General features: G+C 48.2%; 1 protein-coding gene and 1 long non-coding RNA gene across 7 annotated transcripts; both read right to left on the bottom strand.

Annotated features, from left to right (window-relative positions):
• Positions 1-50,520: 50,520 nt before the first annotated feature.
• LOC138118083 (uncharacterized) lies at positions 50,521-55,105 on the bottom strand. Its single transcript, XR_011154990.1, has 2 exons — positions 54,854-55,105; positions 50,521-51,052 (listed from the first exon to the last, which is right to left on the bottom strand). It is a non-coding gene; the product is annotated as an uncharacterized lncRNA (long non-coding RNA).
• A 13,042-nt stretch (positions 55,106-68,147) lies between these two features.
• FBXW11 (F-box and WD repeat domain containing 11) lies at positions 68,148-135,064 on the bottom strand. 6 transcript variants are annotated; one of them, XM_069028548.1, is made up of 16 exons: positions 134,984-135,064; positions 126,731-126,810; positions 124,302-124,409; positions 118,825-118,926; positions 97,864-97,926; positions 96,571-96,796; positions 90,886-91,072; positions 90,023-90,113; positions 79,314-79,451; positions 78,642-78,760; positions 77,867-78,116; positions 76,665-76,783; positions 76,027-76,137; positions 75,417-75,495; positions 73,813-74,001; positions 68,148-70,442 (listed from the first exon to the last, which is right to left on the bottom strand). In XM_069028548.1, exons 4-15 carry the CDS (start codon positions 118,873-118,875, stop codon positions 73,840-73,842), a joined length of 1,596 nt encoding a protein of 531 aa, XP_068884649.1. In that variant the 5' UTR covers positions 118,876-118,926; positions 124,302-124,409; positions 126,731-126,810; positions 134,984-135,064; the 3' UTR covers positions 68,148-70,442; positions 73,813-73,839. The 6 variants fall into 6 exon arrangements, with proteins under 6 accessions (XP_068884649.1, XP_068884654.1, XP_068884650.1 ...); XM_069028553.1 differs by lacking the exon at positions 118,825-118,926; XM_069028549.1 differs by lacking the exon at positions 124,302-124,409.
• Positions 135,065-143,574: the final 8,510 nt, after the last annotated feature.

Genomic DNA, 143,574 nt, shown 5'->3' with positions numbered 1-143,574 from the left:
AGTGTCGTCCTTTGGGAATGTCCTGGGGAAATCCCTGTTTTGTAGGGTAGCAGCAAATCCAACCTTCCTGTGCCAACAGACAGAGCTTGAACAGGGACACCGAGAGGTCAACAAGAGGTGGGGAAACCCGTGGAGGTGTTTCCTCATTTTGTGATGAAAGCCAACTGAAGCTGAGCATCCACAGCAGACACGTGGTGGATGGGAAAGCTCCTGCACCAGCCAGCGTGAAAACTGTCCCCACTGTCCCAGCAGGCATGGCAGAGACCCTTGAGGAGCAGGTAACGGCTGAAACAAATACAGGTAAAATCAAGATTAATTGTTACATATTGCCCTGGTTTTACAAAGCTGTTGTGCTAACAGGGCTTTAATAGAATAAAATATATTCTGAAAAACCCAAAATAATTTATTTTAAGGCAAAGTCTGTTGTGTGCTCACTTTGACAGAAAAGGACTGGACATGAGGGATTTGGGAAGTCATTTAATCTTATCTTACACATTAGTGGAAACATAGCAGAGGAAATTGCACAAAGAGGGAAGGTTTTCTAGTTGGAAAAAATACCACAGCACCCCACTCTCCTCAAAAAACCCTCACACCTAAACAAAAGAAAAACAACCCCCAAAACCCCAAACCTTATCCCATGCCCTCAAAGCCACCCCTTCCCTGGCACATCTGTGCTCAGACCACAGACAGTCCCCTCTGTTCAAGCTGTACAATCAATAAATAAATCAGCAGGAATTCTGTGCTACTGATTTGTGTGAACAGCAAAAGGAGAGCAGAGAAAAGGGGACTTGCCTGGCAGCAGGTAAACAACAGTCCTGGGAAAAAGCCTGGTCTGTAACATCCCCACCCATGTCTGGCTCTGAATGAGTCCCAAATACCACCACACCCCAACACAAACCTCAGCACACCTGCCCTGTACAGAGCCTCTAAGGTGTCTTTGCTCCTGCAACCCAAATTTATTTTGTCTTTCCCCTTCACAGGCAAACCCCACCATAAAGATGAAGACAATGCGCAATACTGTGGGTGGGGAGCCAAATTAGCACAAATCCTTTCAATATGAGACAAAAAACATATGTGAGACCATACTGCCTGGATCGGAGGCACAGGGGATTCATTTATGTGCCAGAACGTTCGAAAGTGGCTTTTTACCGTGTTTCAGAATTTCCTGTTACGTAGCAGGGAATGGGAGCTGTGTGGGAAGCTCTGGGGTGCCACCCCACCTGCAGGCACCTCACTCCTCATCCCTTGGCTTTGCACAGAGGAGGAGGAAGACAATGCAGAATAATGGGTTATCCCTTCTTATTTGGCTTAAAAGCAGAAAGAACCTGAATTACTGAAAATCACTGGGCCTGATCTCACAAATCAGGGTCTGGTGTAGCCCCCTCACCTCCAGCAACCAGAATGAATGAACAGCAAGGGAGTGGTTGATTCAAAGACCTGGAAGGAAAATACTGGTGGACTAAGAACATCAGGAAACTGGAAAGCCTTTACCAGTCAAAGTCCCATCAGCCACCAGAATACAACCAAATCTATGTTCAATGTGTTAATTTTGAATGTTAATCAGTGGGCCTAGCATTGGGGGGGAAAGAAATCACTTGCTGCACTTGTTTGAAGTAAAAAGAAAAAAGAAAAACAGGAGAAAAAATACTTGGAAAGGGAATTACATTACATTACATACAGAAATTGGAGATCATTTAGAGATGGGAAAATAGCAAGTGTTAAATAGAAGGAGTAAAAAAAAAAATTCCCTTCTGCAATCCTCAAACCAGGCCCCTGCACTTTGCCACGTTAGAGCATCACCAGTGCTCTGTGCAGGCATCTCAGCAAATGCCACGGAGGAGAAAAGGAGGAGGAAATACATGTCATAAATACACTTATTTTGTTAATTCATTTGATTTTTATTAAAACGTTATACATGTGTGTATATATACTATCCTCAAAGAATAAATTACAGTGGGAGTTGTTTGTGCAGTAAAGCAGTTTGTAGGAAAGAGCAGCAAATCCTGTCACAGAGGTTCAGCTCTCCAGAGCAACACGTGCAAGCAGAGGTGGAAAGAACAATGCAACCCTGGGGTCCTTGTTCTGAGGCCACATCTCCAGCCAGTCTCTATACTGGAGGCATTTGCTTATCTTAATGTGTTGTTTTCTTATAAAGTACAGCATTTTTCCAAGGTTCCTTCTCCCCACCCCAGCTCACAGAGTTTCTCCACCTTTCATAAAAAGCCTGGAAAATCTGCACCAACAAATTGCACAGAGCTGAAAATGAACAAGCCTGTGTATTCTCAATATTAAATTCATTCATTTGCTGACTCTTGAGGAGACACTGGAGTTCTCTTTCTTATCCCAGTCAAATTCCTGGAATAATTTGAAGATACAGGGACCGAGAACTAAAAGCTGGGATAAGGCTTTGCCATAAAACCTGCTAGGCATCCCTAGGGAGAGCAGGGAAGACTTTGTGTGTTCCAAGCTCTTGGATGTCCCAGCCAGCCACAAGCAAACGCAGCTCCATGCCCAAAAACGTGTTCCTCAGCCACAGCAAGCCCAGCCAGGACACATCAGGCCTTATTTAAATCATCTCACTCCAAATTATTTCTAACCAAAGGATTGGGGGGAGAAGGTCAATGGATCCACGCACAAAAATAATGTTTAAATCAACCCAGGTCCAACCAAAGGAACTGACTGACACACAGAGGGAGACCTGGCCAAACCCACGGTTTAAAAGCTGAACTTTACTGAGGGTTCACACACAGCTGGGTCATCCCTCCCCCCACTGCTGTCCTGAGCCCCCAGCCCTCTGCCCACCAGTCTGCACAAGGAACATGCACGGCCCAGCGCTGACTCCCCCGGGAGAAGGGGCAGGGTGTGCTGCAGCGGGCTCTGCTCGCAAACTCCACCTGCCCGGGGCTCCTTGGCAGGCAATTATCGGAGCCCACAGCGCAGTTATTGCACAGGAAAATGCACAGGATTCCCCTGTATCTTCCTGGGACTGGAGCATTGACATCAACAGGCTGTGGCTTCATTCCTTCAGAAACCAGGGTGGGCTGCTCCTGCCCTTTACACCCAGGGATCCACGGAACACATCAGATTCTGCTCTGCTGAACTGGTGTAAGTCAGGGTCACTGATGGAGAATTTATTCCAGATTTGTCACTATGTTCCTAAAGGTGCTAAAGCAGCCAGGATCTGTTTTCATCCTTTCTGAGCTGGCTGTAGTGAGATGTGCCTGGGCATTGCTGCTGCTGGGATTTAAAGCAGGTTTGAGCTATCAGAACCATTCTCCCGCTCCCTTCTAGACCAGAAGCCATCGTGACAGTATTTAATGGTGCTTTTAGAGGCCTGCAAGCCCAAGAATACGATTCTGAGTGAAATGAAGGTTGTCAGCTCTCACTACTGTCTAACTGCAAGGAACAGGACCAAGCCCCAAATGCACCTTAACCCCCCACAGCCTTCAGCCTCTGAGCAGGCGGCTGATGGCCACCACTCCCTGCTTTAAACCTGATTCTAAAGGGTATTTTCTCTGTCATTTATCAACATCTTTTTTTTTCCATCCCAGGATACCAACCAGGCACTTCTCTGAGCAGTTACTGTGCAGAGCACGAGCTCCAGCTAAAGGATGAAGTTTGTGGATGAAGCTGAATAAATACTGGCACCTCCGTTCTATCCTTTGTGTCTCACAAATGGAGGGATTTTTAAAGAACTCCCCTGTTTTCAGAGTACAAAAATTCTATCCCTGAAACTCTGCACTGCTGAGCGTCTCCATTGTTTACTCGTACAATATTTACTGTAACTGAGTCACATCAAAAAGGATTCCTGATTCTAGAATAATTATGAAATACACAGCAGGAGCAGCAAAGGCTGACAAAGTACCATGTAATGGTAGGAAAAATACAATGACTGAATATTAGCATATTCTAGCTATTTTCTATCTACATTTCTTGAAGAAGCTGCTATTAAAGACATATTTTCTTTCAGTTGTTTTAGCATCTTCCTCCTTCTGGAACCTCACTCAAGATGTCTGTTTGATTTTCCTCATTTTGGTAATGCTGTAAAAACTTGGCCAAAGCACCTTTTAATGTCAGCCAGGTCTGTGTTTGGCAGCTCTGTGAAGCTGCAGCATTTAGAAGATGTCTGGTATCCCATGGCAACTGCTCAGAGTTATTAACTGCTCTGCAAAGTTGGTGATTCCGTGTCTAATTAAGAAGAAAGAAACTGTGAGCTGGGAGGTGAAGATGGTTCATTTTATGACCTCTGTCCTTCAAGTGTTCCATAAAATTATCCTGCCACTTCTGGAGGTTATAAACTCACTTTGCTTGGATGTGCCTCCAGTTCCACCTGACCCCAGCACTGCCCTCGACGGAGGCTCCGCTCCGGCACCTCCCACCCAGCCAACCCAAACCCACTCACACTGCCCAAAGCTCGGAGCTCAGAAAATGACAATCAATTTCTGGATTTTATGAAGAAAATCAGAGCAAATGATTGTGAAGGTGAAAGCAGACAGTGATCCTCTCTGGAATTACACAGCTGGGTGGGGAGATTGCCACACCTGAAGGTTGGGGCCATCCAGAGGAACCTGGGAAAGCTCAGAATGGGAATTTCATGAGGTTAAACAAGTGCAAGGTGCTGCAAGGTCGGGGCAACCCTCCAAGGAATAGATTTCTCCAGGGCACAGGAGGTGATAGCAGGAAAGGCTTATCAAAGAAATGAGATCAAGGGAATCAATGTCCCTGGATGTTTCAATGCAATGCTGGTATGGGGAAGAGCTCTGTGGCTCACTGTGAGCTCTGGGCACTGGCTGTACCCTCTCCTAACATCAAAAACCCTATTGCTCTAAGTATAATACAGGAGTCCAGCAAATTGAGTCTTAAATTCAAGGAAAACCACTATTGATTGGTGACCTGGGATCCTTTTATCAATCATATATTTCTAGTATAAGATGGGAAAAAATTGAGAAAAGAAAAAACTCATTGTAAAATAAAGGATAGAATTGTATAACCACAGAATGGTTTGGGTTGGAAGGGACCTTAAAAATCATCTTGTTCTACTCCTTGCCATGGGCAGGGACACCTCCCACTGTCCCAGGCTGCTCCAAGCCCCAATGTCCAACCTGTCCTTGGACACTGCCAGGGATCCAGGGGCAGCCCCAGCTGCTCTGGGCACCCTGTGCCAGGGCCTGCCCACCCTCCCAGGGAGGAACTTCTTCCCAATATCCCATCCATCCCTTCCCTCTGGCACTGGGAAGCCATTCCCTGTGTCCTGTCCCTCCATTCCCTTTTCCACAGTCTCTCTCCATGTTTCCTGTAGCTCCTTCAGGCCCTGCAAGGCCCCACTGAGGTCACCCCAAAGCTTCTCCTCTCTGGGCTCACCAATGCCAGCTCTCCCAGCCTTTCCTCCCAGCAGAGCTGCTCCATCCCTCGGATCATCCTGGAGCCTCCTCTGGCCTGGCTGCAGCAGCTCCAGGCCCTTCCTGTGCTGGGCCCCAGGGCTGGGGCAGCTCTGCAGGTGGGGTCTCACCTGAGGGGGCACAGGGGCAGAATCCCCCCTGCCCTGCTGCCCATGCTGGGGCTCAGCCCAGGGCAGGGGGGGTCTGGGCTGGGGCAGGTCCAGCTCTCACCCCCAGCACCCCCAGCTCCTTCTCCCAGGGCTGCTCCAGCTGCTCATCCCCAGCCTGGACTGACCCCAGGGCTTGTCCCGACCCAGGGGCAGCACCAGCACTTGGCCTCGTTAAACCTCATGAGATTCCCTTGGGCCACTCCTGGAGCTTGTCCAGCTCCCTCTGGGTTTGGATCTGTGTGCATTCTATAGGTGTTGTATCTGTGTGTTCTCTACAGGTGCTCCCTCCCAGTGCGTTATGGGATGTACCAACCACATCTGTGACCATCTCCTACAGGACACATTTTATACAGAGCCCTTTTCATAACTCATACCCACATCCTATAGATGCAGAACCACACACACAGTGTGGCCCCATCTCTCAACATACATCACTGTACACTCACAGCACACAATGTATAACCACACAGTGACCCCTGAACAGCTATAGAAATATTATCATGCAATAATTACTATTAATTACTAGCAATTTGTACATACACTGAATAACTGAATTTATTCCCTTTACAATTCCTTGGAAGAGTTGCACCCTGTAGTGCACAGCATTAAATGGAACTGGATCCCTAGGGAGCTGTTGGGGTTCTCTCCCTAGAACACAAAGTGTCCCCAGAGCAGTCCCCCTGCCTCACTTCACATCTTTATTCACCAGAATATTCTTGAGTTTAATGGCCTGAACTGTTCCCTCTCCACTTAGCCCCTCAGGTCCTTCATTTGTGTAGCAGCTTTGTCCCTACAAACCCCCCCAGCCCCAGACTCCCCTGCTCCCTGCACACTTTGGAGCTCTATTTTCACTCACAATTAACTTTAACAACTTATCACTCATCCACATTGGGCTTAAAGTTTTATGTTTAGTTTTATGTAAAGTTATATTCACTCCCCCCCGAGCCAACTCCAGCACCTCTTTAAAGTTTAGCCAATTTTCCTTCATAGGCCATTTTCTAATAAACAGTGCCAGTCTACTGCACTTAATCTGTTCCGCAGTTTATCTGATTGGAGGCTTTTGAAGCTTAATTCACCTGTTTTTACATCAAACCTCCTACCAAGGCTGAAACAGCAGCCCCTCCCTACCTTGAGTGGCTCACACAATGTCTTTCCAATGTAGAAAATCCGAGCATTCTCTTAGATGTCTTTACCCATTGTTTGCAATATCACAGTCCTGATGCACTAAATAAAAGGAATTTAGTTATATTTATAACATACTAAGAAGTTTTGTGTAAATGCAGTGCAAACCACGTAAAGATGGCAACCTCATCGAGTCACCATTCCTGATTCCTGCAATCTACCAGCTCTAGGCAAGTAATTTTCCATAAAAAAACATCATTGCCCCAGAAATCTCTGATTAAACAATGAATTACCCACACAGGAATGCACAACCCAACAGTTAATTCTTATTTTTCATTTCCATCACTCTATTTTCTACAAGGTCTTGGCAAAGTTTGCTGAGCACCAGTCCTGCCCTGGACCACAGTGTGATGCCCTTTGTTCCCTCCTGTGCTGTGGGGAGAAGTCAGAGAATCCCAGAGTCACTGAGGCTGGAAAAGACCTCCAGGAGCATCGAGTCCAAGCAGTCCAACCCAAAATCAGGCCCAAGAGTGCAGTCAGGAGGGGGTTCACTCATGTTGTTTCTTCACCTGAAGCCAGAATGCAGGAGGGTCTGAGGCACTGTTCAAGCCATAATGGTGTTTATTTTGAGGAAAGGTTACTGCTGGCGCTTCTGGGGGCATTTTTTGTAAAAGTAAAGTGTATTTTCCAGAACAAATGGAAAAATGCTACTTTACCCAGCGGAGAAACTCCTCATGCAGGTACAAATGCTGCATTATTTGAGCAGTGACACTCTGTATGCACCTGCTGACAGAGCTAATTTGACTGTGCTCCCTGTACCTGGAGGTCCATCAGCCTCAGGAGGCTGCAGAAGGAGCAGAGATGTGCTCCCAGATGAGCTCCTTGGCTCTCCATCCTGCATCTGCATTGTCACCTGCACCAGCCATGAGCAGCATTCACAACTTCCTTGCCTGGAGATCCCACGGCCCCAGCCAGCCCTGGCATTGCTGAAGACTCAGAGGCTACTCCTCACCTCACACCTCGTTGTACTGACCCTCAGGAACGGGGTGAGAGCAGCAGGCTGAGAGGGAATTTATGACATTTTGTTGAGAAACCATAATTCCAGTGTTGCAGAGAGAAATTCAGTGATGCAATACAGGCTGGGTGGGTCATCCCAGCCCTATCCCATTACAGTATCAGCAGGCACAGACCCAGAATGCCCACTTTTCCCCAGCTTTTTTCCCCCAAGCCAGTCAGCATCACCTGTGGTGAGCACAGGAACCCACAGCAGGGCTCAACTGAGGGTTCTTCCCCCTGAACATCCCTTCCCTGGGTGCAACCCAGAGTTTGAATGTGGCCCAGGTGCGACCCTGCAGATGGCACGGGCCAAGCCTGCACTCCAAGGTGGCACAGGACCTCTGGAGAGGGAATGCCAACAGCCAAGCAAGTTCCTGTGCCACAGCAAGCACTGCCTGGCACAAGGAGCAAAGCTGCCACACAGAAAAGCAAAAGCCCAGTAAGATTTTGGGAAGGAGGAGCAGCTCTGGCCCCAGTTGTGTCCCTGCTCCCCCTGGCTGGGTCCTCCCTTTGTTCCCAGGCTGTGGGACCTGACCACGGGCTCTGGTACCTCCTGCAGGGCGTAGTTACCCGGCAGTTATTGAAATCAATTAGCAAGCTTCGTTTCCATTTCAACATCTAGCAATGTCAGGAGCTTTCCAAGAGTCTGGTTCTTCTCAAGGCCTTTTTCCCCCAGCATGTTTTTAATTACAGCCAATGCTAATTTTAACGAGTTGTTTGCCTTCAGTTCTGCGTGACTGTAATGTTCTCCAGCTGATTTTCAAAAATCAGAAGGTTTTAACTTTTCAAGCTGCCTTTTCAACAAAAACAGCCGCCTGCTAAATGGCCTGGCAGCCAGCCCCACTCTGCAAACTGCAGCACGCTGCATTCCAGGCAGGAGAATTCCTGAGCCCTCTGCACTCCGGGATGGATCCCTGAGCCCTCTGCATCCCGGGATGCATCCAGGCACCGCTGCAGGAATGCTGCAGGGCATTAACCCCTCCTCTGCTGGGCTGCACTGACACAAACACCCCTGAGCTTCACAGCGCGGCATTTTTAACCTGCTTTTTCTGATTCATTAGGGGTTGCAATATTTCCCAGCTATAGGAAGCATTAATAGATTATAAAGCCAAAAAGGAAAACTTATGATCATCCATGGCAGAGAGTTGGAATTAAATGATCGTTAAGGTCACTTCCAACTCAGACCATCCTGTGATTCTATGATCTAACTGTCTGCACAGCACAGCCTTCAGGATTTCATGCATGATTCACATTTCAGGCCAAATCTTCTTGGTTCAGATAAGATGTGTTTTCAGAAAAAGGTTAAGTCTTCATTATATTCACCCAAGTTATGAAGAAATGGCTTGGCAATTTTTCGTCAAGGTATCAGTATCTCTAATAAAACACAGATAAATTAAATGGGAAATCCTCATCTCTTCCAAGAGCAGAGGGTAGAGTTTACCTTGGGAATCAAACTATGCAACCTTGACTCTCAGTGATCACCTGGCCAGATTTTCCCACTTCTAAAATGAGTACAGCACGTGCAATCTCCTGCAATCTCCTGCAGTCTCCATCCTGGGGCAGCTCCCCACTGATGCAAATTGTCACTGCTTGCTTTGTTTTTTGGGCCCCTCTCAGCTGGGGCTCCTCTCGAGGCTGAGCAGCCCCGGCTCCCTCAGCCTGTGCTGGGCACGGAGCTGCTCCAGGCCCTTCCTCAGCTGCGCAGCCTCCGCCGGCCCCGCTCCAGGAGCTCCAGGAGCTCCAGGTCCTTCTCTGCCCAAACATCCTCATTCCATCCAACACTGACACTCCAAGAAGGTCTGTTTGTCGTAAGGATCACTAGAGAAGAACACCAACATTTTCAAACCCTTCACAGCTATTTGTGAGTGGACCCGAATGACGGAGCCTTTCTGAAACCCTTGTGGGCTAAGGAGCACAAGAGACATTGATCCCCAGAGATGACAATTCCCAAAATTATTTGAAAGAAAATTTCCCAGATTTTTCCATTGAGCAAGTAAACAGCTCAGGTTTATAAAAGAGAAATACTGAATTAGAAACCTAACTATTCATAGAATCATAGAATTAATCAGAGGGTGGCTTGGGTTGGAAAGGACCTTAAAGATCCTCTAGTTCCACCCCTGCCATGGCAGGGACACCTCCCACTGTCCCAGGCTGCTCCAAGCCTGGCCTGGGACACTGCCAGGGATCCAGGGGCAGCCACAGCTGCTCTGGGCACCCTGTGCCAGGGCCTGCCCACCCCACAGGGGAGAATTTTTTTTCTTATCCGTGATCTAAACCCACTCTCTTTCAGTCTGAAGCCGTTCCCCTTGTCCTGTCACTGCAAGCTCTTGTAAATAGTGTCTCCATCCTTACATAGGAGAGAAAGGAGCTCAAAAGTGAATCCCATTGGATTTAACCAGAGTTGAAACAGATTCTCTGTCTGCAGCCAATTCTTGTCCCTCCCTATAAACATAGAGCAGCCACCAAACTCATCCTCCCCGTGCCATCATGGTTCAGACATCGCAAGGGGAAGCTCCAGCATTACAAATTAATGAATGATTTATTGGCTTGTCATTATTCATGGCTATAAAACATTATCATGCTCTAAATAAGTGAAAACATTTTTGCAGCTGCTGCAGACGTTTCATTCCTAGCTGTAAGCTTGGCCCAGAGCACGGGGCCCCGTGCCTCCCTCACAGTGAAGTAATTAGCACGTTAAAAAAATACACCTAATGCAGTGCTCTGCAGCCAAGGCTTTTACACGGGCAGTGCTGATAACTCCCCACAAACACAAACGTTTCCCAGGCTGCTCCCTTGCAGACAGGTAACCCTATCCCTCATCCCAAAGGTGTGGAAGAGCAAGGATGAAGTGTTACAGAATGGGAGCGACGTTGCACATTACAGATGTGTAAAACAGCTGGGCAAATGATGTCATTAGAAATACTTTGCCACCTCTGCTACTTGCTCTGGTTATTAAAGGCAGACATTAAGTTTCTTTACCCAATCACTCTGTGTGAACCTGTTGTGTCAAGTGCTCAAGTCAGTTCTGCTCCCAATTACCAGAGCAGCTGCTCCCCATAAACTCCTCCCCCAGCTTTGAACTCGCCGTGCTGCAGCACAGATGGGTTTTGCTCCCGAAACGCACATTTTTATCTGGAGTCTTTTGAAGAACCCATAGGTGCTCCACTCCAAACCCAAGGCCCATGGAGCATGCACGGCCCACAACAGAATATTAAATAGAAATAAAACATAAACACTTTATTTCCATCTCTGAGTCACAAACACAGAGAAAACTTGCAGGTCAAGTCTTCAGGCTGCTCCATTTCTCGTGCTAAAATCAACCAAACCTCTACAGAGCTTCTTGGAACTCCAAAGCCAGTTCCTAAAAACCAACAACAATATCCCAGTGGCTTTCAAAATACACCTTCTATTAATAAAGAGGAGACCAAGTACACCCTTAGGAGCCTTAAGTACTGGCCTTGTCTTAGGTTCTAAGAGTGTCACCTCTCCAAGGCAGGAAGTCTAAACTCCCCTGGGAGCCCACCAAGATCAGCTGCCCTGTCTACTCTCCTGCTTGCCTTTAAATGGCCTTTGGAAAGGATGAGAGACAGAAACATTTCTAGAAAAATGCCAAGAATGGCTTTTTGGTTGTTCTCCTCTATTTTCAGGCAGAAGCTTTTTTAACTTGCAGTTTGTGGTCAGCTGGACAGCAGGACAGCAGCTCCTCTGGTCACAGGAAATAAGTCAGTGCTCTTGGAAGGCTGGAGCTGCTGATGAGCATCTAAACCCAGGAACATCCTCGCTGACAGCCCAGCTCAGAGGGCTGAACTCCTACGTGAGCAGGGAGTGAGAGTCTCCTGCCCTGGTTTGGATAACCTCTGAAACATTCAGATGCTGCTCCAAATCCCCTTGGCTTGGAAACCAGGCTGCAAACTCTCCCGAGCAGTCTGATTTTTTTCCCTCCTTGGCAAGTTTTTCCAAAGCTTCCTGGTTTTGGCTGGGATGGCAATCCCACAAGAATGGTCTTCCTCGTGTATTCCAGAAGTTTCGCTTCCAGTCCCACCTCAGGCTGGGGTGTGGCGGAGCAGGCGGAAAAGAAAAAATACGAGGCACTGCTTGATCCCACAGGAGTCTGGATGTTGTCCCTGCTGTCCCTGGATGGACGCTCAGCCCCTATAGAGAGCAGCCTCTCACAACAATCCTTGCTGGAACCATCCATTCAAGTGTTAATACACAGCCATACATGTATAATATTTCCATCATTAAGGTGTCTGAGATCATTACAGCCAAACTGGGTTGTCTTAAAATGACCCTCCTGTTTGATTGGGGGTTTTAGACTTAGAGGTTCTGATTTTCCCTCTCTCCTCCCTTCAGTGAAAGTCCCACTACATCCTAAGGATACCTCCTGCAGTGGTATTTACAGGGGTGCACTGCACCTGTGGATAGAACCTGCAGAATGTCCCTCAGTCATTAAAAACCCTGTCCCTCACAGGCACCCCCAGCCCCTCTGCTCTGCCCAGGGCCAGCAGGAAGAGCTGGGAAGTGCAGCTGAGCTCCTGCTGGTGCTGTGAGAACGGCTCTGCCAGGGCTGGATGGTGTCAGGAACCACGGCCTCAGTAAGGCCCTGAGTGCTGCAGTCACTGGATGAATGGCAATAATCCCTCTGCAGCTACCAGATGTGTCACATTTATCTGGAGAAGGTGCATGTTATACTTTTCCATCGTTTTATTTATGGCACAGGAATTACAGTGTCAGTTATTGCAGTGCCCACCCTCCTCGAGGGCTTCTCTACAGGGTACAGACTAAAGCTCAGCTATTTCAATAATCACTGTTATTAACAGAGCCCATGGGACCAGAGCACCAAGGAGACCCGTGGCAGCACTTCTGCATTCCCAGGGCATGGAGAGGGGGGATTCTGCCCCTCTCAGGTGAGACCTGCTGGAGCCGCTCGCTGAGTGGAGCACTCACTTCACTGCAAGGAGGGTCTACAAAAATTCCCCAAATATTTCTCCACTCAAATCTGCCTGTGTTCCCCATAGCAGTTTTTTGCTTTTTCAAAGTTTTGATTCAAAAGCTTCTCACCATGGCACACGAATATGTCAGAAGACTTCTGTTCATACAATAAAGTACAGGGTTTGTCCTTTTTTTATGTGTTTTATTTTTATTATTTCAGGCAGTGGAGATCATTATCAGCTCCTCACCAATGCTGGCAATCTGTAATACATTCTCATCATATTTGCATTTATTTTTGAGTGCCAGAAAAGGCATTCTTCCCACCAACTAAAAAACACACCATGTGTTTCCCTCTCTCAGTAGCGTATGAGAACTTGTTAAAAAAAACCTGCCAGCATTAGGGACTCTGATTGCAGAAGTGATAAGAAGTTCTTCAAATTCCTTCTCCATATTTCTCAAATGTGGGAAATTTGGCAAGCCCCAGAAACTGTTCTCAAAAATTCACAGATTTCCTCACTGACCCCAACAGTTGTTTTATATCTTTGTGAATTGGCCTTTAAGTTTCTGCAAAGGAACATAATTCATGGAGTGATAAGAAAAATTATATAAATTGAGGAATCACTAAAGCAGCCCAAGCAAATGAGCAGAGCTGATGATCTTGTTTATCTCAGAGTAGAGACTGAATATTTGACATCACATTTACAAACATTTTATTTCTTCTTTCTGGCTGGCTTAGAACACAAAGCTCAGAGGTTAAGAGGGAATAAACGCACACTGTTAGGGATGCACAGCAATTTAACAAGCACTTCAACATGTGCTTTAACTTTGAACATGTGTTCAAAGCCTCTGGTCTCTGTGGGACTGAAGGACACGCTTAAGAGCTTTGCAGAGCAGGGAATAGTTATGGGATTACACATCCATTTAGAGCTGATGTGTGTGCTCCAGTGCCTTCCAGCACAGACAGCAGATAAAGAGCCCGATAGCTCAAACAATCAAAGTGCTTAAGTTCTGTGTTCAGAAATATTTTCCATAATACCTGGCATTACAGAGAGGATGTAGGTCTTAATCTGTTCTCATTTTTCCCCAGCCATCTGTTGCTTCTTGGGTTTACAACGTTTAAAACAGACTGACAAATTAAGGAAATTCCTGTCTAATTAACATTAAGGCTTTCAGCCTTATCTGTGGCTTTTCACTGTTGTTAGCACAGGAAAGACATTCCCACTATCTAAATAAGCTCACTTTTCCCAGCCATTGCCATGTCCTTTGAACATTCATTTTAGACTTCTGAGAGTTGGGGGGAAAAATTTAACAAGGCACTTTAAAAGTCAGGCTGAGCTTCTGCGAGAACGCTGGGCATGCCATGGCAGAGGGATACAGTCTGTCGGTTTGGGGTTGTTTGTGGGGTTTTTTCACTAGAAAGCAATGCAGGATAACACAAAAGATGCAGGAGTAGACCTGTTCTTCTCAGGCACTCAGGGAGTAAAAGATGACCTGTAACCAAAGCTGGGTGCAGAGGGCAGAACCCCACAACTCCTTCGCCTCCTGGTGTCACCCTCAGGACAGCCAGCTCTCCTTGTAGGAGAAGTTCAGGGAATTTCCCGTCCCAGTTCCCTCCCTGCTGCATGAAGCAAACAGGCCAGCCCCTTCCCCAGCTCTGTTCCCTGCCCTGGACACGCTCCAGCCCCTCAAGGTCTTTCCTGAGGTGAGGGACAAGTTTAGAGTAAAACATTTATACAAAGCCTCATCTGACTCTATCAAACAGCAATTAATAAATCTGCCTCCAGTTTCTTTGCAGTATTCTATTGGCAGAACTACTTAAGGAAATTAAAAAACAAGGACACTGCTGGGTGTCCGTAGAAAGGGGATTTTACGTTTCCAACAGTGTTTGTGTCACAAATTTGATTGAAAATTATGTTCTTGTGAGTAAACAAAAGCAAGTTCAATCAGTTATGCATTTTGAATAACCCAAAGAAAGCACTCTAAAGAACTGAGAGACCAAATATTATTATACAAATCAGTGAGAGAATTTAAATTTGTACTTATCTGAAGCAATTAAACCTAAGTTAATTCTAATGTATACAGCAGAGAGTAAAATGTGGTTTTCACTGCAGGAACAAATAGTGCACTGAAAAGAATAACAACAAAATTTTCTGAAGTGCTCTCGTGACCTTAGAATCAAAACTGATTTTTCAAGTAAAATTATACTTCCCTCATCTTTGTCAACTGAAAACTAACACTTTGATTCTTAAGTAATTTCAAAGTTATTATTTAATCTGCCCTAAAGCCTCTTCGAAAAGTCAGAAGAAAACACCAACTAAACTGTATCAAGTGTTTTTTCCCTGTACAAAACTGGTGACTAAAGGCAAAGCAACACAACCTGGGCTCATTTTTGTCTCCCCCCGACGTGAGCAGCCCCACAGGTGTCAGCCACAGCCTGGGCTGCTCCTTCCCAGGTTACAGCAGGACAGGATCCAGCTGGGGCTGGATATCCCAGCTGGACTGGGATAACCTGGCACTGCTCAACACCTATTTCATTCCTAGTCCAAGATCCCAGATAAGTGATTGCCCATGGTTTTCATGGAACAATGAAATAGGGCAAAAAAATTCACGTCTCACGTCCTCAAAAAAGAGGAGAGATTTCGGGGTGTTTGTCTATATATAAAGAATAAAAATGACAGATCTCCTCTGGCCACATCTCTGCTCAGATTTCTGCCTGTTTCTGCCCGTTTTGGTCACCCCACGTCAAAACAGAAAGATAGAAAGAAAAACAAAGTGTCAGAGGGTCTGGTGTATATTAAAGGCACTTCAGTCAATGAATGGAGCAGCAGGATATGACAGATTTGCATAAGTAACAAAGGGAAAATGCCATTTAAAGGAGGGGAGCCAAAGCTGGGCTATTTAAAAGTGCCACAAGGCTGGGAAGGCGCATTTAGTGCGGCAGGGATTGGGAGAGGATTCCTGGCAGAGACACAAATTACGAGTGTTGACAAGAAGGTCAGCAAGGGGTAAATGCTGTGCAGGAAACTGCCCGAGGCTGAAAAACAAACTCCCCACTGTGGTTTGCTCCTATTAGTGCTGGGACAATGACAATTTTTCATGAGTATCGAGAAAGCAAGTTCACAAACGAGCCCTGAGAGTGTGACACATAGTCAGGAAGGGTTATTTTGGTGACTCTGTGCTCTGGGAGGGTTTGGTTGTCTCTGTAAGGAAACACAGCAGTGTTCACTGGAGCTGTCACTCAGTCCAGGAACAACCAGCAGATACCACTGTGCACACACACTTGGAGTCATTCCCATGCTGAATTCCCTGGCAAAACCAAAATCAGTACAGGCTCTGTAGGCAGAGGTAATTTTTAGATCATTTTGGTGATATTGGTTACAAAGGGAAGTGTGAGTTTTCCCACAAACACTATTTTTTTGCCAAGTGATCACCTGACCAGCAATGTGATCAAGCAGTTATTATTTAAACCGTGGTAAAGCTGAATATCCCAAGCTGAGACCTCACCATACATTAATGTCTACTGAGTTTGTCTTACAGATACACAGAGATCACAGAGGGCAGGCTGGGGGAAGTTCTGAAGTGGAGAGATGAGCTCGATAACCTGGTTATGTCCATTCAGCCCCACACTGGCAATAAAACCAGTCAAGACCTGCACACCAAGGGACAAAACACAGCCCTGGGAACCCACTGAGCTTTCCACTCTCACCTCTCCTGTTAGAACAGGGACCCACACCTGGCTGCTGAGTTTTCTCCTTTTGTGCTTTTCCTTGGCATATGAAGAACCACGAGCTGTTTTCCCCTTGGCTGCTCCCTTTTTACAAAAAACACAGGGGCAGAACCAGATAAACTCGTGGGTGCACCGGGTGGCACGTGGTCCCTCACCTCACAAAGCTTTTTGTTGCTGTGAAGGGCTGGAGCTGCTGCTGGCCCACTGCTCACTGGACTTCATTAGAGAATCTCATTAACCGGTTACTTTGGCTCTCCCCTGCCCCGTTCACCATCTGCTCTCCCACTCACAGAGTGAAAATAGGAAAACTGAGGAAAGTACTTTGCTTTTTGTACAATTTTACTTAATTGGCAACTTTTCCCAAATTATTTATCCAGACTAATTCACAGCAGCCAAACTAACAATTGTATTTAGGGACTTTAAAAGAAACCAACCTAACCTCTTGAGGCAGCAGCCCTGCAGGGTCAAGTTCTCCTGTGGCTGCTCACACGTTGAGGTGAGTGGAGGGTGGCCTATCCCCATTCCCACAAGCAGGAATGATGGTGAGCCCTGGAACACAGCCCCAGGGGTGCATTTCAGCCGAACAGGCTCCTGAGGAGGAAAGCAGCTCAGTTTGTTTCTGAGCTCTTGCACCAATGGTTTCCAGTGCAGGGTATTTTCTGACTCTGCTGAACTGCAGAGTCATGAGCAGCCACCTCTCAATTGATTTACTGTGGGAAAAGAGCCACTGAGCAGAAAACCAATCAGCTTCTAACTGCAAATTAGGCATCTGGAGAGTCACTGGGAGGAAAATTAGGTAGTTACTACTCCATTTCATTATTATGTGTTCAAGGACTCTGGCAAGTGCTGCTTCTGCACTGAAACACAATGTGTTTCTGCTTTTTACCCTCTGCCTTTTTTTTTAAGCTCCCAATGTCATTCTAATTAGACAAACTTTCACTGAGCAGAGAGCAATTGCATGACACATTAATTCCAGAAGACGTATTAGTAGTGGCTGCAACTTCTTCCTATTAAGCAGATGTTGTTTTTAAAGTTTCCCTCCCTTTTGTCTTCTGCAGCTCCCACCACAGACTCAACTGGCTTTGACTGATCACCAGACGAGTTCGTTTTGCCATTTGCAAAACACACAGCGAGTGTATTCCAGATCCTGAGCAACTGGGAGCAGACACACAGCTCCAAGCTGTTACCTCTGCATCATGTTTGTGCTTCGTGTTTTCGTCAGCAGCTACTGCATTTGTCAGGGTTTCTCAGCAGCCACACGTTACTGCATAAAGCCCTGGCAGGCTCCTGGAGGGAGCTGGGTCCTTTACAGGAGATAATGTAAGCTTTCGGCCTGCTTGGAGCAGGTCGCTTTGGGAAGCCTCCAAACTCACTTCAAAATATATCCCTTGCTGTGCCAGAAGCTGCTTTTGAAGTGCTGTGCCCAAGCCACAGGCGCTCGGGTGCCAGGATGCTGCGAGCAGCCCAGAGCAGGAAGCGTGTCAGCACTATCTGCCCAAAAACAGGGTGGGGAGGAGCAGGGAGTGGTGCAGACACCGGGAGTGGAAAATCAGCTGACATGGCCCAGCTCTAGGAGCAGATCGGGGAGGGGTCAAATGATATCCATTCAACTCTTGAGATCAAACAAGGCTTTATTCTTTCATATTTTTGGCCCTGCAAGTGAAAGCATGCTGCAATATTGTGCTTTTTAAAGTGGAATATGCAGGAAATCATATTTGAAGGGCCTGGCATTTACAGTATTTTTACGAAGTTCTTTTTCCCCTTTTGCTTTTCATCTGTTTTCTACAATTTTTTTCAGCATGCTTTTCCTTCTGATTTATTGTTTTATTTTTCTATTTTTAAAACAAGAAATCTTTCCACTTCAGAGTTTCTAATGTAATGCACATGAAAATTAGCAATGGACAAACCTCAAGCTCTTTAGAGGTCTGATCTGGCTGGGAGAAGCATCCAGAAGTTCAGAGGCTTATCCAAAGCTAATCTGAAAATTTCCAAACCTCTTCGGTCTAGACAGAGCTATAGGAACCCGCTGGCTCAGGACCCACCATGGGCTGGGCTTGCCTCTCACTGGCTGCTCCCTCCCTAAGCATCCAGGAGCAACTTTGAACAATTCCTTGCTGAAGAGCACACAAGGTGTGCAAACACACCCTTTTCTCCAGGCAAAACCCAGGCTCTTGGGACACTGTTCCACAAAACAACAAACACATGTTTGGTTCCACTGGAAATGGCTTAAAACATCCGCCTGAGGCATTTGCTTACCAGAAATGCTTTGGCAGATTTAAGCTCCACAGTGTGATTAAAATTTATCATCACCCTTCATCTGAATCACAGAATCACAGAATGATTTGGCTTGGAAGGGACCATAAAGCTCATCTTGTTCCCTGCCATGGGCAAGGACACCTCCCACTGTCCCAGGCTGCTCCAAGCCACAATGTCCAGCCTGGCTTTGGGCCCTGCCAGGGATCCAGGGGCAGCCCCAGCTGCTCTGGGCATCCTGTGCCAGGGCCTGCCCACCCTCCCAGGGAGGAACTTCTTCCCAATATCCCATCCAACCCTACCCTCTGGCACTGGGAAGCCATTCCCTGTCTCCTGTCCCCCCATCCCTTGTAAATTGTCTCTCTCCATGTTTCCTGTAGCTCCTTCAGGCCCTGCAAGGCCCCACTGAGGTCACCCCAAAGCTTCTCCTCTCTGGGCTCACCAATCCCAGCTCTCCCAGCCTTTCCTCCCAGCAGAGCTGCTCCATCCCTCGGATCATCCTGGAGCCTCCTCTGGCCTGGCTGCAGCAGCTCCAGGCCCTTCCTGTGCTGGGCCCCAGGGCTGGGGCAGCTCTGCAGGTGGGGTCTCACCTGAGGGGGCACAGGGGCAGAATCCCCCCTGCCCTGCTGCCCATGCTGGGGCTCAGCCCAGGGCAGGGGGGTTCTGGGCTGGGGCAGGTCCAGCTCTCACCCCCAGCACCCCCAGCTCCTTCTCCCAGGGCTGCTCCAGCTGCTCATCCCCAGCCTGGACTGACCCCAGGGGTTCAGCAGCAGCCCTGGCTCTGACCTTCACTGTGCTTTGAGGGAGACATTTCCAGCCTGAACACGCCTTTACATGCACAGGATCCAATCCAGCAAACCCAGAGGAAGGAACAGCCCAAGGCTGTTTCCTCTCATCCCATCACAGCTGGGAGGCACCAGAGAAACCAGGAGGGAACAGAATCTCTGCTCAGGCTGGAAGTGCTGTTTGTAGGAGAAATTTTGCAGTGAGGTCTTCACCTGGTGGGGAAGCCAGGCAGGAGGGTGAGGATGAGGAAGGACTCACCTGCAACAGGCACAGACAAGGTGACACAGCTCATAGCTCAAATTCCACAATGATTATGAGGTTTTACTTAAATATCCTGTCCTGGGCAACATTTACTTCAAAACTCCCTGAGCTCATAGTGCTGAATATATTAAAACACCTCAGTGAGCTCCACAGCTGATGAGCCTTTAAAAATAGGGCCCATTATACCCCAAATAACCTACAATTAATCACCAGAATTGCATGCAGGAGACATCCCGTGGCTGGATTCTGAAATGGAGCTGGAGTTCTATGAGCTTTGGCAACATTTCTGGTTATGCATTAAAGCACAAGGACCTTTTACCACCTGGATTCAAAGGTTGTCCCAAAGGCTTTGGTTAGAAGTTTCAGTTAGACTGGGGAAGAAGAGGGGCTGAAATGAGAATGTGCTTTTCTTGAGGCTTTCACCTCCTCCTCAGTGTTCATTTGTTAACAATGCCCACCAGCCAGCTGCCAGACCTGTGAGAGCAGTAAGACAAAAATCTCTGAGTCTTGCTCCAATAATCCAGAAAAATGCCATCTCTTGGATTATCCAATAGCCAAACATCTCAATTGCTAAAACAGAAGATAAATAAGACTACTCCTGAAATCATTTCCATCCACTCAAATTCAGAGCAAAGGGACTGGTAGGACAGACACATGAAATTCTTTTTTAATTCAGAAAAAACTCTATGACTTATAAGAGCAGAGGGCTGGAATCCCAACCCTTCTGCTCACGCTGTCACCCGGAAAGCACATTTCCTCCTCGCTCCTGGCCAAATTCCCTTTATCAAAGGGATTTGCTCAAGCTTTCCTTGGAAAAGAACTCGACCTCTAAAAGGTTTTTGGTTGTATTTAGGCAGTTTTACCCAAATAATTTGATATTCAGTGTTAAAAAAGGGGATCCTCAGACAGATTCAGATGTTTGTCCACAGGGAGATAATGAGATGCTGGAAATGGCAAAATTGACTTCAGTTGTGTTCTGATTATTAAAAAAGCAAACAAACAAACCCACAGAGCTCACTACTGTTCATCTTAGCTTTTTTTCTCCCCTGTCTCTTACAAGCCCTTATTTCTGGCCATGACCTCTTCCAAAACCCAGTCCATACAACAGTTTTCCAGGACAGCTCCAGTGGTGCCAGGTGTGAATTCACTGCTGGTTCACTCCCTCTCCTGGGAACCATGAACTGTCTGTCCAGCTCTAAGTGTGCTCTATGCTGTAATGAGGTGAGCTTTAGGAACTGCAAAGTTTTCCAGTCGTTCCATGTGCAGGTGGTGCCATGCACAGAACCCCAAGCGTGGCTGCAGAGTTCCCAGGATTGTGTGGGGATTCATTCATACTCAGACATTCTGGAAGAGAAGCCTCCAAGACTGGCCAGAAGCCCAGTGGAATTCACTGAGGGTTTGGTTGTTTGTTTTTTTTTTTTCCTCCCCAAAAAAAGTATTTTAAACATTTTTCATTTTTCCAAATACCAGCTTAGCTTCCCCCCTCCTTTTTCTAAGGCTTTTCCTCTGAAGTGGATAATGGCATTATGTCTGATCCTGAAATTCCAAGCTGAATTACACACCCAGGGCACGGCTTCCCAGAACAGCAACTGGAAGAGCACTTGGCCTTGTCAGGAAGAGGCAATTTGGATGTCTGGGTATGTCTTGGAGCACATCAGGCAGCAGCCCCTGCAGAACTGCCTGTCCTGCCTGTCCAGCCACACTGAGCCACACTCCAGGGATCCCTTTCCCAGCTCACTGTGTGCAAATACCAGTGAGAGGGTTCCTGCCATGAATGGAGACACTGCTCCCGATGGAGGAAGGCAGGAATCACCAGTTCCCAAATCTTCAGGCTGAAAACACACACAGCCCCTGCCTAGGGAGGAAACAGCTTCCCCTGCCCTGGGACGAGCCCTCTCCTGCTTGAGCAGTGAAAGCACGAGTCCAAATGCTATAAAAACAGGGAAAAAACATCCTTTTTTGGATGGTTGGGTTTTTTTTTTTTTGTGGGATGTGATTCCTCTCCGGCTCCACCTTGCAGGATTCTTCCAGGTGCCTGCTGCTCCCAGCCCAGGGGTGGCTCTGCCAGGGGCACTGGGGTCATTTGTGCACCAGGAGTGGCTGAGGGAGCTGGGAAAGGGGCTCAGGCTGGAGCAAAGGAGGCTCAGGGGGGACCTTGTGGCTCTGCACAAGTCCCTGACAGGAGGGGGCAGCCGGGGGGGTCGGGCTCTGCTCCCAGGGAACAGGGACAGGAGGAGAGGGAACGGCCTCAGGCTGGGCCAGGGGAGGCTCAGGGTGGACAGCAGCAGGAATTTCCCCATGGAAAGGGTGCTCAGGCCTTGGCAGGGGCTGCCCAGGGAGGTGGTAACACCGGTCCTGAGCGAGAGGGAGCGGTTGAGGTGACGTGGCTGCCGTGGGCAGTGTCTGTTGTCAGAGGGCTCTGTGGTGGGTAATAACATTTCTTTTCCTTGCACCCTCTGTCATTAGCATTGCTGCTGTGACTTTTCATTTTCTTATCTCATTGCTGTCTCCAGTAAATTGTTCTTAGCTCATGATCATTGCCCTTTGTGCCTCCATTCTCCTCTCCATCCTGGCACTGTTGTTTGCACTTTCAGTGGGAACTCTGAACTGGGGGGGACCATTCCTAAACCGTGACAAGCAGCTACACCAGCAGTGTGGAAATAATGCCCACACAAACGGCCTTGAAATTTAAAAATCCCAGAACAGGGTTCAGCATCAGGCTGTGGGGTATTGTGAAGAATTAAGAGCCCAAATTGAGTACCATGGGCTCAGAGGTAGGGGACAGGTCATGAAATAATTTCAGGTCTCTGGATACTGAGGCCTTTTCAGAACACACTGGCAAATACATGGAGTAAGACTGGTAGGCTCCAAGAACTGCTGAATACAGAGCAAAGGCTTTCAGCTTGTTTTTTGCAGATCTCCAGGGCTGTACTTTCAGATCAGAACTGTGATTTCCACGCACAATTTTAGGGTTTGTGCCTTTCCCTTGCCCTGTGGAGTGTTAAACAATTGTTCTTCCACATCCACTTAAAAATATTCAAACTGACAGAAAAGCAGTTTGCAGGGAGAAAACCAGTGAGATGAGATGCATTAATAGCACCAGAGGTATTCACAACCTCCAGAGGTACAAAATACCCTCACACAATCTGTCCATTGTCTTTAAAACTAAACTGGTATCTTATTGATTGATCCCAGATGGAAAAAAGCCCACACTAATCTACATCTGGTACAAGTCTGTTCAACCAAATATCGATGAGGAAGAGCTTTTCCTCTGACTCGAGAGCACAATGAAAGTGTGATTATAAGCAAGGAAATGTGGTACATCCCATGAACACATGTTGGGTTTGTGATGGATTGTGTGTGACACTAATCCCCAAACACAGCACTTAGACCATGGACCAGGCATTGGAGGAGAGCAGAAAAGCAAACGAGGAGAACCTCTCTGGTGCACTGAAATCATAGGCTTTTCACATAATCTTGCAATTTGCTACCTTCTCAAATTCCCCCCTTTCCCTTGCCAAGACAAATCAGTGAACATCCCCGGGACCTGAGCCGTGCAGCAGAGATCTGGGGTGTTCTTCCTAAATGGGAAATTCACTGAATCTCCAGGGGGTTTCTGCATACTGGATCTTGAGAACTATGGAGTGGATTCTCTCCAAACTGGAATTCATGCCGCATGTCTGAAGTCTAATCCAGCTTCCCAGAAAGGTGCAGGGAGTGATTGTTCTCTATGAAGCCAAGGCAGAAATGCAGCACAATGTCATGTGTAAAAAAAGCTTCATCAGACACAAAATACAAGTTTTGGGGAATGATTTCCAAAGCAGATTTTAATCCACCCTTTGCTGCTGGATTTTGGTGCTTTAAATTCTTATCCTCTCTGATTTATTATGGCTCTCAAACACTTCAGAGCAGACCCTCAGCCTTCTGCCATTTCTGTCCAGGCTGTTGGAACACAGGATATTGTTCTGACCTGCATCACTTGCTCTGTCATCTTCAGCCCCAACCTTACATCACAATTCTCCCCTTTGGTATTTTCCACAATGCCCTCAAATTATTCCAGAAAACCTAAAAAAAAGCAAATGACAACACATTTGGAGGAGTCCTTCAGTCCTTCCCCCAGTGGGTGAAATATCCATAATCATCATAAAAAGTCATTTGGATATTCAGAGTAATACAGGGGAAAGCAAGACTCCTGCCTGCAAAACCTTCACCCCCAGTTTGATGCATCTTCCTCTCTTCCAGTTTTTCAAACTGCCAGAGGGCAGGGATGGATGGGAGATTGGGCAGGAATTGTTCCCTGGGAGGGTGCCAGGCCCTGGCACAGGGTGCCCAGAGCAGCTGGGGCTGCCCCTGGATCCCTGGCAGTGCCCAAGGCCAGGCTGGACACTGGGGCTTGGAGCAGCCTGGGACAGTGGGAGGTGTCCCTGCCCATGGCAGGGGATGGGACCAGAGGAGCTTTAGGTCCTTTCCCACTGAGGCCATCCTAAAATTCTGTGATTCACCACGACCCCACTGCAGTCCCTAGGTTTCCTGCAGGAAAAACCTGCTGGAGCCACTCACTGAGTATCAAAAGTTTATATTTCATAGCCTGGATATTTTAATTTTTTTTTAATTAAACACAAAATATTTTCTGAGAAGTTTCCAGCTTGAACAATAAGATATCTAAAAAGATATGTAATGAAAACGGGCACAGGCCAGAAGCTGAAACCCACATCCAGCCCTTTTGGGGAGCAATTTTACAAAGAGAAAAGGAAATAAGCAGCCAGCTCATAACACCAGGAGCTGCCATGGCCAGGAAAGATCCAGGAAGCACCTTCCTGACTCCTGTGGATGAGCTTTGATGGCCCCAGCAGTGGGAGCTGCTCTGGTCCCCACCACCCATCCTACACCTCTTGACACAGCTCAGAGTGCCAGAGCAAACTGGTTCTGCTTACAGGGAAAGGGGCAGGCCCCGGAGTCTCTCTCGGCTGGGGAAACGTGGATTTCCCCAAAGCGCCCCCGCTGCAGAGGACAAAGGGGAGACCTCTGCAGGGGAATATTTAGGAGTGAAGCTCAGCCCAGAGCAAATCCCTCTGTGTCCCATGGCCTGGAATTCAGCTGCTCACCTGCCAGGGCTGAATCCCTCCCTGGGCTTCAGGGCAAATACAGCAAACTTTGTGTGGCTGTGTTATTCAGCCTGGCATAGAAACCTTCCCAAGTGCCACCCTGACCATTCGCAGAAAGAACTGGATCAAAAGCCCCTGGAAATCCACGGGAACGCCGCTGTCTCTGCCCTGCTTTGGAGCAGACTGTTCTTTCTAAGAATGGTGCAGGAGCTAAACCTGGCTCAGACAGGGCTGGGAGCCCACGTGGAAGAACCTCGGCTCAGCAGAGGGAGAGGAGCCCAGCACTCCCCTCCAGCAGGGCAGTCACAGCCCTGAGGTTGCAGCAAAGCTGACATTTTACATTGAATTCTGATTTTATTTTGAAAACTACAAAGCATTCCAGGGCACTGGTGAAGCACATCTATTTCTATCTGAACTGAAGAACACTGGCTCTCTCCCGTGTTTTTTTGGGTGGAAAGGGAAACTCTGTGGGTCATAGCAGGATAATCTCTTTTTAATATAGTCCTCTGTGCAAAACCCACACTGAGCCAGCCAAAGGCAGACAGATATTAATGATATTATCTTGCCCACATATAAAAAGAAAACATCTACAAAATTATTAATCTGCTCTGATGACTTCCTCAATGCTGAAGCCTTGTGAGTTACCAGGTCTGTTAAAAGAGACAGAAAAGATATTTCTGGAAATAAAATGCAATTTCAAATCCTACTATAAGTTGAGTTAACCCAAGATATTTATGTGGTCACCACTACCTTGGTCTCTGGACTTTGTACATTTTTTACCTGATTTTTCTATGTGGTAGGAAAATATTTATCCCCTTTATGCAGATGGGGAGATAAAAAAAAGAGCAACTCACCCAGCAATGGCAACCTGAAGTATTTAATCAACATCAGGTTTCAAAACAGCAAAAAACTGCCTTTTTAGTAATGAGTTTCAGAAAAACAATAACTGTACTTTCTGTACTTGTCCTTTTTTTCCTGAACCCAAAGATGCTTCTTGGCTTTTCTTCTCAAATATTTTGGAGGGACAGCAATTTATTTTAAGCGCAACAGGGGCACACAGAGATGTGATTTCTCCATGCAGGGCCTTCAAAGAGTGGGAGAAAATTGGGAAATTCATGAAAGTCAACAAATTTGCTCTGCCTTGCCCTGGACCTGTCTTCTTTATACCAGACCTTGGAAAACCAGGCTGATTCCTGCCCAAGGGTAAAACTGGAGTTGCTTTGGGCTTAGCAACAGCTCCCGCTTGGAGAACAGTGAGACCAGACCTCACCTCTGGCAATGCTGAGTGGTGGCACAGCATGCCTGGCTCTTCCCATTCTGCCGGGAAAATTCCAGTAAAACACCAGGGTTTATCCCAGCCCCTCATTCCCAGGACAGAAAAACTCCATTTCATCCACAGCCGAGCCTTGGGCAACCCATCCCAGTGGGAGAAGCTGCTCAGTCTTTACATTCATTTCAGTTTCATAAAACAACTACACAAACCCCTGCCCCACAGTGTCCCTTCCAGAGCAAACAGGCTGGGAGAAGGAAAAACGCTTGGAAAACAGGATTCTGGATGCAGCTGCAGTGCCAGCACCTGGGCTGTGGGCAGGAGCCCGCAGCTGGGAACGGGCAGGACCCAGCCCCGGCTGCACTTGGGGCATCGAGAGCCAAAAACCCAGAGCTGGGCAGTGCACATGAGGTCCTGCAGTGCGGAGCCGTTTGCTGCAGGAGAAACACGTGGAAAAGCCTGAACTGGGCAGACAATCCAGATGTGGAATGCCGTGGCGGGGGGGGGGGGGGGATGCCAACCTGAGCAGCTGCAGCTGGAGAAATCCAGGAAGCCAGAGATGCCCAGGAAGGTTTGCTCTTGGAGCAGAAAGATGCCTCTGATGGAATCTTACAAAATTATCTGAAATACTTGAACAAACCTTCAGCCTTATACCAACAGCAACAGATCCCCTGGAGTCACCAGAAATCACCTCCCTGCACAGAAAACGGTATTTTCATAATCAGAATGAGGAATTATTCAACATGGCAAATGTGCTGTCAAGGCACAAACCAGGGAGAAGTGAATAAAAATAAAATCAAATTCACAGAGCAATTTGGTAAGAATGGTTTTGAGTCCAAGTTGCTCTGAAAAGCCCAGAAATGCCTGGAAGACACAAACCCATTGGGCTTTTGATGATCACCCAGAAAAATAATTAATAATGTTCAAAGTTCGGATTTTTTATTTTTAAGGATAAACTCTATTTTCCCTCCTTGCCTGTAAGGGAATTGTCAGTGCACATGGCAACACCCAGAAAACTCCCCAGCACTCTGCACTCCAGTGCAGGCATGGACTGGGACTATCTCAGGAATTCATCCCTCCTGAACCTGAGGCTCATCCTGCTGAGCGTTCCCACCCTGCTGCCTTCTCCTCCCCAGCCCGAGGGACTTAGCTGAGCCAGGAGCCTCGAGCAGGGGTGGGGACCTGTCACAAAAGGTTCCAAAAGATGCCATCTGCTGGGCCACCTCCTCTCAAAAGCCTGGTTTGGAGCCACCTGCACAAAAGTGTTCAAGGGGTGGGATGTGGGCACAGAGGACGGAGGGAGGAGTTAGGCTGGAGCGCTGCGCAGATCTTTCCACCCCCAAACCCAGCCCACCAGCATTAACTCCCATGGAAACGCTTCCTTCTCTGAGCTTTAGGGCAGGTGTCCCCCTGTCCCACCCCACACCTCTTCCTGCTCAGTTTTACACCTTTACTCAGCCATGGAGAAAAAAAACCACTCAAATCTTACTCTGCAGTCCTAAGGATGCCAATTTAACATCCACAGTCTGGTTCTTTCATGCCATAAATTTTGTTATATCATTTTTATGCCTTTTAAAGCTATTGGCTATTTCTTGAGGGGGCTGTCAGGAGCTGTGAAATAATCTATTATAGACTTTGCAGAGATTATTGTCCAGAAGTTCCTGCTGCCCAAGGGACCCAGCAGCCATACTTCGACTTTCCTTTGAGATCCCACAGTCCTAATAAAGCTGAATCTGAACTGAAGACCTGCTGGAGCTCTGTTCTACAAATGAAATTCTTCCATTCAGTTAATAAAGGACACACTAAGGCTGCCATGCAGTCACCAAGCCCATATGAGCCCAAATCCACATCACCTGACCACGCAGGAGTATTTTTGCTGACTTTAGTGTGGGTTTGATGGAACACATGGAAAGACAATACCTGAGCCATGAACCTCAGTTTCCAGACCTATTGAACAGCTTCATTTCAGACCAGCTCACAGATAGCAGCTCAAGCTTTTAATCTATTGCTCATCATGCCTTGAAAGTGTGTTCTAGGGATTAATCTGTCCCTAGGAAGGTGCACAGAGGAAGAACTTCACTTTTACTGAGCCATGGCCAGCATTTTCCAGGCATATGGTATCCAAATGCCCGTTTGGAAACAGCATTCCCTCTCCTGGGGCAGGCACACACATACACCTCATAAAAACAGATTTACAGGTCAAAATAAGCCCTGGCTTGGAATGCAGATCCTCCTCTGTGGACGCTGCAGAACATGAGGTGCTCCCCAGATGTGCCTGGTGTAATGAAATACCCCCTTGCAGGAACAAGCACCAGCTGATTCCTTGGAGCTTCCCAGCTCTGTGTTCACATTGTGGGGCACAGTGTGGCTCATCCCAAGGATGATGGGGGAACTGCCTGCTGTGAACTCCTCATTCCACTTCCCAAGGCAATGCTGGGCTCTGCACACTCAGCTCCCAGGGATGAAAAGTTCTCACACACCCCACAATGTCACTGAATACAAAGAAAGTGTGAGCTTTTGTTGGGACCCATGTGTAAACTCCCCGTTAAATTAACTGATAGGACAGAATTGTCCTTCATTTGGGCACACTCAGAGCTGGCAAATCCATTCTTGGGGAAATAGGAGTTATTCTTCATTCCCTATGCATCATGTCATGTTTGAAAATTATTGTATTTATTGTTCACAAAATGAAGGGAACCCTTTTTACAAATGCTTTTCTCCAGCTGCCATGGTGCAATTCCTATTTTGGTGAGTATTTTTTCAGTCTGTGGCTCACTCCTCAAGGCTTAACCTCAGCTAGAAAATGTTCACAAGTCGTGACTGCTGCAGTCACTGCTTTGACCTCTGACTAACACCCTGCTCCTTGCTCTGGAAAATAATGAATTGCAGGGAACCTTTTTCTAAACACAGATCCTCAGAGGGAGAGCAGCCACCCCTGAAACACGAGCACTAACTAAACACACCGACGTAAATTACCTCAGTGGGCAAACGAGGAAGAGACAAGAGTTGTCAAAACAGAGAGTGAGTTGTAGTAGATTTACTAAGTTTTTCTGCTGTTTAACTAACTCTGCCCTTAGCGTAGAGGGGGATATTTTTGGAAAGTCTTATAAAATCCATTCAGCTGTTTAAGGTAGATGAATGTGGAAAAAAAACTCTCACAGCTGTCAACTTTATTTTTCAGATTTTTTTTTTTTAATTTTTTGGTGCTTGGATAATTCAAAAATGGCTTTGATTTAAAACTCCAGACTTGGCAAGGACAAATGGTAGCCTTGACTGAAAAACAAGAGCAGTGCTTGTAGTTCTGAAATAACCAACTTAGGGATGTTTAGAGCTGACTCCTGAGCCTGACAGGACACCAAGGAGAATGCTCTGAACCTGGGCAGGTGCAAAGGCAGCGTTGGAAGGGCTGTATTAGAATTTGGATGTGTGAACTTGGAGTGTTTGAAGCAATCCCAGCTATGAAATACAGCAAGGGACCATTTAAAAAATAATGTACTGAAATTGGTGCCATGGTAAGGCCCACAACAAAATATCAGGGAAAACAGCATCTCCCTGAAACACCACACTTTTTTTTGTTCATCTTTTTACTTCCACTGAAAAACAGCCTTAGGTGTAAATGAAAACAAAGTTAGTAAACTGACCATGCTGGGAATACATTTCCAGTGGCAGGATGAAGCAATTCCTGGACACCAGTGGCTGTACTGGCTGCTCATTATCAGTTTTCATTTGATTTTTTTCCAGCTTAAATGGAGGGAGCTGGGAAAGGGGCTCAGGCTGGAGCAAAGGAGGCTCAGGGGGGACCTTGTGGCTCTGCACAAGTCCCTGACAGGAGGGGGCAGCCGGGGGGGTCGGGCTCTGCTCCCAGGGAACAGGGACAGGAGGAGAGGGAACGGCCTCAGGCTGGGCCAGGGGAGGCTCAGGGTGGGCAGCAGCAGGAATTTCCCCATGGAAAGGGTGCTCAGGCCTTGGCAGGGGCTGCCCAGGGAGGTTTGGAGTGCCCATCCCTGGAGGTGTCCAAGGAAGGGCTGGAGGTGGCACTCGGTGCTCTGGGCTGGGGACAAGGTGGGGACCAGGCACAGCTTGGACTCGGGGGTCTGGGAGGGATTTTCCAGCCTCAGGGATCCTGGGATACTGTGAACTCCATCGTTCAGATGATGAACTCTGACATCTCAGAATCTTTTCCCTGAGACAACCCAGTTAATTCATAAACTCACATGAGTGGGTGGAGGGTGGGCATGCGGAGAGGAGTAAACCAAAGCAAAAAATAAATTAAATTAAGCCCAGGGCTTTCAGTAGCCTCCATTCAGTAGCCAAGAATTAGCAAGGAAAACACCATTTCCCATTTTTTAATTGATGCTTGTGCCAAAAGGCCTCAGGTATGTACTACCCCAAACAAAAGTCTTGGGGGAATTTCAGCCTCAGGAAACAAACTCTCCTGGGCAAAATGTGATTTCCTGGAGTCAGTAGTTCTATTGCAGAATACTGGATGTTAACTTTGTTAATAAGAAAACATTTTTCAAATGAAAAATGACTTGTTAACCACTTTTATGTCACTTTTTCAGTAACACATTAAAGTAAACAAACCTAAGATGTTAAATAAAATAAAAAACCCACTACACCTGCAGAGTTTTACCAGCTCACATTACAAAGTGTTCTCTGAAGTGGTTGGGGAGCTATTTCCATTACAAACAGCAAGTGTGCTTGAAAGTAATTCAAAGAGTCAAATTAGGCAGATTACATCAGAGTGTATTTCCCTGCAGCAGAAGGACTTTTGAAACACCTGCCTGACATATTTCAACCTCTGCAGAGAAATATGACACGGACGGGTTTCAGGAATGGCTACAGCCTGGAGAGGGAGGCTATTTGATGTTCAATTCCACAAAACAATCCTTAATTAACAAGCCCATTCTGTTTGCAATTTGTACTTTTGTTTTTAAACACAAACCAACAATAATAAGCAGTGACAAGAGGCCAAATCTGCACCAGCTGAAATTACAGCAAGGTTTGTACACTTCATGTTAAACACTGAATTGCTCCTATCAGTCCCAGTGTTTTGTTGCCTGGAACACATTTCAGTTAATTAAATATCTTACCACACACTCAAGTGACAAGATTGAGTAAGGAGAAAGACCAAGAGGTCCAGTTTAGCAATGGAGAGAAGAGCTGAGGGTACATAAATGGATCCACTGTTGGAGCTGACCCGCCCCAGATGCATCGTGTCACAGGGTACTTGGCATCTGAAAATTCCAGAGACTGCTGCAATTGCCTTTTCACTTTGCTTCAGTTCTTGGAAAAAAGCTGGAACAAATCATTACACAAACATTTGAAGGCAGAGCAGAGATGACTGATGGCCAACAGGCATTTCTCAAGAGCAAATCATGTCAAGGAGTGCAGTTCCCTCAGCAGCAGACAGGCAGGGCACGGACACTGGGGAAGAGCAGCACATGGAGTCCGTGCCCTGAATTATCACAGGCAGTGGACACAGCACAAGGGCAGGCATGGGAGGTACTCACTGATTAGAGAATCATGGAATATCCTGAATTGGAAAGGACCCACAAGGATTATCAAACCCAGCTCCTGGCCCTGCATAGCCACCCCAGCAATCCTACCCTGTGCATCCCTGAGAGCATTGTCCAAGTACCCCTTGAACTCCAGCAGCCTTGGAGCTTTATCCTCCTACCACGTTTTGATGCTGCCTTTCAGGGTATTTCTTCATCTTGATGTACATGCAAAGGCTGATCTGCACAGGAGGGCTGACACTGCCCTCCTTTTGTTAATTTTTGTGTGGTGTTCGTAAAAGAGATCCCAGCAACACCTGAGCACAGTATAAAACTCAAAATGTAACACTACTTTAAATTTTAGTTTAGTTTTTCTTTAGTGTTAAATCATTGCCTTAATAGGATATTGTGAACTCCTCTGTTAATAAACTCTTAGCAGTTTCCCAAAAGGATGTTGTGTGATCCAGGGATACTCCTAGGAAGGAGCAGGAGGAACTGGAAGCCCACCAAGATTATAAATCCCATTTTCATCATGTCATTTTTCCAGACTTAGAAGGATGTAGGAATTACAGTGAAGGATAATTCCTGTGCAGAACTGATAAAGTGGAGAGAAAAAGCCCTCTGAGAGCTGGGAGAGTGTAAAACACAGAGTTCCCAGAGCCCTGGCACACAGCCTTCACAGGGACCTGATCTTGCTGTCATTACAGAGACATTATTGAAGAAAACCTCCGTTCTTGAGGCTCTTACTCGGTGCAACAGGTTTTCAGTTCAGTGTTTGGGGTTCAGTAAGTAAAGGCATAGAATTGGTTCAATATTTTGCTGAATAGAGAACAGGAGCTGCAGGAGGGATCCCTCACCTGTGACAGACACAGGCTGAACACAGTACCTAACAGGGACCCAACAGGGACCCAATAGGGACCCAATAGGGATCCACCAAAGAACCCTTCCAGGTCTCCTGGCCCCAAACAATCCCAGAGCTCCACGGTGGCTTAGGAGGAAGGGACCCACAGCTCTGGAGCAGAACAAAGCCCAGGAGCACAGGGAGCTCAGGGAAATACCACATCCACCGAGTGCGAGGAGAAGGAATGCACTGTGGTTTAGGAACAGGGTGAGATGGAGACATTCCCAGAGGAATTCCATGTGAACAACTTCCCCTGGGAATATCCCACCACTCCCAGCTCTGAGTTCAGAGACATCAGGGCCAGGCTTGCTGGAAAGAGCCCTTCCCCAGGAGAGCAGTCAGGACAGGACTCCAATCCCAGTCAGCTCCAAAGCCTTTGAACTGGGAAATGCCGTTTATTGTCCTGGTCATTCCTGCCTCGATAGGCTGAAGCAAAGTGTTTTTTCCTCTTTTTTTAATGCACAGCGGCCCCCATTAGCAGAGGGAGGAGTGTACCAGCTGTGGCTGAGGGCAGTCACTATCAGCCTCAGGGGGAATATAAGGTTGTTTATAGAGACGAATGTTCTTTTGCTCGAACTACGGCGATTTACAGTTAATTTTACTTAAAGGCAATTACACAAGAAGCCATGAAAGGAAGAGAGTCTTGCCTTGGGCCTGCAGCACAGAGACAGAAAATTATTCCATCGTTGTCACAGCTCTTGCCAATAGTACAGAAAAATGGATCAAACTGGCACCATTATTTTTTTCAAAAGAATTTCCTGGGCAGTTCGACTAAAAATCCCTGGCAATAACAACATTAACACAACAAGTGATATAATTTCCACACCTGTCTGATTCCTCTTCAAAAAACACAATCTATCTTAATTACTTCTTGAACACTTCAACATGAAAGTTCCTTTTTTCCATAAAAAAATCCTATCCAGTAAGTGAAGTCAAAGATGCAAGAAAAATAAAGGTGACCTTGAGGGCAGCACTAAAATAAATGTCTTCAGCTAAATCACCTGGCTGTCAGTGGCCCAGAGGTGCAGGCCACTCTGAGAGCTTCTGAGCACTTCCCCAACACCATGAGGAGCCCAGAACGTCTCTGCTTAGCAGGATGGACCCACACACACCTGCACAAGCCCTTCCTCCACCCCTGTGTGACCTCCGGGTCTCCTCAGCCCGAGCACAGGCGGGGCACTGGGAGGGCCCCATCCCTGGGATGCTGCTAGGCCAGCACTGAGCCAAGCTTTGCCCTTCTAAGGCTCACCCTCCTCACCCTTCGGTCCTTCCCTAAACTGCAAAACTCCTCTTTCATAGTCCAAGCTACTGGGGGGGTCTTCTTCCTCCTAGGGAGTAGCAAGGCAAATTTTGGCTGACAGAAATTGTCAGAGACCCAGCTAAACTCAGGCTTCTGGTTGGTTTCTGTATCTGCAAAAAACTCAGGGCAATGCAGGAGACAATGTTCATTCAAACAGCTAAAGACTGAGCCTGCTGCTGAACTAGAATTGGGTGACAGGAGGGTGCATCCCAAAAAATCAAATCAAAAATGTCCTGTAAACTTTAAATCAGCCTGACAGCCATGGAGGAAGAGAGTATTCACCACACTTTGTACCTAAGAACTGAACTAAAAGTTAAACTAGGAGACCAATCTTAAAACTGATCCATCCCGTCCCTAAGGAAAGAGGGGCCTGTTGAAGTCAGGCCTCAAGCAATTAGTGCAAGGATAAACAATAAATCAATGTAATTAGATTGTTTACAAGCTAATTGAATTATTTACAGTTTTCACGTCGAGTTCAAAGTTGCCTGGCTCTCCAAATATACCCAGGTAGGCATTATTTTATAAACTTTCCCTTTCTGAAGGAAACATAAACATACATATATAAAAACATCAAGGTTACAGCCCCAGAACTCAAAGCTTAGGAAATGCCAGAATTAAGTTTGCATGGGCAAAAGAAAATATTTTTCTCTTAATTTCATTCCCAGAAATGGTGAAACCATTTTTTGTTGAAGCTTTCCAAACAATTCATCTGAGGCAGACATTCAGCATGGAAAGTTTCAGCCCAAACAGTTAAAATCTGGCAAAGATTTATGCCACTGAAAACTGGGGCTTATAATGGGAAATGTGAGGCAAGCCTAATTACAGGCAGCACTACCAGCAACATTTATAAAGTATTTAAGACTAAAATTTCATACTGGCTTTGCTAGGTCTGTTTTTCTAGGAATATTGTGCATGAGTATTTGAACCTTCTTATATACCTTTAAATTTCAGACTGTTTGTAAGTCTGGGGTCTGCGACAAACTTGGCCAAAACCCCAAGGCAGTTCTTTGCATCAGCCCTCAGAAACAGGAGGCATTGCTCAGAAAAAAGAGGTCTCACGTGTCTGATGTGAAGTAGGAGAAGCCACAGGTTTTCAAAGGATCCCAGTACCCACACAAGCTTCAAATTTCTGTGGGCATTTTTTAGTTTGCATATTTCAATCAACTCCAGAGCTGGTCCAAAGGTGATGCTTTTTTTTTTTGAGGAGTTGGTTTCCAGATGAAAGCAAATTATTAGTAAAAAATTCTCCATTGATCTGCTCAATAATTAATATTCAGAATTTCAAAAGGAAAGGAACTAATTTCAAAACAGACAGATGGACATCCTCATGTCTCAAGATTTGGCATCACATTCAGAGAGACTTTTTACAAGGGCCTGGAGTGACAGGACAAGGGGGAATGGCTTCAAACCGAGAGAGAGTGGGGTAAATGGGATATTGGGAAGGAATTTCTCCCTGTGAGGGGGTGAGGCCCTGGCACAGGGCGCCCAAAGAAGCTGCGGCTGCCCCTGGATCCCTGGAAGTGTCCAAGGCCAGGGTTGGACAGGGAAGTCTGGTTTATTAACTTCCTAAAAAGCATGAAAATATATCTTATATAAATGACTGCCAGTGATGTTTTGTTCTCCCAGTGATGGTAAATGCCTTTACCAAGTGGCAGAACGAGCCTTTGGCCAAAGCTCATTGAAGCATCCTAAGATGCAGGAGCTCTGCTCCCAGTTCTTCACTGATTACAAATTTTGGCTTATTCATTTACCTCCTCCAGGCCTCTGCTCCCCATGTTTCAGGTGTGAATACCATCTCCTGCCCAGGAGGCTCTTCCAGGCAGACACTGTCCCATTCTGGACATTGTCTTCTGCCACCTGTACAATGGCAGTGAATCCCAGGGGGATTTCAAGGCACTTCTGCTGCAGAAATAAATCCCAGCTCTCTATGCTCTCAGTTGACTAAATGCTTTCTTTTCAGCAAAATTTAAACCCCATTCTTTTTAATTAAGCATTTAGACTTTATTTGGTGATTCTTCAGCTTGCCTCTTTTAAAGCAACCCCCCCAAATTTCTGTGAAATGTCCTACCCAGCTGAAGGCACAGTGAGTTCTTTATTCCCCTCAGCAAAGCACAGTGACATAAAGGAATCCTGTGAGGAAAGGCATCCGCAGTAGGAAAAATAGAGGCTCTTGTAAAGCACTTCTCCAACTTTCCTAAAGACTTCATATTTGTGACTTATAGCCCAGGGAGGTTTGTTCCACAGGGGCCTTGCCAACGAGGCTGCATTGCAGTGAGGAACCCACGGTGACACATCGTCTTCGTGATATTTGCACAGAAGTTCCTGCATCCATCTTGCAGCACCGCTGGGGGGATGTCATAAAGCTGCTAACAACCTCTGATTGTGGGACAGCTGGGGGTGCCCTCAGCAGAGAAACACCTCGGGGGTTTTGTTCAAAACAGGCTGAGGTTGAGCTTTGTGCTTTGCAGCAGCGTCCTTGTTTTCATCCATGTGGAAGAGCTTTATTTGTAGCAGCAAATTCCACCTGGTGTCTGCCCAAGCCAGAGTGAGCCACTGTGATCAGGACTATGTCCTGCAGTTCACTGCAGACATAAAAATTGCTCCAGAGTTGTGGTTGGCAGTGGGGAGCTCAGCTTCAGCAGGTGTGCTGCTTCAGAGGAGAGAAAATCCTTCAGTTGTATGAAAAATTACAGAAAACATCCACATTTCTTTGGGTTATTTGCACCACCATGGGCTGATATTACAGAAATGCAATTCCTCCCAGGAAAGCTGGGCTGGCAGAGCCACTCTGATACCCTGGCAAGAGCTCCAGCCAAGGTGTCTCTAAATCAGAGTATTTCATTTCATTTCATTTCATTTCATTTCATTTCATTTCATTTCATTTCATTTCATTTTTCATTTCAGTTCATTATTTCATTTCATGTCTAACACCAAGATATTAGGCATGTTCTTACTACTCTTCCAGCTTGTGTTTTTATATATAAGATAGACACATATGGATCTTTCCTTGGTTGATGGATATATCCATTATCCTCCCTCCTAAAAATCTGTGCTAATCCTATTTTTACTGCAGAACCCCAGTATATTTTTTGCTCAAAGCATTGCTCTGCAAATTCAAACAGTGGCCATTTCTCCCTACTTGTATTCCCAGGAAGGTTTCCACAGGAATGAGACTCGACCCAGCTTTGACATGACTACATCTAAGGGAGACAGAGAGCTTCCCCAGCCTGGGCACAGACTCCATTTCACTTGTGAAATCTTCCTGTTTCAGAGCACTTTCACCACTGGCTCACAAATGAAGTAGCAGTAGTTAAACATCGACTTCCCATGAACCCAGCCCGGTGAAAATGCCTTCACCCTCACACCCAGACTTGTGCTGCAGTTTTGCTCCCTGCAAGCTCAGGTGCAATCTGAGGTCTTGAGTATTAAAGAATTGGAGATGTTTTTCTCCAGGGATACTCTGCAGCACTGTGGACAGTTCAGAGGATGGTTAAGCTGCCTTACTCCCACAGATGGAGTCCTTCTTTCAGTGTCAGTACTCTGGAACCCCCAGTCCTGCTCACATCAAAAGCTGGGAGGCTCAGAAGGAACGAAGGATGAAGAAAAGATGTTTGAACAGTTTTAGACAAGCAAGAACTGTAGCACTCAATTTTGTCAAAATGTTCAGAGGGATCTTACAACATTTAACTGAAATGAAGCATTTTTACAGAATTATCCTTGGTATCTGGTGTATAAACACGCACAGATTTCTTCAGAATTTTCTTGTACATGGTGGGTAACAATATCTTAAATCAGATCTCCTCCTGTGTAGTGCTTCTGTGAAATCGACAGGATTTTCTTACAGTCACAGATTCAACATCTCAGCGCAGGAAAGGCTTTGCAGAATAACAGAATGACAGGCTGTAAACTTTACTGAGATCCTGAACTACCAAAAATACACCAGCACGGCATTGAGAGTAAGCCAGACAAATAATTGGATGATCAAGTCATAGAAGAAAGTGTCAAAGCTGCATTTTTTTCCTAAGGAACACCAAAGCTGCCTGTCAGCATCGGGAGACATCGGGGATAGTGCAGCGTGGGCTGCAACAGAACAGTGATAATGTAATGAACAGGGAGGGACCTGGGGGTCCTGGTCCATGGCCAGGTGAACCCTGGTCAGCAGTGCCCTGGAGCCAGGAGGGCATCCCTGTCCTGGGGACATCAGGCTGGGCCAGGGAGGGATTGTCCCACTCTGCTCTGGGCTGGGGCAGCCTCACCTCCAGTGCTGGGGCACTTTGGGTGCCACAACATCAGAGAGATCCAAAGCTGCTCCAGAGCGTCCAAAGGAGGGAGCCGGGGCTGGGGAAGGGTCTGGAGGGGCCACCCGAGGAGCGGCTGAGGGCACTGGGCTGGTCCAGCTGCAGCAGAGGAGCTGAGGGCAGAGCTCCCCGGGGCTGCAGCTCCTGCCCAGGGCAGCGCAGGGACAGCTCCGAGCTCTGCTCCTGGGCCAGGGACAGCACCCAGGGAGCGGCTGGAGCTGGGCCAGGGCAGGCTCAGGCTGGAGAGCAGGGAAAGGTTCTTCCCCAGAGGGTGCCGGGCACTGCCCAGGCTCCCCAGGGAATGGGCACGGCCCCGAGGCTGCCAGAGATCCCAGGGGTGCACAGGGTGGGGGTGCTGGGATGTCTGTGCAGGGCCGGGAGCTGGATTGATGATCCTTGTTGGTCCCTTCCAGCTCAGGATATTCCATGATTCTCAGCAGTTTTGCCTCCCCTGCCCGTTTGCATGGCAGTGGTGCAGCCCTCACTCTCCCATTGCTGAACCAGCGTCTGGAGCTGCAGCCTGGTTTGGGGGGAATTCTGTAAACGTGGAGCAATTTGGGAGTGTTAACCTGAAACTCACATCTGCCAGCAATTACATTTGCTCACTGAAGCACAAAAGAATTCTGCTTATTTGTATTAAGCTGTAAATGCAACATGGCATTGGCTTTCCAGTCCAGAGATAAGCCTGTCACTGCCTGAGCTGAGCACTGCACATGAGCAAAAAAGACAAGCATGACAATATTCCTATTTCCAAACTTTAATCGGGATGAGCATTGTTTGCTATCTCTTAAGATTTATTACTGCAATTAAAAGATCCACTCTAGAACCTCATGTTCCTTCTAATAACCACAATCTTACACTCCTGACACCTGAGAATTCTCCCAAGCTTAACAGGCAGAGTTCTCAGGTTGAAAGCAATCAACTGGTGAAGGACAAAGAGAGAGAGCTCATTATGTAGGAAAATAAATACATCCAACTCTGCCATCAGCTTTAATTGGACAGCATTTCATGGAAGACTCTCAACATCTAGTAACACTGAGGAAAGCTGAGGTGGCTGCCACATCCATGTATATTGTAAGCTACAGAAATGTGTGCTATTAATGTACAATATGTATTATTAATGTGCTATTGCTCACAAACGACGCACTGACCAGCACTCCAGTGCTTACCCAGGATGTTTTGTGGCTTTTGTGGGCAGGTCCTGTACTTCCTGAATTATCCCTCTCAGATTTTAGTTCATGGAGAATGAAGTAACCCAAAGAAATGTTGTTGAAGACATTACAGGTGACACTTGCTGAACTGTGATTCGTGTTTGGGCTCTGCTCTCTGGAGATTCTGCCTAAAGGTGGGGTGCACCCACCCCCTGTGCCCAGCCCTGGGGGCACCTCTGGGGTGCCGTGCCCAGCTCTGGCTCCTCAGCCCAGCAGGGCCAGGGAGCTCCTGGAGCGGGGCCGGCGGAGGCTGCGCAGCTGAGGAAGGGCCTGGAGCAGCTCCGTGCCCAGCACAGGCTGAGGGAGCCGGGGCTGCTCAGCCTCGAGAGGAGCCCCAGCTGAGAGGGGCCCTCAGCCCTGGGTGTCCCTGGCTGCAGGGAGGGCTCAGGGCAGGGCCCGGGCTCTGCTCCGGGGCCCGGCAGCGGCCCCAGAGCAGCGGGCAGGGCCTGAGCGCAGCAATTCCCCCGCACAGGAGGCAGAAGTGCTGCCCTGGGCAGGGCCCGGCCCTGAGCAGAGCCCAGAGAGGCTGTGCAGTGTCCCTCGCTGGGATATTGCAGAGCTGTGTGGGCACACTGCTGTGCCCTGTGCTCTGGGATGGCCCTGCTGGGGCAGGGAGGTGCCACCTGATGACCCAACCTGAGATTCTGTAAAGCTCAGACGCCAAGAGAGGCTTCCAGAGTCAGGATCATTCTGGAGGCTCTCAGGATGGGTAATTCTGCTGTGGGAATGAAACCTGACCTCCTCATCAGGCAGAGCAGCAGTGCTGGCCAAAAATCCCAGCCAGTGTGCCACAGCCACAGAGGTGGTGGTTAGGAAGGAGCTTTTAAATGGTTTTGAGAGACATGGAAAATGCCACAATTAGGAAACTGTATATTCCTTATGCAAGTATTTTTCATATGTCCTCCCATACTGGGAGGCATTTGATTTTCGGTTTGTTTTCTTAGGGAAACAAGGTTTCAGCAACCACAAAGTCTGCTTGCTCCACCCAACAACCTGTGTCATTCATTGCTACATCTCTATCACATATGTTTTGAACTGGTTGTCCTGCAAAAGTCAGGAAAGCACAAGGCCAGATAGAAAAGAGAGATTATTTTTGTGACAGAGGGATGAACCCACGGTGCAGCCTTTATTACATCCCACTCAGTTCATTCTGACAAAGCAGAGATTCTGGCTCTTGGAAGCAAATCCTTAAGGGCCTGGATTGGCTATCTCTGCTACATGTGGAGCAGCGTGCACGGGAGGACAGGCAGGCTCATGTTTGCCCTCTCCTCCCCCTTTTGGGAAAGCAGCTCCCAGCACAGCCAGGGTTTCTGGCAGCCAAAAGGTGCAAGCAGCAGAACAGAACCCCCCAAACACTAGCAGAAGTCAGTGTTTAAAGAATACAGCCTGCAACTGAGGGATGCACTTCTGCACCCAGACAAGGCAGCACCTATGGCTCCGTTCATACATCCCTGAAGGATGGGGTGACACCCAGAGGGAGCTGGACAAGCTCCAGGAGTGGCCCAAGGGAATCTCATGAGGTTTAACGAGGCCAAGTGCTGGTGCTGCCCCTGGGTCGGGACAAGCCCTGGGGTCAGTCCAGGCTGGGGATGAGCAGCTGGAGCAGCCCTGGGAGAAGGAGCTGGGGGTGCTGGGGGTGAGAGCTGGACCTGCCCCAGCCCAGAACCCCCCTGCCCTGGGCTGAGCCCCAGCATGGGCAGCAGGGCAGGGGGGATTCTGCCCCTGTGCCCCCTCAGGTGAGACCCCACCTGCAGAGCTGCCCCAGCCCTGGGGCCCAGCACAGGAAGGGCCTGGAGCTGCTGCAGCCAGGCCAGAGGAGGCTCCAGGATGATCCGAGGGATGGAGCAGCTCTGCTGGGAGGAAAGGCTGGGAGAGCTGGCATTGGTGAGCCCAGAGAGGAGAAGCTTTGGGGTGACCTCAGTGGGGCCTTGCAGGGCCTGAAGGAGCTACAGGAAACATGGAGAGAGACAATTTACAAGGGATGGAGGGACAGGACAAGGGGGAACAGACTCAAACTGCCAGAGGGCAGGGTTGGATGGGATATTGGGAAGAAGTTCCTCCCTGGGAGGGTGGACAGGCCCTGGCACAGGGTGCCCAGAGCAGCTGTGGCTGCCCCTGGATCCCTGGCATTGCCCAAGGCCAGGTTGGACATTGGGGCTTGGAGCAGCCTGGGACAGTGGAAGGTGTCCCTGCCCATGGCAGGGGTGGGATGGAGTGAGCTTTAAGGTCCCTTCCAACCCCAACCATTCTATCATTCTATGCTCCTATGACTCTGTGAGTCCATGATTATTGCACACTCCTGGCTGGAAGACTGGTTTCCCCGCAGAAGCTCATTATCAAAGGATTCTTTATCACAGAACCCTCTCAGTCCAGTGGGAATCACCCTGCACTGGTACCAGAGGGAGAGTGAAGGAATTACACGTCACTGCTCTCCCCTCCTTGCAGCAGACAGGGCAGGACTGAACCCTAAACATGATCCTGAAGCTGGTGTGTGACAATACAGGGAATTAGAAGCACATGTGCTGAGGGAGCAATGTAACGTCATTGGCATGCTCCAGACGTGAGCAAAGCAAGACATTGACTGTGAGATTAAATTACAAATGTGTCAAATTCATGGAAGGGGATGAAGGCAACACAGCAGAAACTGTTGGCAAGATGGAGAAAAGAAACATTACATAAGAAAATATTTTTTTAAAGAGTGGGTAGGACAGATTTTTAAAAACAGCAGGTTTTGAGGTGGAAGCTGAGAGTGGCTGAAACACCTGAAGTGCAGACAGGGCACTGCATTAGATGTAAAACATGACAGCAAAGAAAAAACTGAGGCAGGCCTTGGATCTGCTCGTTCCATGAGTAGAAGCCCAGAGAGTGTTCTGGGCTTCCTTCTTGGACCAAACAGCAATGAAGACTTTGGTGAACATCCCACAGGGTAAGCACAGGGAATGGCTGTGATGCCACCCTGGCACCAGGACAAGGTAATAAAAAAACCAAGACAGGGAAGCGCTGTCTGAGAGGGGAATGGAGGAGAAAAGGAAGGTGTGTGCATTTCTGTAAAACAGAATCTGTATGGGGTCTACCCAGGCAGATGCTCTTACACACAAATTGGGTAATTGTGTTAAATCTGCATAAAATACTAATTTGCTATTGCTAAATGCAAGATAACAGCCTTACAGGCCCCACTGCACACAGAGAAAGGAAAGTTCTGGGGTTACACAACTCTAACAGATGCACCCAGAATCCTGGCTGCACCAGCCCCGTGCAGCCTCCTGTCCTCTGCAGGCACCAAGTGAAGGGAAGGGTCCCTCGGGACAGACGGGGCAGGGGCTGCCCACCATCAGGCTCTGCACTGGACTGGAAATAACAAAAATTCTGCAATGCCCCTGCACACAAAGCACCAGGGCCTGAAGATGCTGGCACTCTCCTGGGGGCTACCCTGGCAGCGTGAGGTGACAGTGGAAGACCTGGGCTGCACCTGCTCCACTCACAGGACAGGCTGGGGCTGGGACAGGGCTGGGGCAGGTCCCCACACACCTCCTGGGGATGTCCTCATGCTGCTCCCACCTGGTACTGCTCTGCTTGGAAAAAAAACAGGCATTTTCAAAATAACTGGTGCCCTACACCTCAACATTCAGACTCTTCTCTTTGTTCCCTCTCCAGTTTGAGGCAGGTCTCCCAGACTCACAGAAAGCCCCACTGAACAGAGGAAGGATTGTGGTTTGGCATGAGGTGCTGTCTGATGAGACAAGACTTCTATTGTCCCCAAAACTCACAGTTGCTTAATTATCTTCTATCATTTGCCAGTATTTTGTCTTTGAGCTTCTGTTTTCCTGAAGCCGCTGTCCCCCCAAGAGACCGTTGGTTTTCCTTCAAAGCACACAGCAGAATGGCCTGATGTCCATAGAGAGGCAAAGGTATTTTATCAGATACAAGACCAGGTTCTTCTCCTCCTGCCCCCTCTCCTATCTCACATTTCCTTTTAGTTCCCCAGGGGAAGGTAAGAGCACTCCCTGCTCTCCCCAGCACCCAGCTGGGAGAAGGAGGCAGGAAAGCGATCCAACCCAGGCAGGGTTTTCCGCCAGGCAAGAGCAGGGTGTGATGACTGATGTGTTTCATCAGAATGCAAATCCAGCTCCAAGAGACTCATGATGAAACTGTGAGAACTGGCAATAGCGGGAGGAATGAGTATCACAGGAGATCCGGTAGTCGGAGGGGTTTTGGACTGGTTACTCAGAGAGATAAGGGCGTGGAGCTTCACTAAAAGACAAATTCATCCCATTTGTGCAATACTTTTGCTGCTGTGAACCAGGAGCAATTTGCAGTGGGCAGTACCTGAAACATGAATGCAGCTGGGTCACCCTGGTGTAACGTGAGATGGAGCTTTGAATTTTATGAACACAGAGAAACAGCTGCAGAAGTTACAACTCACAGTAATCCCCCTCAGAGAAGTCTTTGGCCCAAAAAGGAGTTTATAAACTCACAGGCTTTGTGCATCATTTCTTATACGTGCTATCCAGGTCTGCTGCTTCTCAACACACACAGCAGCACATCCAGCCACAGAAGGAACAGCAGATTTAACAAAAGGATACAACTTGCAAGTGCTTCAGACATTTCCATCAACCCTGCCTGACACAGCAGGTGGCCCTTCAAAGCACCTGCAGGTTGTTTGTCACAGAGATAACCTGGGAGGTCCAACTTGACAAATTAGGGGAGTGTCAAACATGGAATCACATCAGAAAGGAAACCAGACGCCATCCATGAAAAAGCAGTTCAGTGCTTCACGTTCCAGGCTGCCAGAGGGGCTCCCTGACACCCGGCACTGAAGCTGTGAGGAGGCTCAGAGGATGATGCTCACTGGCTAAGTGCCCTTGTGGTGCTCTGATGTCAACTGCTGCCAGCAAGGCAGTTGCTCCTTGGCTCAGTGAAAAAGTGCATTTTCTAAATGAAAAAGAACATTTTCTAAACGGGAGACTGGGCCTCAAAGAGCAGAAAATGTGTCTGATTCCTTTGGAAAAGGAAAGGCAGGGAGCCTGACTGGGAGCCTGCATCGTGCTGTCAGAGCCTCCTTGAAGAAGGCTGTTATTGTGCTCTCAGGGTCCAACGCTGGCAATTCTGAATTACTCTGAGCAACACTTTGTGATTCAAATGAAATCTGTGGGCTCAGGGGTCTGTGCTGGTGAGGGACCACTCAGCCTGAGAGATGCAGCTTGGCTCCAGCACTAATTGTTCCTCCTGCTCCTCCCCATAACGCGAGAGCTCCTAAATGCTCTTCAAAGAAGCCAGAGAGAACATTGTGTGTCTGATCCTTTTACATCCAAGAGAAATGTATCACTGCCATTTACAGTCGCTATCAAAATCTGGATTTAAGCCTCAAGAGTGGCACAGTCATTATTACTGTTTAGCATATTTGGGGCTACTCTCAGCTTTCCCTAAGTTGATACCTTGCAGCGGTTGCTCTGTTCTGGCCTCTCCCCCCACACTGTGCTGGTCACTGAGTCTTTTACCAAGCACTTGCTTCAAGCAATTGGATTTTAGGTGTTGGGAAAAAAATCAAAAGAGCAGCTCCAGAGGGCACATTTGCTAGGTCAGAGCTCTGAGAAGTGTTACAGAGACCTCCTGACACTGAAACAGTTTTAGGCAGTTGGGAACAGGCTTAATTTGGGTAATTGAGTCTGACATGGCTGTGAGTGAACAGGGCTGAAATCCACTTTAGAGCCCCTAGAACAAGAAGATAAGTCAAATCTACCACTTGAAAATTATTTCTTTCATATCTTTCATTGGCAATACCATGAACTTGTAGTTAATGGTGTGGCAGCTGCAAAATGTCCAGGTCACAGCTGCAGTTTGGGGAAACAGGCAGGAGTTCAATTTGTCACCAAACAAGCCAAGACTCTGAGCTGTTGTTCCCTTTGTCAGCATATTCCTGCATCAGACATTCTCTCAGAGCATCCAGCAAGGACAGTGGCTCCTGGAGCTGGCTCTGGAGGCAAGGGGAGTTCTGCTGCTTGGGAATTCAGGACGTGGAAGGAGACAAATTGTTTTAAATCAACAAATTGCTTTTAATTAAGCCCCAGCAGGACATGAAGGGGCATTTTCCAAGGCACCCAAACGGAGCTCGGTGTCACACTCCTACAGAAAAACTATTTAGTAGTGAACTCCTCCCTGGCACTGTGGAGGAGCAGAATAGACCTAAAACAACCCAAAGTCTGACATCCTGAGCTTCTGACCATGAAGTTTTTTGGATGCCTGACACAGATGGCTTTGACAAGAGCACCACCTGCTCATGGTGCTCCTCTGTTACACAAGGTGGCCTCTGAGAGTCACTCTGAGATACAGACTTACCCACCAAGGATTCAGGACTTACTGATGCACCAGACACCCCAAGCAGACCTTTGTTCATTATTCATCCCATTGCCAGAGACACCATTCATCCATATAAAAGATAAAAATTCTGAAAAGGATATAAAATGAGTTACCACTGTGGAGGCTCAGCAGAATACATCCCTTTCTGCTGCAGCCCTCATGACAAAGGTAACAGGAGCACAAGTTACCAATATTTCTTCATTTGCTTCTAACCCAAAGATCCCAAACCCACACAGATCACCAGTTTAATTAGTAAGAAGGTGGTGTCATTGCAGCCTCATTTGGGATTATAACACACTTTGACTTTAAAACTCCATAAAATTCCAGTTTATCCAATCCCAAAAGACTCTGTGGGAGATGCCAAGTCTTTTTCTTCTGTTTTTCTTTGGCAGGGAAATTAAGAATTTAATTATAATTAATTTATCCTTACACTCTGAAGCTGCATGGTTTCATTACCTCACAGATCTCCAAAATTCCTGTAACCCACAAACAGCTCTATCATCCCTCTGTTTAATTACAAATTACCTTCACTTACACCAAAAATCTCTCATGAATTGGATGCATACTGTCTGGCAGAACTGTTTGGTTATTTTCTGTGCCCTCTTTTCGAGGCTCTCCATCTCTTCCAGAGCCCTGAGTGAAACAAGATGCTCGAACTCCTTTCTCTTCCACGCTTTTGCTCACAGACCAGCTCCTGATTTGGTGTAGAAAGAAGAGTCCATCACTGACTCCAGTGCAGGCAGCCCTGGGCCTGGGGTGCACCTCTCTGAGGAAGACAATGCAGAGTGTGAAGGGGCAGGATTTATTAAAAACCTGATCAATGGACAGCTCATCTGACCAAGCAGGGTCTCACTCTCCTGTAGGCCACCACATCTGAGATCAGAGAAGCAGTCTTCAAAATCCCTCACTGTTCTACCTGAGCTGCTGGACACATGAGAGATACAAAGGAAGTACAAAGAGCTGGGTTGCTTTAGCAAAGTGATGCTCAAAGGTGTTTTCCTTGTCTGTCGCTCTGTGCGTAATTAACTGGCTTAATTCACTTTTCATTCTAGGTAAGGAAGTTGAGACAAGAGAGCTCTGTAAAGCTCCTGCTGGCACTGAACCTTGGCAGAGGAATCAGGGAATGGCACACAGGAAGAAAGCTGATCCTGCTCTGGAATACTCTGCCCGTGGTGCTGTTTGATTCCTCACCCTTCAGGAAGCAGATGTCCCAAACATCCCCTCTGTCCTGGAGAATGGCACAGGGCATGGGGACAGCAGCATCACAGGAAGCACGGCAGCCTTATCACCTCAGTGGCTGTGACTGTGTTAAGATTAACCTCTCCCAGCCCTTCTCTGTGCCCAGGTCAGGAACTAGCAAGGTAAAGTCCCATGTTCCTTAAATACTAAATATAAACACATTATAAATATATAAATTATATTATAAATATATAGAGAAATACAAAATATAAATACTTAAATACTGAACAGTTTTAATGTTCTGTGTTAGTCATACCTGCCCAAATATATGAGTCAGCAGTGCCCTGGAGCCAGGAGGGCATCCCTGTCCTGGGGACATCAGGCTGGGCCAGGGAGGGATTGTCCCGCTCTGCTCTGGGCTGGGGCAGCCTCACCTCCAGTGCTGGGGCACTTTGGGTGCCACAACATCAGAGAGATCCAAAGCTGCTCCAGAGCATCCAAAGGAGGGAGCCGGGGCTGGGGAAGGGTCTGGAGGGGCCACCCGAGGAGCGGCTGAGGGCACTGGGCTGGTCCAGCTGCAGCAGAGGAGCTGAGGGCAGAGCTCCCCGGGGCTGCAGCTCCTGCCCAGGGCAGCGCAGGGACAGCTCCGAGCTCTGCTCCTGGGCCAGGGACAGCACCCAGGGAGCGGCTGGAGCTGGGCCAGGGCAGGCTCAGGCTGGAGAGCAGGGAAAGGTTCTTCCCCAGAGGGTGCCGGGCACTGCCCAGGCTCCCCAGGGAATGGGCACGGCCCCGAGGCTGCCAGAGCTCCCAGGGGTGCACAGGGTGGGGGTGCTGGGGTGTCTGTGCAGGGCCGGGAGCTGGATTGATGATCCTTTTTGGTCCCTTCCAACTAAGGGTATTCCACGATCCTATGATGTACTTTGAGATTTTTAAAAATGAGGGAGTTGTTGTGGAAAACTGACAGTGAGACAGGACCAGAGGCAAATCCAGAACAACCAAAAAGCCAAGGTAGATGTTAAATTGGACACGATTATGGGCTGTGTTTATATGACCCGTTTCCCTTTCCAGCTGACCACTTCTCCCTAAGGCTGATTTGCACCTGGAAGGGGCATCTTGAAGATAACACAAACCGGAGCAGAAAGAACACGGGAAATTGGCTGACGTCATAATTTGGGTGAAATTTTCAAACAGTGAACTGAGACAGAAAGGAGAAAAAAGGATTAGGTCTGTTGTAAAGAACATTAAGGGAAAGGTGGGAGCCGGGGCATGAGGGAGGTGTCGGAGGAAGCAGGAAGGATTGGCTGGGCTTGAGGGGACTTGAAAGCAGCAGGACGGGCTGGATCCGCGGGCTGTTTGCGTTGGCACTGCCGCTCGCCTCCTCCGAGCAGCACAATTTACACCAGCTGACGATCTGGCCGAAGGCTGCGGGGCTGAGGAGAGACCGTATCCATCACAGGGCTGCAAAGCTGCCCTGCCCTAGCAAAACAAGAGGCGTCATCTGGTTCCTGGGCTTGCTGCAGCCAAGGGGAAGAGGTGCCAAACACCTGAATATTCCATGTGTGGGGCTTGCTATTTGAGGGAGAAAAAAACCCCAGACAATAAAAGCAGTTTTACTGCCAAATAAAAGCGTCCCCGACGTTTTCCTATAGAGAAACAATGACATCCAGTGGTGAGTTCATTCATCACAGGGATTTACATGAGCCCGAGCTTGAGAAATCCCAGCCCATACCTGTCCCAGGGAGGGGTTCCATTGCTGTATCCATTTACCCACGTGCTATTCCAGCTCTGGCAGACTTCAAAATTGTCCTTGCTGGCTGATAATCTTAAAAATGAACCTATCTGCCACCACAAGGTTCCCCGTTACCTGTTGGATTAGCAGGAGGCACGTTAGAAGACAACGGGGATTTTTGGTGTGTAAGCTCTCGGGATAAAAACACCCACCTGGTAGACTTTTCAAAAGAAGCTGGATGATGGGTTCCTGACCAGATTTTGTCATGTAGGTACTTTCAAAAGTCTCATCAGATACACAAAGTCATTGTGAAATGTCTGAACAGTCCCAAGACTGCCCCAGCTGTTTCTGTCAAAGCCACACAAAAATCTGTGCTAGGTCAGGTCCTGAGGAAAAGCCTGATGTTTGGATTGAAGCCTGTTGAGTGAACTGCTGTAAAAGCCCTCAAATCGGGCTGGTTCTCCTCTGTAATTCCCAGAACCCCAGAGTGGGTGAGGCTGAAGGGCCCACAGGGGCTCCCCCGGCGGCACCTCCCTGCCCCAGCAGGGCCATCCCAGAGCACAGGGCACAGCAGTGTGCCCACACAGCTCTGCAATATCCCAGCGAGGGACACTGCACAGCCTCTCTGGGCTCTGCTCAGGGCCGGGCCCTGCCCAGGGCAGCACTTCTGCCTCCTGTGCGGGGGAATTGCTGCGCTCAGGCCCTGCCCGCTGCTCTGGGGCCGCTGCCGGGCCCCGGAGCAGAGCCCGGGCCCTGCCCTGAGCCCTCCCTGCAGCCAGGGACACCCAGGGCTGAGGGCCCCTCTCAGCTGGGGCTCCTCTCGAGGCTGAGCAGCCCCGGCTCCCTCAGCCTGTGCTGGGCACGGAGCTGCTCCAGGCCCTTCCTCAGCTGCGCAGCCTCCGCCGGCCCCGCTCCAGGAGCTCCCTGGGCCTGCTGGGCTGAGGAGCCCAATTCATTTATAACCTTCTCAGGCAAGTCACGCAGAGGAAAAACTTAGGGGCACACAGCAGAGTCTCAAAATCAGTGGCATTTCTGTTAAATCAAGCTGTTTGTACCAGTTCTTGTCTCTGTCTCAGGGGATCAGGACTTCTAAGCAGCCCAGTTAAATGGTCCACGATAAAATAATTTCCATTTCATTTTTTGCTAACTGACCCCTTGCTCTCATATTAGGGCAGAAAGTTAACTTGAGGAGTGGATTAGTTTTCACAGTACCTTTCTTAAACACCTCACTCACATACCCTCCAACCCTTTTTTCTTCCAAGCTAAACAATTCTCACTTTTGCACTCTATCCTCAGATGTAAACCCCACCCAGTCTTCCAACCATCTCATGACATGCTTTTGGTGGACTTCCAAACCAGAGAGGTTTCCAAACTGAACCTCCAAAATGTTTGAGGTTTCCCCATCTCTGCGTGGCCCTTTCCAAGAGCACACTCCCATTGATCCTGGAGGCAGCCTTGGATCCAAACAAACCATAACGCAGTCAGGAACAAGTCTGGCTGCTTTTTAATGAGCAAATATGCTCTTGGGAAGTATCCTGCAGTGATGGGCAAACCTCAAACACATTGAAGGCTCTGCTTATGAACCTCTTTGATGTAGAAGTCTCGCCCAATGGCACAACCCTGCCGCTTCTGCATGCACAGGAGCATCCCAGCTGTGACAGGAGAGAGCTCTCACCACGCTGGGCAGGGCAGCACAGTCCCCCTGCACACCCGTGTGGCTGGGCTGGAGCAGTCCTAAGGTTTAGCGAGGAAAGAACATTTCATTACCAAGAATCAAAGAGAAAATAGCCCAGGAGTCTGCAATACAAGTTAACAACCACCCCTCCCCACCCCACCAAGTCCCACTGCAGTCGTATCCGAGAGCCAGGCCTGACGCTGCTCTCAGAGCTGCAGCTGCAGAGCTCCCTGGCCAAGCCAGGCTCAGATGATGATGGAGCTTTAACTGCTCGCTGTTCCACGGTGACAGAGAAATCAGGCTCTGCTGGGATGCAAAAATCTGCTGCATTTTTATTAATCGAAGCTAAAATACTTGAACTGTGAAAGAACAAATTTTGCTTTTGGTGTATGTCACAGTTCCTCTGCCCCGGGGACAAGTCCATTAACAGCCAAAGTCATTAAAGGCTCAGCTTCAGGGCTGGCTTTTCATTTCCAGCTGCAGACTCCCATTGTCTACACCGAAGCCCTGTTCTTTTAGATAGGTGGTGATCAGTGCTGCAGAGAACTCTGGAACCAAGCTGGGATAAAGCACAGACCAAGGGCCTCTGCCAGGGTGTGCCTGCCACCCTCTGCCTCTTCCCAAAGAGTGAGGACACAGGGGATTTCCATCCAGGCAGAGAGCTTTTTCATTTTGCTGATGGGAGTTATCGAGCAAAGACCCTTTTTGTGCTACAAACAGTATTCAAACTTCAGGACTTACTCTTCTCTAAGTCAGTTACTTGTTTGTTGTGCTGAACAACTCCACCGGGCACCAGGCTCTGCTTCTTGGCTTCCCCCAGGCTCCTCGTACCTTCTTTACATTCCTGTCCCCAAAGAGATATAAGTAACACATACATTAGAGGTTCATCAAAGCACTGTCATAAAAGATTTTAAGTAAAAATGAAACTCCCTCTTGCTTCTTTCAAGCCCAAGCAGAGCCAGCATTGCTGTTCCCCAGTGACAGACCCCGTGCTGCGCAGTCCTGAATCAGCAGAGCTGTGACAAGCAGAACAGGGCCAGGTTCCTGCAGCCCTAGGAAGGAGGGGAGAGAGCCCTAAACCTGTCAGAACCATCCCACACAAGTGTGAGCCACTGCTCTCATTGTGATGTCCAACTGAGCAAGATCTGATTTCTAATTTTAATATTCAAGAGGAACTTTTTGTTTGGCCTGGCTGGGCCAGAGCTCCACTGGCAGCTGCCTGTGGCTCAAAGGCTGCTATGTCAGGAATTCAGGCTGGCACCCCTGACCTGGCAGGGAGGTGTTGATTCTCAGGGAGCTCTGCCTTCCCAGGGGTGTGTGGGGATGTGTTGATTCTCAGGGAGCTCTGCCTTCCCAGGGATATGTGGGGATGTGTTGATTCTCAGGGAGCTCTGCCTTCCCTCTGCTCCGCTGTCAGGTCCAGGAGCCACCAAGAGAGACTCATGTGGGTCATGTCCTGATTCTTTTCCAATTCGTCTCCCTCACCTGCTTATGTCAAGGCTACTCAATCCCCACAGCTCCTTTGTACCTCCCATCCATTTGGGATGCACACAACTGAACACAATATCCCAAATCCCATGCTGACAGTGCCATTTCAGCAAAAAGCTTAGTTATCTGTTTAATATCTCATTTGCTCTCTCTCCCTTGTAGCTCCCAGGTCATGTCCAACAACACTGCTTCCCAAATCTCTCTGTTTGATTAAGCACTTGCAGTTTCCTTTAGACATATTAGCTGCATTTTTCTAAACTGAATCATGTTTGTTTTCTTCTTATTATAGCACTGATCTCTTGAGGCTTCTTTTGTACAAGTGGATGGAAAGATTTTTTTTCCCCTTATTCTTGCACAAGAGAGTTTCATGTCTTTGGATGTGTCATAATAGAATGGTTTTGGTAGCAGCAAACCTAATTCCTGTTGTTATTAAACCATAACACAATTCAGGAGAACTTAGTCATTGTGGAATAACAGTGAGCACCACATCTATCTGCAGGAAGTGCTGAACTCAGAGGAAGTGGGCTGTTGGAGATGAGGAGGAAGGCTTTACAGGCTGAGTAAGACATTAAATTCAGCTTCTCTTAATGAATTACTTGAGAAAATAAATAAACCACTAATCACTAACAGCTAAATTTTTTTCTGTTACTCAAAACATTTTGCAGTGATTCCCTTTCCTACAGTTGAAGGACAGCAAAAAGCATGGGAGGATAAACTTGATTCTTAATTGTATATGTAAGTTTTTGCTGAAAAATAGAATCCAACCTTTGGCTCAGGATGGGGGCAGTACTGGTCCTACAGACCTGCTGGGGCACTTGCCCTATAAAGAGGTTGCTCTTCCCTTGACTTATTTGTGGTCAATGTATTTGGTGTGTAAAGATGGGCTTTACAGCCAGTTATGGAACATTTTGCATTTCTTCCACATCCAAAGCTGGCCTTCCCTCCCAGGGAAGTCCTGCCACTTCAATTAGCTGCTTGTCTAATTAGAGCCCGTTGTGGTGGGAATGCTGCCCTTGGCTGGTGCAGGGGGCAGCTCTCACACTCGTGGGCTGTCCCAGGTCCCACACTTCTCTGGAATTAAAATTCTCTATCTGAAGACAATCCCAGACCAAATCAACCAATCTGGTCCCCTCAGACCACGCTGGCAGCCTGGCAGAGCAGAAGGGACAGCACCCACATTCCAGAGAATGGAAGGTTGGGTGGCCCGAGCTCATTGCAAATCCAGCCCCTCTGACAGAGCTGAAAGGGGAAGAGAGGGCAGAACGCAAATTCCCAGATCCATTACACCTCCCTCATTCAAGAGCCTGGGTCAGATCACAACTCCACTGAGGAAGCGGGCAGTGTTTGCACCTCTCAGTTCCTATGGATGTACAGCAGCTCGTGGCAGCTGGAGGTGTTTATGCAGAGAGCCAAGTGGGCACCCTCAGCTTCTCTGAGCACCCTGTGCCGGTGCCTCACCACCCCCGCAGTAAAGGATTCCTTCCCAGTCCATGGTCCCACAGCCTGAGCAGGGAGAGCATGGAAGTGCCAGTAAAGAAGGAGCTGTAAAGAGGAGAGAAGGAAGTGGGAGGAAGGGTGGGAGGAATTAACTGGGCCCAGGGAAGTGAAGTGGATCAGGAGCAAACAAAATCAACAAACTGAGGAGGGAAACCAAGGAGAGAGAGACAAAAATCCTCCCTTCACAGTTAATAGCAACAAGTCCTGGGAGAACTCTCGGAGTCTGCACCCCTTGGAAACGAGGCCATCAATAGTGCAGACCTGGAAAAGCATCCCCACTCCTGGGCTTGAACAGTATGGATCCAGGAAATATTAAATCCATCTGCTGTGGAGAGAATGTTTTATCAACAACAAAAAACCCATTTGATTTATTCTCTAGACACTGGGCCCAGCCCCAGTCACTGAGCTGTGCTATCTAATGTGGTCAGACAACTTCTAGGGAACCAACCTCGTGTTGCCATTACTCACAGTGTTTGCTTTTCCCCTATTGCCTTACTCATCTGATTCCTCCCTTCTTATTATGGCTCTGGTTGGGTTGATAGCTCATAATTTATCCTCCAGGCTGAGGCTTTCATGCCTTTGTCAGTAACTTGAGCCAGGGAAGTGAGTTATTCTTGCCTTTCTGTGTTTCTCTGTCTCAGTCCTGCTCCGGCTGGGAGTTTACCTGGACGTGGAACACACAAACTCTGTAGCACTGCCTCAGGAGAGAGGCTGGTTGGATTTCCCTCCAGTTCCAGTTACCCTGGGTGTCTGTGCATGGCTCTGGACGAGGTTTTTGCTGGATACCAGGTGGTTAATCAGAGCCTGCAGTGATACTGCACCATTAGTCCCCAAGTACTTCCCAAAACAGAAATTCATGCACTCCAGTTGTCCTCATTGACACTGAAACAAAGGCATCACTGGGGAAGAGCAGGCACACAGGAGGCACTTCCCCTGCACAGTGGGCTTTGTCTCAGGCACCGAGTCCAGCCCAGTTCCAGCCACGTCAGAGAGCATCTCACCCATGTTTGGTGCTGGTCCAGGACAGCCAAAAAGCTGCTCCTGTATGGACAAAACCCAGAGCATGGGTCACCCATTTGACACCCACACACCACAGAGGGCACAGGCTAAACCTCCCTCTGCCACGGACCCCAGTTGTTCTCCCTCACACAGGTACCCACAGCATGGTTCTTCTCCACCCTCGTGGGCAGGCACTCCCAAAGCAGCCACATTTCCTGCTCCCAGACAAAGGGATGGGGCTCTGCTCAGCTGCAGCTGCACTCAGGCTCCTCCTCACAGTGGGAAACAGTTCTCAGTAAATTGCCAATAACTTCAGCTCCTTCTACTGTGGTAAAAAAATCGAGAAGGGGTGGGACAGGCCCAGAAATGGCTGCCCTCCTAATCTGCATTCTCACACCCACCAAAATGCTGGTTCCCAAATGGCATGAACGTGTCCAGGTCACTTACTGGGAGAGAGAAGGTGAAGAAATCCCATGGGGTGAAAGTACCCATCCCATCCCATCCCATCCCATCCCATCCCATCTGAGCTTTGAATTCCTCATCTTCAAAAAGAGCTTCCCATGACAGATGAGGGAGGCTCTACCTCCTCTGAGCATTTTCTTATTAGAATTTAGGATATTCTCTTCAGCTTCCACTATCAGGAGTTCAGGATGTTCCTTACCTGCAGCAGCCAGTTCTTGCCTAGGTGACATCAGGAGAAAAACCCAAGGATTCATTTAGGGAAGGATCATCAGGTGGCCACTTGAGATACATCAAATTTCTTCCCAGAAATGGTTCAAAATTTGAGCTCACCTGCCAGTTTTTTCAATTGCCAAAGCCTTAAAAGACAAAACCCAAACCCAAAGCACCCTCCCCTTGCAGAAGAGAGAAGCAGATGAAAGAATTTGAGTGAGCCCCAGCACTGCAGGCAAGCCCAGAGCTGGCCCATTAAAATCCCCTTCACCTGCTTCCCAAAGCCCTGGTGGTGGCTGGGATTGGAGCAGCCATTCCCAATTCCCAGCAGCTGCCAAGGGCGTCTCCTGCTGCTGCTGAGTGCAGGGATTATTGTCCTGCCCTGCAGCAGGGAAGCCTGGGACGTGAAAGGCACATTAATACAATATTATTGCTGCTGTTACTATTATTTCACTGGCCTTTTGCCTCCCTCTCTGGTGGAGCACAGGAACAGGAGTATTCCTGACCATCTCCAGCCCTGCCTTCAGTCAAGCCTCGTCTTTAGCACTGCAGACCTTCAGATACAATTTTTTCCCATCCTCTCAGTTCACAGAGCCACAGACCACGTTTCTTTACTTGGTATTAACTTCAAAGTATTTCTCCTTTTAAAATACAAATCAATGTTATTTGTTAAATGAGTGTTTTGAACTTGGATCCAATATTTTTAGTGAAATAAAAAAGAAAAGAAAAAGAAGTTTTGTTTTGTTTTGTTTTGTTTTTTTGACTGGAAGGAATCCAAACTATCCACAGCTTTTATAAACCAACTTCCTTATGAGTCAGGACATTTATTGCCAGAAAAATATTATTTTAACTTTATTAGTGCAATATAGCAGTGACATCTAGTGGCTTCCATCAGTGTCATGATGAGTGAGGGGAAGGTGGGCCTGGCAGGATGTGGGAATGGATCCAGGTCTGGGGTTGTTATTCCATTGTTGAGAGTCATTGGAAGCTGGACAAGCTCTTCTGTAGAGTTTACCAGAATTAGAAAATTCTGATAATATAATGAAAATACGCTCTAAGATTGGGAAATCTAATCAGGTAACACCCATGGGTGATTTTTTCGGCTCACATTATAAGGTGAAATTCCTGACTTTCTTTATCCTGGTGGAAGTATTGTTCACATTAGGGAGCTCCTTCACCAGGAACCACAGAAACAGTTATTCTCAACTTTCTGCATCAAAATTCAGCCTGAGGCCATTTACAGCCCACGTCACCCAAATGCCATGGGGACTTCTTCCTTTGGAAAAAGCAGGACCTGTCACCCAGTTTTGCATAAAGCAAGATCAGGTCTTCAGAGTTGTTTTTTCCAGAGCTGAGGCCCCTCCTCAGGCCTTCCACCAGGACCCTTTTCCACACAGGCTTCATTTTTCAGCCAGGAATGCCAGGGAGTTCAGGGCTGGTGACAGGACTGGAGCAGTGCAGTCACTGGCAGAGGCAGGGGCTGCTCACAGGGCTCCTGAGGGAAAGCTGACCCCAGGGTTTGGTAAAGCAACACTCCTGGTGCTGGCACCAGTTTATTGTCAGTCTTGTAGCTGAAAATATCAGCTTTTTGTTATTTGTGCACTGATGTTACAACAACGTGTGTGTTCCCTGGCTTCCTCTCTGAGCCTGCCTGCAAAATTCAGCTGGGCACAGAAGCTGCCACCTTTTGCCAGTTGTTGTCTGAAGACAAAGCTGATTCTGCTTGTCTGGCAAGGCCTTGGAAGGCTCATAAACCTTCCTGGGATTCCAAACTCTGCCACAGACTTACACCTCATTCTGTCCCTTTGGCTTAAGAAGTTCTTCATTGCTTGGTCAAATTATGGAGCCAGGCTGGGAGAGCTGGGAATGTTCAGCCTGGAGGAAGGAAGGTTGTGTGGAGACCTCAGAGCCCCTTCCAGTGTCCGAAGAGGCTGCAGGGAACCTGGAGAAGGACTTTGTATCAGGAATTGGACCCCCACTGCCAGAGGGCAGGGATAGATGGGATATTGGGAAGGAATTCTTCCCTTGAGGGTGGGCAGGCCCTGGCACAGGGTGCCCAGAGCAGCTGTGGCTGCCCCTGGATCCCTGGCAGTGTCCCAGGCCAGGTTGGACGGGGCTGGGAGCAGCCTGGGATGGTGGAAGTGTCCCTGCCCATGGCAGGGGTGGCACTGGATGATCTTTAAGGTCCTTTCCAACCCAAACCATTGATTTATTTAGCTTTGGACACTCCAGCTACACAGAAAGGGAGATGAAATACAGGGAAACTCATTTTGTAGAAGCACATCAGCCTGTGCTGGCTGGCTGCAGCTTAGATAAACCCCCAGATCGCTCCATGGTGGACAGAGACCTTCCAGGAGCTTTGTGGGAAAGGCTGTGCTGGGTTCTGGCCGTGCAGGTGTGTGCCTGGGCTGCGGGTGTGCGTGTGTTTTATTGTGAAGGGATTTACTCTTCCACGTGCAGCAGTGACAGCACCCAGAGGGAGGCAGGGCTGGGAAGCGTCTGACAGAATATTGGTGCTGCATCTGCACTTTGTGTCACCGTGCCAGCACTGCTGCTCTGCCCTCCCTGCTCGGGATTACTGGGGGCTGTAACATCAAATGGAACGAGTGGCTTTGAAGTCCAGGCCTCAGGACTGAGCCGGATTTTCCACATTGGCAGGGAAGCTGCAGCCTCCTTCTACGGATGCCAGGCCAAGGAAACAAATGCTCAGCTCCACATCTGCCTGCAGCACCTCCGTGGGTCACCCCAACATTTCCAGCCCGGGGGCAGCTTCACCCAGCCTTGTTTAGCCCCAGGACCTGGAGGAGGGCAGAGCTGAGGGTGTCCTGGGCACAGTCCCCTCTGCACAGGGCTGTCCAGGGCTGCAGGAGGTGCCAGCTCCAGACTGGGAGAGCGGCTCCCCCCAGGGCAGCATTCCCTGCTCCCCACAGGGCAGCATTCCCTGGGAAGGGGTGAGTCAGAGCAGCGGCTTCAGGGAGACTTCAAATACTCCAGCAGGTCTGGCAGGAATATTTATCCACCTGCATGTTCAAACATGCTCCACTTTCTCACTTTATAAATACATGGGAGCCTGCTGAACCCTGGCCCAGCAGAGCCAAGCGTGCCCCTTTTGCTTTGATGAACCAGCTGTTTTTCTGGTCTGTTCACATAAACATATTTGTGTGTGTTGACTTTGCAGTTTATTGGGAAAAAGAAGCAGATGCCAGGTCATATGTGCATTTCTGTTCTGTGTAGGAGTGCCACGAGAACACTCCCCAGCCCAGCTCCTTGTTTGCTTTGCAGGAAGGGGAGCAGTACCCAGGGGGCTCAGGGGGTGCTTTGCTGACAGTTTTTGACCAAACAGGTGCAGAATCAGCTCACACAGGTGAGAGCTTGCAGGGGCTCTGTTTGCAGATCCAAGTCTCCACGTGGGACCAGGATGCAGCCTGGACAGCAAATCCCCCACATCCATTCCTTTGGGTCTGGCTTCCACACTCCATTTCCATGTGTAACCTGGCACTGGCATTCCAGACTCAGCCCAGGCTTTTCAAGGAGCTGTGACAGCCCTTTGTGGCACCAAAATGCCATTTTCATGGGTGGATGAGTGCAGAACCCACCTGCTCCTCTGCTGTGAAGAGCAGACACAGCTCAGCTCCTCCCTGCCTGGAGCTGGGACAGGAGCTAAAGCAACTCCACATCTCCACCAGCCCTAAAATCACAACAGGATGTCATGGAATTCACTGCCAGATCTGAAAAAGGAAAGCATTTCCATATCCCACCACGGCCTCTCCAGCCTTGCAACCTGCTGAGAGCTGGGCTCTGAACTGCTGCACTGGCCGTGCCTCTGCACTCTGACTTCTCTTTGGAGGCATTGTCTTCCATTCAGCTGGAAATAAGCTGCACTCTGGGCCTTTCCAAGGGGGATATGCCTCTGGAGCTCTCCATGGAAAAGCTCAGGTTAATGCCCTGGCGGTTTGTCTGGGCAGTGAAAGGTAATTGCATGTGACACTGCGTGTTCCAGAGTCGTGCAATCCCCAAGGTGAGGAACTTCACACAAATCACTGGAATTAGACAAGAGAGAGGAGATTCTCCTTGGAGGTGCCAGGTTTCACCCTGCCAGTTTTATCCTTTATGCTTACCTAAAGGATGCATTTATTATTTCATATTTTGCTCTATTTCTGGTTGTCTTTGGGCCCAAAGTGTAGAAGTTAAAGCACTACCAAATGGCCCATCCTGGTAAACATTCATGTTCCACCAGCTGCTTGAAATCATCACAGGATGGTTTTGTATCTCTCTGCCCCTTCTGCCTCACCAGCAACCCCAATGAAATCTGTATTTGGGGCAACAACTGAAATTTTATTTTTGTGTGTGTGATTTGATTATGTGATCTCACATAATCAAACAACAAATTAACAACGAAATCCCATTTCCCAAAAGGAAGGCTTTTATCCATGATCCCCTCAGGTCGACATCCAGCAGCACGGGCTGTGCTCCAGCCGAGGAGATAAAGCACCAGCCCGAATGATATCAGTGTGCTGTGAGGTTTTATTTCATTCTGAAGAACAATCCAGCACTTCGTGCTTCTTTTGGAATGTTACAGAGCTTTGCCTTTCCCTGTGGAATGTTGGGAGCAGCGTTCCCTGCCCGGGAAGGAGGTTGGTGGCAGGGCAGGGCACTGGGGGACACCGACGTGTCCCTCACAGGGGACAGTGGTTTCTCTGGGAGAGGGGGATGTGGATGGGCCTGCCCTGCCCAACATTCCCCATTCCCTGCAGGGCAAACACAGCCCCCTTTGGCCCCTCTGTCACCCCTCCTGCCCCCTGCTCCGTGGCTGCTGCCCAGAATCACAGCTGCAGCTGAATGTAGTTTTATCACATTATTGTGTGAAGAAAAGTGTGAGAGGGTAATAAAAGATGGCATAAGCCAGAATTTCAAACCCAAGAAGGTAATAAAAGATGGCATAAGTGAAAATTTCAAAACCAACCAACCATTTTTAACATTTTTATTCTGGCTTGAGCTGCTTGAAATTCAGTATCTGGGTTGCAAAGTAGTTCAACAATGCTTCAAAATTAGTCTTTGACTGCTGTGATTTCCAAAATCATGTGACATTTTCCAAAATCTTTGCCCACGAATTTAAAGTGAGGACAAAAAGCCCCATTTATTCCAGGAGGCAGCGAATGTTTATCCCCAGGCACGTTTGGAGGTGGTTGTTTTGGAAGGTGCTCACAAACCCTTTACAAGCCATAGGTGGTGGATGTTGTTAAGAGGAGCTGGGTAATGGGCAGGGCTACCCATGGTGGTAAAACTTGAGTACAGAGGGACTGGGAATGCAGAGAGCAGCCTCAGCTGTCTGCGTGTGCTGCTGCACCACAGCTCAAAATTGGGGTTTCATGTCCCACACCTGGCATTCAGTTCAAACCTGCCCCCAGCCCTCCCTGGGACACGGCTGGGCCAGAGCAGAGCAGCACCAGCCCCGTGTGGCCGAGGGGCTCAGCTGAGGACAATTCCTGGTGCCAGCCCAGACACTTCCTGGCTGACCCTGCTCCCACTGGCAACTGGGTTATTGGGAATGGGGCTGGATTTTTGCTGAATTCCTCTCAGGGATGGAGAAATAAAGCCCCTGGTGTGGCACAGGTGACCTTGAATTGTCTCAGAATAAGCTAAATTAAAGCTTGCCTTATGCTTGTGTTGCCATTGCCCTCGGCCTCTGGTGGCCCTGTGGCTCCCAGGAATTCTGTGCTCTCCTCACACCACACCACGGCTCTGGCTGAGGAAAAGGACACATGCCCGGTCCATGAGCTTCCTGAAAATGTTGATTTTCCTTAAAAAGGAAGATCATCTGGATGCCTGTTGTGGCTGCAGGAGCTGGGAAGGAGCATGGCCCTGTTTGGATTGTGTCACATGGGACAAGTTAAACACTCAGCAATGGGCTGGGGAGCTGCCAGGATGTCACAGAGGCGCTGGAAGAAGTGAGAGTCTCGCCAGCTCTCACATGAATGTGTGCTGGCTCTGGAATTCCTGCTGGAAGTCCAAGTGGCAACTTGAGTTTCCTCATTTCACTGCTCTTGTTTCAGTTCTCCGGTCATGGAGAGAAAAAGCAAAACAAGAGAAGAGCACCCAAGGTACATCATTAATCACCCTCAGAAAATAGCCAAGGGCAAGTCACGGCAAATAATTCACCAGCACTCTGAGAGGGAAGCTCACTGGGCTGGGGTGTTCAGCCAGTTCTGACCAGCAGACTCCTAGAAATGAGTGTTTGCAGGAAATCATCCACAGAAAAACTCGGTGTTTGTTACTGGCGCCTTTTCCAGTTCTGTTATTTGCCTAATATGGCAAAACGTGTTCAGGATGAAGCAGGAGGTGCAAACAAACCAGGCTGTGCTCACCAAAAAACCAGCTGGCTGTAAGGATTGGAGAAGGGAAGGTTGTGTGGAGACCTCACAGCCCCTGCCAGCCTCTGAAAGGTCTGCAGGGAACCTGGAGAGGGACAATTCATCAGGAACTGGAGTGCCAGGGCAAGGGAAAATGGGTTTGAACGGGAAGAGAGTAGGTTGAGATTATTGAGGAAGAAATTCCTCCCTGTGAGGGTGGGCAGGCCCTGGCACAGGGTGCCCAGAGCAGCTGTGGCTGCCCCTGGATCCCTGGCAGTGCCCAAGGCCAGGCTGGACATTGGGGCTTGGAGCAGCCTGGGACAGTGGGAGGTGTCCCTGCCCATGGCAGGGGTGGGGCTGGATGGGCCTTAAGGCCCCTTCCAAAGGAGCCAGTTGGGATGTGCAGGCTGGGAGCTGCAAACACACAGGGTCAGGGGCTGTGCATCCCAGCAACCTCAGGGGAACACTCAGGGGACGCCTTGTCCATTTTCTTGCCCAGAAACAGGAACAGGAATGTTTCTCCTACAGAAACGAAGCAGGATGTGTGTTTCCCCTGCTCCCTCTCTCCTGGAAGGCCCACGAGCTGCTCACTAAGGCTTCCCAAAATGATTCCAAAGCACCAGGGGCTGTGAGGGGGCACGAAGGTGGGCAGACACCTGCATGGGCAGCATCACTGTGCTGCTCACGGTGTCAGAATGAGCTCAGGCCCCTCTAACCCCCTCCTGCTGCTGACCCAGGCCCTGCCAGCCTGGCTTTGAAGGAAAAGTTAATTCACTCTCCAGCCTCTCTCTGCTGGTCACACAGAGCTGATCTTGGTCTTGCTTTCACTGCTGCCCTTGCCCTGAATATGTGATTTTTCTTCCTCCATTCCAATTTTCTTTCCAGCCCTTGTCAAGGCAACTGGTGCAGGCATTTCTGGCCTCTCCATTTGCTGAAATGGGATCTGCACAAAGCAAAGTTTGGCCTCCCCTGCCTTTGGAGCAGCACAGGTTTCTCTGCGCACCCCTGGCACTGGGCACACTCTCCCACAGTAAGGGTGCTGCTAGTGGAAAGACATTTTTTTCAGGTTGAACAAGCACACACAGGCACACCCCACTCTGTGCCAGAGGGACTGCAAGGTCAGAGCAGGGAAGCCAAGGCCAGGCATCCCCAGCAAGAGCCTCCAGCTGCAGTGCAGCCTCTCCCTTTTGTTTTAACAGATAAACACAGAGATCCCTCAGCCCCAGGGCCCAGCCTGGCACTCTGATTCACCACGTGCTTGCCTGAAAAAAAAAATTCTCCTATGGGAACACAACCACTTCCTCAACAGCTCTTTCCAAGTCCTGCTAGTCATTAATTTCCCGGACATGACATCACCGAGTTCTGGGGTCCTTTCCCAGCCTCGCAGGCAGGAGCTGCCACCAGGAACTTGGCAGATGCTGAGCTGACCAAGCTGTGTGAGCTCTGTGAGCTCTGCCCGGCGCTGGAGCTGGTCCCTGTTTCCCTGAGCCTTCCCAAGGCTCGGGAAGATGCACCAGGGCTGAGGCTGTGGCAGATCCCTGAGGATCTCACTCCCTTTATCTCCCCCCCAGATCCAGGCAGTTGGCCCTTCCTCAGCAAATTTTAAACACTCTGTTGTGTAAAGGATCAGGGACCAGGAGCTTTTCCCTCCCCACACCCACCCAGGCTTTGCCTCCATTTTTCATTTGCATTTGGGCCTTTCCTTGGTGAATTTGCAAAATTTTGCCAGGTTTTGACAGGAGCAGCACAAAGAGACAAACCCAGATGGAGGCAGTGTGGGGGTACTTGTGGACAGCATCAGCTTTGCTTTAAATCTGCAGCTGAAACACCCAATAATTCCAGCCTGGGCTGGGCCCTCTGGAGGAAAGCCTTGAGCAGTAGCTCAGGGCACGGGTCCAGCTCAGCTGGATGAGCTTTAGTGTCCCTTCCAACCCAAACCATTCTGGGATTCTGGGATGGTGCCTCCTCTCTGTTTTGGCCTTACCTCTTCACAACAACCTGGTCATTCAGGTACAAACACTTCTTTCTTTTAAACTCTGTTTCTCCAGCAGATGCAGACTCAGCGTTACATTTTCAGGATACCACATATCAAGTTTTTCTAAAACAAAAGATTTGGAATCCACAGCTTTACCAAGATAGACCAAAAAAATCAAGCTAAGCCCAGGCTGGAATGACCTCACCACCTGAAGCCATGTAAACCAACATGGCAGCACTGCAGGAAGCCTTGGGAGGGTGGTAAAATTAAATTTTTCCCAAGCAGAACATTTTTATTAATTTGATAACCACCAGCATTTTGACATCAAGATCCCAGCGCAGATAATGGGAAATGGCAGCTTTCTGCTAAAAGCTTTTTTTTTACAACACCATGCAAAGGGCTTAGAAGCATTTGCTCCATTTCTGTTGGAGAATTTCACCTACAAGCAGCCCTATATGTTATGTGTTTTAAAAAATATTTCCATATGCTAAAGGAATGCAACCGGCTGCCAAGGAAAGTGGCTGTTACAGCAGCAGGCTGGGGCTGCTCTTCAAGGAAAAACTGCTGCAGAAACGAGGTATCCACAGAGGTGCACTAAAGCAACACTAACTGCAGTGACCTTGAGATGACCTAGACCTCCTCATATTACAAAAATGAAAAGGGAGTTAGAAAATCTGAGGCCAATTAGGTGCTTTTTTTTTTCCTGGAGACATGATGAAATTTCCTGAAACAAAAACTTTAGCAAATTCTATAAAATACTTCTAGCTTTGGTGGAAAAATAAATTATTGCCTTTTTATCTCCTCATTCCTGAGGCATAGAACTGGCCCACTTCTGTTTGTGCAGATGGATTGGAGGGAAAACACCCAGAGAAGGGCCAAGTGGTGAGATTCTTGGCACGAGCAATTAAGTGTGAAGTTATTCTCAGGGCTGCCTATTTGTTATTGCAGCAGGAATCATTAAGATTATATGGAAAGATATTGTCTGGGAAAAAGTGTGAAGTCAGGATTATGTGTCCCGAGGTGTGGCTGGGGACAGAGCATCGCCCGTGCCCGGCGGGGCTCTCGGAGCAGCCGGGGGTGGCCGCGCTCGGGTGGCTCCCGGGGCTCCCCTCCGGAGGCACAGCCAGGAGGAGCAGGGGCAGAGCCCCCCCGGGGAAGGGAGTCCCCTCGCTCCGGGGCTCCATCCCGCTGGGTCCTGGCAGCAAAGAGCTCCTGAGGGGCTGCGGAGCCTCGGGGAGCAGCCGCTCCCGGGGGGATTGTGCTCAGCAGCTTCCCCTCATCCCAGCCGGCTGTGGGGATGGCTCAGCATCCCGGACTGGCTCTCTCGGGGAGGGCAGGACCTGCCCGGGCTGTCCCCGTCACTGTCCCCTGCCCTCGTCAGCCGGGAGGTGCTGAGCAAGAGCCACGTTAACCTCTGCAAGAAATTGGTGCAATCAGGACAGGGGAGGCTCCTCTGTGAAGGACCGAGGGGACCTTCCCTGCCACCAGCACCTGCGTCAGCCTCACCCTGCGGCCGTGCTGCTCCTCCCATCCCTGCATCCCATCCCCTGCCCATCGCTGTGCTCCGCAGCCAGGATCGGAGGGAGAGGGGGCAGAGAGGGGCGGGGTGCCCTGCCAAGGAGCAGGGGCACGAGGGCTGGGGAGTACGAAGGGTCAGGCAGAGCAGGCACTTGCCCATCTGGGCCTCCCTCTCTCTAAAGCCGAGGCTCCACATGCGGAACCCGGAGCGATTTTCTCTCCTCCCCAAGGGAAAGGAAAGGTTTGGGGCAACACCCCCTGGCCGCTTCCCTGCGCCTCTCTTCTCTTCCTCACTCGGAGCACCCCCGCTCTAGAGGGAAGGTTTGTGTCCCGACCAAATGCTGCTGGTTCGGACCTTTCCTTGCGCAGCTCGAGTCCCGTGGGACAGGGTTGGGAGCAGCCGGGAGCGCGTCCCGGGGTCCAGGGGATACCCCGGGCACGGGGAAGGAGCCGGCGGGATGTCCCTGCAGGATGTCCCTGCCCGCTGCCAAACCAGCCCCGGCACCACCGAGGTGCCTGCAGAGTATTCCCAGCGCCTTTTCCCACTCAATCCAGCCCGAGGAGCTGCAGGGGGGGGAGTGCAGGGGGATTATCCGGCCAGGGGCTGCTCCGGGCTCAGCCGCGAGCAGACGGTGGGAAAGACGAGACGGGAGAGAGGGTGGTCCCTGCAAACCCTTCCAGAGGCAGCCGTAACCAATTACGGTTCCCAATTACGGCTCCCAATCACCGCTCCCAATTACCGCTCCCCCAGCGCCGATGGTGCTCAGGGAAGGCAGTGGGGCCGTTCCCTAAGGGTGCCCATCTCTAGTGCCCGGCTGGATACACCCAGCTCCTGTGCAGAGATGTACAAAGCACAAGGAAAATTCTGCGGGATCTCTCTTTGGTTCAGTTGTGATTTTGATCTGTTAAATTACTATTTACAATATTAAAAAAAAAAAAACCTCAATCCTAAAACAAAACAAAAAAATCTTCTAAGGATAAAAATGAACCATTTCAGTCAGTGCTCCCAGATTTCAGTGGGCACGTGCCACGTGTTTAGTGATGATGGAAACACCCGGGGAGACCGAGCGAGTTCAGACAGCTGAGAGCAGAGAGGCCTCGGCTCCCTTCAGTCCCTCATCCTGCTGCAGTGCCCGGAGATGTTCCACGAGGGTGTTACCTACAGGCTTGGGTAATCGCCGCCGATCTTTGTCATCTCCTGCCCTGAATTCAGTTCCAGTGCAGAACAAAAGGCCTTTCTGCAGAGGGCACAGAGCTCTGCTGTGGAGCCCCTGCCACCCAGAGCGAGGTTTTGTCCTGGTGTGTGGATGATCAACAACTGCCTCGAGTCCTGTGTCAGCACCACGGAGCATTGCACAGATGTTTTTAAAGTATCCAGGGAGAAGCTGGAGCTTGGAGAAGCCAAAGCTGGCTCCATCCCCCTCCCTGCTGAGCCCAGAAGCCGGGGGCTGTGGGGCAGGGCAGCCCCAAATCCTGTCACTGTCACAGAGCACGGGCTGTGCTTGGCACGGTGGCACAGGGACAGCCTGTCCAGACACCACGGAGAGCCTGGGTGCCAGAGCAGCATCCCACGGGAGCGTTTCCCACTGCAGGGATGGCAGCTGTGTCTGGCAGCACATCCCAGGGAGAGGCTGTGCTCCTGGAGACTGGGCCTGGCCTGGGATTTTTAGCAAAAGCTCTGCTGGGATGGGGAGCAGAAAAGGGTCTTCTCTAAACTTATTTTTTGTATTCCAATGCTTTTTTCTCCTTCATCCCCCCCGTGTGGGCAGCAGGGGAGGGGGGATTCTGCCCCTGTGCCCCCTCAGGTGAGACCCCACCTGCAGAGCTGCCCCAGCCCTGGGGCCCAGCACAGGAAGGGCCTGGAGCTGCTGCAGCCAGGCCAGAGGAGGCTCCAGGATGATCCGAGGGATGGAGCAGCTCTGCTGGGAGGAAAGGCTGGGAGAGCTGGCATTGGTGAGCCCAGAGAGGAGAAGCTTTGGGGTGACCTCAGTGGGGCCTTGCAGGGCCTGAAGGAGCTACAGGAAACATGGAGAGATTTCTGAGGGATGGAGTGCCAGGACAAGGGGGAATGGCTTCCCAGTGCCAGAGGGCAGGGATGGATGGGATATTGGGAAGGAATTGTTCCCTGGGAGGGTGGGCAGGCCCTGGCACAGGGTGCCCAGAGCAGCTGTGGCTGCCCCTGGATCCCTGGCAGTGCCCAAGGCCAGGTTGGATGGAGTTTCCCTCTGGAATTTTGCTGCTCTAATCCCATCCACAGGCAGCCCCGGGAGTTTGGGAAGGGCTTGGTAGGACATGCTGGGCCTGAATGAGACCCTGGTGCCTGTGGGGGCCCCTGAAGCCCAGCCCTGCCCTCCTTGCCCACCCTCCCAGGGCACTGCCCAGCACCACGGGCACTCCATGCTCAGGACAGCGTGTGGCTCCCATCCTCTGGTGGGAGGGGAGAGTCCAAAGGGGCCCCAAATCACTCCAGGATGGGCGGGAGCACCCAGGGGAGCGGGGCCTCCACGACTTCCCAGGGAAGTCCTCTGGTGGGAGGTAACAGGCAGCTGCTAAAGGCTGCAAGGGGAAACCCACAGAACAACTGAACCCAAAGGCCACCCAGGTGAGGTGGAATGTTAAAGCCTGACCTCAAGGTTTACACTGCAGATCCATCCCAGAGCTTTTGTGGCTTATTTGGATAATGATACCCAGCAAGGCCTTCAGAACCCCTGTGAGGAGCTCAGCCAGGCTGCACTTCCACAGAGCACTGCTGGCACCAAACAGAGGGCACTGGACTCTCTCTGCCCCGAGGGCAGCCTCAGCCTGAGCAGCAGCAACTGCTCCCAACACTCTTACCCAGGATCATGAGTGGGGCAAGGAGAGCAAGAGGTCATCTGCACTGCAGCCATTCTGAGGCCTGGCTTTGCCAGTGCTGAGCCAGAACTGCTCATTTGCTTAGCACAGAGTTTATGGCACCTCCAAAACCATCTCAGGTCAGTGCCTCCCAGACACCCACCAAACCCAAAAACTGAACAAGTCACTGCACAGCAGCTGAAGAAAGCCCAAGGCAAAGATTTTCCTGAGTCAGAGCAAGCTCTGGAAGACTCTGCATGGCTCAAGGCATGGAGATTCCTTCAACAAGCCAGGAGATGGGTAATACTGTAAAAATTCTATCTGCACCCTTGGTAAAGGAAGAGAAGATCCTTGTGACTGCAGAGGCAGTGGGGTTCAGACCTCTGTGATGGGTGAGTGAGCCCAGCTCCAGCTCTCACTGCTCCTCCCAGAGTCTGCCCCAAGAACGGGAAGGGTGGAACAGCAGCTGCCACCACCGTGTCAGAGCAGGGGCTGGGCTGGAAGGGCAGGGACCCCTCCCATCAGCCCAGGCTGCTCCAGCCCATCCTTAACCCACCCCAGCACCGAGCTCTGCTGAGGTGACATCACTCATCCGTTCACGTGACAAATTAAGTTCAAACTTTTTTTTATTAAGCACATTCCACAGTACAAAGCTTTAGATCATGAACGATATCTGTACAATTTAACAGTTTCAAGAAGCTGTTCATACACCAACTTTCCAAACAGATAATTGGCAAACATAATTACAAGTTAGAATTAGACTATCCCAGTGCTTTGAAACATTAATATCGCAGTAATGTACAGTTGCTCAATTATGGTTAGCAAAACAAAGTCCAGAGTGCAGCCAGGATCACTACCATGAATCCCAGGAGTCGAGTTCCTTGGGTGCCAATCACAAAAGTCCACTGCTATGTTACACAAAGCACAAAGAAGTTTAGACTGCATGTTCAAATACCATTATCTCCCAAGGAAAAACAGGAATTTAAATCTTACACATGCATTTTTTAAAAAAGGACTCCGCTCCTCAGAAATAAAGAACCTTTTTCTTCAGGGCTGCGACAGATGTCTCTTTTTTAAACAGTTTAATATTAAAGCTATTAGATGAGAAGGGTAAAGTAAGACACTTGCACGAATTACTGTCAAGCTTACCAAAAAGTGACCTCATGGACGCTCAGGAGCGAGTTTACTCTTCTGGACTTCACCACATTCGCTCATCTTGATGAATAAATAGCTGGAGTAACACGGGGATGGGAGCTGGGCTCCCTGGGAAGGGCGGGAGGGGCTGGGCTGGTGACACCTGGAGCTCCCCCGCTGTCCCTCGGCACCGCGCAGGGAAAGGCAACAACCCAACAGAGCCAACACTGCTGCCAGCACAGAACAGCACAGGACGGACACGGAGCCGGGAGCCGCAGCACGGCCCGTGCCAGCCCGGGACACGCGGGGACAGAGAAGCCTCGGGGCTGGTGCCGATGGGAAACTCACTTTGCATTGCTCCACGTCTCCTCCTGACCTAAGGACAGCGCAGGGGGGTTGTGTGACCACACAAAGGGGAGGGGACACTGTGAGAACTGAAGAAGCAGCTATGGAGGCTCCCTAACAAAAGCCTGGAGGAGCCAGGACACGCCAGCCGATCCTCCTGGGAACCCAGCACAGGCACAGGAAGCAGAGCGGTGACTGAAGGAGCTCCTCTCCACCGTCAGGAAGTGTCACAAACCAAACATAAATAAATGGAACTTTGGCCCATGGTTCTTCTCCACTGAGCAGCCACACTAATGCTACCGAGGACATCAGCGGGGGCTGCGAGGCCCCACTGGTGTTAGAGACACACAGCTGCAAATCCCGCGGCACAAAAATATAAGATACAGAACATAAATTAAACAGTTTTTAATTTTTAAAAAGTTTAGAAATTACATTTTAAAATGTGTAGTTCCCATTAAAAAAAAAAACAAAAACAAAACAAAAAAAAACCAAAAACAAACCCAACTAATGAATACTGAAAACCTCCTTTTGCGAGACAATGTCTAGGTAATCATGTCACCACCAGTGCCAGGGGTCAGGATGTCCTGCTGCCAAGTGCCACCACGCTGAGTGTTAGTGTGAAGTGTCAGGACATCCCGAGCCTGGCACCAGAGGCTCTGCTGTATGTACAAGGTATCTACATGCTTACACAGTATCCGAGATGAGGGAAGCACACAGGGAAGGAGGGGGGACTACAGCAAACATCAGGAAGCGCAGGACGGCGAGTACAGAGCACAGGGCAAAGGAAAAGACAGTGCTATACAACTAGCTCAGATAACCTAGCCTGAATTGCAGGGAATCTTTAATTTAAAAGAAATTATTGGTGCAGAAACAAGTAAACTGTAACCCAAAAATATTACTGAGCAATTCAGAAATATTTCTAAGAGTCCAACGTACACCTATGGAACAGAACGGGCTCTGAACCTGCCATGGGGAATGCCTAAAGGACAGCGGTGACTGGAAAGCAAAGCTCTGTACATTCTGGGCATGTGTTTGGCACCCAAATTTCATTGGAGAATGTTTTTTTTTCTTTAAAGTCAGACAAAAGTGCAAAGCAATATAAATTAGGCCAAGTCCTTTCTTGACTTCCGATTTATATCTGAAAAACAAGCCATCAGAGTTCAGTTTCTACGGACAATTTACATGTGAAGCTTTGGATTTCTCACAGCAGGGAAGGATAGGCTTCTGAAATTCATCTACTCCAAGTCAGTGAATTTGTAGCAAATTCAAAGACGACCACTGAGAGCAGGAAAGATTAAGAAATTTAGATATAGAATTGTGCTGCTTTGCATCTACACAGCATCTAGAACCAATTCTGACTTTAGCTGTCAATCATCTTCAGGCATGTAGTAGCCAAAAATCCAGTAGTTCAAGACTGTGGAACCCTGAAAAAGACAAAAGACAAACGAACTGAGGGAGGCACAGAGCAAACAGCATCCAGAGGTGCTCAGGCCCACAGCAGCCTTTGCATGCAGGCTGAGAGGGAAGGGCAGAGCACGTGCAGGAGGTGACACTCGTGCAGCACAGTGAGGGCTGCTGGCCAGAACTCCCCACTGCAGCCCCTCCTGTTCTACAGCAGCCAGAGCCAGGCTCTCCATGGCCCTGGGCCTTGGCAGTGACCCACAGGCAGTTCCCTTCCACAGAGGCAGAGTCACAGCCCTGGTGGGCACAGCCAGGGACCCTCCAGCTCAGCCCCCCAAACCCCAGTGCTGTTCACTCAAACAGGGACCCAGGGGATTGTTTATTCCTCACACTGCAGAGCAAGAGTTCTGCACAGGAGGCAAGTTCAGCTGCTTTAATACATGAGCAGCTTTTAGGAAAACACACAAAAACCTCAAATACTTTGATACTCCCATGACCTTTTCCAGCCCGATGGCTCCATTATCAGCTTGGAGGCAGTGTAAGGTCTGAGTGTAATTAAATCTGAGCTTTGGTTTTACCTGCCACTTCCCAAAACCATCTTTATGGACTAGGGAGAACTTCCCTCTTCTGATATGAAATTCCCATGAAAGGTTAAAACATCCTTAGGCACTTCCCCTCAGCTTCCCTTCCCTCAGCCTAAGGGCTAATGCTTAATACCAGAATATTAGACTATCATATGGGAACAATTTTTATCATGTTACAATAAACAACAGGAATTCAACAGAAAGCAATAAAACTCTCACAGCCAACTGCCAGGACTGTCAAAAATGATCCACTTTGAAGAGCCTCACACTGCAAAGCCTGTAAAAACGTGTGCAGGGCCGCTTCAAAATCCACAAGACTGTGATGTTTGAAAGCTTATAAAACTGTTTCATTAAATGTCATGATGAAATATTAGCTGTTTGACCAAAATTTTATATAGATTTAGGGTTTTTGGATTCTGAAGCCAGACAAACCTGTCAAAAAGTGACATCACAGCATCTCTGCAGTAGAGGAAATAGCTGTTCAGGGACTGTCATTACCAACACCAACAGCTCCCAGGATGAGGGGCTGCGTGGTCCCAGCTGTGCCTCCCGGGCCAGGCAGACTGAGCTGTGCAGAAGTGCCAAGTGTGCAGGATGTGAGCAGCAGAACCCCCTGCCAAAGGCATCTCACACTGCCAAAGGCATCTCACACTGTCCTGGCAAATCCCAAGGACAGAGCCGTGAGGGCCACGTGAGGCACCAGCACCGTGCTGAGTTCTTGACCTGAGGGAGCGGCTGGAGCTGGGCCAGGGCAGGCTCAGGCTGGAGAGCAGGGAAAGGTTCTTCCCCAGAGGGTGCCGGGCACTGCCCAGGCTCCCCAGGGAATGGGCACGGCCCCGAGGCTGCCAGAGCTCCCAGGGGTGCACAGGGTGGGGGTGCTGGGGTGTCTGTGCAGGGCCAGGAACTGGATCAATGGTCCTTGTGGGTCCCTTCCAGCTCAGGACAGTCTATGATTCTGTGTCTCTTTTGCCCTTAAAACACACTATGTGTGGCTTTTATATGAATCAGAACTAATAAAAGAAGCCTGCCCAATCTATAATTTCAAAACAGAAATTGTCCATCTCAAATTATCATTTTAGTCAACAGAACCAAGCATTGATGCAGGACTGGAAGGTAGATGGAGACTGTTGACAAAATGCAGCCTGTTCTACCTACCTGAAAAGGCAAGTAAAATAAAAAATAGAGTTACTCAGAAAGGAGGAAAATAAGCTTTCCATTGAGAGGGAAAACCATTCAGGTTCAACAAGCCGTGGAGGGCCCACAGCAGCAGCTCACTTAGGTCTGGATCCAGTGGCACAAAGCCAATGCCAGGAGCAGGACACAGTCCCTGGGGATGTGTCAGTGACAGCATCCAGCTTTCCACACGGATGCAGTTACATCCTCTGGGATCAAACACACAAGGCAGGCAGTGCTGGAGGCCCTGGCTCCTTGGGGAGTTTAGGAATTATGTCCTATGGAGTTGTTTTTAGCCACTCCCACCCTGCACCAACATCCTCAGCAATTCAGCCTTCCCAGCTGTCCCTGTCCCGCCCCAGGAAGGACGAGCCAGTCCCTGAGTTTCACTAAGCCACCCCTGCAGCAGTGCTCTTAAAACCTGCTGTGAGGGGAAGGTTTAAGTGGGATTCTGCACATGGCTCATGTTCACAGCATCAGTCCTTCCTTATTCCAGGGCCTGATTACAGGAATGCTGAGAGGCAGCTCAGCCTGGCAATGGCCAACTGCTGGCTCAGAGCCTCCCTGCAAAGCTGTATGCCAACAGATCCAAGTGTCAGATCCAGAGAGGGCACTGCCCTGGCATTTTTAAAAGGAGTTCAGTAGCAGGGAAGGCAGCCAACACTTCCTGAGGTGAAAGAAAACTCTTCTTTAAGCAGGAGCACCTCAAAGTGTGTCTGCACAGGGGAAGGGATTTCCTAGCCAGATGCAGAGATCCTGCAGGAGTGCAAAAACCTGAGGAGCACATTGCCACAGCAGGGACAAATGTATCCAGAGAGATAATGAAAATCCCTTCTTACAGGAAGGCTTTCCACACTATGTTTAAGCAAAGTATTCATTATCTACTTCAAATAAAATAAATCCTTCCTGTTGGGGCCATGTCACTCCCAGCTCCTCTTGTTGTGGTGTCTTCAGTTCCTTGGAAGCACTGGCAGAGCCTGCTGTGCTTTGGAAGGGCAGTGCCTGTGTTTCTGAGTCCCAGCACTCACAGGTGTATTTTGAAGTGCAATTGCTGGCAGCAATAGAGAGGAAAAGAATCCACACTCCCAACAAAGGGCTCTGAGCAGTGACTGCAGTGACTGGGACAGGGAACCAAACTACAGCGAGTTCCTGGGCTCTGCTTCATTCAGCTCTGAGCTGTGCTGGTGAGCTCTGAGAGCTTCTCCTGCCACTTGTGCTTCTCAGGGAGCTGCTGCTGCTGCCCAAGGCTCAGATCCCTGCAGAGGCCCTGCACTGCTCCTTCCACAGCTCCCCACAGCCAGCACGTACACGGAGAGCTCCGAACAGCTCCAATTTCATGGCACAGCTGGAATGCCTGTGCCATACACCAAGCCTCCTCGATTCCCAGGGATGCTGTGAATACATGACAGCTCTCTAACATGCCTGAACACCCAGTTATAACCAGGAGGGATTACAGAAGGGGGTAAGCCAACAGGACATGCTGGAGCATGACCACACAAAGACTAGATAGGGAAAGGAGTGGCATAAAAAGGTTTTGTTTTCTTAAGGAGAACCTCAGCTTGTTTAACTAAGCCAAGCTGCAGGCAGAGGGAACATTTCAGACATTTCCCAGATCCAACAAACGAGGGAGCCTTACCTTCTGAGGGCAGTAAAGTGCAGACTGTTATCTGGAGATGTAGGTGTATGTTCTAGATGGAGAGCGGGTCTCGTTCTGGGCACTCGGTGGCACATTTAAGAAATCCCAAATCAGAATTGTATCATCATGGGAACTACTAATGATCTGAAATTCATCAAACTGGAGCCTAAAGACACGTCCTGAATGTTCCTGTGGGCAAGAGGCAAGCAGTCAGCAAGGCAAGAGGGAAACACTGCAGAGCACTGGTATCACACAGCTATCTGGACACACAAAGTGTGTTCAAACTCTGCTGTGGTGACTAAAAAACCTTCATAGTTACACACAGATTTAAGGAAAGCTGCTTTTGTATGTGAATTCTTCACAGAAAAAAAATCCAGTGCTGTACCCTGAGCCTCCCTTGGTGGGGCCAGCCCAGCCACAGGCTGAGATTATTCCAGACAGAAGCTGCCCATCCACCAAGGAGCAGCAATTTTTGCCCCTGGCTGGCACTGATGCTCTGCTAGGGCTCCTTCTCCTGCAGAATTCTCTGCTGGATTCTGCTTTTGTGCAGCCCCAAAAGAGCACATCACAGCTCCACCCTGCTGAGAGGATCCTCAGGGCTCACACACTAGCCAGGAGTTCAAACACTGCCATAAGAAGGGGAGCTCCAGCAGCTCTTCCAACAGATCTCAAAGTGGCACCAAGAAGCCCAGAAAAGGCTCTCCCCTTAGTCCTGCTTACCCATTCTCATTAAATTTAGAGTGAGGACTCTGCCTGTATTGGAGAACTAACCCAAGCTGGCAGAGCGATCCCAAACTCCAAACCTGAGCTACAGGATACCCACAGAATACAGAAACAACTTTTTCACTGAAACTAAATAAAAGAACAGTTAAATCTTATCTCTATACCAAGACTAGTGAAAAGAAAGAAAAAGGAGAAGCATTTCCAGCCACATAAGCACTTCCCCAGGTGTTGGAAAGACCAAGCACGTGCATCACCTACAGTCAAGGACTCTGAGTTGCTACAGGTTTGTCAAACTGACTCCTGAAGTAAAATTCCACACACATTTGGGTCAAAAGAACATGGAATTCTTTCCCCCATCTATTTTTAATTAAGTCTGCTGTCACAAGCCAAACCCTTCATTACAAAGAAAAATATAACTTAAGCAACTTAAGCCTTAAATGTGACAGTCCTCTGAAGGGCTGAGAGCTCCTGTGGCAATCTGCTGGACTCAGCCTCCCCTCCTCCCCCTTCCCAGCCCTTCCTTCCAAAGTGAAGGTTACCAGAAAACTTTGGGAAAGGCTCACAAGATTCTTGCCCCCTTTTTAATAAGAGGAAATTTAAAACCAACCCTACAGAGATACTAGGGAAACACACCAATACCCAGAGTGATTTGATACAGTATCATGATGATTTCTTTTTCTTTTAAGAGTATCTGAGAATCTCAAACCAGAAAAATTTGATCTTTCATTTAAGCTCAGATGCTAATCATTCAGGATATGACAATACAGTTTTCTTCATTCTGAAGCACTATGGACTTCATAAACCATCCTGGCATTCCCACCTATCCCACAATAATGCACTAAACACCCCAGACAACCCCCAATTATATAACTTTTACTTACCACTAACGTACGCAAGCATAATGTACTTGCTGGAGCACGAGGGTCAAGAGCAGCTTGTAAGTCCCAAACTTTAATTTTGCTGAAAGTAAGAGAAGAAAATCATTTTGAAGCATAGAAAATAACATCCAAAGCCCTGGAAAGCTTGCCAGGTTTTCCTTATAGCTAGTTCCCCAGGATCAAGCACATTGTGAGAAATACTAATGCTCGAGCTTGTAAAAGCCAGGTAGTTTTGTGTTTCTTTGCAGCAGCCATTCCAGTGATGGCTCTGTGATGGCTGTGACAGACAAGCTGACAAAGCACACACAAACCCCTCTGGAATGTGGGAATGAAGCTGGGCCCACCAACCCCAGGCAGACACTGACCCCAAATAAAAGGCTACAGACAAACCCAGTTCCACAATTGTTTTCACTAACTCTCCAGGCAGAGGAAGAAATGGAGAATCTGGATGTGGATGTAACTGCCATGAATTCACAATGCACGGCAGACACTGAGCAAGCCAGAGGTGCTCATGGAAGGGGCTCCTGCCCTCAGCCCCACAGAAATGGTCTGAAGACTCCTGAGAGCCCCGCAAGAGAAAAGCAAAATTTTTTTGGACTGCTTTCAAACCTACCCATCGTAGGCTCCACTAACAATCCTCTTGTTGTCGAACCTGATGCACCGAACCAGCTCTTCGTGGCCTTCTAATACTCTTAAACAGGCACCACATTCAATGTCCCAGAGCCTGGGGAGAACACAGGAGAAAGGCTGATTCCCACACCCAGGGTTAAGCATCTCCTGCCTGGTTTGCTGTGGGAGGTATGTAATTTGCTTAAAAAGGTGTGTCATTCAGAGCAGCTGCAGTACATGTACCAAAATTAATGCAAACATTCAAAAGCACGTGCAAGTAAAGCTCAGATATTCGTTATTCTGGGAAATTCTAACAAGTTTTTTCTATTCTCTGTAAACCATTGATTAGAAGTTCAGAAAATAAGAAAGCCAGAGATTAATGTCTTCCCCATCTCTCCCAGCAGAAGACATGGTGATATAGCAGCAGATAAGAGGCTTTGTTCACTTTGAAACCTGAGTGTCCCACTCTTTCCCAGGGTTGTGAAATGTTTGCTCCCACACTAAGGTGAGCCCCATTCATAAACCATCTGCTCCAATGGCAAGCCATGCCAAGGAAGTTTTGCCAGCATCCAAGCACAGGGAAATCCTGTTTGCAGGTCAGAAGGCCCCTGTTACACAGGGCCAGCAGCTCGTGGCACCCACCTGATGGTGTTGTCCGAGGAGCCACTGACCACGAGCCGGTCCCGGTACTGCAGGCAGGCGATGCCGCGCTTGTGCCCGTTCAGGGTCCGCACAAACTCGCACGTGCTGGTGCTCCACACCTGGGGACACGGGACAAACCCTGAGAGCTGCACCAAACAAGGCTTCTGCAGTGCAGGAGAAGCCACTATGAATTCACAGACAGAAAGGCCTGAGGCTGAGCACTGCTGGACAGAGCAGTGAAAACCCACAGAGCATCTTTAGAAGCAAAGAGCAGGGCCTGGGCCCCAGTGGGGACCCAGCAGTGACAGAGCCACAGGCACTGCTGTGGCACTGAGAAGAGCTGGGGGGCGTATATAAAATATTTTCAGGTGGCAGAGACTGCTCCAAACGATTTCAAAAATTTGATTACACTTGGAAAGTTAAGAATCATTTTTAAGAATGGAGTTATCAAATGCAAAACTCTCACATCTTTTACCAAAGAAATTACTAGGGAGCTTTTAGTAAGAGAAGGTCCGAACGTGGCCTTTAAGCTTGGTCTTAACATTAAAGGATTCAATCAACTTTGCCCATTTTTAATGAACTGTAATTGAAGTCGTAATGCAGAGTATCAAGTGGCTCATTTTGCAACACAGTGCAGCAGGATCTCTGGCAGAGATTTGGACATGGAACTGCCAAGAACTTCTTGGCCCAGGCTAAGGCAGCTCTGGTTCAGAGAGGGCAGGGTGGAAATGCCTTTGTTATATTAGTGCACTCTGGGTAACTCAAATCTTCTGGTATGTTAACAGCCTTCAAATCCAGCCTCTGAATCCTTCAGACATGGCACAGCCTGGCTGAGCTGCTGGGAAGGCGTGGTGAGGAAAGGCACTGCTGAGGAATTTCACGTCTGGACAGAACTGCCACGTGAAATTAAAAATACCACTGCAAAAAGGCACAGGATGTACCACATTTAACAGAGCAACTGATCTCGAGACTAAGAGTTCAAACAGCAAATGGGCTTTGCTTTTCTGCAGCTGTACAACAGAAGCCATGTGCAAGAATTCCAGTGCAGCTGTGTGCCCAAAGTCACCAGCAGCCAGCGAGAGGACGCTGCTCCCTGAGAGACACCAGAAAGGCGCAGGGCCAGAACTGCTCCTGAACCCCTCAGCTGCTCCAAGTCTTTCCTTGGGAGCCACACGGCCCTGGAGCAGAGCTGTGCCACTTGCCTTGATGGTCCTGTCCCCCGAGGCTGACACGATGTACTTGTCATCGAAGTCCACCACGTTGACCGCAGCCCGGTGTCCCACCAGGACGCGGCGCAGGGTGATGTCCGTGGGGGAGGCCATGTCCCACACGGCGATGGACCTGTCCTTGGAGCACGTCACCATCAGCCCATTGCTGAACCTCAAATGGAGCACAGCCTCGTTGTGGTGGATCAGCGTGTTCAGAACTTCACCTGTATTTACATCCCAGACTCTGCGGGAGAGAACAGTGTTATCCCGAGGGAAGCTGATGGCTCTGCAGGGTATGAACATGCACAAGCCTGCTCTGGTCTCTAAGGGAGAGCTCTGGCTGGCTAAGCCCTGGCAGGGCTTGGGGAAGGCAGGAAGATGGTGCTGGAAGTGTCCTCAGTGCCAGCAGAACTGCAGTCAGGCAGTGCTCCTGGGTACTGAACACCCTCTCAGTAACAGTCACAACTACAAGATGTCAGAGGGAGACCCTAACTAAAGAAATTATTGTATAGTTGGCCATCAGCCACTCCAAAACTTCAGGATACGCCTTGAATCCCTTAGGTCATATTCCTTCAAGATTCCTAATGCTAAAAGAACAAAATAGATTTGGAAAAAAAAATTATTTAGTATGATGCTTTGCAAAGTATGAATATCTTGCTTCTGGAATACAAATATCACCTTCATCTTAGGGATGTTTTCTGATATTTAGAGATTATTGGAAATATTCCCAGACCTGATATTCAAATTATTTCTGTGCAAGAACACTCACCTCACTGTAGAATCTGAAGATCCAGTTACAATAACTCTTTCATCATATTGCAGACAAAGAACTGAGCCAGTATGTCCCGTTAATACTTTCAAACATTCCAAGCTTGTTTTGTCCCAAATCTGTTAGAAACAAGAAAGGTAAATGGTTTAGCAACATCAAGAACACAGATCCAAGACTTGAACATTGTCACAGCTACAAAGAAGGGAGGAAAACCAGAGACTTCCATGAGTTGTGAGTCTGTCCCATCAGTGGGCCTTGTCCTTCCCTTTAGCTTAAGGAAGTTTTGATATAAGTTTTTGAGAGAACAGTAAAATAACCAGCCCTCATGAGGAGATCAAATCCTGTCTGGCCAAAGGAGTGCCAGGGAGGATGAGCATGGAAGCAAACTCCTGGCAATCAAACAGCCACAGCCAGAGACAACAGCACAGAGACCTCCCCCCTCCTGTGGGAACACTGATTTCCAGGCACATCTTTGCAGTCAGTGGAAGGGATCCCTGGCAGTGCCCCAAGCTTCCAGAGCAGAGTGCAGGTGAGACTTTGCCAGGCTCAGACATCCCACTCTCACCAACCACACACACACACAGTCCCATCAAGAGACACCAAGGAAGCACAGGCAGCTCCCCAGGGCAGAGCCCACTCACCTGCAGGGAAAGGACAAAGAGAAGTGCTCACCTTAATGGAGTTATCTCGTAGGCCACTGATGATCTTCTCATCATCATACTGTAAACAGTAGACCCCTTTGCTGTTCTCGGAGCGGCACTGGATCCTTTGCAAGTTGTGCCTCCCACACCTCCAGTTGGATTCTATAGTCTGACCAGAGGGCAAAAACAGGAGTTGGGCCTGAGGCTGGAGCAGGACTGTCCCACACCCCACCAGCTTCCCACTTTTGCACACACCATCCTTGAATCTGAAGGATATAAAACAAATATCTTCTCCTGCTCCCAATAAATACACACAAACCACAATGAATTAGAATTAGCATTTGTGTAATTTGTCATGACAAAGGCTGTGTTTATGGAGGAAATCATGGTCAACCAACCCTAATAAGAATTTCCCAAGGAGCCATTACAGAGATACATTCCAGAACCCTTTGGTTCCCCCCATATTTATGCGACCAACCAACAAAAGCAGCAAAGATGAAACCAGGAGCTCACATGTCCAGCCTCACCTGAGTGACCAACATTACAGAACTGCTGAGTCCAACACGTGGGTGAAGGGATTTCTTGGGCCTTCCCTTCCCCTACCCAGCCATATCACCCATAAATCATAGTTACACACCTTGGAAAGGGGTTTGAGATACAAAACCCTCCTGAAAGTACCTAAAACCCCAATAAAAATAAAGCTTACAGGAACTATAAGGTTTCAAATAACCCAAACCTGCTTTCCTCCCCCCAGTTAAAATCTGTGGAAGGGTAATTCTCAACATTTTGATTCTGAGAGATATTTTTAAGGAAAGAGACCTGATGTGCCTTAAAAAGCTGCAAACTATTTCACAGCAGAACCAGCATGATTTTCAGGTCTTAATCAGCTTTATTCCTTGTTGGAAAACCGATGCTGGGTTCAAAGAAATGTAGGGTTTTGGACAGGAAGATCCTAACTCAACCATAAGAGAATCTGTGCCCAGAACCCCAGGCCAACACCTGCAGCACGTGGGCAGGCTGGGATGCTTTCACCTTCCAGTACAGGCACCAGAACAAGCCATCTGTTTAGCTGTTTCCCTGAGATTCTTCCCAAACACTGCATGGAAACCTGGGCAGAAGCTGACAGACTGTCAATTTGCTTGGAAAAGCATATTTATTATATAATCCTAACTTCCAAAGCAGTAGCAGGCACCTCTGCAACTCCTCCAAGACTAAAATTGACTGAACCCTCAGTAAAGACAGAAGTGGAGTGTGACTGTGACATCCCAATTCTAGGAAAACATGTCTGCTTCAAAGGAAAACTGTCTTTCCACTTTGTTTTCCATGTGTGTGCTCCTTCAATTATCTCCCATTATGAAATTTGGAGAGAATTATACCCAGTCCTAATACAAACCTGATGTGCCCCAGGAATTTGTCTAAATCATAAATGCTAAGAGATCCTTCTAGAGAAGCAGCTGACAGGTCACTCATCCCCTCTCATTCCCTTCCAATCTGGTGGGGAAGCCAATGAAATCAGGACAGTGAGGGCGTCGGTTTGGGATAAGCTGTCCCAGCCAGCCAGTGCCCTGCTGATTGTCACACTGGGACCTGGGCTCAAACCTGACACTGCTCTGGGTCAGCCTTGGAGGGAACAGCTCAGCTCATCACTCTCCTTGCTCAGCATGGAATGCAGGCTTGGAGGGGGAAGGACAGGCAATTCCCAAGCTTTATCTCATCTGGGCTAGGAGAGCAGGACTGCAGCTCATCAACTGCTCTGACCCTCAGAAACAGGAGAGGACTGCAGGCATTAACAGCAGGAACCAGTACAATTACAGATCCGAAGGCAGCAGATTTAAACGTGCAACAGTAACATTGGAGACAGAGGAGATAAAGCATCAGAGATCCCAGATGGCCAATTTCAGTAGTTTTAGAGCCTATTTATGTTCTGAATAGTCTTAAGGGAGAGCTTCCCCAAAGCCCTGTTCTTGGACAGCTCTGCACTAAGCAGTCACACCAAGCATGTGCCAGAGGAGCCGGGAGTGCTCAAACTCCCCAGGAGCACTTCCACCCTTCAGCTTCCTGCGACAGCCACTCCCAACAGCTCCAGAACACCTTGGGAACCCCACAAATCACAAATGCTGCTGGTCACAGCTTCCCACACAGAGCAGCCCGCAGCAGAAGTGTGCTCACCAGGCACTCAGGACACGAGCTGGCTCAATTCTCACAGGTTCACTATAGGAAGCTACTTCAGCTGCTCCCCACAAGAAAATGCTGACTTCAGATAAAGGCAACTGAAGTCTCGTGTTATCTCTGTGAGGGCAGTAAGTCACATACAGGTGCACACTTCACTTCTGTGAGTAGATTTCATTCCATGTAGCCATTATGTGCTGTGGCTACTGTGGGAAAATAGTGCCTGTTTTTGGAGAACTTGTAAAATCCCCTCACGCTGCCTTAATTCCTGGGATGCTGGGAAAGCAGCCACGACACACAGAATGTACAGCAGCACTTCCCTGGGCAGCAGAGTGAAACCAGATGTGCACATCCAGAGAAATAACATTTGAGATGACTGAACAGACTGAGTGGGTGGGCAACTGGAGGACCCTCCGAGAGGAACATGGTTAATGCAGAATTGGCAACCATACAAAAGCTTCTGCTGTAGGGCATTTCTGGTTGTTGCTCCATGGTGCAGTGAGAGAAAGTCTTCATCCTCCTGCCAGGAGATATCCTAACTGGATACACCGAGCAGGGAGGACAGCAGGTATGAGGGGTGAGATCACTGTGCTTATGGACTCTCACAAGCACCAGGGAGTGAGGGCTGAAGAATCCCAGTTTATTTGCGTATCTGTGGTTCCAAACCAACACCAATATATCCAACACCCACTACTGCATTCTCTACCGATCCCTTCAAAAGTCTCCTCTGCCTCTGAACTCAGGTTTCCCAGTTAAAAGCAGAACAGTCTCCCGAGTTCACACCCACAGTTTCTCACGCTCTCCTAAAAGCTCACCAGAGCAACAGCAGCGAGGAGCTCACAAATGCTGCACAACCAACAAAATCTGGACATACAAGGGACAAAAAACTAAGCATTTGCCAAAGCATTTGCCACAGCAGGAGAGCCATTTGGCAGCTGAAGTGGTGCACAAATGGACTGAAAGAAAAGAAAGCATTTCGTGAGAAAAGTACAAATAGAAAATAGTCTAAGATGTAGAGGTATAGCCAAGCCTTGACCATGCCAGAATACGTTCACTGGTGCAAAGATGCACAGTGAAAAAAATGCAATTCATCTGGATTAACAGCTGGAACACTAACTATACATTGGAAGTGTTAAGGATAATCTACTAGGAACAGGGGTTTTTTTTCCCATTGGATAATGTACACTATGTTCAGCTCCTTGGCTAACAACTGAATTTTTTTCCTTGTGAATGTTATTGCAGAGTAAGTGGGTTTATCTTAATCCCATAAACCAAGGAGTTTCTGTTCCCTCTGAATACACAATTCTCCTACAGGACAAGGGGGGCAGGGAAAAGCAAAAGGAACATCCACATTTGTTACGTATGTAGGGATTTCTCCTGACGCATTAGGCCACGAAAATCCAACCCTTTGTTCTTCTCATGCTTTCTTCAAAGGGAAAAAGGAAAATCCCTCCTGACTGTGGCAGAGGGAAGGCACAAATAAATGAACTTGTGTCACCAGGGTAGAGAGAGCTTAATAATTCATTCATGATGAAGTTAAGAGGGTTTGATAAGCAAAGACAAAATGACAGATTGGCCATGGCATGAGGTTCTCTGCACCCTCGAGGTCTTTCCTCTCTTGGACACTCTGAAGTCTATTAGGAGGAAAAAGCAGCATCAAGCTCTTGAAGAAGGATTCCCCAGATCCTGGCTTGACTCTGGAATTCACTGCTGGGGCTCCAAACTGCTGAGAGACAGTGAGGGGCAAAGAGTTTTCATAAGTGTCTGCATCAGCCTGAAGAAGAAAGGCTGTGAGATGTTAATTTCCTCGAGGGCTCGGGCTGCTCCCCAGGACTCTGCAGAGAAGTGCCTTTCTGGCTGGACTCAGCAAAGCATAAACAGCGAAGTCCAGAAACCCAAACAACTCTAGACCAAAAGGAAACAGAAGCTTTTCCTAGCAAGTTTCTCAGCAGAACTCAAGACCAAAAGTTCCTGATGTTTTCAGCTGCTTAGGTAAGATCCAGATGTGACAATACAAACTGAGGAGTGTGACCCCTCTCTGCATGGGACTGATGCTCTAAGTACGGAGCTGCCCAAAGGCCACCAGGTACAACCACCCCTGTGCTCTGTCCCTTGCTGCAGCTTTGCTGATCCCCTTCTAAAGCCCCACTTTAAAAGCACAGATCGACCTTGCAGTGCTGAGTGAGATCAGTCTGGGCAGTGGAATATGCTGATGCCTTACAGAGGAAGAGCAGGCTTGGAGAAACTGCATCAAAGCCCACTGAAAAGCAAGGATATAGGAGTGACTCTGGGAGAAAGCTGACAGTGTAATACTGACCATGGAACCAAGCCTGAGGAAAAGGCAGTTGTGTTCTCCAAGTGTCAAAATGCTGTTAGACACCTTAGGCGAACCAGATAAAAAAGGCAACATGAACTGCACTCTCAGACCCAAAGAACAGTCACTCAGGGACTGTCAACAGCATTGGGACTGTCTCACTGCCCAGGGTGCTGGGAATGCCTGATGTGCTGAGGGAGGCACAACACACCACTGAGGAAGGGCATGAGAGACAGGGATGACCCCAAGCGCAGCTGCACCCTGTCCCTGTGCTTCTGTCTCTGGAGGCTGTGCTGGCCAGCCTGAGCTGACATGAGCTGTTCTGCTTCCCCAGGTAACGAGTAAAGAATCCACTCAACTCCCACTGAGGAGTCCTGGAACAGGAGGATGCAGAAGGACCAAGCTGCTCTTCCCTGAAAGGTCTGTCCTGGGCACCAAGCCCCTCTGCAAACACAGCCTCAAAGCACAGGAGCCCAAAGGGATTCCAGGGCAGCATCTTTTCCATCCCTGCAGCTGCCACGATCACAGTAACACACCCTGATGGCTCTGCCTGGTTTTCTCTCAGAAGATCTTCATTTCCACTGATTTCCACCACACTTAAGACTAAAATGTCAAGCTTTTATGTTACAGGTGCAACATCAATACATACAGACCTTAAATGGATTCCTGCTTACACCAAAGCAATGGAGAAGTAACTGCTGTAACTGCCAGACCTGGAGAGGGAATCTTAAAAATACAAGCCAGTAACAACGAAAAGAGCTGAAGGTCCTCTGAGGCACTTTAGAGACACGTGCATCTGACTGTATACCTCACCTGACCACAATAATGCTGCTGAAAATCAAAATTATTGTACCTTTTTAGTTTCATTGGAGACAGTAACTCAGTTTATGCACACCACCATGGAAAGTACAAAGTTCACACAGTCACTGAGTATCCTCAGTTACAAGGGACCAACAAGGATCATCGATCCAGCTCCTGGCCCTGCACAGACACCCCAGCACCCCCACCCTGTGCACCCCTGGGAGCTCTGGCAGCCTCGGGGCCGTGCCCATTCCCTGGGGAGCCTGGGCAGTGCCCGGCACCCTCTGGGGAAGAACCTTTCCCTGCTCTCCAGCCTGAGCCTGCCCTGGCCCAGCTCCAGCCGCTCCCTGGGTGCTGTCCCTGGCCCAGGAGCAGAGCTCGGAGCTGTCCCTGCGCTGCCCTGGGCAGGAGCTGCAGCCCCGGGGAGCTCTGCCCTCAGCTCCTCTGCTGCAGCTGGACCAGCCCAGTGCCCTCAGCCGCTCCTCGGGTGGCCCCTCCAGACCCTTCCCCAGCCCCGGCTCCCTCCTTTGGACGCTCTGGAGCAGCTTTGGATCTCTCTGATGTTGTGGCAACCAAAGTGCCCCAGCACTGGAGGTGAGGCTGCCCCAGCCCAGAGCAGAGTGGGACAATCCCTCCCTGGCCCAGCCTGATGTCCCCAGGACAGGGATGTCCCTCCTGGCTCCAGGGCACTGCTGACTCAGATCCAACTGGCCATGGACCAGGACCCCCAGGTCCCTTTCCAGGGGCTGCTCTCCAGCCCATTTGTGTTAAAAAGCAGGAGTAATGTGGGCAAAGGCAACCAAAGGAGCCAAGCCAGGGCCCCACCCCGTGGTTGGGGCAGCTGAAAGGGGAGTTCTGCCCTCCTCAGAGGAGAGAGCTGAAATCTGTGCCATGCACCACAAGAACTTGGTCCCTCCTGCTCCAAAGCCTCCCCTTTCCTTGGCCAGCTTCATTTTTAAGAAATGCTTTTTGGAAAGTGCCTGTGGAATAGAGATTTCAAAGGCTGGCTGAAAAAATTTCTAGGCATATAATGCTGACCAATTCTCCCCACACATGCACATAGAATTTCTCCAGCATCATAATTAGAGCAGTACTAAACAAACCCATTTCCCTCAGAAATTATACCCTGCAACTTTCATAAACAATCATCTCCCAATGCAGGCAGGGACTTAGGGCAAGAACTGACTTTTTCCCCTTTTCAAACTGTCCCAAGGCTTTAAAATTTCAGTTCCAGTCCTAAAACCTGAACTTTTTCAGAAATCAGAAGAACACAGAGTGTTTATCTGATGGCCAGGCACCACATTTTCCTCAAGTCTTCAGAAAAACCACATTTTAATTCTGATCTTAATTAGGTGGACCCAAGTCTCCATGGAAACAAGCTGAGGGCACTCACCATGTGCCTCAAGATAAGGGGAACATTTAGGAAATAAAGTCTTCTCAACTCATCACCAGAAATAGATACCTGTGCTAATCCTGAGGGGACAACACAATAGTTGGCTGAGCTTCACAAATAATATGGAAAAATTCCAGGGACTTGGGGTTCTGGAATCAGCAGGATTAAACTTCCCAGCCTGGCACTGTGCCTGCGGAACAGCCGACCCCACACAGGACACCCCGCTCCAGCCGGGCTCTCCACAAACAAGCTCTCAAACCAAGTCCAGTTTTCTAGGATAACCCCCCCAAATCCAAATAGGTTTTCCCTTTAAAAAAGCTCCTAAAGAACCCTGGCAGTTCAACATGTGACTTGGAGACATTTGGAGGAACTGGACCACCTCTTGTGAAACTAAATCTAATTAAATATTTGGCTTCACAGTGGAGGTGGAGAGTAACCATCTCTTTCCAAGAATTTGGTTTCAGATCTCTGAATGTCCTCTTATTTTCAAATCCAATGACTTCAGAAGTGACACTATGTTCCTAAAATGTGTTTGGCATGAAATAAACACACACTGGCACCACAACATTTCTGGAGAGGCAAGGGAAGCTCCCTCTGCCAAATCCCTGCCTGTGTTACCTTCAGCTACCACCACTCTGTGGTTGCATGAACTTTTGACCCACAAGTAGAGCCCAAGGGAAAGAATTCAAATTTGCTGTTTATCATTCCTCATTTTTCCTTCCAATTGTTAATTCAGGTTTGGGATTATTTTTCAAATTCTGACAGTCAGAGAGCACATTCCACTTTGAGCTTATCTCTGCCCACAACCCAATTTAGCACCAGCTGCAGTAAATTCCTAACTCTCACCCTTGGAAACAATCTAGCAGAATTTGGTTAATCTTTGTGGTAAAATACCAACTGACAAGATTTTTGTGCTACATCAGATATATTTTACTGTATTAAAAAAATCAAATCCTTTGGATTTGTTTTTAACAACAGGTATATAATTCTATAAATGCTAATATGGCTCCCTGAACTCTGACCCTCTGACAGAAACAGAAAGATCTTATTAAAGATCCAGGCAAATATTTGAAGAAAAAATATTTTGGTATTCAGAGACAAAATATTCTTCATCACAGCTAAGATGAAAGTCTTATTTAAGAGCTTCTGCACATTGCTGTGAAACATGGGAGAATGGGGAAAGTACAAAACTGTGGAGAGCAACTTCAGGCTTCAAAACAGGAAAAGGAGGAGAAAGTTAATCTTAAAGCTAAGTTTGGTTGTTATTGGTACTCACTCTCTACATTTTGAACAGTGTTAAAAGCTTCTTTTGACAGCCCTTTAGGGAACCAATTTGTGAAAAGTACTTTAAAGGGTGATTTATTTGAAAAATTCTAATAGACTTTTGGAAGTGGAAGAATTATTGGGCCCTTGACTATTAGCACAAACACCAACCCCTCTGCAAACAGCAATATTTCAGAGAACTTGGAGGGAATATGTAAGCAGGGAAAAACCTGCTGTGGCACAATCCCTCTGTCCTGCTCTCCTGCCTTCCTTCCAGCCCAGCAGTTCCGAGGAACCGGGAGCAGGAAATGCGCTGCCCACGCCAACGGAGCACTGGTGACTCTGGAACTAACAACTGCTTTTCAAACACACACTTCTCCCCTCTGGAAGGCTGGAAAAAGATGCATTTCTTTCCTGGATTTGGGCAAAGAGAAGCTCCCCTTCCTCCTGCTCCAGGGACGTGCAGAGGCAGGAGCCCAGAGCCAACAGGTGCTGGCTGATTCCAGGTTTCCTGCCCTTCCCAAGTGCGCACCGGCCGTGGATGGTGGGAAGGTCATTGCCACCACCCTCAATTCTACCCCAAGGGACTGACAGCTACTGAAGACTCAAGCTGCTGTTCATGGGACTGTAGCCAAGCATGGAAGGGAAGGTAGAGAAGTACAGAGGATTTTCCCTCACAGCCCTGATTCTGCTTCCCTGCTCCACCTGAGCCACCCCGGAGCTCCCGGCACGGCCAGGAATATTTAACAGCCTTAAGGACACAAGCATGAGATCGAAAGCACAGGAAGCACAGGCAGCAGCAGCTGGATTGCCAGGCAGCCTGGAATGGGCAGAGACCACGGCAACAGCTCCCTGTTCACCGTGTGCTCATTCCCAGGCTCATACCTCAGGGTGGTTTTTAATGCCTGAGGTTGGGCTCCAGCTCCACCCCACAGCCCGGGACAAGCCCTGACTGCACATCCTACAGCCCCACAAGCAGCCACCTGAGCCTCACTGAATGGAAAATAAACAGCCATGAGCTAAAACTCAGAGAAACTAAAGGTTCAAAGGAGGCTTGGAAGTCTGGGTCTCTTGACTTGCAAGCACCAATGTGTTTTGTATCCATTTTGAATGGATGAGCTCTTGCTATCAGGCTGCACAGTGCAAATTTGTCTCTTAATTTGAGGTTTAAAAAATTTATTGTTAATGTAATGAAATTTAGGATTTCGTTTTAAGAAACATGCTCATTACTACATTTTTAATGACCTACTCTTTTCCCACTCTCAGCTATTCAAAGACTAACAATTTCTTTATATTTATTATTGATATTGGGGATGAGAGAAGCACAAGGGGTTTGGTTTTTTCCTACTTGTTTCATCCTAGCAAGAAGTATTCAATTCAGAAGCTCTGTTTCTGTGCACTGGAAAGCAAATCTACAGCAAGTAAAGAATCAAAGCATTAAAGAGCAGATTGGGATAATTCAAAAGGCCTTAGAAAGCCCTCAGAACACCTTCAAGGAGTCCTTCCATCTCTAGTTACAACAATGTCTACACAAATGTTCCACTTACGCAAATGAGATCCAGAAGAATAACACTGAAAGTCTGAGTTACAGTAACACCAAACTGTTCTAGTGTTCTTTGCAAAGGTTTTCATGCTGCTTTTTGCCCGTTTTCTTTACAGAACTAGGCCAGAATTGTGCAGAAACCAGGAAAATATCACCCTAAAAGCTCTTAGTCCTACAGGCTTCTTATCACCGCAGCATCACTCTCCTTCCCTACAGGGAAAATACATCTTCCCTCAAACAACAAAGCAGATCATTCAGCTCACAGGTGAATATCAAGTTTGGTCATATTTTGCCTAGGGTGCATTTCATGCTCAGTTCTTTATCTTTAAATGCCTATAAACAATGTAGCAAGCTTTATTAAAAGGTATTTGGAAAGTACATTATGGCTGCCAGCAGAACCATTTTACAGCTGGGTTCAGAGTTCGGGATAATTTTGTTTCCTGAGTGCCATGCACCACAAATTGCCATTAGCCATTCTGTAGTGATTCCATTAGCTCACATCTGCCTTCAACATCAGAACACACTTCCCCACTAATGAATTTCAGACCAATAATTTCCCATCCTGAAATAAATCCATGACAGTCTGTGGTGTAACTTCAGAGCTTTGTGGTGGGTACAGCAAACACATCAAGACACATTTTCTCCTGCTGGCAGAACACTGGGATGATCCTGATTTGTCAGAAATATTTCAAAACCACCAAGCAAGCTCAGCTCTGTAAACCTCAAAACAAGATAAGCAAAATTTTACATCTGAAGCTTCTTTACCACTGATGCCCCTGTGGGTTCATCATCATAGGACTGATTATTGTTCCCATCAAACCACTGGAGAGAGGAAAAACCCCATATGGGGACCAAACTGTATTTGCAGCAGTCAGTCACTGCTTTAGAAGTAGTAAGTCACATTTTAACTAATTGGTGTTTAAGGGATCAACCTCAGATCACCTTCCAAGTGACTGTGGCCAATATATTGAACATTCAGCAGTACATGGAATTATCTTGGACTACTGTGTCCTAAACCTGCTATTTTATTAAAATCCAGAGTCTCAGAAGAGTTCCAAAACTCTTCAAATGCAAAAAGGATGGTGTTAACACTTAAACTACTGCACCTCCTGTGGCAGGGAGTTGCTGAGCGTGTTTTTTACATCATCCCAAGAGCAGCAGTGACACAGATTCACTGCTCCAACAATCACCACTTTGTGGAACTCCAAAATCAGCACCATTATCTGTCCTGCAGATAGGACAGACCAGAACACCTACCTCTATATCCTGGATTATCTTTGGGTATAAGGACCTGTAAAATGAATTGGGGGGCCCATCTGTTGGTCTGTTTTTAAACAGGTACTGATCCCTAGAAAGAAGAAAAAACAAAGTTTTCAGAGTACCACAAAGAATCCAAACTTCACAGGAATGAAAAGCCTGCCCAGAACAAACCCTGAGCACATATTCTCAGAAACACTTGGAAGAATTTTTAGTATCACTATTACAACCCTTGTGACTTTGCGATTTGACAAATATTTAAGCTGTCCAAGGTTAAAAAGATAACAGTGTTTTCCAGTTCTGATTCCCTGCTCCACAACATCTCCAGGCAGCAGGGTGCCATCCCCTTGCTCTGTACATGCCTTTGCTCAGGCACACCACTAGAGAGCACAGGGAAACAGGTTTCTGAAGCAGAACAGCCCTCCAGAATCTTGGGAAGGACAGGAAAACTCCATTGCCACAAAAAGCAACGGTTTCTCTTTGAGAGCCTTCTGCAGCCCAAGCTGCTACTTTACATTTTAAGGGGGGGAAAAAAAGAAAAAAAAAGCTGAATTGGAAATATTTCACTTGAGAAAAAGCCCTGCAGATGTTTTTTGAGACTTGATGGAATTGTTAGTTCTCCCTGCAAACCTGAAATTCCAAATTTGCACACACTCAAGCAAGAAAAAATGGTGACAGACATGGGAGCACAAAAGGACAGGGACAAAGCCAGAGCAGAAAGGGGAGCTGACAGCTCTGGCCTCCAGCCCCAGCAGAGACCAGGAGCTCAGCAATACCCACTCACTATAAACTTGCTTTGGGCAGAGCTCATTCTGAGGGAATTTGTAAGGAGAACAGTGCACAAGGTGAGTTCAGGTACTTACCAACCCCTCCTCTCTGAGAGCCCCTTCCAGAGCGGGTCTGTGCGTACCATTCTCTCAATGAGCTTTTTCCATAGCATTCCCTCCGAGATGACTCTCTGCCATTCCTTGCACACCAGCTCTGCTGCACACAGGGATCTGGCATCGAGATACGAAAGGATGTTTTCTGCTATGTGATCTAAGCCTTGCTCTACAAAGAAATGAAGGCAACCAGTCAGTCGGGGCACAGAGAACAACCAAACCAGCCTTGCGAGACATTGACAATCCAGAGTTTCAAGGCACTGCAGGAACATGAGAACACTGTCATTGGTAAAGGCACTGGTTACAGGTGAGTGCATACAGATACACCAAAGTATCTCCAAGGTTTTGGGCCTTTCCTGCTCTGCTCTGGCTGTTGGACCTTCCTTCTTCCTTGGAAGGAGAATCAGCACAACAGAGCAGCAAAAGCAGTGTGGGTAGGCCCAGGGAGGGGATTGTCCCCTGCACTCTGCTCTCCTGAGATCCCACCTGGAGCAGGGATCACAGCTCTGGTGCCTCCAACATAAGGACATGGAACTGTTGGAGCAAGTCCAGAGGAGGCCATGGAGTTGCTACAGGGACTGGAGCAGATCCCCTATGGAGCCAGGCTGGGAGAGCTGGGAATGTTCAATCTGGAGAGGGGAAGGTTGTGTGGAGACCTCAGAGCCCCTTCCAGTGTCTGAAAGGGCTACAAGAAAGTTCCTCTGCATCAGGAACTTCGAGTGCCAGGAAAAGGGGGAATGGCTTCACTGCCAGAGGGCACAGTTAGACGGAATATTGGAGAGAAATTGTTCCCTGGGAGGGTGGGCAGGCCCTGGCACAGGGTGCCCAGAGAAGCTGTGGCTGCCCCTGGATCCCTGGCAGTGCCCAAGGCCAGGCTGAACGGGGCTTGGAGCACCCTGGGATGGTGGAAGGTGTCCCTGCCCATGGCAGGGGGGAGAAACAAGATGGGCTTTAAGGTCCCTTCCAACCCAAACCAGTCTGTGTGGTTCTATAAAACCAAAATTCAACAGAATGTACAAGCAGGAGAAAGTATGTTGCTACTTGTGGGCACAGAATCCTTTTCCTCCTGAGCACACAATCCCAAAAGATGGTTGTCTTCAGGCACTGCTTTACTAAGCAGCAGCAATAAAAGGTTAAAATACTGATTCTTTGACTCTTCCCTCATATGTAACAATAGAGAATTCAACTTAGCACAGACAGGACTCCACAGAAGTACAGACAGAGCAGGGAAAGTGTGAGCAGAGATTCTGCAGACACTTTCCTGCAAGGACATCTTTCCTATTTAATCCATCCTTCCTTTAATCCTTTAATCTGCACCTCCAGACCAGGTGCTCAGAGCCCATTATCAGGGGACTGAGGACACACAGACATCCCCTATGAAGACCCCAGAAGCAGCTTGACAACCCCCATGATCCTTTTAGATCACAGTAAGGTTGGATTTATGTCTGAAATGCACTCACCACCCCTGAAACATGTCAGGACTGGGGTGTGGCCCACTGATCCAGGACTCTGTGCTGCAATATCTGATTTCCTAACTCAGTCAATACTTCTCCAAAGCACTGGGTACTCATTCAGGAGCTTTCAGGATGAGTAAGCACCACAACAAACGTGCTGAGCTGCCAGCACAGACCTCTCAGGACACAAAGCAGGTGGGACACTGCACAAGGTTTGCCCCTTGCCCAGACCTCGTCTCCTGCTCAGGGGGCCTGACTTAAAAATGGGATTGCTGTTGAGTAAAGGTTCATACACAGAAACCACTTAGATAATGAACTTGAACTGAATTTAAAATAGCAACCAAACTTTTCTTATTCACATTCCAACCACTGCATCATCGGTCCCATGAAAAGTCACTGCTAAGTCTGTTCCTGATTTCAAAGGACCTGCAATTTGGCTTTCCACAAAACTCTCCTGAATCTGAGATGCTGAACAACTTCATTTTCATGAGTAACATACACCCCTTGGCCAAGCATGAAAAAAATCTTTCAAACCAGGAGATGACGACCTTTTAAATTTTCCACTTTATCTCATGACAGCCCACTTTAGGCTTCAAATAGTCCTGACAAATCAAAGGGATACTGTTATTTTTTTAAAGCATTAAGAAACTCTTCATACAGTCCTCCATTGCACACTGAATTTCACATGGCCTTCATAAAACTGAACAGCAGCAGAAAGCAGAAACCAATACATGTAAGTCTTACTCATTTCACTGCACTCAGCTCCCACACCCCAGAGCAGCTCCCACTCGTGTGCTGTCACTGTGGGGCTGTGCCCACCGTGCCCTCCTGGCACACACAGCCTGCCCACTGTGATCCAGGATCTCACTGAGCCTTAAGCATCAACTGGGAATTATTAGGCAAAAGCCCTTTCTTTATCAAGATGCCCAACTGTCACAATGCTGTATAACACTGACCACAGTTAAAACCAGATTTTTAATGAGTCACAAACTCTTTTCTGATGTTACAATCTGCCAATCTCATCTTCTGTGAACACACAGAGCGCCTCCAAAGTCCCACACTGAGAACACACAAATGTTTTGTTCTGCCATCGAATCTGTTCTTAAGAGTTCCACTGCTAGCAAAGTGCACAGATTTAAATTGCTATATTCAAAAGAGATGTCAAGTCAAATATTTACCCTAATTAACATAGCAAGAACAGGTCCAAAGCACAGATACAAAGGACAGGCCCACTAGATTTATGTCAGACAACATGCAGGACTAAGTTTAAGACACATTAAGGCCTGAAATAGCTGCATATCCCTATTTTACATTAAAAGACAGTGATTTGTTTTAGAAAGTTTCTGAACTAGGTACTAAAATCTATTCATTTTCTGAAGCAAAATGAATTTGACATCTCCTGGTAGACTTTTCAAAGGAAAACATGACACCCATCTCTCTGGGTTCTCTTTGCAGTTTTACAGAAAATGGTGGAAAAGAGCTGGTGTTGATTAGAGGGACCAGCTGAAGGTTTGGTTGAATTTCAATAATAAATTTGAACAGTTAAAATTCACAGGAATTTCAAAGGTCCATGTATAAATATCACTTTGTATGAAAATAAGACCCAAATGTGAGATGTCAGCTCTCTAAATGTGATCAACATTAGATACAAAACAGTCACTTAGATCAGGAAACACACCACAGCTACCACTCTGTCACTGGAAACAAGGGAAGTCAGAGTCCATCAACTCTTCTTCCATTTTTCCTACATTCTCACAGGTGTAAAATTGGTCAGGACAGCAGCGAGCAAGAACTACTTCTGTTTAAAACAAAAGAATTTGATTTCTTTAAGACAAGTGAACCCATCTTTTAAAAAGGCATCATGGAACATCCTGAGCTGGAAGGGACCCACCGGGATCATCAATTCCAGCTCCTGGCCCTGCAGAGGATGACCCCAAAAATCCCTCCAAGTGCCTGAGAGTGGTACTCCACTGCTACCCTTTAATGTGACTGCAGCCCAACACGGGATTGAATTCAGTCAGCTCAGATTAAGTTCCTGGATAAATTTAGACAGATGTTCTTTGCACGCCACAGCACCTTCAAGGAAGGCTGAATATGGGAACAATTCCCAGTATTTACATTGGAAAAAAGCACCAGAAGTTGTAAAGATGTATTTCGATATATACAAACGTGGTGTAAACGCCTGTCATCTTATAAAGCTCCCAAAATTTTCTTAGGCAGAAATACATAACATGAAAGATCTGTACAATTCTGTATCAGCCCTGAGGTATAAAAGCAAACAAAATAGAATTATACTTGAAGATCAGACTTGCACATGAAGGGTCTGGAGAGTCAGTCCTAGGAGGAGCAGCTGAGGGAGCTGGGAAAGGGGCTGAGCCTGGAGCAAAGGAGGCTCAGGGGGGACCTTGTGGCTCTGCACAAGTCCCTGACAGGAGGGGGCAGCCGGGGGGGTCGGGCTCTGCTCCCAGGGAACAGGGACAGGAGGAGAGGGAACGGCCTCAGGCTGGGCCAGGGGAGGCTCAGGGTGGACAGCAGCAGGAATTTCCCCATGGAAAGGGTGCTCAGGCCTTGGCAGGGGCTGCCCAGGGAGGTTTGGAGTGCCCATCCCTGGAGGTGCCCAAGGAAGGGCTGGAGGTGGCACTCGGTGCTCTGGGCTGGGGACAAGGTGGGGACCAGGCACAACAGCTTGGCCTCGATGGGCTGGGAGGGATTTTCCAACCCTAATGACAACCCTAATGTGATCCCCATGACTTGATTTTCAGTAAATCCCAGGTACTCCCCAGAGAAATCAGCATTCAGTATTTTGAGATCAAGCTGGAAGGAACAGCCACAGTCCCTGCAGGAGACAGCTCTGCCCAGGAAACGAGGAGCACATTTTCCTGTGTGGCCAGACAAGCTCAGTGTTCTCTAAAGCCACTCCTGTGAACCAGAGATGTGCGAGAAAGGACACTCCTCCCTTTCAGAGCCCTCTTGCACATTTTATAAGCTTCTTTTTTAAGAAAACAGAGCATATATAAATTCCCTATCACTTCCTCTGCCCTGCTCTATGTTCCTCATTCCCCTCCATGGACTTTGCCCTTTTTAACCATGTTTGAAAGAGGAGCCAAAATCCCCCCCAGCACCTCCAAAAGTTGAATTCTCCAGGTTTTGTGAAACTGCAGCAGCACAGAGACCAGGACCCCCTGACATGGAAGCAGATCCTGTCCCACACACCAGGAAGGCCCCCACCCAAACACACCACGGCTACAAGAGCATCAGTACCACCAACCTTTACAGAGACTTTACTTCAGTATTCCCTGTGCACGAAAAACTATCAGTTTCCAACTCCTTTTAGGATTTGCATCGCCTCCTCTTCCACCCTCAGTGCTCAGCGTTGTCCTGGCATTCCTGGGACAACACCCCAGGCTGCTCACACACTGCAGGGTGAAGCTGTGCCCCTGTGCTGCCAGTGGCACGCAGAACACACTGACCCCTTATCCCAAGCTTATTTCCCACCCTGCAAACAATGCCCACACACGTCCCTTTCCAAGAATCCAATGAATCAACTGTTCCCAGCAGCAAAAATCCAGAGATACAATTTCTTCCAAAAATTAATGGAAAAATAAATACAACTTAGCAGCAGATTACAACCTAGAGATTCCATATATCCACTTGTGAAAAAATGCATAGAGCAAGTGTAAAAACAGATTTCATATCTGAACACACCAACACAGGGTGACACTTCTGGGTGTCAGAAGTTGTTTTGAGTAACTGAAAGGAAGAATCAGGGCTGGACAACACAATAAAAATCCCCAAGTGTTTTTGCTCTTAGGTCAGCAACAAGAGTAGACAAACTAGATGCACTCACCTAAGCAGAAACTCAGAACAACATTAAAATGTAAGACTTCCTAAACTACAATACCTCTGGCAGTATTTTCTGTACCTATGGGGTTTGTATGAAAAAAGAGTTTAGACCAAAGCTTGCAGATACACAACTTCTGTGACAACTCAGTTCCAATTCCAGCAGAAATTCTTTGGGATACACCAGTCCAACTATTTTAACGTGGAACAACACTGGCATCCAGTGGCCAATTCAATTAATCACAGAAGGGATTCAGCCACCCTGCTGCCCCTCTCTGCACCAGAAGCAGCACTGTATCTGTAAGGGACAATGGAAATCTGGAGGATGCTCCCAGAGCCCAGAGCAAACCCTTGCTCCGTGCCCTTCATTTACCTGGCAGCGCAGTGATGAAGTCCCGCTGTAACATGGGCTTCAGGTAAGAGTTAATATGTCCATGCTGATAGTGACACATTCGGGAAATGAGGTGTTCCACAAATTCCACTTGATCTGATTCAGACCACTGGTCAAAATATTTTATACACAAGTCTTTTTCCTTTTCGTAGTTTCCTTCCGATGGTCTTTTTCTTGAGACAATCACAGATGAAGTTCCATTACTTATCTGGGGTTGGAAAAGGAACATTATTGATATGTTAGTATATGTTTAAATATTGGTAATTATATATAAACTACAGGAACAGTTTAATAAAAACTCTCTCAAGGAAGAAAGTGTAAGAAGATGCAAAGAAATAATCAAGGTAAATTTTAAAACACGTTCTTCAAGATACGAGCTACATCAGATAAATTTCAAAGACTTTTCAAAGTCTTTCATAGACCGCTCCTAAATTACTTTTTACTCTGCAAGTCTTGAATTCTTCCCTTACACCTCTTACCATTTAAACTGCAAGGAACTTAACTGTTTTTACAACTGCCTTTCCCAGCTCAAAACAGTGGTTTCTGGGCACACTGAAGTTTGTCTCCACAAATGTTTTGCTCAGGTTCTGGCAGTTAAAATAAGAGATAACGTTGGATATAAATATGCTAATTAACACAAGAATTCGAGACTCTTATGTCAGTGTTGCACTGGTTGTCCATAAATGAAAACTGAGAATCAAGGGCTTGGTTTGTTTTTGGGGAACAGCTCCTGTCAATGTTTGGGACATCCACATAAACCCCTCATTAAAATCCTGGGAGCTTCAGCTCCACATCAGGATGCCCCAAGAACGCCCCGGCAGGAGTCACTGCTAATTAGTGAGAACAGCCTCAGAGTGATGCCAGCTCCTCTGAGCCCCTCAGGAGGCCAAGGGGCTGCTGAGGAGCAAGTGGCAGCTCTGAAATATTCCCAAACTTCTTCAAAGCAAACGGGTTGTGACTCCTTGCCATGCTGAACTTCTCTTCTAAAACAACAGTCACATGCTCAGAAATACAAACGAACTTTATTCCCAAGGATCCTTTGACGCAGCATTGTCCTTCCAAGGTCAGCACAAACTCCAAAATCTGAGCAGAACTGGTAATTTCTCAAGGATTATCCACTGGCGTCATCCTTCACTCGAAGGCTGAGCTAATTTTAGGAGGATACAGCCAACAACATCCAAGGATGATTATGCAGACCCGAGATTTGGACATTTCTCAAAAGCGGGAACACACAAACTCCTGGCACCTCTCCTTCTACATCCATGTTAGTCCTACCTGCCACAGGGTATTTTTCTTTGGAGACTCATCTTCATTCTGATCCTCCATTACTGACGTGTTCTGGAAAAAAAGAACAAACATTACTTCAGCTTTTTACTCTGTGACAATTTCTTGCTCTACAAGCATTACAAAAAAGCAAATCAGTTGAACGGATAAAATTCATTTTCCCAGTGAACGGAATTCTCAAAGACTTCTGGCCACAAAACCTGAGTATTATAAATAAATTCCCCTTTTAACTGACATGTTTATCAATTCCATTTACTGTAAAGATAACTCCCCAACCCCGCTTCAATTTCCTTTGACAGGTTTTCATGCAGCCTTTCAACGCTTTTCTCACTGGGAAATAAATTCACTTTCATCCTACTCAAGCCAAAGCAATTAAACCTGTCAATGTATTCAACCAGCACTTTCTGCCAAAGTTAAATTGCATACAGCTAGGCAAAAAAAAAAAAAAAAAAAATCACTATACACTACTTACATACAACAGAATATGCTTTTTCCCCAGCTCTAGGAACAGGGATCATTCTCTGCAGAACATCTCTGCAATTCACTGCCCAGGCTGTGTCTACAACGCTTGGCAGTCACCCCTGCCTTTATTGCAGTGCTCTCCCCACATCAGAACTGCTCCTCACCACTGCTTCCCTCCCTTTCCTTCACCAATAAAAGATGGAAGGATTTCTACAAACCTTCAGCTGCTACTGTTTCTCTGAGTTCACCTCTGTCTCCCCCAATCTTTCCCTCCTTTCTGTCCCTGTTGTTGATGAGCTGCTCCCTGTTGCTGTCCACAGCACAACCACCATCTCCTCCTCTGGGCTCCCAAGTCCCTCATTCCCAGGCAGTTTCTGCTTCCCCCAGCCCTGCTCTCCCCACCCCTGTGCCCAGGAGACTGGCAGAGGGTTAGCAGGACAAACTGAGTGTCCTCAAACACTGTCTGTATTTATTTCAGCCTTCTTCCCTTCTGTCTCAGCAGAAACAGGAACAAGAGGCTCAAGTAAAACACACAATGGAGTAAAGCCACACAATTCCCGTACTCCTGCCATCTTGGATTATGGATAACTCCTTAGAAACTACATCCACCCCCACTCAAAACACAATTCCATCTCAAAAGCATCATCTCCTCCTCTTTTTCCGTAAGGACGTGCTGCACAAACCCAGAAATGAACAGTATCCCATCTATAGCAACCCTTCGTCCCCCGCCCAGCTGCCTTGGCTCAAGCTTACCTGAGCCCTCCCTGAAGGTGTGGAAAAACATGTGGCACACGGACTTTGGACAGGAGAATAAAACTGTGGCCACAGGTGATGGAAAGACTGAACTACCTGGTTATGACACACATGATAATGACATGTACAAGCCCAAGAGGTGGCTGGAGGGGAATCCAGAAAGGGATAAAGGCAGGAGATGTTTGGGGTGACTCCACAAAAACATGTATTTTAGTGTTTCTGGACATACATAGAACAGACAACCACACCTTCCATGGTCATGGTCTCTGGAGTTACACATAACCACACCCTGCCCCTCCCACTGGGGTGCAAACCAGTGCAGGGGGTGCTCTCCCCCAGCAGGGAACACACAGCAGCCCCTCACTGACTGAGACCCAGCCAGCCCACACCATTCCAGAAAGCAAACATGCCACTAGGGAACTATGCACTTCCTTTGATTTTATTTTATTTCCATATGAATATGTAAAAATACTCATTAGAGTGATTATATGTTGTTAAGGGTACATCCAATTAGTGTGTTCTTAAATGAGTAAGGAACATCTCCTCTCCTTTGGCAGCTGAAGGCTAAATAAACCCATGGATCCTGGGAGCTACGAGCAAGGAACACTGAGAATATCTAATACAGGTGGCTTGGGTCAGCAAATTTAGCAGAAACCCCATATTTTTATCCATTTATCCACCCTAACTTTCCTTCAGCAGGGCACGGTGAGACTCTGCCACTGCATTTCTCCTTTTATCAGAAAATATCTCAGAAATCTTTGCCAAATTTCCCAGGGATGGAGACTAAGAACTGCCTCCAAAACACGATGTCATCCTGGGAACATACAAGAGAACTAAAGCACAGCAGCAGTGTGGCACAGGGTGGTTGGTGCTGTCTGTGCATTTACTGAAGGCACCCTCGATCCCCCCATCCAGGTCACCAACAGAGACACTAAACAGGACCAGTGCCACTGCTGAGCCCAGGGGAACTCCAGCAGTGACCAGCTGCCAACGGGGTGCAGCACCATTCACTCCCACATCCACTCATCCAAAGGAGAAGACGAAGGACTCTTGCATTTTCCCTGCCTGTCTCCACTTTTCCCTCTTTCTTCAGAGCAGCAGAGCACAGCCTTGGCTAAGACAACGTCTTAGATCCACAAATGGATGCCCCGGTACAGGCAGCACTGCTGCCCAGAGATGTGTGGATACAAATATGCTGCTAGCAAGAATTTTTCTTGCTTCTTTCCAGTCCCGTGAGATATTTTTCTCTCTCACGGAAGATATTTGTAGAGTTCTATAAACTATGAACACCTGTGACCTTGCAAAACCTTTGTTTATAGTACAGTAGAAAAATATTTTGACAATGGATGTTTTAGGATTTTAGCTAATCACCCCAAGGAGTGGCTGATTCTGATCCTTTGACCAATTAGACTATGAAAAAAAAAGTCTATAAAAGAGTTGTAAAATAATTAAATAAAGGAATCTTGCTGCACAATTCCTGCCTGCTGGATCTCTCTTCTCCTCCCTATCACTGGATACCACGATAGAGATGCTCCCATGTCCTGTCACCATCTGAGGGGGCAGGTAACACACCTTGATTCTTAGCCTGGAAATGAATACTGTATTCAGATACTTCACCAGGAAGTTGGCAGCTGCATTCATTTAATGGTATCTACTACTACAGCTTCTTGTGTTCTCTCTTTTCCCATCCTGACTCATTCCACACTTTCTTACTGTATTTTAGAGCTTTTAAATCCTTCATTCTTTCCCCTTCTGCTCCCAAATACATGTTGTTTTTGCTATTACATCTTCTCTTTCTAATAAACTTGCTCTGCTTCCCTTTTAAAACACTTCATTTTGGGGTTATTCCCCCCATCACACACATCCCAATTCAGACTCCAATCTCTCTCTCCAGCACTTAAGCCTACTAATTGGAGGCCAAGAGATGATGGGTAGATCCTGCCCTGTTGTCTGGAAGAAGCAATTAGACAACTCTGATCTGTCCTGCCCATTCCCAGCACTTGACAGAAGGACTTCAAAATTCCTAACAGCTGGCGTCACCAGTCCTGGCTCCTGGGCTCCAGTGCTTGTGCAAGAACACAGATCAGCATCTCCAAGTTCAACTCTTCCCTCAGCCAGCACCTCTTGTTCACCCCACCCACCTCCACATAAAGCCGGTTTCCCAAGTGGCTTTGAAGTGGCATCACCATGGAATTCACCCCAACTCCCTGCAGCTCTGCTGCTGAACAGCTCCACGGGCTGACAGAAGCAGTGGTGTCCCATCCCAGTGATCCCAGCAAGGCCAAGCTGCCCTTGCAGACATTCCCCAGGCGTGATTTCGACCCCCACGAGAGCCTTGCAGCTCCTCACAGTGGAAGCAGAGCTTCTAAATATTGTCAATTCATCTTGTTTATATGTTCATTTTTTCCAGAGATTCTTGTGAAGTTGCTCACAGCTCTTGCAAAAGTAGAATGATTATTTCCAACCAGCTGTCATTCCTTAATTAGTCAGCCTGGAGTAAGTGCTCTCCATCCCTCCTGGGAATGGCAGTGACAGCCAAGAGATAACAATGGGTCCAAGCTGGGATGTTTTGTTGCTGCCTTACAGTTGTTAAAACCCGACTGAATCGAGTTACACTGAGCAAAGCCCCAGTCTCTATTTCCACTGACTGTAACCAGAAACGGCAGTAAAATTTACACATTGCTCCACAAGCTGGGCAAGTTTAAAAGCTCATTTCCTGGAGATTTGCATCCCACATTCCTTGCTTAGTCCTGCAGAAACTTTAGGCTTTCTTTAGTCTTTCTGCTCCACAATACCTCAAGTTTCTGGGATTTCTATGGGGTGCAGATAACCATGGCAAAAACAGGTTCACAAGTTACTTGGAAAGAAAGAGGTTCTGACAAGCCTAATTACATCAAGCTAATTCCCTTTGGAGATTATGAGAGCTTCTGAAATAGAACCAACTGTGAATGATCCCCAAAGGCACAGAAATCATAGGTATTATAAAACTCCATAAATCACAGTTTCAATTAAGATCCCTGGATACCAGGTAGTAACTGATGTCTCAAGCACAGCAGTTCCATGGATGCGAGGCAGTGAGGTGCAAAAGCATCCCGTGTTTCCCTGCAGGTGACTGGCACTGCAAGGCTCCCCTCCATCAGCAGGTGCAGGAAAAGCTGCACCTTTTCCAGCAGAAATCCACCAAACCTGGACAGGCTGCTCCAGATTTCCAGCAGGCTGCTCTTAGCCTGGGTTTGCACCCTGCTCCAGGAGCTGGGAGTGCCTTGAGTGACTTAATTGCCTGGGCAGGGGAACAGCCCAGTGCAGCTTTGTTCTTAACCCACTTGGAGCTCCAGTATCGGGACAGCAATTATGGAAGTGATAGCAGGAAATCCTGGGAACTGGGGCAGGACACACGAGTTTCAGGAGCAGCACCAAGCAAGGCAGACAGCACTGCCAAGTTTCTTTGATGATAAAGTTTTCCCTGACAAAGAAGAGATTCACAGGATACAGAGGATGTATGGACAAAACAAGACAACAGCTGTGTTACCTTGAAAAAAAGAAAAGAGTCTTATATTTGGGCTTTAGTGAAAGGGATAGGAAACAGGAACTTCTGTTTCCCACTACCCTTGAGACGACACCATTAATTCCCATCTCAGTTAAAGACCAAGCTAAGTCTTCAACAGTCTAACTTCTCACAAGATTCCCACTCTCTGGAGAAAAACACCAGGAAATTTCAGTGAAAATTACAAAAGAAGCAAAACCAATTAAAACAATTCAGCTAAACAGGCTCTGATTGATGTCCTTTAACAAATGACATCTGACTTTGAAGAAGTTGAAGGACCAATACAAAATAACTAGTACATACGTGGATACCTTGGAGTCAAACTCTGCAGGTTGAGTACACAGAGCTGGAGCTTCAATCCCCTCCTGAACCCAGCTCTGCCACAGAGGGACTGCTGGAGGTCCCAGCACACATTTCCCAGGGAAAGGGAGGAATCCACCATCCTCCAGGACAGCTGGAGCCAGCAGAAAGGGAGGAAGCTAGGCAGCCATCTGCACCAGCTAAAAGTGATGAGCATGTGCCCCTCATGGCCTCCTGCTTTCAATAGAGCAGAAACTGCCAAATGCTTCAAAGCATTTCCAAATGAATGTGAGCCTCTCCTTTCGGAGAAATGGGCAGCATTTGCTAATCCAGGAGCCTGTTAAACAATGTTTATTAACAACATCTTCATACTTGATCAGGGATAAGAGGGGATTTTCCTCTTTTAACTATGGAGAGGCTCTCAGTAAAAATAACCTGTAGCACAAATGTGAAATTAATTTGGAGAACCCCTAACCTTGACTGCACAAAATGGGAATCAACCCCCCCCTCACACCAAGGACCAAATCCCTTCTTTCTCACCCTCCTCAAGATCTGTGAAGAAATGCAAAAATCCTGCAGTGCTTCAAAACGCCAGGTCAGGAACAGGCAGTCACTGACAAAGGATGCTCATCCCACCCACTGCAAATTCATCACCACAAAACATTTCTTTGGAAGCACAGCCATGGCCTGTGGATGGAACAATGGCATCAAAGCTCACGTGAAAGCATCAAAAGGTATGGACAGTAATTCAAATCTGGTCAAAAAAGATGTTGGGTTCACAGAGGAGGCAGCACCACCACACCTTCAGCTATGGGTTTAACCTCACTCTATTGCCTACAGAAAATGGTTCCTTGCAATATTTTCCCACTAGTTTTGTATTTTTAATATAGTGAGATGATCCCATCATAGCTTTACACAAAAATAAATACTAATTTCATTCAGAAAAGCAGAAAATAGAGCCCACAGTCACATGATTGTCCACATAAAGAGTTTCTGAAAATAGCTGATATTAGACAAACTTAATCCACTGTCCACAGCCACTATAAAGCACTTGGAAAAGCAAAACTCTGAGGTTCATCAAGTTAAACTTGATTTAGTTTTCAGCAGTCCTGTGAGGATCAAGAAGCTGGACTGGACAATCTTTATGGATCCCTTCCAATCTGAGATTCTGTATCAATCCCAGGATGACACCCAGAACCCCAGAGTGGGTGAGGCTGAAGGGCCCACAGGGGCTCCCCCGGCGGCACCTCCCTGCCCCAGCAGGGCCATCCCAGAGCACAGGGCACAGCAGTGTGCCCACACAGCTCTGCAATATCCCAGCGAGGGACACTGCACAGCCTCTCTGGGCTCTGCTCAGGGCCGGGCCCTGCCCAGGGCAGCACTTCTGCCTCCTGTGCGGGGGAATTGCTGCGCTCAGGCCCTGCCCGCTGCTCTGGGGCCGCTGCCGGGCCCCGGAGCAGAGCCCGGGCCCTGCCCTGAGCCCTCCCTGCAGCCAGGGACACCCAGGGCTGAGGGCCCCTCTCAGCTGGGGCTCCTCTCGAGGCTGAGCAGCCCCGGCTCCCTCAGCCTGTGCTGGGCACGGAGCTGCTCCAGGCCCTTCCTCAGCTGCGCAGCCTCCGCCGGCCCCGCTCCAGGAGCTCCCTGGCCCTGCTGGGCTGAGGAGCCAGAGCTGGGCACGGCACCCCAGAGGTGCCCCCAGGGCTGGGCACAGGGGCAGGATCCCTCCCTGCCCTGCTGGGAATGCTCTGCCTGATGCCCCCAGGATCCCACCGGGCTCCTTGGCCTCCAGGGACAGCTGGTTGTCCACCAAACATAAAAGTTCACTCCACTGACCATGGCCATGTCTATATTTGATGTCTATATTAGTAACTGCTTGTTTCAGCTTAAACTGAACTATTTATGTAAGCACTGGGGATCTGCAAGAATTAAGCTGAACATGCTTCAATTCTTACCTAGCTTGCTGCTCTCTCAGTTGCCAGGTTTTATTTTAGTGCAGCTATTGCTGGAAGTTCAAACAAAAAATATACTCAAAATATTTAAAGAGTCTACCAAGAGCCAACAGCTGAAGGCAAAATTAGAAAAAAAACCCTCATACTGAAAATAGGGCATCAATTTTTATTTGGCCTCTGACTAACCACCAGAAAGTTTAGAAGAAGACATGCTGAATTCAGCACCACAGTGCCCCAGTTTGTGTTTCAAGCTGCTACAAACAAACTCCAAAGTTTGACCACAAGTTATAGATGGGAAGTTTTTAAAAGATACCTAATGCTCTTCCATACCCAGTTTGACACCTCGCAAGGGTTTGTTCTGCAGGAGGTTTTGGCCAAAGCAATAAATTCCCCAAAACTAAAACTGCTTGCTCTTGCCTCTGTTAAGAGAAGGAAAATCTCCAGCCACTCCTCACCTAAATGTTCCAGAACAGTTATTTTTGCAGGTTCCAAAGACTACAAGCAGCTACTAACCAGGTCATTCTGCTTAATCACCAATGCCTTGATGATTGGCAATTAGTACCACTATTTTAACTTTGTTTCTAGAGTATCAGTCCTCACCTTAAACACATTATAAATTAGCTGCTGATCTCTTGTGTATATATATATATATATATGTATATATATATATATATAAATGTGCCCAAACTGCAGCCTGAGCCTGCCTGGCAGGGCAGGACTTTAATCCTTACCCCAGCCTGTGAAGGACTACAGCTGACAGAAAATCGTAACATCAAAATCACTCTGTGGCTTTTAGAACTTCTGCAATAATGTATGACACGCTCTCAGAAAGGTTTACATCAAAAATATTCACTGACTGACTGTTAGTTCAATTTAGGTCGTTGTAAGAAACAAACCAATTCCACTTCTGTCCAAGTTCAGAGCTATTTTCCAGCAGGCCTCCATTTCCACACAGCAAGCTGATGTCACCAGAAAAACAACGTAATTACTGCAATCCCAAGAGACATCCAGTGGGGGTTTGTTTGGTTTTGTTGGGTTTTAAATATGCAGTAACTGGTTAGTTCCTAAGGGCAGCCTTACCTCAATAGGTACTGCAGGATCACATCTAACAGCACCTTCCTTGCACAACTACTCCAAAGACACCCTAAACTCTCATTTAATGTTCTGAGTGTCTGGAGTAAAGGGTCGGTAACCCAAACCTGCCTGTATCCATCCCATAAAAACACGTTGTATTTACAAGGACAATGAGTAGCGAATTGTGTAATTGTAGCAATTTGATGACTCATCCCTGCACCACTCCAGCACCAAAGCACGGCTTGCAACACTTGCACATGGTGCAAACGCTTGTGCTGAATGGAAAACCAGAGCCCAAATACACAGAAACCACTCTGTCCACCTGTCCCTCAAGCAGAGAGCACGGCAGGTGCAGGATCAGGAGAAATGGCAAAAGCACTTGGCACTTCAGCCAGGCCAGGGCTGGGGGCTACGTTAAGGTGCCCAGTGCTGAGCTTGAGCTGCCAGGGGGAAATTTTCAGTCAATAAAATACTACTACTAATAATAATCGTAATACTCCCCCAGCTGGTGCGAGAGCAGCCAGCAGCAAGAGGAGCCAGCAAGGCTCCCTGCAAAGCCTCACCTGAGGCTCACTCAGATGAAAACCGGCTTCCTTTTCCTACCCCTGCACTCTGCAGCCCCTGCCCAGCCCAAGAGGAGCTTTAATTCCACCTTCGGCCTACAAGTGGTGTTTGTTTTTCAGGTTCATGCCTTTCACTGTCCAGTCACTCAGCCTTCCTTGGCAGACACTGATGTGTGCAGGAATCCCACCCCACATTCCTGCCAGAGCAGCAAAACCTCAGTACTCAAACTGTATCAAAGCAGTCATTGAGCTTATTACTGATATCAGTGCTAACAGCTGCAGTCACTTGCCTAAAACATTTCTCAATGACCTTTCACTACTCTAGAGGCCAAATACCTCAAAAGAGAAATCCTTTCTGTCTGTGAGTAACTTTTTTTAACAGCAAAATGTTTAAACCAGAAACATGGCCCTGATAAACTGGCTGTAGGAAGGTACAGATATTAGGAGCAAGGTGTTGGTTTGCTTTTTCAATTTGTTTTTTTTTAATTAACAGAAGTTACCCCAAGTTCTCAGCTACAATCGTTAGCAGTAGGTTTTGCACTAACGGTTCATCTGTTTTCCACATGAATTCATTTATGTAGAATCTGCACTTTTAATCTTAATCCATCCCAAAGTAGAACAGTTTTTCCTCTGTACTGCTAAGACTCATGGGAAACTTCAAACTATGTTACTTACACTGTGAACTCACTGAAAGTTCTGAAGGAAAAGCAGAGATGAAGTTTTTAAAGCTTTGACTACACCACGTTACTTGTTCAGAACATCTGCACCTACAACTGTAGCAGAAGCTACACTAAATAACTGGATTTGGTTAGGCAGTTAGGAAATTAGGTATGTCAAGCTTTTGGGTTTTTTTTTTTTTGTTATAACGAAAACATTAAGTAGTATTTACTACCTTAGAAACTGTCTCAATGCTTAGTAAAGAGCCCCTTTAGCTTTTATTTCCTGTATTAAAAAAGCATCCAAAACAGAAAACTTGAAGGGAAAATACTGGCTCGAGATTATCATTGCTTTTCTTCCTTTTAGAGCAGATGCAAAGAGACCTCTTCAGATCCACTCATCTCATCATTTATAGGACTTGCAAAAGGAAAACAAACTATTTAAAGTTGCATTTCAGTGCTGACTGCTCAAATTAGCACATCTGACGGAGGGTTGAGCACAGAACAGCAGCTGAATTCCAGGGCTCCAGGAGCAGCCAAGACACTCCAGAGCCAGCTGATGCATCCCTGCAACACCCAACTGCTCCATCAGCACTGCTGTTCACAGCCCAGAACCTGCCCCATCACCTCCTACAGCCCTGCATCTCCCATGGAGCATCCTTGGAAAACCCCAGGTGCTGTGTGGACACCCTCACTCCAGGGCAAGGCAAAATCAAATTCCGAAAGCTCCAAAAGTTGGACATTTTTCTCTGCACCACATTCCTGGGTAAACAAGGCAGAAAACACCACTCTGCCCCACACAATTAATAAGTGTTAACAGTATTCCAGATTAAAGGTAGGATAAGTAACATCTGGGAAGCAAATTTCAGGCTAAGCTAGTAATTAGATCAGTTCAAATTCATCAAAAATAAATTAGCCTCTGTTAAGATTAACTACACATTTGCAACTTGGCTGCCTGGTGTAAAGTTAAAATACTTCAAAGGTTATTCCTGGTTTCCCAGAGGGAATTTAGGTTCAGATCTCTTCTGCTGTTTCCATATCAAACCAAAGGGAGTTACCTCGAAGTGCCAGCCCAAAGCACAACCCTCAGCACGAGGGGTTTGAAAAGCTGTGAGAGGGAGGGGACACTCAAGAGCCTCAGACACTGCAGCCAGGGAAAGATCCCAATCCTTAAAGCCATTTTTTCCAAACCTGATTGATCTTTTTTTTTTCCTCATATCCACTACTGCTCAGTACTTCTGTTTTTCCCTGAGGTCCAGAAAGTCCTTGGCAGTGTCCAAGGCCAGGTTGGACAGGGCTTGGAGCAAGCTGGGATAGTGGAAGGTGTCCCTGCCCATGGCAGAGGGTGGACAAGGATGAGCTCTGAGGTCCCTTTCCACCCGAACCATTCCATGAAAAGCCCTGCAGCCCTCTAACCCTCAAGGAAAACAACCTGGAACTGAAGGAAGAGAAGCAATGGGCATGAACCGGCAGCCTGAGGAAGTGGCTGAACAACAAATAGCACATAGCAAAGCACAGATAAATGAAGAGTAATTTAAAAATAAGGAGCTCCAAACAACTACAAGCCCACAGCCACAAATTCATTGCCATTAAATACTAAGGCACCAGGACTGGAGAATCAAAACCAGTTATTAACTTCAATTAAACATCCAGTACTTTCTTTTACATCCCTTCTTGCTTTGCCCTGGCGCCAGGACTGTTCAAGAATTTATTCTCATTCTTTGGGTTTTGCTCTTCTTCCCCAAGGATCAGCAAAACTTTAAGCAGGTTTTGAACAGGCTTTTATACAAACTTTTACAGTAAAAGCTACACAAAGGTTACTCAAAGCCACTGAACAGTACGAAATACTAAACATGCAGCAACCCTCAATTATTGATCTTTTGCAAAATAGAAGGTATTTGCACCTAAAAGAAATACAGAAAAAGTAGCCACTGCAATGAAAATTCAGTAAAACTGAAGCCTAGAACCAGTGAGCTACCCCAAGGAAGAATCTTGTCCTAAGTTCAGTTGTTTCTCCAGAGATGTACGGCATTGTACTCCAGACTTGGGAGCTCATGAATGTGTATCAATCTTCACAACTGCTCGGGAAATTCTAATCACTCACTAATTGTCTGAAACACAAGCTTTTGTTTATGCACAAGTGCAGTGTGGTTTTGGAACTGCTGATATCCAAGCAACCCAGAACCTGGAGAAAACCTTATCTCCATGAAGGCTGCAGCCTAACTGCAGCTAAAGCAAAAAGCCTTCAGTAATACAAAATGTAAAAAAATACTCAAATCATTTTTTTAAATATCCACCCAGCCTTGCCTGGGGTTAGGCAGACACTCTGAACTCGAGTGCTGATTTTATCTGGCTATTCAAAGGCATGTGCAATTGCGTAATTTAGATTTCACATGATTTATATAATGGATGGTAAATGTTCCTGACCTGGAAGGTCGGCACCACTTCTCTCTCCAAAACTTCAAGATCCAGTTGATGAATACAAAATGCACCTAACTGTAAGACTCTACAGAACAGGGTTTGAGAACAGCAGGAACTGTTGCCCCATGTCTCAGGTTCCTGCGTTTGGAAGATTATTTTCCATCCATACTCATCAGTGCCTGATGTCACAGCACAGCTTCTTGTGTGAGAGAAAGGTGGCAGAGCTGTGGCACGGCAAACCAAAGCCAGGGCCAGCTGACACCAACCCCTGGTGCACCCCAGCCCCAGCGCTGCGCCCGTGGCAGTGCCAGCAGCATCCTCTTCCCCAGGCCTGGGCAGGATGGCTCGAGGAAGGAAAGCTGCTGCCCTCACTTCTGAACACAGGGACAGTTCCAGAGAGAAAGCTGAGCCTTCCCGCAGGGAGGCTTCGCAAACAGGACTGTTTTGCCACAGAAATATTACACAGAGGAGTAAAAAGCTCAGTTTATAGTTCCTTCTTTCTCTGTTGTACCACTTCCTCTAGCCCTGCCAGATGGGGACTGGTACAATTTGCTCAATCCCGTGCTGCAGCTGTAGCCAGCTGTGCTACCCTTGACTCTCGTGCCTCCCTTGATGTATTTGGACTCTCCCATCATTTCAAAGGACCACAAGAAACCAACCACCTCTGTGAAGACTCTCAAATGTCAGTCTTGAAGGCCTGCAAAACAACTCATCAGATGCAAATCACAGAGGCTCAGGGAAAGCTGGGAATGGGCAGCCTGCTAAGCACCCAGGAGTCTGTCACATGGAAAGGATAAGTGTCCTTTTGACGATGACTCAGAGTGGCAACATCAGAATCAGCAAAACCATCAACACAGGTACCAAAGAGCAGCTGAATTCCCCCGGGCAAGGGACCCACCCTCCTGCCGGGGGGGGGGGGGGGGGGGGGCGGTCTGATGAGGAGTCTGCAGTGCAAAGACACTGCACAAATGGAGTTTCAACCTTGGTGGAAAATAATTTGATTATAGATTTCTGTTTCCTAGAAAATTCCTCTATGGGGAAGAGACAACACCTGCAAGGAAGAGGACTGTGTCACATACACCCAGAACAGACTGCCTTGCAGCTCCTCCTCAGTCAGATTTCCCTCCTCCATCCCTGCCAGCATGAGCATGGCACTGCCAGAAGGCAGGCAGGGAGCAAGGCACGTTTCCTAACACATTTCTTTCCACCGTAACAGGATCAGACAGGGAAAAAAATCCTCTCTCCAAAGAAGGCTGAGAAAGCATCAACACGAGGCTGAGGCTAACACCATCCCTTCTGCAGATGCTTCAGAAGAGCCATCAGGAATAACAGCTCCTGCCCACCACTTGTGAAATCTCTCAGGCTTAGTGGGACTGTGTTAAGCTTTCTGAGGGACACAATTTATGTCTGACATTACACTCACTGTTGCAGCTCTGAGCAACGGGCACCGAATTTGCTGAGGCAAGGTGCAGTACCTCGTGGTGATCCACGAATTCACCATGGAGAACCTGCCTCCACAGGGACATATCCTTCCCGGTGAGGAGAGCATAGATTGGGATCTCTGCATGGAACAGGCAAGAAACACTAGCAAAAGGCAGGCCAGCAAGGCACCCAAAGGAGTAAGGACTGGATCTCTAAGCTCCCATGACTTTTTCTATGTTCTCAAGTCCCTCCTGCAGCAGCAGCTTAGTGGCATATCCAAGAGGAACTCATATCACCACTTCCTCCTCATCTCGCTCATAAAGATCAGTGATTAAGTCAATTACTAACTGCTGAATACTGACAACTTCTGAAGAGAAGACCAAGATGAGAGAACTGCCCCCCAAGAGGATCAGGCTTCTGAAAAGGGCCACTCTTGTGTTCAAGCACACTTGGCAGCCTGAGGATGAAGTGTATGACCTTCAGTGCTCTTCAAAAACCACTGAAAACAACAAAGTCCAAAATAAGCACTCGTGTGTATCAAGTTGTTTGTAGCAGCAAAACCCTTTCCCTACAAGCAGAAAGGTCAGTGGTTGGCAGCACCCAAATGGTGCCAGCCAGGGGTGGCCACCACGGGAGACCCCAGCCTGCCACACGGTTTCACAGGCTGCTCCCCGCTTCTGCTGACCACAGGGAATACAGCTGGAATCCTCAGCACAAGCCACAGCCAGCTACAAGTGATGGATGTACATCATGTCCCAGGCAAATGAGGAACCGAAACTCAGAGATATTTACCCCATTTGCTGGTTCTCACACATCAGGGACACATTTCTGCTCCTCAGCTGAGGAAAGCAAAGAGCAGAGCTCTAACTCAGAGCTCAGTCCTGGGATTTGCTCCAGTGAGTAACCACTCACTTCCACTTCCAAACAAACACTAGGAACTGACCCAATACAGAGAAAGTCTCTTCCTGCCCCTAAGAATGAACAGGCCCAGTTAATAATTAAAGTCATAAAGCCAGAAGCACTCAGATACACAAAGGACAACAGAGGAGTGCTTATCAGAACCCCTCCCTTCAGAGGCTAAATCATGCTTCGCAAAAGCAATCCCTGCATTCACATTTCCCCATCCTCCGGGAGCCTGGATCCAGCACCAAGCCATGGCTGGCCACACCATCAGAAAGCACCACAAGAAGCTGCTGTGACTGTAAGGGCCTCCCAGACTGCATCCAGAGTGCTCACCCCAGTCTGGGCACTCTAAAGAAAATAGGCTGGGATATGGTGGGGATGACCAGGATGGCCAAGCACTGGAGCACCGCGGGGAATAAAATGCAATGCTACCCTTTGCAAAATAGCTGCAGTGTGTGCAACTACCAAAAACTGAGCTGTCGGATCAGGCCTCAAAAGCTGTAACACCCACACTGAGAACTAAAAAAAAAAAGTTATTACAAGGAACTGCTGAAAACAAACCCCAAACTGATATTACTTTTCACTTAGAGGAGACTCCAGCCAGAAAGAACAACACTGGAAAGCACTGCTGCCGATTACCAGAGGGAAAATTGGCCATTTTTACCTTGGATTTAGGGACTGGGGAATCCAGGCCATTCCCCTGCCCACACTGCCCCCAGACCTACCATGGGTAGCTTTAATTGCTTCTACACTGCTGGCCTCGGTCTGAAAGCTCCGTCTCTGAAAAGTCTGTTTAAACACAGGGACAAGCACAAATATTTCAGATATTGGAGAGAACATTCTGTTCCTTTAAAGAAAAGGAATCAAATATGTATTTCTTTTTAATGGATCTCTTGGACTGTTTCCAAAAAGAAATGGTAACAGTTCCACTGTTTTGAGGCAAAATCCCAGAAAACATGTCAAAGAGGTATTTGTAAATGACTTCAGACCTAACAGAAGCAGCAAGGCAGTTGCCTGGTTATGACAACTCATTTTAACAGCTGCAGAGAATAACATTTCCAAAGGGATGCAGGCTCCAGAGCGACAGGCCACTCATCATTTCCCATTTGTGATTTCATGCTCTGGAGGAGAAGGTTTGAGCAGAGCCCATCTCCGGCACTCGCTGTCGTTCTAAGAAAACTGCATCGTGTCTGTGCCTGAATTTGTACTGGGGAAAGAGGATGAAGAAGTTTTCATGTTCAGTTCTTAGCTTTCAACTACAAGTTTTTTCAACTACACTTTCTGTTGTTGTGCTTCCTTCTGGTATCAGAATAGAAACATCAACAGAAGCTCAAAATTAGTAAAGAAAAACAAACAGAAGCTTAAGCAAGTTAATGCTAAATTCTAACATCAATAAATAGAAAGATACACTTCCTTCTGGAAACTTCTGTGTTTAAACTGAAAGAAGGGAAATTCATGTTAGATACACTGAAGAAATTCTTCCCTGTTAGGGTGGGCAGGCCCTGGCACGGGGTGCCCAGAGACACTGTGGCTGCCCCTGGATCCCTGGAAGTGTTCAAGGCCAGCTTGGACGGGGCTTGGAGCAGCCTGGGATGGCAGAGGTTGTCCCTGCCCATGGCAGGGGGTATGGAACAAGATGGGCTTTAAGGTCCTTCCAACCCAAACCCTTCGGGGATTCCTTGTGCCCCAGCTCAGCTGTGATAGCACCGAGATTCCCTTCTGCTAACAAATAACTGCCTTTGTAGGGAGTGCTGGAGCAGGGAATAAACATCTACATCCTGATGCTCCAGACCTCCACCTGCCACTGGCAAATAGGTTCTCCAGAACAGTAATAAATTACAAATTGGCCAACTGAAATGGATTTTAAGAGCCCCATTTTTGTGAAGACAGCTTCCACTTATGGAGGATCAATTGATAGACTCCTGTCAACCATAAGCAGCAATGACAGCAGCAAGAACCAAGTCAATGTCACATTCCTACTGCTTGTCCACCTCCAGATGTGCTGTGAGAATCACAGGGTCAGTAAGGCTGGAAAAGTCCTCCCAGACCATCAAGTCCAGCCTGCGCCCAATGCCCACCTTGTCACCAGCCCAGAGCACTGAGTGCCACCTCCAGGGATGGGGACTCCATGAAACGGAAAAGGCAGATCCAGTAGCACCTACAGAGCCAGACATCCCGCTGGGCAGGAGCCAAGTACGAAGGACAGGTAAAGCCAAGGGTGCTATCCCCAGCCTCTGGAGTACTGGGAGAACGGGCTGGGAGGAGTCGGGGAAGACTCAAGTCTGAAAAAGCCATTGCATGAGTTTTAAGATCTGACCTGTGGAGGAACACAGGAGGGAGCTGACATCTCCCACTGGCAGCTCAGGAAGTGAGACATTTCTTGTTCCTGCAGTCAATGAACACTGGTAAAGCTTCCAGGCCACACACGCCATGTGTGAACACAAAGGGAAAGAGGAGCAGGGCACTGTATGCAATTAAGCTGAAAACTTTAAGAATAGATGGAAAGGTGTAGGAAAGAACCTTTTCTAATAACCCCAAAGACCTTGGGAGGATGTAAATAAGCATGAGGAAACCTAAGCAGAGTTTTAGAAGAGGGATAAAATGATTCTTTTATAAAAAAAGTGAAAGAAAAGTGTAACTGAAGACAGGGAAGAAACTTGGTGGGGCAGTATGTGGTTACTGGGTTAATTTCATTACATCTCTCTAATAATTCATTTCCCAAGACTTATTTCATCACCTCCTACGTTATGCAATAATTCAAAGTGATGCCTGGGCTCTTATCTTCTGCTGCTTAATGAGCAGTGTTCACTCCACACTGGAGATGTTTACTCACAGAGCCCAGAACCCTGGATGTGTCTCTGCCTGGCAGCCCTGCTGGAGCCACTTCCCAAATCAGCACCACAAAACACACTCAAAACCCTGCAGTGCTCCAAGGATGAGGCCATGGAAGGTGCTGTATCCACAGGGTTGCATCACTCAACTGGTAACAGAATCAGTTTCTCTAAAGACCTAAACAAGAGTTTTGGTTTTAATTTTGCAGAGAAATCCGTATCAAAGCAAATGAAAACAGGAGCTATTGGATACCAGTGCGTTCATGTACAAAAACATCATTAAAGATAATTAAGCAGTTAAAACTAAGGCCTTGTAGCAGTTTGAAGTATTATGAACTGGCATTTAGTATGTGTTTCTCCATGCAACAGAAACAAGTGTTAAGTGTCAAGGACTTTATTTCCTAATAATATCAATTAAACCAAAAGCCAGAGTAGATGAGAGCAAACCACAAGTACCAGAAATAGGAATAAGTATTTTTTAATAAATTAGTTGTCTCTCTTCTGCATTCACCAACAGCTCTCAGAAAGCAGAAAGCAAATACTTCTCCCGTAAACTGCAGGCACTATGAAGGAATTGTACTGCATGAGGAAAAGCACAGAATACACACCCACACTGAGAACGGGAACACCTCCCCATCCATGGCAGCTGAAATGCTACAGCTTGATTTCAAACAGCCTTGTTAGGTTTGATGATTGTTAACAACATCACAGAAAGGCAGAGCTTTCTTCCTTTAGGTGGATGGCAAGTGACTGCTGAAGCCTAAAGGTTTGAAAAAGCCCCAGGACTGAGTAAGAGCTTCCTGGAGAGATTGTCCAAGGCTCCAGACTGAAGACTGCTCTGCCCTCTCTCTGGCCTGTTCACTGGTTACTCTACACACACCACACACAACAGATACAACTCCCAGATAACTTCTGTGAATCACCCAAGAGCTTCTGAATTTCCCTCCCTGCACTTCCTTTTAATCATTTCACCCTAACCGAATGTGTGCTACAGAACCAAGAGTTCCTGGTGTCTGCCCCACCTGATTTCTCTGTGGGCTTTGAGCTCAGGAAACAATGAAGGGCAAGTCACGGTGCCAAAAATAATAAATGGGGAAAGCAACTGGTGCCACTTTTGCTTCCAACTTCCCCTTCAGGCATCACTGAGTCACACACCCAAAAGGAGAACTTTTTTTTAAAAAAAAAATAATCCTTCACAGACACTTCCAAAAGTCTCAAAGCCTCTTCTGGTTGCAGCTCTACAAAAACAATCAAACCTTAATAAAAAGAAAAAGCTTTTATTTTGGCACAATATTTTATAGAACCATAGAATGTCCTGAGCTGGAAGGGACCCACAAGGATGAACGAAATCCAACCCCTGGCCCTGCAAACACCCCAACAATCCCACCCTGTCCCTGAGAGTGCTGTCCCCTGGAGCACAGGTGTCCCAGGTCTCTCCTGCTCAGGACATTCCTCCCTCCTGTTCCCTGGACAATCCATCAGGAGGGTGCACCAGCAGCAAAGCACAAACCCAACAACACCAGAGAGCCAAGGCCTGGTGGAATCCTCCTCAGTCACTCCTGAAGTGCAACAGGCTGGACACTCAGCACTGTTTCCTTCCACACCCTGAGCTCCCACAGCCTCAAAGCAACTCCACCTGCCTCAACACTGTGCTCGCCCTTGAAGGGATGTACTTCATAATTTGTTAACCTAAGTGCTACTATTATAGGGCTACAGATGTTCTGGGATTGTGAAATTCCCACCAGCACATGGAGCAGAAAAGCCTTACAGAAATTAACTGGTACTTCAGTGGGGTTCTCATGAAAGCTGACAGAGCTGTAACAATTCCTGAAAACAAAACAGGTCTGAGAAATTTTTCCAAATGTCACATTCTTACATGAGAGCTGCCTTAGCCCTGCATTTTAACTATATGACACCGTAACTGTGTGACAACAGGTTCCCCAAAATCTCATCTATAAAGCAGCACACTGATGAACAAACTGGTTTGTACTTTATCCTGTCATCAGTATTACCAACAGAAGTTTGTAATACAACATACTCTGCACCAATTAACCAAATCCCAGCCTGAGCTAAGCTCTCCCCTGTTCAATTCAAAGTTTATGCACCTAGTGGAGTTGATTTGTAAGAAACCAGGGATAGTCCAAGTTCTCAGATCTAACACTAAGGAGTCTGAGCAATTCCCAAACCAGGAGTTTGCCCTGCAGGGCCTGAACTTGCTAAGGAGCTCCCTGGCCTGAAGAGGCTTTTTGGAAACCACTGGGGAGGTCCAGCAGCCAGCCCTGCCCAAGGCTGCGCTCCAGGAAAGCAAGATCTATCCCAACCACACAAAATACATCAGTGACAGCACAACTGCTCCTGGCTTGAAATAGTTCTCAAGGTGATAAACACAGCGAGGCTGAAATCACAACTTCCCAAGTCGGGTAGAGAGGAGGTCACAAAATGAAGCAGCAAGTGTGGGATGGCAGCCCTGGCTCTGCACAGAACAGCCCCAGGAGCAGCTGTGCCACAGCCACTGCTCACCCTCAGCAGGGCTGGGGAAGCAGCCTCGAAACCACCCTGGCCCTTCCTACCACACTCCCAACATCACCAGCCACAACCACTCGCTAACATCTTCTGAGATGCTCTTTAGCCACTGACAGAACAGATCCTGGGAGAAAAAGAAATTCAGAATTCCCACTGAAATAAAGGGTTTTTTCCAGTGAGAGGGTCAGTGCTGAGGACCAGGAAAGGGAGAAGGGAGATCTCACATTAGAAGTAGCTTGCAAATATTCCCAAGACAGACACCAAACCTCTGGGACTCCACCCTGACATGACTGTAGGCATGTTCTGTAAGCATTATTTGGCCATTAGACTGTTCATTTCTATAAAACTGAATTATCCATCTATGAGTTTGTCTTGGACATGAGGTTTTGTCCTTTCTTTGAATAGTATTTCAAACCTGAAAACATAAAGCATTCAAATGGAAAAACAGATTTGTATTTTAACAGAAATTTTGAAGGAATTTCTGGTTCTGAAATTCAGATCTGCTGGATTTCAAGTGGCCACATTTTGCAGGTGAGAGATGTTTTGACATAACTGGTTACTCTCTAAGGTAAGACACTGATGTTGTCCAGTGGCTGACCTCAAATGGAGTGACACACAAAACTCAGTTGTTCATTTTCATTCACAAAAAAGCAATTTCTTTTAAGTACTCATTTTATACACATGAAAGACTGAACCACTGAATAATGTTCTTCTGTTACAAAACAGACTAATGTTAAATAATCTTTGTGTTCTGCTAAAAAATGTTACATTCAGAAACATTTCAGGAAGTGCCACACAGTTACTACACATGTCCAGCATTTTCTCTCCAAGGTAAATACCCTGGGAGTTCAAAATTGTTAACTGGTCCCAGAAGCTCCCTTTTCATCATTTTCAATCCCTCTCAAACCAGTGAAGCAGCAATTCCCCATCTATAAATTATGCAGGCTCAGCTCCAACAGCTTACTAGAAGAAAAACAACAGAGAACTTAGGATTTAGTGGTTTTCTATGCAGAGCAACCCCCCATCCCTTGTTCTTCACTTCTTAACAGTTAAAAAACTGAGTTAACAGGGCAACCCAAAGACCCCAGGACTCCATACTCACTATTCTGCATTCAAACACATGCAAAGGCTACGGTAAGGCTACACCCAGGACCACGCTTAGGAGCAAATAAAAAGCTTATCCTTTCTAAATTAAATCACACAAATATCACAGGCTGGTCAGTTCATTGCAAATTTAAGAGAAATGGCAAAGCTCATTATGTTATTTTTTAAGTTAAACGAGAAAGCAAAACGTAGCAGGCAACATGCAGAACTATGCTACTGATATCACAACTTCAGTAAACAGGCAATAAAACACAACAGCTCAACCCCCAGCCCTACTGCACAGAAAGCCCTTAAAGAGTCACTCCTACAATGCAGTTAAGTAGAAGATTTCAGAAAAGGATGCACAAAAAAACATTTAGCAGACTTAACAATTTGATTAAACAGAGTCCTGAGAGTTTAACACAAGTTCAACAGCATAACATTTACAACAAGAAAGAAGAAAGGCACCTGGAGACATCTGACACTGGGCATGCTCTGCAGGCATCTCAGTGCGCACATGCTCTCTACCAGGTTGGAGCAGCCTAGCCACAAAGACCTTGGCACAGAACACTGCAGGGTGACAAAAAGGAAGGAAGAGAAGAAGCAGTTAGATGCCACAACAAATCACTCAAGGCAGGCAACTCATTAGTATGTTATCGTGGGTACTTATCTATGTTACTTCTACATTCATCACATGTTAGCGGCCAAGAGTAAAATAACCACTGAAGAGCCTGTGCAGCAAACAAGGACAAGCCATCCCTCTGCCCTGAGCTCCTTTTCCCCATCTGTAACCTCATGGCTTCAGTGCCCAGCTGAACATTTTAACTTACTCCCAGTAGCAGGAGAGTTTTAGTTCGCCCACACACTGCTGCCCACAGCAGATGTTCTGAGGCAGAGGCTTCACCCAGCAAACAGGCCTGGCCAAAATCCCTGCCCAGCTGTCCCCTACACAGGAGGCCAGGAGGTGCCATTGGGGTGGCAAGGCTTTAGGATCCACCTGGAGGAGCTTTGGGAATTAAGGTTTGGTACTCCCCACTGTCTCAGCTTTCTCAAACAAATTGTGGTTCTTCATTCCCACAGCAAAGCAGTGTTAATGTGAGGTCCCAGTCTGCACTGGGACATACAACCTGACAATGGGAGCATGTTTTAGAGAGGAACCACACTTAGCTAAGTTCAAACTGCATGACCAAATTCTGCTTAGTCAAGGTATCCTAATAAACTGGGGTGACATGCTGGAATTATAGTTGAAGATATCCTAAAGCCAAATTATCCCCTGGCTACGTTTGTTACTCAACCTGCCACCCAAGCTTAACTACCAAATTCCCCATTGCTGACACAAGAAGCTAGGAAAAGTCTGGAGATCCCTTTTGTTTCTTTTCTGTAGCTGAAGAAATTTGATGCAGACTCTCCAAAACTTTTGTAGCTCCCCAATACTATTTCCCAGTTCCTTTTAAGGACAGAGTAGTACATATACCAGATAAGGTTAGGGGAAAGGATTCAATTCCTCAGCATGAAGCAGTGCATAAACCCAGCTCCAATAATTGGCACAGACTGAGCTTTCACTATTTTCCACACAGGCTTCAAATTTAGTTACAACAAACATCAAAATTTCAAAAGAAAAGCCCCACACAGGTCAAAGCTGAAAGTGGAATAGCCAGAGGTGAAGCCTCACAGAAAGCAGTTTGTGCCAGGATCAAGGAGGGGGAGAGAGCCCAGAGCACCTGAAGGGGTTAAAAACTCTTTTTTTGGTTTCATATCTTACGAATAAAACAAAAGACGGACTCATCTTTTCCTCTCCATGCTAAGGAGAGAAATTAAAGGAAAACCAGCACAAGAATGCCCCTAGCAGCATCAAAACACATTGAAATTTCCTCTCTTACCCAGCAGGAAAGTGCTGATTCCATGGGGATGTCCTGTGCTATGCACTTGGCATGGGAAGAGTGGGAGCATATATCTTACAGACAGGGGTAAAAATAGTCATATTTATGTTTTTTATTGTATTGTTCTTTCTTTAATAGCAAAATAAAACCATAGTTTTCAATTACTAAAAGTTTTTTAAAGTTTATTTCAAGTTTAGAGAAATGGGATTTAGCTATAAAGTAATTAATCCAGTATATCTGCAATTACTTTTCAGTAATTTACTTTGACAGGTCCTCATACTAACATTTGAAATTTAGTTCCCAAGACTCTTCTAAGACAAGTCAACCAGCAACAACAGGGGAACTACATTAACTTCAGCAAGGCACCAAAAAAAAAAAAAAGAGGTTTTCATATTTTCAAAAAAGATGGGATGTACTGTTAAAACCCACTGACTGAAGATACACACTTTTTATAGGTCTGTTTTTCAAAACAAGAGTGTATGATTCAAGAAACTTCTTTTCCAATCTGTTTCATTCTTTACTCCTATTTAGGACAATATCTGCATGGGGTGTCTGCAACACTGAACCATCAAAATTCAAGGTATTGCTTCAGGTGTTGATTAAAGCCCAAACACATTTTTAAATATTTAGGCCTGGTAAAAAAAAGTCACTTTGCTCACATGACTTAATAAAAGTCATTGACAAAAAACACAGCAAACTCCTCTCCTGAGATGTTCAGCTCAGGAGTACAAAGCTGAGTACAATGTTTATAATGAATCTACACCTGTAGGTGTCCACAAATTATAAGCTAAAAATCACTGGTTTCGAGGTTATTATGTGTGGGAGTTTTAGGAACTACTCTAGCTAAATAAACTGAATTTTAAGCACTTAAGAGAAAAATGGGTAACTTGAGAACATTTTTTAAAATTTAATTCAAAATGCATTAGACACCGAGGCCATTTCCATGCCAAGGTTAAGCCACACAAAAACCTTTTCACAATATTACGAAACCCTGCATGAAAGGGTTTATAAAACTCCCTGGACACTCGGCTGCAGCACTGATATTGCACAACACTACAAATTCAATACTGCATCCCACTTCACACCGAAACAGGAACGTGCAAATTTTTGTGTGCTTCCCTGACATGTTATTGCTTGACCCTGTCATGAATAAAAGCTTAACAGGTTTCCAAAGACTCCCCTTGGCATAGCAGGAGCCTCAGCTCAGGCCTTCACTTTGCACTGGCCCTGCTCTCGCCTGCAGCCCAGGGAGATGCAGCACTAGTCTGGGAAGGGGAAAATGCCAGTGGCCAACAGGCACAGAATTAAATGAGAACACAGAGAACAGAACTGCACAGGTTAAGGGAAGGCCACCTGAAACTCAGATTTTAAGGAATAAGGTAACTAACAATGCAGAGCTTTAACTGCCTCACATTCTGAGGGCTGTGGATCACCTGGAGGCCCAGTCTGCAGAGCTGAGAGGGGCTCTGAGCTCCAGGGCAAGGAGGGAACAGACACAGAAACCCTTATTCTGATCTCTTCAATGCTTTGTGCTTGGAAAGATTCGTACTCTAATTTTATTATTAGATTATTGATGTTAATTCCATACACAAAGAGCTGCTTTGGTGGTCTACCCCAGGAATTACATCTCAAGCTTTAGGTTTCAACCTTAAATCTCAAATTTAAGCAGCCTATACAAAATGCTGCATTCCCAGTGAAACCTGTAAATCCCCAGTAACAAGGGAAGGTGCTTCAATGTCTCTAAGGCTCAGATGTAAAGGACTTCTTATATTAATAGCAAAGCACACAGCAGTGTGCATCCAATAAACCAACTTTGTGGGTGGGAACTTTTAGGATGAAGGTATTAAAAACACTCTCTCAGGCCCTGAACCATCCAAAGTTTTCCTTCACTCTGGACTTCTCCCAGGTTACAGCACAGTCTGGTTAAAGCAGTGTAAAATTCCCAGAAATGGTTTCTCTCAGCACATCTGATACTGTCACACAGAAATCCTCACACTTCTGTATCCCTTAGAAAAACCATCACCCGTTTATCCTCTAAAGCCCATTAAACTGCTCAAAAAATGCCTATAGCCTGTATTCCTGATGGAATTAGAACACCTCTGCAAGCCAGGCATGGCAATATTGCAGTGTCATAATCAAGAATGACAACGTTTACATAACCCAGATTTACGCTGCAAGTTTTATAAAATATTAAAATTATGACCTCGGAATTTTTCACTGCTTTCATTTTATTTATACAAGATAACTTAAGGAATCCAAATTTATTGGTGTGTTTACAGCTTGGGAAATTCTGGTCGTAAGGCAAAAATATCCTTGTTTTTGAAAATTAGTTTCTAGACAGAGTCCAAAAAAGATTGGCATGGAGAGGCTCTTTAGAATTTCAAAGGAAAATAGAGTAAAATAAATGAAAGAGCTAATTCACTCATTTTTTTTTCCAAGGAGCATGGCTAATTATATTAATTCACTCCTCCTGCAACACCATTTTTCTTATGCATTTATTACAAAACTAAATTGAACATTAACACCTAAAAAATCATTCAAGTTTATACATTCTAAATGCTTTTTCCAGCTTTCTTGTGACAGCAAAGCTGGAAGCTCCTCCGTAAGGTTAGTTCATGCTCTGGATGTCCATGAGGCTATAAACAGATATTTCAACTGGCAAAAAAGGCACAACCAAATAACTTCAACCTTCACTGTGAATTTTTTCAGGTTTTTAGCTATAAGAAACTCACATGCTACTTAACATTGGTGATTTCCTGGTTAGTTTACTTCGATTTAGGCCTGGACCAACACAACTGGTATTTCTTTATTTCCATCATCACTTAATATTGATGATTTTATGGGTAAGTGGTGCTACTTAAACCCCTCCCATGGCTGGGGACTCAGTTTAATGCAGCCCAAGGGGTGCTCTGAAAAGCTAACTTGGATTCGAGGGCAGCCTGACAGTCTGGGAAAGCCTTATGCTCCCACCTCCAACTCAATGTCAAGCTTAGATCTCCTCAAAAATCAGCATTAACCCCAATAAGACATAAAAAATATGAGCAGTAACACTGTTTCAAGGCCTTCAGTATTATTTTACACTCGGCAGGAACAGCAGCCAACTCAAACTCCCTCCCAGTTTGCAGGCTGGGATTTCCTCCAGATCTTACCTGGTGCTTTTTTCCTGTAAGGGCTTTACTCAAACAGTGCCAAGCAGAGCAGTGGTGGATCCCTGGGCTGGCAGTGAATGCCCCGAGTGTGTGCACAGGTGGGAAAGGAGAACATCCAAGTGTCTGTGTGTGAACACTCTGTGGGACATGCAGGGAGCAGTGACACGAGTTCCCCAGGGACAGCCCGGCTGGCAGGGGACAGTCCCTGCACCTCTGGTACAACACTGCACAGCCCTGCACAGACACAACTGTCTGACCAACAGAAGCCCTCCAGACTCCTCCTACTGCCATTCCACAGCCAGGCTGTGCCCTGGGAGGTGCCCTGTGCTCACATGCTCCACACAAGTCCGTTGGAATTGGTGCCACCACATCACCGCCTTTTCCATGGCCAAATGCAACCTCACTGGGCCTGGGTGACTTGGAAGGCTGTTGGAGTACCATCCACACAACAGATTTCCACACTCCGTGGAGTTTTACTTGTGCATTCCAGCAATCTGCTTCAGTTTTAGCAGAACTGTACTCCCAGGTCAACAAAGTTGTTTTAGATGTAATTTACTCTTGCATTTATTTCTGTCCTTCCATGAACTACAAATGCAAAAGCGAATTTCTCAAAAATAAATATCCACAGAGTGGCAAACTCATTTTAACTTGTGAAAAATTTTTGATTATTCTTTTACTGCCATCAGATCTTTCTAAAAAAATAGGACCAATAGCTGAGTTACAGTGCCATTAGGAAAATCAATTTAGCCAAATGATGGCCATTCACAATAAAGACTGCTCAATGGAACAACCCTCCAACAGCCATTCAAGACCTGCAAGTAAGTTCTTGCATTTGGGGAAAAACACTAAGTGAGGAATCGGGAAATTTAAAGCAAGACAAGGGAAAAGAATTGATCAGAGAAATTCTCCTCATTACCACAGCGATGCTCTAGATAGGACACTGAATTCACAGGAGGCTGATGGATAACGCTGTCCCACTCTGCTCCTGAAGATCAAAGTGTGTGTTTGCTACACACACTCAATGCTACAAAAGGAATATGGGTTCAGTGGAGAGAAGATTAAATGCTTTTTTTGAACAGAATAACCATCTTACTCCATTATAATTTATTCATCAGGATAAGACTCATGAGATGCAGCACCTTGTTTTCAGGAAGATACAAAGGACTGGGAAGAAAATCCTCAGATGTTTGCATAAGTCACTCTGAACATTAACTGAAATAACCTAAATTTTCCAAAATACACAGCATTTAGATCAGCCCTTGCTTCCTTCAAGTACATTCACCCCAACTCCCACAGTTAAGTGTGATACACCTTTCTGCACTAACATCCCATGTGTTACACTGAAAAGGCCATTTCTAAAGCAAACACTTTCTTCTGCTCCCCTGCAGCAGGACAGGGGTTTACAGACATCTCCAGCCAGCAGCTCAGGGCACATCCTGACTGGGAAACACAGACCCAGCATTACCAATCACACAGGAGAAACTTGCAGGGAATCAAACACGTAGAAAAATGTGGCTAAAACTTGTCTAACATGTTAAAAGCTGTCTCAAGACTCCTCTGTATTAAGTTTTTAAGGGTGAGGCCTAACACAGCTAACAGTAAATCCTACTATGGCAAAGGCAGGGTAACAAGCACCTGACAACTTCGGATACCTGTGGAGCCTGGGCTGCCAGGAACAAACCCTGGATTCCCAGGCAGGGGATGCACAGCTAAGGCTGCAGAGGAACACTGCCACAGCTCTGAGAGCTGCCTCACATTGCACTTTCTGAAATGTAACATCCAAAACATGGGCAAGAGCAAAGCCTCCAACCTGCTCAGCTCCACCGCAGCCTTTGTAGGGCTGGTGCATGTTTCCAAAAGTTAAGCAATATTAAATAGCATTGAGGATCTTGATCAGCAGGGGCACTCATTTATGCTTCCCCTTTTTTTCCCTGCTCAGTGTATTTTAAATTATTTCCTCTTTTCAGTTTTCATCACTAAAGAGGCCAAGTTCACTTCTGCCTCCCTGTTCTCTCATTTTAGAAAAAGGCACACCCTGAACAGCAAATATTCCACAGAAAGATGTTATTTTACAGTTTTAACTCCAAAGTGAGTCTGATGGGTGTGTGGAACAAATTCAATTTGATACTAGATGAGAATGCAAGAAATGTGTCAGTCTAAGGTTAATAAGTATTTCCCTTAGATTCTCCCTCTGGTTTAAAACAGATTTCTCCACCCTAACCAAATAAAATTCAACTACTTGAAAAATCGAACCAGGAAACAACAGCACCCTTTGCACAAGTAATTCATTATAAATTACTTAGCAATCGAATTCAAATATAACTTCGGCACAAAATACCACACCAGCAAAACAAACGCAGAACTAAAACAATGCATGAGATCAACAGCACCTACAGGAGTTTCTGCTACAGGAGGGTAAATACTGAGGCCTCACCATTCACTACTGTAACTGCCTACAAAGAAGAACACACAAAGGCTTAGCATTACTGCTGCTACTGTCCAAAGGAATCCAGGTACATTGGCACCAACTTACAGTAAAGCTGGGCACTGGGAGGTGCAGCTCTCCCACTCACACCAGATACGATACTGAACTTACCTAACTTTATTTTCCTGCCAGCCAGGGACCCAGCTTGCCTTCCTGAGGCACACAAACACCTTCCAAACCCATCTCCAAGATAACCTGTTGTAGCCTTTCGCAGGCTTCCCAAACCTCAGAAGAATGTGACCCAAAGTACAACCACTCTCCCCTACTCTGAAATAAACCTATTATCACTGTGAGGCTCCTCCTGCCAGCCCCGCCCTACACCTGTCCCAAAACAGCTGCGGCCAGACCTTCACACTGACATCTCAGGAAGGATTTAAGACGCTGACTCCAAGTGCTGCCCACAACAGACTTTCAAATGGCATTTCAGCAGGAAAAGCTACAGGAATTTGTCCTAGGAACAGCCAGAGAAGTTCTCTCCAGTTCTGACGGACCCATCAGAGGACAGGAACAGAACTCAGGGCTGTGACCTCCCTGAACTCCATGGGGAGCCCAAGGCAGTCACTGGCAAGGCTGCTCTCCCCTTCCACAAGCAGGATGTGGCAGCCAATGGCTCCGTGCCCATTCCTGCACACACAAGTTTCCCCTCATGTTCCCAGGCCTGTGTTTCACAGCAGACTGGCAATTCCCTCCAGTACAGCTCCTGTATTTCCTGGCCATGCCCTGTCTGACTGTAAGCTCAGCAGCTGATTCCCTGTGCCCTCACACTTGGGGGACATGAAGCAGTTAAAGCAAGAGACTAAATGTGCGGACAGACTCATCTAAGCAGAAGCAGCAAGACATAGTACAGGGTGACTTCTTACCTGAAACTTTGTTTCTGGGCTTCAGATCCACCAATCCAGAATGAAAGGGGATTCGAATGGGTTTTCCTTCTCAGACTTGTCTGTTAAAAGAGAGCAGCCAATCATCTTCAGCTTGGTGTATCTACTTCTTTCTTGAACGAAATCCCAATTACTGCTAATGCTGTTAGAGACAAGGCAGCCCAGGCACCTGCCCAGCCCAGGACCAACTACGTTAGTGGGGTCGTCGGATTGGTGGATCTAAGACAGAGAAACGCATTTACAGACAAGAAATTGCTCCTTCCCCTACCCTGGGTCACCCAAACAAGTGTTTTGGGGTACAGCTCACCTTGCCAAGATTAAGGAAGATGAGAAGAAGCTACAAAGCAAATAACAAAGCAAGTCCTAAAGCTTCAACCACCAGCTCACACCTCACAGGCCTGCTCCAGGAACACAGGTTTGCACAACAGAACTCAATGCAGTTCTCCTAGTCTGCCATAAACATCCTCTAAAGCATTTTATTGCAATAATTATTTCCCTGTTTCCAGGCTCAAAATGACCTCATTTGCCTTACACGTCTGCAGCACAAAGATGGAGTTGTCAAGACACTCCTGATCTGAACAACAGCACTGAATTCAGTACATTTTCAGTACTGCTGTGTCTCTGGAAAACAATCTAGAACCAGAAGAGAGTAAGACACTGTACACTACTCCTGAGACAAGAAACAGTCACCTCTTGCTAAGCAGGAGGATAAAAGGCCTCCAAGCCAGTCCTGTCAGCAGCACAGTGAGTGACTAAAGCAGCTGGAACAGTGACACCTCAGAGAAGATGGGGTCTGCAGAAAACTCACGCTACACGTGCAACAGAAAGCTCAGCCTACAGAGACCAAAACATCCAACTTCCACCAAGATCTTCAAAAAATTTGGGCCATGGCCTGCAGAACTTCCCCTGCCAGCAGTGAGAGTAAAATGCTACAACATCCCCAGAGGAACACGCCACCACCACCTCTCATCCTCTCTCTCCTCTGCTCTCCAGCCCCTCCAGAGAGCTGAACCTCAGCCTCCACTGCTGTGCCCCAAGTCTCAAGCTCCAGCAACTCACAGAAGGGTGGAGAAACTGCCACTGTCCCCAGCTCTGCCAAGAAACTGTCTCCATGAGGACAGGACTGTCCCTCACTGCCCACAGCTCCCCAAAGAAAGCAGCATCTTCATGGTGGGGCGATCTCCTGCTTTTCAGCCACTGGCAAAGCCGGTCAATTCTAGGGCAGCGTTTCAAGGACAAAGCAGCGCTGTAGGCCCAGTACCATGTCCAATGCATGATTTTTAAGGCTGCCAAGGAAAGTGCTAAGATGTCAAGGCATATGACTCAGAATTTTCAGAGTACATTATAGCTCAGCAAGAAGCCGGCTATCAAATTATATAAATGTACCGATTTGCTAAGTCACTGCCGAGCCAGCAGGGTGCTGGAAGGAGAGGCACTTCTCCATGAAGCCAAACCTTAACATTATTTGCAAGTGTAACAGCACAGGTCTGATTTTTGTCTCCAGAGGGACTGGTGTTCTGCAGACAGCCTGAATAACAAGTTTCCCTAGCTAGTCCTCCCCTGCCCTAAGAGAATTGCCTACAAGATTCTCTGTCAAGTCCAAGCTGGAACTTACTAAGTTTTGCAAATTCTGAGTATACGTTTTCAAAAAGCTTGAGGCATTTTTGTCTGAAAACCAAAAATTGGCTTCACTGCAAAGGTTGGAAGACTTGAAAACAGCCCCATCGTGCAAACCACGCTGAAATACAAAATCACACCTCTCAAAAAGGCAAACAGTGCACACTGTCACAACTTCTGTACCAAAACTCCACACTCAGGAACTCCTCAAGAGAATGAAACTCAGAACAAACTTGCAACACTGAATACAGATATATCTATATACACACACAGAGTGATTCTCCTCTTTCCTCTAAGTCAATGAGAAAATTCTACCAAAATTCTGTAGTGTTGCCACAGCTTAAAGTTGACCCAAAAAGCTTTTTTTCACCATTTTACCCAGAAAGCACATCACTCCCTAGTCCTAGCAAGTAGGTCCCTACCTACATCTTACAAATTTCCATCTGTATTCATCCTACAAACAGGCCCAGGAAGCTGGGCTACTCTTTGATCCTAAACAAAACTGTTAATTTCCTGGGGTGGAAGTACAAGGATGCAAGTCCTGCAGGGATGTGGATTAACAAAGCACCAAAGAAACAACATGCCTTCAAACGTTCCCGTTGTTAATTTAGCCTGCATGAGAAGCAAATTAAGTTTTCAGAAAGAGCCAGTGCTTTTCGTTGTTAAAACACCAATGGCATTGCGTTATTTTTGCATTATCTGCTCTCAGTCATGCATTACTCATATTGGGAAACGAGTGGAAGTGGTACAGGAAAACGGAGTAGGCTGTCAGATGTCACACCACTGAGCTCATAAATACATCAATAAACTGGGGAAGCAAGGGATTTTCCAGAAAAAGTGGATTTTCCGTGAATAATGATGCCATAAAAATCAAACCACAAAATCAGATTATGTAACAACATAAACAGTGGCATTCATATAAAGAAGACATCACCCAAGAAAAAAGCTGGAAGGAAAGGATTGTTACCCATCAGCATTAATTTAAACAACTCAGTCAATATTCTCATTTCCCCTCAATTCATTTTCTGCCTTGCAACAAAAAAAAAATCCTTGTCACGGAGCAGCCCTCTCATAAGCACGGTCTCTTGTTCTCTCCCACACATCATTCCTCTCGCATTGGCACATTTGCTGCAACATCCATTTCATTTGAAAGCCATCAGCAATCTCCCTGAGCACTCCGAGCTGCCCAGGGACGGGCAACTGGAAATGCCAAAGCACCAGTGACCTCTAAACTGCACGGCAATAAACCCAGCACACCAAGAGACACACAGCAAGTTGATTTAACAAGCAGCAGAGGTGTTTTAGAAAACATGAAATGAAATGAAATGGTACATCCATCCTTCAAAGAACGTTCCCAAGTCTCTCTGAGGGTACAGCTTGTAACAAGGCAGGTTGTTTTGCTGCGATGCTGCTCACAACACTCATCAGCGACCCAAATCTTTAGCAGTGCTCAAAGCTCTGTATCCTGAGGGACACAGCCGGCACCGTCTGACACACAGCAAAGGCAGACGGGCTTTTAAAGCAGCAACCCCAGAGCACTTCAGAGGGCAGCTGCACCCACACCACCTGCCTGCAGAGATGGGATCTCATTCCACACGGACACTTGGGCAGGGATTTACTCCAGGAGCTCCTGGTCCCAAGGCAGAGCTCTGGGGCAGCCCGTGGAGCTGAAGGCTGCCCGGCCACGCTCACACAGAGGAGCCCTGCACGTGTTCCAGGCTGCAGGGAACTTCCTCTGCTGCACCTCACTCGCTCAGCACCGGGCAGAGGTTGGAGAATTTAGTCACGTTAGAAAATGCAACTGCATCATGAGATAAAGAAATCTCTGAGTCTCGAATGAGATTTAAAGAGCCTCTGGTGAAACACCACGGCTTAGTCTCCCCAAGAATTGGTAACTTCCTTTTATTAAGAACCAAAAGCAATTTCATTTCAGAATTTCCCCCACAACTGGCACATCTGCAGCTTTCCATCACCTGAATAAACTGATGGCTGCTGCCACCATCATCACAAACCTCAGATAACTTTCCTTTATACACTTCTGTATCTTTATAGCCTCCTTCCCTCTGCCATCTCTTTTCCCCGATCAGGCCATTGTTTCATCTAAGCCTTCCCAAAAGATAAAGCTTTCCACACTCCTTTGTCCACTTTGCTCATTTCACCACTCCACTGGTTCTGAGTGCAGTTGCCTTGCTCTAATTCATGTTCATAAGCTCTTCCTTCCCGTTTTCTGCACCGCTGCCAAAGTCACAGCAATCTTTTCAGATTTGCATCCTTCCTCTGCAAGGCACTCTCTGAAACGGGACTGTCACTCAGAGAGCCTGGCAGCAGCACAGACCTCAGAACCCCTGCACCAAGGCTCACCCCAAGGCTGTGCCTTCCGCACATCCATCTAACCACCACCTCTTCAGCTGTTTGCTCCAGCCACTGCCTTCTTCCCCATGTATAAAACCCTGCATGCTTTACTGTCCAACATGCAGCTCTCAACTCTGCTCATTTTGCTACTGAAGATTAAAAAAAGATACCTGCAAAGTAAACAGATCATTATCCTGAGGAAGAAAGCACATCTAGGTTACACACAGGTTTACAAATGCCTTACTAACACTCCATCTACTCCCAGGCTTCAATTAAGAACCAGTCACATTTCAGCTAGAACAGTACCTCCTTTGTTTCAGCCGCAAAGATGATCATTGCCTGTATCTCTCGCTACAAAAGTCAGCTCTTTGAAGGAGTCCTCTAAGAATAGGTGGAAAAAAAACCCTACAAATCCAACTGGCTGCTTGGCTTGCAATGACTGGGACAGGGAAGAAAAAAGCCAGAGCACTATAGCCCTACTGAGATATATATACAGCAGCTGTATTTTAGCTTCCAAACAGAACACTGGGATTTATTTTGCACTTTAAGCTTTAAATAGTTTGGGGGCACAACCATCTCCAGTTGCAGTAACCCAAGGAACTTCAGGTACCCCTGGAGTGATTTACAGCAGGAGCTGCTGCTGCTCAGGCAGGCCTGTGTCAAACACTTCCTCCTCACACTGGTACCTCTGAATTGAACACCTCCACCTCCCATCAAAGTCCTGCCAGGAGAAACAGAAAGATTTTTGGCAAGATACTCAATTATAGTTCTTCATTTATTATTAACTGAGGTACTTAAACACTGGACACTTTTATGAGAGCCAGAGAAAGGCATTCTAGACACTGAAGGCAGTGAGTTAGGAAGATTATTTCCATACATATGATTTCAAGATGCAAATGATAACAGTGTGAACAAGTGCTTGCCCATTTTATTCCTAGGCATGGCCTTTCCTGAATCTTTTCACACTCTAACCACAGAGCAGTGTAATGCTGAATTTAAACTGCCAGGACAGCGACCTGTGTTTGGAGAGCAGCTTGGGCAGCAAGGCCACAGTGAAACATGAGGGTCATAAGCTCAGTGAGTGTGAGAATTTACACACAGCTGGATTTCTGCTCAGGAGCCACCTCCTGTACATGTCTGGTGGATACAGGAGCCTGGGAGCAGCAGATTTATTTTGTTATGCCATCCACACCATATGCTGCACACAGTTCACCCCATAAATGTATAAAAAAGACCCCCAAACTATTTGCCACACTGATGTATTCTGTTACAACCACCTCGGTACAAACTAAGCAGCTAATCCCCCCTACTTTGAAAGCTGCTGGTAACACTAAATTACGGTTCAGGGAAGCTTCCTGGGAAAATGAAGAACACAAGGCTTTGAGCAGGTATTGAAGAGAAATGCAAATCACAGGGTTGATGCAACTGAACACAGACTTTATACACATCTCAGGTCTGCAGGTAACAAAACTTATTTGGCAAAGCATTGCTGTTGGTTCTTTAAAAGAGCAAAAAGGTCACAGTTATCTAATTTCACTGAGAAAACCAAAACCAGGGGCAGAAAGAGCCCTTTCAGTGACTGTGGCTGGCCCTCCATTTGTTCTGATTACTTCCTCACTCCTCACTCGCCTGCTCACACCCAGCATTTCCCTGAGCCCACCACTGAACACCGTGAGCCTCAGCCTGGGCATCCCAGTCAGTCCCAGTTAACCTCAGGGCCTCGGGGGGAGCCGTCTGCAGGCATGGGGTATCTCAGCTGGACAGCTGGGCACCCGCACGTGGAAGCCGGGGAATGGCATCACTCAATGCACTGCTCATCCCCCTGGGAATGACTAACAACAGGATCCCCAGAACCGGCACACGGCACGGGAAGCCTTCAGCTGTCCTGAGAGACACAGCGACTTGGGAACACGCGCTAAAACTTCACACAGCAAATCAAAGTTGTCACTCTGAAACCTTAAAATATTTCTCTTAGATTTCAGCCTTAAAAATAGAACAGTATTATTTCCATGACTGATTTTCCTTTAAATAAATGCAAATGATCTATCCAGGGAAGGCACAGTTGAGGGTTAGAACAGCGTGTTCTGAAACTTGTGTGCAAGTAACATGTTGACACATTATCTCTTGTTTATCAGCCCTCAGAATTACGGTGGATTTCCTCCTCAGAGCTTTCACATCACACATTTGCTCCTGTATTTACTACAGATTCATCCCTGGCAGTGGAGGGAAGTGATTGAGCAGAAGTGCACCAAACCCCATCTCTCTTAGCAAGGAGAGGCACAAACACCTGCTTTTAGGAATCTGGAACACTCTTAAAAAAGAGCAGCATCCCCCTAAGTCTGCCAGGCAGGGATGATCCCTGGGTTTGGGATGTCTCCCACAAGCACTCCCACGTTCCCAGATCACACAGAAATCCCAGACGGGGCACTCGGCCCAAACGGCTTCTGCCCTGTGGAGTCAAACAAATCTCCTGGAGAATCTCACCTTCTGCACCACACCAGAAGGCAAAACCTCCACGTCTTCATTTAGGAATGATTTTCAATGATTTTAGGGAAACATTTCCACTCAAACACAAGTGATCCTGTGCAAGCCTCCACTAAGGTTAACAATAAATTCAACTACTAACTACATTTTGCGGAGTACCATTTTCTGTTGGAAACTACAGAATTAATCGTTCATCTTATTAAATTTTTATATTTATCCATTTCTTGTGAAAGAGAGAAAAATTTCTTTCTTAAACCTCCTACTACATACTAAAACTCCTACTAACCCCACTGATATTTGCATGGATTAGCACATTTCCCAGCTCCAGCTGCAAGTGGAGGGACAACAATCACCAGCAAAAGTCCCACTTGCTTCCTCCTGATACAACCTGGCCCCAAAGAGGAGAGACTAAAACGGGAGAGCAAAAACACAAGCAGGAAAGTTGAGGGAGCCAAACCTTCCAGCCCCAAACGCTATTTGAGTGCCTCACAGAACCCAAAGCTGAGTGCTGGTGACTCCGTTCCACGGAGGAAAAAAGCCACCAGAGCACACTTTCCACCTCAGGAATTTAGGAGGCATCTCTGCGGGAGGCTGGTCCCCAGCCGGATCCCCGCAGAGCTGCCCCAGCCTTCCCCTCCCTGCTGCAGGGCACTGATGGCTCTGATGTCCCCCAGGGGAAGTGCGAGATCACAGCACGGGGGGAGGAGGCTCCCCATGAACGGCTTTTAAGGCCCTGCCCTCAGTGATCAGTAAAAATAATGAAAGGTACACAAAGGCTTTGTAGGTTCCCCCTTTTTCTTTTTCATTTTATTTCTGCTTTTTGAGACCAGGTGGCACATTTAAAGAAAGTTCATATTTTCCGGATCAGGTAGTTTAGCAACAACTCCACTGGCTAAAAAACCCATTTAATATCTCCACTGAACCCAGCTCACCTTCAGAGTGCCTTAAAGGGAAATTATTTGCATTTTGGCCCTCAGTTCTGGAGAACTGCATTAAATTGTGGATGTGAGAGCAAATTACACTTAGGAGAAAAAGCAAACATGCTTATAGCAAATAAATTAGAAGATATTTACTGATTACTATTCTCTCTCAGCTCCTAACTTAATTTTATTCATGCCTAAAGGCAGAAAAACGAGGGGCCTCTGATATTTGCCTATAAAGATCTAATTTGCTTATATTAAAAAAAAAAAAAAAAAAAAAAGCAAGCCTCTTTCTACTGCTCCCATCTGGCTGCCTCTCCACTAACGCGAATTTAGCGGCGTAAGCGTTAATAAGGGGTATAACCAATACACCAATTAGGTCTCATTAGGTAATTCCGTGTGTGCTGGACCGGAGCTGCAGCACCGGTGCTGCCCCGGCCCGGAGCCCCGAGCCCCCCGGCGGGGTTTAATCCGCCCCCGGGGGCGCGGGAGGGTCTGGCCGGGCCGGGGCTGGAGCCGGAGCCCCCCCGCCTGGGGCATTTCGCTTTCGGTTCGTGCAGCGCGGCCGCGCCGCTCCGCGCCCCCGGCCCGGCCCTGCCTCCTGCGGGGGGTTAATTGTTGTTATTTATTTATTTTCAATGAAACGAAGGCGCTCGTGGCGCCCCGGGCGGGCCGCGGTGGAGGCGGGAGCGAGCGGATCCCACGGCGGGGGCAGCACGGCCGGCCCGGGGTCGAGCGCGGGCTCGCCACAGCCCCCGCAGCGGCGGCGCCGGACGGCGCGGGCCCGGCGCGCCGGCGGGGCCTGAGCCCGGGGGGGCGAGAGGGGGCGGGAGGGTGTGCGCGCAGGCCGGGGGTGACTCACCATGAGCTCGATGGTCTTGTCCTCGATGACCGAGTCGGGCTCCATCGCGGCGGCCGCTCCGCTCCGCCCGCCCGCCCGGCCCGGCCCGGCCCCGCCGCCGCCGCCGCCGCCCCGCGCCCGCCAGGCCCCGCCGCGGCCCGCCCGCCCCCGCCGCGCGCACGCGCAAACGCACGCGCGCTGCGCCCGCCGCGACGTCACGGCGCGCGCGGAAAGGGCGGGGCCCCGGAGCGCCCGGCCCCGGGGAGCCTCGCGCTGCCCATTGGGCGCGGGCGGCGCGCGGGGGGTGCCGGGAGCTGCGCGGGCCCGGCGGGGGGGGGAGGCGGCGTGAGGGGAACGGGAACGGGAACGGGAGCGGGAGCGGGAATGGGGCCGGGAACGGCGCCGGGAGCGGGAAGCGGTGGGACGGCGGAGGCGTCCGGAGCCGCCGAGCCTCCTGTCCCGTGGTGCCGGGGACGAGGCGGCTTCAGGGGCTGGGAAAGGCCGAGGCGGGAGTTTGGTGCTGGACGCTGGGAGATCGGAAGCCTGGAAGCGCCTTTGAGACTCCCCCCATCCGCTCCCTGCGTGGCTGGCACAGGGTGCCCAGAGCAGCTGGGGCTGCCCCTGGATCCCGGCAGTGCCCAAGGCCAGGCTGGACACTGGGGCTTGGAGCAGCCTGGGACAGGGGGAGGTGTCCCTGCCCGTGGCACGGTGCAATGAGATGGGCTTTAAGGTTCCTTCCAGCCCAAACCATTCTGGGATACATGGACTCACGAGATGGCTCTGTGTGTTGTACTGTTTGTTTAATAAACAGTTTTATTTAATAAATTCTAACCTGTGCCTTAGGTCTGGCTGACCCATCTGTGCTTTGAAGCCTGTGCCTGTTTCTGCTGGCTCTGCTCCTCCAGCTGCCCAGATGAGATGGAAATCCACCCCATCCATGGATAAAATGGGATTTTTTTACCAAAATTTCCCTGACTGACAGCAGGCACAGCATCTAGAAAATAACTGATGGTCCTTGACAGGGAAAACTTCTGTCCAGGTTAGATGAAGACAGAAAGGGCAGAACACAAAAGCCTGTAAAGGAGATGTGCTGTGTTTGCAAGGAGACATGGAAACCCCTGGCCCAGGTGGTGGCATTTCCACACAGCTGACCTCAACCCTTGGCAAAGAGCAGCTTCTTCAGCCTTTAGGGTCTGGATCCTGCTGGCAAACTCTGGTGTGGCCCCATCCTCCTGTGCCACTGCCCCAGGGAGACAGGGAGCATCCAGAGCAGGTGACCAAGGACACTCAGGCTGCTCGCTGACCACGCAGCAGAGACCAAATGCAGCCGTAGGCACTGGAAATTGGAAGCAAAACTGCCCTAAGCAGCGTGGTGTGACAGCACAGCACTGGGCTTGCCATGAAAATGGACCTGGAGCTTCCTGCTGAGCATCTTTTTCTGTTACCTGTTCAAGTTTCTGCCAAATGGTGAAGAGATGGAGGATGAACAAATGGAAATGTGCAAAGTCCTTTCTTATTGACAGCTCACCTGTTCCACAGGACGTTTGTGTCAGCAGAAATGTCCTTCATCCATTCAAAATTGCTCAGAACAATACCAGTCATGAGGTCTAAACCCTTTTTATAGCATTTAAAAGGCAAAACAAGAGCTGCAAGTCTCATTCCCCATCGAACACCTGCTGCTGCTCACAGCCTGGGGGTGACAATGTGATGTGCCCCAAAAGCTGCCCCATTTCCATTTGTGGGGACAAAGCCAACACCAAAGGTGCCACCGCCCCAAAGCCCCTCTAAGTGGGGCCACAAAGCCCTGACCCACACAGGGATTGCCCACATCAGCGTGGGCTGTGCCCGCGCTGCCCCTCACCCTGACACACTCCACTGCCATGGAAAATGCATCCTTTTCCTGTCAAACCTGGACCCCCAGCTGGCAGCTGAGCTGGATCCTCCCCACCTTCCCATCACAACCCATAATGAAGGACTCACGGGGTGGAATTATACCCACTGCGTAACACCCCCACACAACGGTGCCACTGAGAAAGGTGGGACAAAATCCAGCTCCATTCTGCTGTCCCTGGGATCAGACATTGGCCCTGACAGCAACCAAGGCAGCAGATATTTGTTTGGGACACCAAAGTAAAAAATCAGCATGTATCAGTCTAAATATACCCAGGGCAGGGATTTGCTGACAGCACAATGCTCCTGGTGGTTTCCAAAGCACAGCCTGGTGTTCTGACTATGGGAAAAGTTCCCAGGGCAGAGGAAATAGGAGAAAATAAAAAAGAGAAAAAAGGGGGAAAATTTCTTCCATTAATTTGTACAAAGAGTAAATCTGTGTTGCCATCCTGGCAGCTCCAAGGGTTCCTGCACCACACCAATGCATGTTGCACATCAGGATGGGTCTCAGTCTGGCAAGAGATGTCAGATGGAAATGGAGCTCCTGTAATCTGCTCTTAATGGTGTGGTAAAAGCAATTCCTATGATGTGAGAGAAAGAGAAGAACATAGAAATTAATTAAGGAAAGCATTATAAAAACATAAAATGTTTTGGCTTTAGTGTAGAACACCAAGGAAAGCAAGAGAGGGGATATCAATCCCTGTATCTGTAAATTAAAATTGTTTCTGAGCATCTCACAACTTAAGGCCTCATGAGGACTGAGCAATGTGCCAAGGCATAATAAGATGAAAAACAGGTTTTGATAAATTTATTCTGAGATAGAAATTCAGTGGGAAAGAGTCAGTCCTAGGAGGAGCGGCTGAGGGAGCTGGGAAAGGGGCTGAGCCTGGAGCAAAGGAGGCTCAGGGGGGACCTTGTGGCTCTGCACAAGTCCCTGACAGGAGGGGGCAGCCGGGGGGGTCGGGCTCTGCTCCCAGGGAACAGGGACAGGAGAGGGAACGGCCTCAGGCTGGGCCAGGGGAGGCTCAGGGTGGACAGCAGCAGGAATTTCCCCATGGAAAGGGTGCTCAGGCCTTGGCAGGGGCTCCCCAGGGAGTTTTGGAGTGCCCATCCCTGGAGGTGTCCAAGGAAGGGCTGGAGGTGGCACTCGGTGCTCTGAGCTGGGGACAAGGTGGGGACAGGCTGGACTGTGATTTTGGAGGTCTTTTCCTTCATAAGTGATTCCATGATTCAATATTCCCATGCCTACCTGGCTGCAGGAATTTGAGGAGCAGTCTCTGGGTGTGTGCCCTGGTCAGACAAGGCTGTGCCAGTCACTCCTCCCCGGGTGTGTGACAGATCTGTGACACACATCTGCACAGCAGGGACACAGCTGCTAATTAGTGCTAACGAGGCCCTCACTCAGGTGGAGGCACAGCAGGGCGTTGGGGCAGTTTCAGCCCAAGAGAACTTGCTCTGCCAGTTCTCCTGCGAGGATGAGGGGGAAATGGAAGGGAAAGTCCCAGCACCACCGACCTGGAGACATCTCCATGTTGTGCAACATGGCAAGGATTCTTTGAGGGTCATCTCAGCCTCCCTGTATCGAAGCAAAAGTCATCCTGTGCTTAAAAAAACCCTGGAAAACCTTTGGTGTGGTCTCAAGACTGGCACTGCCCTGGAAGATGAGAGTTCCATGTCGCCATGGGCTCTGTGTCCCCATGCCCGCCTGGCCAGGGCCACTCCAGTGAGCTGGGGATGCTCCAGGATGCAGCCCCAACCCACCCCATGCCCCCTGGGCTGACTCCACTGGAACTCAGCCATCAGTTCAGTCCATGTTTTCTGTCCATTCATTGTCCCAGGGAAGGATTTGCTCCCTGACCCTCCCCACCTCCATTCCACACAGGCAGCTCTGTGTCTCACATGCCCTGGCACCACCACAGCCCACCTGGGGCACGATCGTAGGGGTGACACCATTTGATTTGTCTCACTACATCTTTTCTGGATGATGAACTGAGCTATTTCTACACCTGTGTCCATTTCCTGCAATTTCTCTAGGCCTTGGATAGCCCATGGAAATCACCCCAGCAGCTCGTCCCTCATTCCAGGGCTGCCTTGCAGTGCTGAACACCCACAGGGTGAGGATAAGAGTGACTGGCCACAGGTGCCTCCCAGACAGGCTGCTCCAAACCCCCAGCCCCGGTCCCACTGCTGATCCAGCAGGGCTGCAGACAGGTAAAAAAATGGAAACAAAAGAGACAGACAGTGACAAAATGACACAGTCTGGGATTTGCTGTGGGGCCGGTGAGAGTCAGCTGCTCAAATCCTCTGGCAGCTTGGTGGGGATCCATTTCCCAAATTTCAGATGCCTTCAGACAGCCCTGGGAACTGCATTATTTGGTGAATACACTGCAGAGCTCAGCCCTCAGCATTTAATTCCATTTGCAGACTCAGGGATGAGACAGAAGGGTTGTCAGAGTGGTTGGAGGCAGATTCCCCCAGGGCAGCGCTGGCTGTGAGAGCAGCACTGGAGCTCCCACGTGTGGCACAGGGCAGGGCTCCCCAGCCTGGAGAGGTGACATTGGGGCAGCTGGTGGCCTGCCAAGGGTAACACAACCTCCTGGAGCCAGTAATTGATTGGGAGGTGACAATAAAGCCATGGACAGACTCGCTTTGCCCTTCAGCACTTCCACCCAGCCCAACACCCGGTGAGGGATGTGGAGCAGCTCAGCTCTCCCGTTATAAGAATTAACAAAAGCAATTCTCACACAGGGGCTTTGTGGGCAGAGAGGGATTAAACATCCCATTGGGTTGGGACTGAAAGGGAAACCCCAGCCCTCTGGCTGGTCTTCATTGGTGTTTACTGCCAGGTTATTTTTTAGCACATTCTGCAGCTGCCTGGACTTTGGAAAGGATTCATGCCCAGGACCAGGTTTGTGGAGTCTGGAAAAGCAAAGATGGACAGGAGATGTGATGGAGCTTTTACGTGGCTGTACGTGGGGGGAAGTGCTCGTGTGAGAGCCTGGCCATGAGGGTACACAGGTGACAAGGACAGTTCCTCTACCAGATACAATGGATAAACAGCCTTTGGTGGGTTGAACTGGTGAGTGGTTCCACATGGCTGGCCACATCTGACCATTCCTGGGAGTTTCCAGGAGCAGCGTGGGCAGCCACATGGGAGCCTTCAGGAGCCTTTCTACTGGATTACAGCACCCTGGGCTGAAAGCAGCTCCTGGAGAAGAGCAGAGGGGGTTGTGAGGCCGGGTGAAGCTCCTGCCTGCAGCCTGGGCACAGGGCCAGCCTGCCCTGGTGCTCGGGGGGCCCAGCTCCTTCCCAGCACAGCACAGGGCCCCACACAAGGGTGCTCAGAGCAGCCCCTCTGCCCCCAAACCCAGAGAAGTCCCAGAAAGGGGCAGCCAGTCCCAGAGGAGAGGAGGTCAGTGCCCCTGTGAACGTGATGGGAACCACCCTCACAGCCAGGACATCCCCTCGGCCTGTGCCTGCCAGGTTTGGGAATGGGGCAGGTGACCACGGTGTCCAAGGGCACAGACACCGTCCCCAGCCCCCTTTCTCCCAACATCCTCCCACGCTGGGCTGACCTGGAGCCGGCTGAGCTTCCCTGGCAGCTGCACAGCCCAGAGAAGCCCAGGGTCACCAGGGTCCTTCCAGGAGCCACTGCCCCTCTTACCTCACAGGCTGTGGAGCAGAGCAGCTCGGGGGTGACTGGAGATCCTGGGAGCCTGATTTGAAGGTTCCCTATCCCAAGTGAGTCCTGGAGTCCAAGCACAGGGAAGTGAAGTGGCAAAGCAGCCACCTGGGCCTCTCCAGGCACACGGCAGGGAACAGCCAGGCAGGGAAACTCAGCTGCGAGGGTCCCTTAGTCAGGGAGGAGGGGTTTGTGCCACTGTGGAAACCTGGTGGCCAAAGAGGTGAAACAGCTCCTCAGGAAACTCCTGCCCTGGCACTGAAAAGGAGAAACTGTGAGTTAGCAACTGGTTTTGTCTCCCAGCTCTGGAGGTGGCTGGGGCGGAAGGGGAGAGTCCCACACATGGGACATTCACTCACCTGGACTTACAGAGTGTCCTCCAGCAGCTGCTGCCTCCCGTCCCGGCTGCCCAAGAGCTGCCACGGCCAGGGTGGCCCCTGCGGTGGCTCTGGGGAGAGCAGAGCTGCACACAGGGCACAGCCCCGGGGCTGCAGCTGCGGCAGAGCCGGCGGGGACACCTGGGGACACGGGGGAAGCGGGGAGAACTGACCCCGAAAGGAGCAGTGAGATGAGCAAGGAGCCCAGGGCCACCCCACCACAGCAGTGACCGTGGGACACGTACACGGACGGGACAGGCAGGTGGCTGTGGCGGGGCTGTGGCTGTGGCGGGGCTGTGGCTGTGGCCGGGCTGTGGCGGGGCTGTGGCGGGGCTGTGGCTGTGGCGGGGCTGTGGCTGTGGCTGTGGCGGGGCTGTGGCTGTGGCGGGGCTGTGGCTGTGGCGGGGCTGTGGCTGTGGCCGGGCTGTGGCTGTGGCCGGGCTGTGGCGGGGCTGTGGCTGTGGCTGTGGCTGTGGCTGTGGCTGTGGCTGTGGCTGTGGCTGTGGCTGTGGCGGGGCTGTGGCTGTGGCCGGGCTGTGGCTGTGGCTGTGGAGGGGCTGTGGCTGTGGCTGTGGCTGTGGCTGTGGCGGGGCTGTGGCTGTGGCCGGGCTGTGGCTGTGGCTGTGGAGGGGCTGTGGCTGTGGCGGAGCTGTGGCTGTGGCTGTGGCTGTGGCTGTGGCGGGGCTGTGGCTGTGGCTGTGGCTGTGGCCGGGCTGTGGCTGTGGCTGTGGCCGGGCTGTGGCCGGGCTGTGGCCGGGCTGTGGCTGTGGCCGGGCTGTGGCTGTGGCCGGGCTGTGGCCGGGCTGTGGCTGTGGCTGTGGCGGGGCTGTGGCGGGGCTGTGGCTGTGGCCGGGCTGTGGCTGTGGCCGGGCTGTGGCTGTGGCTGTGGCTGTGGCTGTGGCGGAGCTGTGGCTGTGGCGGGGCTGTGGCCGGGCTGTGGCTGTGGCCGGGCTGTGGCTGTGGCTGTGGCTGTGGCGGGGCTGTGGCCGGGCTGTGGCTGTGGCGGGGCTGTGGCTGTGGCGGAGCTGTGGCTGTGGCGGAGCTGTGGCTGTGGCGGGGCTGTGGCCGGGCTGTGGCTGTGGCCGGGCTGTGGCTGTGGCGGGGCTGTGGCCGGGCTGTGGCTGTGGCGGGGCTGTGGCTGTGGCGGGGCTGTGGCGGGGCTGTGGCCGGGCTGTGGCTGTGGCGGGGCTGTGGCCGGGCTGTGGCCGGGCTGTGGCTGTGGCCGGGCTGTGGCTGTGGCGGGGCTGTGGCCGGGCTGGGGCTGTGGCGGGGCTGTGGCTGTGGCGGGGCTGTGGCGGGGCTGTGGCCGGGCTGTGGCTGTGGCGGGGCTGTGGCCGGGCTGTGGCTGTGGCTGTGGCGGGGCTGTGGCCGGGCTGTGGCTGTGGCGGGGCTGTGGCGGGGCTGTGGCCGGGCTGTGGCTGTGGCGGGGCTGTGGCCGGGCTGTGGCTGTGGCGGGGCTGTGGCAGGACAGCAATGTCCGACCCCTCACAGCCCCTCCCGCCTCACCCATTCCCAGCTCAGCCCCGCAGCAGCTCCAGGTCACCTCCTCACCCCGCTCCTCAGCAGCAGCCAGGACCTGCCCTTTGATTTATTTAAGCACTGACAGCCATTCAGAAGTGTTGGAAGTGCAGTTTTCCACCACCGACTAAAAATAGCGGAGTGAGATTCCAGAGCTGCCCCAGCGCCGCGCCGGGCCCGGCTGCCCGGGACAATGGCATCTGCAGCCCACAAGCACCAGCAGCGCAGGCCGAGCTCCAGCTCCCGAAATAACCACTCGGAAAGGGCAAATCCTGGCTTTAATTACAGCCAGACAAAAAGGAGCATTTCAGAAGAGCATTATCAGAATATCTGAGCCCGCGGTACCAACTGGAAACCGAGTGGGGAACGCAGTGGGAGCAGGGTGGCCTCACCACACAGACACCCCAAATTTCAGGTATTCCCCAGGGGGTGAGGCACTCACAGCTGGAACGAACATTCAGAAGAGCTGAAGCCTTTGGCACAAGGCAAAAAAAGCCTTCAGGCCAGTAGGAGCTGATGATCCTCGACAAGGAGCCTCCAGCCCTGCATCCAAACTCAGGCGCACACAGGGATGGGCCCTCTGAACCTCTCCAGCATGCACAGAAGCAGCTCCATGGGACATCCTGGAAGTGACACTTTCTTTTTTCTCTCAATTCCAGATAATCAAGAATGGATCCCTTCTGGGGAAACAGTTATTTCCCAGCCCATGGTGGGTGCAAAGCCACCCATCCTGCCCAGCTTCCAACCCGAAACCTGCTGGAAGTGCCCAAACGTGGCCTCACCGAACTCTTCCCAATTCCAGCAGCAATCCCCTGTGCTGGAGGCAGTCGAGGCTCCTTGCCAGGTGATGCTCACCTTCACAGGGCAGGGAGAACCCACCTGATACTCTGCAATATTCGGTGTGAAAAAGGCACTTGTGGATACACAGCAACCTGAGTGCACCTGGAACAAAAGCCAGGCTGCAGCAGAGCTGCTTTCTGAGGGGTGAAAGGGACCCAGTGACCTGATCCTGGCAGCTGAAAGGAAGGAAAGTTTCTCCACATCTCTCTCCAGGGGCGTCACCCTTCCATGGGTGAGGAGCTGCTGGGATAGTTCCAGGTGCCAGCAGCTCCGCAGGCTCCGGAGCGGAGCAGGCACTGAGGGGA

The sequence above is a fragment of the Aphelocoma coerulescens genome, chromosome 13 (assembly GCF_041296385.1).
Source record: "Aphelocoma coerulescens isolate FSJ_1873_10779 chromosome 13, UR_Acoe_1.0, whole genome shotgun sequence".
NCBI lineage: Eukaryota > Metazoa > Chordata > Aves > Passeriformes > Corvidae > Aphelocoma > Aphelocoma coerulescens.
The sequence above is the reverse complement of the archived record's forward strand: the minus strand, read 5'-3'. Positions and strand labels throughout refer to the sequence as shown.

Bases quoted from the DNA above. Each gene is read 5' to 3' on its own strand.
- FBXW11 (XM_069028548.1), bottom strand. From the start codon at position 118,875: ATGTGCGCACTGAGATGCCTGCAGAGCATGCCCAGTGTCAGATGTCTC. The intron at 78,761-79,313 runs GTGAGCACTTCT...TGTTTCTAACAG, and splicing joins TACGAGATAACTCCATTAAG to ATTTGGGACAAAACAAGCTT. The intron at 78,117-78,641 runs GTGAGTGTTCTT...TCTCTCCCGCAG, and splicing joins TCTTCAGATTCTACAGTGAG to AGTCTGGGATGTAAATACAG.